The sequence below is a fragment of the Moschus berezovskii genome, chromosome 20 (genome assembly GCF_049115385.1).
Source record: "Moschus berezovskii isolate FMDL1 chromosome 20, NW_MosBer_1.0, whole genome shotgun sequence".
NCBI lineage: Eukaryota > Metazoa > Chordata > Mammalia > Artiodactyla > Moschidae > Moschus > Moschus berezovskii.
Window position 1 is genome coordinate 59,691,064 of NC_142479.1, and position 123,965 is coordinate 59,815,028.

Here is a 123,965-nt window from a genome sequence, read left to right on the forward strand (position 1 = left end):
GGATGAAGCAATGAGTGATGGAGCAAGACTTCCGTGAGCCCGCGTTATTTTCAGTGACTTGCTCCTCTCACGGATTCGGGGGTGGGGGTGGGCTGGATCCAAAATTGGATCTACACCATCCAATAATGAACACTAGCCCTTCCTGGCTAAGATCCTGGACACAGATTTATACTGGTTTAACTTCCAAGATGGGTGAGTTCAGCTTCATTCAAACAGGGACTGATGGAAACTTGATGCCTAAAGTCAATGTGAACTCTTTCCAGTGCATCTCAGGATCTTACTGAATTTTACACACATCATTCTGATCTTATCTATTGCTTTAGCATTCCCACGCAGTATTCTCACTATTCTCTCATTATCAAATAAGATCCTTACCCAGCAGCGAACCTGGTAAATTGACAAAGCAAGATAGAAGGAGAAAGTGAAGTACAATCCTTGCGATGTTCTTTGGAAAAGATCATTTTGCCATGTAGTCTTTGAAAATAAGAGTACTAGAGGAGTCAGTGCCTGAAAAGATGCTAAATTTAATGCAGCCACCAGGATAGGGAATTTAAACACAGAAGTACTTCCCATTTGATAGCCAGCCCTGTAGCTACGTCATTTTCTAGCTGGATGTCAGTTGGTCAAGGGGCTAAAAGATCTCACCATCTTCATGACTGCCCACAAAAGCTAGTTTGCGAATCTTTGGTCTAGACTGTTTAAAGGAGCAAATTTCCTTGCAGAAAGGTCTCCTAAATCCAGATAACTTAGAAAACTGGTGTAATGAAAGGCCAATTTTGCAAGTTTACAAACTGAGTGTCTTCTTGCTTTGCTTTTGACTTACGAGTTTTGGGGTGCGCAAGCACCATAATGCTTCTCACTTATGTATAATAAGGGCTAGGACTCTTCAAGATTTCTGGAGCCTTCTGAAATTTGCTTGAAGCCTAGAGGAATGGAGATGAACTGATGAGCACTGACTGCAATGCCGTCTTCAGGACAGCACATAAATTAATTGTGAGAACAGTAAAACTAATTGCCTAGAATACTTGCGTGACAGCTGGAAATGCTTATGATGTGTAGTTTAACAAGTTGAGCAGCATTATTTAATTTATAGAGCATTTTATATGTCAAAGCACTTTATGTGTGCTAAGTCGCTTCAGTCGTGTCTGATTGTTTGCGACCCTATGGATTGTAGCCTGCTAGGCTCCTCTGTCCCTGGGATTCTCCAGGCAAGAATACTGGAGTGGGTTTCCATGCCCTCCTCCAGACCAAGGGATCAAACCTGCATCTCTTGTGTCTCCTGCATTGGCAGGCCGGTTCGTTACCACTAGTGCCGCCTAGGAAGTCTTGAGCACTTTATACCTATGATCTAATATGATCCTCTGAACGGGCATTTCAGAAAGGAGAGAGTAGATGATGCCCACTTACAGATGAGGAAAGAGACTTGTTACGACACTATGACAGCACCTGGGTCGCAACCCACAAACTCAGAGCTCTTTCCTGAAGCAGAAAACTGGCTTCAATTCTAGCTTCGCTTCAACCTTGGTAAGTAATATAAGTACATGCAAGAAAAAGGCAAAAGAAAGCTATTTAAGCATTTGAGTTGAAAATGTGATAGGAAAGCAAAGTTGATATAACCAGTAACCTAAATACTTATATGGAACTAAATACTTTAAAAGGCCTGGGTATCTTTTAAAGAAATAAAAGTTACACTATTTGGAAAAGCAAATAGGTGGAATTAAAGAGGACAATTAATTTTAAAAGATGAAAATAAAACCTAGTATATCCATTAAAAGCAATACAGTAATAGACCAGTTCTTCCTTTTAGGGGGAAAAAAACATAAAACTTTTTTCTGAAATTTGTATCACTTCTCAGGTCACAGCTGAGATGATGACATTCAACTTGCACAAAGATAAAACCATCACACTTATCCAAATGCAAATAAATCTTTGGCCCATTACCAAATTCCAAACACTAAGAAAAGCAGTATTTTTCACTATTGTTTTAGCAGTCTGTAATAGAAGCCACTTTTAGGAGTGTAACTGTCTCCTCTCTCTTATCTCTTTTCAAATCATTTAAAATGAGTAGAGGCCAAAACTTAAAAAGAAGCTGGAATGATAAAGTACAGTATTTCGTCCCTTGCACCAAAACGAATAGGTCCTTGTACAACACAGCTCTAAATAATTCTCCAATTTCCAATTCCTATTGGATGGGTGGAATGAGAATGCCAATTGTCCCATTTAAAGAAAAGTTTCACATTGGTGCCTGACAAGGAAAGGTTCTATCATTAAGGAAACAGAATTGTAAACTACTGCCCCCCATCCCAATAAACTTTGTCATGTTTTGTGTAGACACACGTTATATCTATAACTTAGAGAACTCTGAAAGGATCTGCTTGCTTTCCACTGAGAGAAAGAAATGCAAAACAATAAAGCAAAAATAGATGATACACTTTTATAGTGCTATCATTTACAGGAGAATTTTGCACGTATTACCTCTTGGTGTTGACCTACATGTGAGGCAGGTAGAGAAAATAATTACTATCCTTACTTTGTAAAAGGAAGAACGAGACTCAAAGAGGTTAGTGACTTACCCAAAGTCAAAGGATTAGTAACTGGTTTTGCTGGCACTAAAAACCAAGTCTTTATCTTCCAGTCCAGCACTTGTTGCCGTACTGCTAAATGCCCAGGCAATGCAGACGAGATTGGAAGGCTTAGTGGTTTTCTAACATGTGACAGTCAACAACATTCTCCTTTTTTTGTCCTCTCAGTCACAGAAGAGACAATGGTGTCTTAACTTTAGTGGGGGATTTTGGGGGAGAAGCCTATTAATAGGGCTCTAAAAATAGAAAACATTCTATAAACAACTGGTGGGAATTAGGAGCGGGGGTCCAGTGGTTAGGACTCCACGCTTTTGCTGCCAAGGGCATGGGTCTGATTCTCAGTTGGGGAACTAAGATCCTGCAAACCACGCAGCAAGGCCAAGAAACAAAAACAAACTCCAAAACCAAAACCTGCTAACAATTACAGGGAAGCCTGGTGTGCTGCAGTCCATGGAATCACAAAGAGCTGGACACAGTTTAGCAACTAAACAACAAAAGGATTATTGTCAATGCCAACTCTTTTGACGGAAAAGCATTTCAGTGCTGACTTTTACTGAACAAAGACAACATTCCTATGGGCTTATAATCTTGTAGGGAAACCCCAGAAAAGTAAAGGCGGCACTCTGAGACTTTTGTCAATTAGTTTAATATATGTCCATAGGTAGTTCATATTAATGCTTAAATTACAAAATTAGCTGCCATGGTCCAAATGTGTGGGACTTTAAGAAAGCTTTTATTAATCAAAAGACAGCTAAGCATATCAACTTTGATTTCTAAAATGCAGATTAAAGGTTTGTAAAACAAGGCTAATTTGAGAATTATATAGCATTAAAGTAATTCAACTTTATCTTATTTTTTTAATCTTTAATAACTTAATTTCATGAACTGTTAAAAAAATACTACATTTGCATCTCCTAGCTTACACATTTCTGCACTGACCTAGAGAAAAACCCATGTGGAGAGTTTCCATGCAGTTACAAAGGCAGCAGCACATGCTGTTTTCACAGCAACTTGTTATTGCCTCGGAACACACCGGCACATAAAGCATCAACAAAAAATACCCACCCACCCCTCTCCCACAAAAAACCCAACCCTTTCCCAGCCCCAGCAAAAATTACCTGGTACAAGCCGTGACTTTAAAAAATGCTTTCTTAGTAGGAAGCATTTATAAAATGCAGAGATCTGAACAAGCTAAATGCTTGTGCAGAACAGATGGGCCTCTCCCCCAAGAGTTCCTTCCTCAAGAGGCAGGAAGAACTCTCTATAGTTTAGAAAGCTCATGTTAAAAAGTATATTTATGCATATTCATGGCTACTTTTTTGAAGAAATATACCCAGCCTCAACTGTGGAAGAGATAAAAGCAGAGGAGAAGCACAGGGACACAGCCGTAAGAGTACAGAGCTTCTCCATGAACATCCGAAAGGTTGCAGGAACCAAGGAGAACGTTTGCTGACTTCACGCAGACCACTGATCTCACCTAGGTGAAGCAGGTAATTTTTCATGCATTTGTTACTCAAGAAAACATACAGCCACTTAAAATACAGCATTCACATTGTCATGAGCTCATTGTATCAGGTAAGGAGAAAACCGTGCTCCTATTCTTCCTATCACTAGAAGTTTCCATGTACATGTAAATATCCTAAAGCCTACAGATATCTTATGATATTGTCATAAGCACTTCCCACCTATAAACATATACTGAACTAGACTGTTGAGTCCCTGAAATTTCAGTACCACATACAGTGTTCTAAATTGTATTATTTTTCATAAGTTTAATGTAGACACAGAAGAGAATACCAAGAAATGTTTATTGTGTAATTCCAATTGTTATTTGTGGAACTGCGGTTTATAGTCAATCTTCATAGCCATTTCAATGGCCTAGCTTAAACAAAAAAGCAACAATCTAATTATATATCTATAAATTTCATGATATTTCTTCAAATATCAAGCACTAAAAGTACTGATGATTCATGTTATAATTTTTAAAATGTTTTAAAACTACACAGATTTCGTATATCATTCCTTTTATAAAATAATCAAAATAATTTGATTATCTGGAAGAAAATGACTGAAACAGACTCCTTCCAATGTATCTATAACCTCTGTAAAACTCCAAGCCAAAACAGAACAGGTAATGAAATAAGGATTTCTCAGTCACTGGGAAACTTTAAGATGAGAAACGAACTGGTAGCTTTTGTTTCCTCTGAATTTTGAACTTAAAGCTGGCATTAGGACTTAGCTCTCTGGGATGGCTATTACATGGCTTTCACTTTGATTTGTTTCATCTTCATTTGCTTCTTCTCCAATTTCTTTTGCTCACGCCTCAAAGCAGCTTCCTAAAAAGAAAGAGGGAATCCAAACTAAGATTTAAGTACTTGTTTAAAAAAAAAAAAATATCAGAACCGAATACTGCCTATACTGTTTAGGCTAACACCACAAATAACATTTCAGAAGATAGTTATAAGAATTGCTAATATGCATGTTGGTTAATGAAAATTAACTTGAAATAAAAGTAACGAAAATCTTTATAGAGCAAAATTAGATAGTATACTTATTCAGACTTTGTTATTCTGATTTTTCCCAAATACAAGAAACAGTAGCCCAACTTTCATCATAATATATGTATCTGCAAAGGATTTATATTTCAGTTCAGAAAACCTTAAGATCTTGTTTGATCGGGTTATTATTTAAGAATCTCTTATTAGCAAAGCCTTTACGCCTGAGCCCAACACCTTTCAATCCATAATGTCTGATGGAGAATTTTTATCATATTTTTATTTAGGAATTAGGAATATGCTTGAGTGTGTGCTCAGTCACTTCAGTCGTGTCCAACTCTTTGTGACCTTATGGACTGTAGCCTGCCAGGCTCTCTCCATGAGATTTCCTAGGCAAGAATACTGGAGTGTGTTGCGATGCCCTTCTCCAGGGGATCGTCCTGACCCAGGGATTGAACCGACGTCTCTTGAGTCTCCTGCACTGGCAGGTGGGCTCTTTACCACTAGCGCCACCTGGGAAGTCCCAATATCTGTGTATATGTTTCTCTATAGTTTTTTAAATTAAATATGGAGCAAAACAAAACAAGCAAAGCTCCACCAGCAGTGGCAAAAAAGTCAAGATCATATATATACATGAGCCATTCAAGCCAGAAATTCATTACAGGATTTTCGTAAGCTCCTTTCCCATTTAATTCATTGGATCTTCTGATAAGATAACTAGGCCTAGCTAGATATTACAAAGTGGTGGTTCCAAAAAAACACATGGTTTATACCTACAAGCAACTTACAATCTGACTTAAGTTCTGGGCCTCCCTTTTTCTTAAGCCTATTATAGTTTCAAACCCTAGAGATATTTGGAGAACTTTTTTTTTTCATAGAAAAATGAAAGGCATTATCTATTAATGAGTCCATGTAAATTCTTCCTGTGTATCTGCGCATCTATTAAAAAGCCAATTATATTTATAAAGAAGACTGCACAAACACAGAGCTCTATTTTCAGGGGAAAAATATCCATCAACTAAACCAAACCAAATCAAAAGCAAAATGATAAGAATAGATAGGATGAGAGGCCTGTGGTATTCTGGTCACTTCACCCGATGGCATGACCCTTAACGGCAACTAAAATACCACACGAGGGCTCATTTTTTCTTGGCAGCTTGCCTCCTCCACTTCCAAGTATTTTCTTCAATTCTTGAGGTTATTCTCATGAAAATTCACATTTCCCAAGACTCACTTTTTCTCTTTTTTTGACTAGCATTTACAAGGTTTAAAATTTTAGAGCTAGACTATGGCAAGTGCAAAATCTGAGAACATGTTAATGTTTGAAACACAACATACCACAACCTAAAAACAGACATTTCTCCAAAGAGGACAGACAGATGGCCAACAAACACATGAAAAGATGCTCAGCATCGCTCATCATTAGAGAAATGCAAATCAAAACCACAATGAAGTACCATCTCACACTGGTCAGAATGGTCATCATGAAAAATTCTACAAACAATAAATGCTGGAGAGGGTGTGGAGAAAAGGGACCCCTCAAGTACTGTTCGTGGGAATGTAGATTGATACAGTCACTATGGAGAACAGCATGGAGATTCCTTAAAAATCTAGGAATAAAACCATGATATGACCCAGCAATCCCACTACTGGGCATATACCCTGAGAAAACCATAACTGAAAAAAAAACATGTACCCCAATGTTCAGTGCATCAGTATTTACAATAGCTAGTACATGGAAGCAACCTAGATGTCCATTACAGATGAATGGATAAAGAAATTACAGTACATATATACAATGGAATATTACTCAGCCATAAAAGGAAAGCATTTGAGTCAGTTCTAGTGAGGTAGATGAACCTAGAGACTGTTATACAGAGAAAAGTCAGAAAAAAAAATGTTCATGTATTAACACACATATGTGAAATCTAGAAATATAGTACTGACAAACCTATTTTCAGGGCTGGAATAGACACAGACAGGACAGGCTTTGGACACAGCAGGGTAAGGAGAGGGTGGGGCGAACAGAGAGTAGCACTGAAACACATACATTATCGTATGTAAAACAGACAGCTAGTGGGAATTTGGTATAACACAGGAAGCTGGAGGTGGTGCTCTGTGACATCCTGGAGGGGTGGGATGGGGGTGAGGGAGGCGCAAGAGGGAGGGGACATACGTATACTTCTGGCTGATTCATGTTGTTGTACGGAAGAAGCCAACATGACATTGTAAAACACTTATCCTCCAATTAAATTTTTAAAAAATCCTAAAACAAAAGCAACTCTTAAGTTTGAGATTCTAGCTGTGTACAAAATAGAAAACAAAATACAAAGAAAAAATATTAGAATTCTCTAATCTATAATCAAAATAGAAATTTTATAAAACAAGTTTATTTGGACCATAGGTGCAAATGGTTGGCTTTTATTAAAATTCCTAATTTCTTTCTACCTCAGTACATGTTTGGCCTGAAAGATGATAGTGGAACTTTCAGAAAGGGCTTGTGCTGGGAACAGAATAATTCATATCATTCACCAGGATCGAGACTCAATCTAACACGGTTTGAACAGGGAAGATTATTCCTCCATTTTTTTTTTATAGTGCTAACTGTCCCAAATGCTGAGAAAATGCTAAGCTTTTAGCCTGTGCACATTCCTACACAGAATTTAACAGCCAAGATGGCGCCAACAGGCATTCCCCTATAAATGTTTTATCCCAGCAATAAGAAAAGTCTGTCTTACCTCCAGCCTGCGCTGCTTCTCAGGATCTTCTTCATTCATGATTCGCTCCTTCTCGGCTCTTTTCTTCTCCTCCCGCCGAGACTGGGCTGCTTCCTGTCTCTGCACATGTGTCAGCTTCAAGAAGTTCTCCTCCACTCGAGCTCGGTTCTTGTCTGCTTTTTGTTTGCCCTTTCCCCAGGAAACAAAGCAATTCATCAGAAATCCATTTCAGTCCAGCAGAAACAAAATCCCATTCAGTATTCTTTCATAAAACCACTCCCACTGAGCAGTTTCAAGCCAGCTAGCAAAGATAAAATCACTGAAATAAGCAAAAGATGACCCCTTCCTCCCGCTGCCCCCAAAAGGGGGAGGGGAACAAGAAAAAGAGGCTCCAACTTATAATAAAAACAAAGTCTTACTTCTCTGTTGAGTCGGAACTTTTTGGCTTTATCAATAGAATAAATCACCATGTTCATCAGGGGTAGTAAAGCCTCCATATCCTTTGGGTAAGTGTTACCTGAGCCAGGCACTGGAAAACAAAACCATTTACTTATTGAGTTAATGGCAGCATTCAGACTTCTGGTATTAGCTTTTTCTTTTTATATTAATAGGCTCCTTTCTCTAAGTTTCTTAGACAGCTAAATTGCAGCAGCAAATAGAAATTAAAATATATACTGCTGCTAAGTCACTTCAGTCGTGTCCGACTCTGTGTGACCCCATAGATGGAAGCCCACCAGGCTCCCCCTTCCCTGGGATTCTCTAGGCAAGAACACTGGAGTGGGTTGCCATTTCCTTCTCCAAAATATATACAAGGATCTCTTATTGAAGAAACCTAATAACCAAGATGCTGGCATGGGGTTAGTTTTATTGTAGTTATTTATTGCTATCTTTCAGAAAGAAGTCATACTCTCCTTAAGATCATCTCACAGAAAACAAAGAACTCAGGAAGTAGAACACTTACCATTAAATGTAAACAATAGTGTCCTCTTAGTGTCAGGCAGCTTTAAGGGCTGACCCTCCCTGTCATAAAAGAAAAGGCTATTTAGAAAGAACATAAGAGAGAGACTTTCCACGCACATAAGTCACACAGTTCACTTAGATGAACAGATACCTGCAAATAATCACCACAGTATTTGTCTTGGCATCCCCAAGTCAAATACAATCTCAGAGACCGAAGGAGCTTTACAGGTCATCTGGTCCTCTCGTCTATCTGATGGATGCATTCCCAAGTGATCTTTATCCTATCCTTGAACACCTCCAGTGATGTCCCCTCCAGGCAGGATATATTTCATCTCACCTGGGGAGCCAGAAATGAGCCTATATTTAAATATGAGGCCCATATTTTAAAACCTTTTCATTTTGATGGATTTTAAGTTTTATTTCCAACTCTTTATCTATCTTCCTATAATGAAGGCTATTGTTTTTGAGTCAGGATCAGAATAAATTTAGAAATAATCTACTGTAGCATATAATAATTCAGTTCTGACTCACCAAAGATTCCTCTTGTAATCTTTGACTTTCAACCTTCCATATCCCCACCCCATATAAGATGCTCCATGAATCTGCAATGTGATACTTTGCCCACAGTATCATTACTGAGTTGAGCAAGGTAAGGATGATGTAATGCTATCTAGCTGCTGCTGCTGCTAAGTCACTTCAGTCGTGTCCGACTCTGTGCGACCCCATAGACGGCAGCCCACCAGGCTCCCCTGTCCCTGGGATTCTCCAGGCAAGAAAACTGGAGTGGGTTGCCATTTCCTTCTCCAATGCATGAGAGTGAAAAGTGAAAGTGAAGTCGCTCAGTCGTGTCCGACTCTCAGCGACCCCATGAATTGCAGCCTACCAGGCTCCTCCGTCCATGGTATTCTCCAGGCAAGAGTACTAGAGTGGGTTGCCATTGCCTTCTCCAATGCTATCTACAGGCATAGGCAATTTTGATTATCTTGGTGATTTTGACACAAAACTAAAATCCAAACTGGCTTTTTAAAAAGTACTCAACTCCACAGTCCTTAGCCAAAAATTTAGGTCAGAACCAATTCTACACCAAGGGTAAACTTAAATGTGCTCTCCTGAGATCGGGTGTGAAATCAAACAACAAATTTAAGTCCTGAATATTTATGTCTGAACAATGTTTTTATAAAGCCAGAAACTTTACAAGCATTAAGGGTGTCTGATAATATACTAGAAAGAATATATTCACCCAACCATTAAAGAAGGAAGCCAGAAAAGGCCATGAATTACAAAATGCTTACATTTGCAACCAATCAAACACAAGTCAGACATCACAGATTCACATCATAAATTAAAAAAAACAAACAAACCCTAGACTATTAAAGACAGAGATTACTAGTTGTATTTTCTTAGTACCAGCCAGTCTGTAAGATTCTCCTTTACCTCACTGAGTGGGTGATGCCTACATGCAGTGACACATGCAAACAGAGGGGGCTTATTTAATTGTTTCCCATAGGTTTTCAATTACCTTCACGATGCATGCAGTCAAAGCAAAGGAAAACTCATTTGGAAAGGGTAATTGCAGAAGCACCTTGCAGGTATTTCAACACAGAAAGCTAGTGAAGAAAACTGATCAATATTTTTATCTCATACGTACTCTTGCATAATTTTTGGACCAGAGAACTGGTCTGAAAAATGAATGGATTCAATCTTGTCAGCATAATGTGTAAGAAAGTGAAGCATCTGAAATAAAGAAAATTATTTTTTTAAAAGTAGGTTTGATGCAACTCCCTTTTTTCATAAAGATATTCATTCTTTAATCCTCCTTACTTTTGCACAATGTCATGAAGCCTAAAGCTTTACAATGAAACTAGTACCTTTTTTAGTCACAGCAATGATCAAAAGTCTTCCTACTGATAAGCAGCTGAAAAATGTATCCAAAATACAAATGAAAAAAGCAACCATACCGCACCTCCCAAAAAAAAAAAAAGAAAAATACAAATGAAAGCATGAACATAAAATCTAAACTATTTTGCAGGATTTTTCACAACCATATTACCCAGAACTTACATTTAGAACTTTCCGCTATCTTATATTTTTATGATAGTAAGATGTGCTGCTACCATATACAACCAGGAGAAAAAAAAATAGTTTATTTATTTATCTGGCTGTGTCTAGTCTTAATTGCTGCATGCAGGATCTTTACTTCTGGCATGTGGGATCTAGTTCCCTGAGCAGGGATTGAAGTCAGGCCCCCTGGGGATTAGCAGCACAAAGTATTAGTCACTGGACCACCAGGGAAATCCCTATACGCATTTTCTATACTAACTGAAACTTAAAAGTACTGAATGACATGGTGATAAGGATTAAAGTTGTAGTCCTTTTCCAAAAAGTCTGAATGCCATTAGCAATCCTAGGGACAACTGATTTTTGGTTTAGGGAACTTCTTGGCTGATAAAATTGCCTTTTTGACAAGTTAGTCTAGTGTTTAAGGAAGGTATTTTAATGGTTGTGTGGGAAAGGAAGATAAAATTACGAATCTGTACAGTGTAACTTTCAGGGAGGTGGCCCTGTACGTGGCCAAGGTCTGCAAATGTATGTTTCTATCGTCTTTACCTTTGTGTCCATCATTCCGTCTGTGACTTCTCCCATCTCTGACAAGATGGCCAAGGAGTCAGGCAGTCCATACTTCGCTCCTGACTTAGGTTTGTCACTACAAAACTCACTCTAGAGGAAAAAGTGGTTGAAAGTAAGACATGATATTTGATTGTGCACAGGAACTTCTTTTCTCAAGAGAATAGGTACTGACCTGTTTCAAAGTGATACAACTGTTCAAGTTATATAATTATCTTATGCCCTGAAGTTGAACTTTTATGTAATAAAGAGACTCAGTTTCTGCATATTATTTGAGTTAGAAGAACCTGACATACCAGATCCTGCATCTCTTTCTGTAGTCGCACCAAGGCTTTCCGAGTGCCAACAGCAAACACGTAGGTATCCATGTCTTCATCATTCATAGTTACTTTTATTTGCTTAAAAAAAAAAAAAACACCTGACCTATTAGGTTCTATGATAGGCAGATTTCTAAGACAGCCTCCAAGATTGCTGCCAACTGCCACATCCTCCCCTTGAATATGAGCAGGACTTGGGAATGTGGTATTATTGCTCCCATGATATTGTGATACTTGGAAGATGGTCCCTATCAGCTGACTCTGAGTTACTCAAAAGGGACACCACCCCCCACCCCAGGTGGACTGACATAATTAAGGGAGTCCTCAGAAGGGACTGGGCCCTAATTGAAGAAAGAGTCAAAGTGTGAAAGGGCAATGGGGCAGGGGGGCAGGGGGCAGGGGGGCAGGGGAGGGAGGGGTGGGAGCCAGACGACATGGCAAGTGCCTGAGAATGCCTCGAGAAGCTAAGAATGGTTCCCAGCAACAACTAGCAGGAAAATGGGAACCAACAACCACAGGAAGCTGAATTCTGCCAAAGCCTGAATGGCCCTGGGAAGAGGGGCCTAAGCTCCAGATGCATGGAAGCTCTGTGCATCACCCCACTCCCATACTTTGCCCCACGCCTCTCTTCCATTTGGCTATTTCTGAACTTCATCCTTTACAATAAGCTGGTACGTGTAAAGTGTTTTCCTGCGTTCTGTGAGCTATTACAGCAAATTATTGACTCTGAGGGGAGGGCTGTGGGAACTCTATAGATTTATAGCTGGATCAGACGTCTGGTGGCCTGGGACCTGCAACTGGCATCTGAAGTGTGGGCAATCTTGTGGGTCTAAGACCTTTAACTTGTGGGTCTGGCACCAACTCCAGGCAGACAGTATCAGAACTGAAGTGAATTACTGGCCACCCTGCTGGCATCTGGAGAGTCAGAGAACTGGTTGCTAGCATTGGAAACACCCCAGAAGCAAGTTAAACAGTTTTTAATACTCTACATTGGACCAGAGAGATAAAGTTATAAACCTGAAGAGTCTGATGTGATAAAACATGGTCCTGTTTCTTTTATTAACTCTTTAAAAGTTTAGGTCAAAATTTACCAGTATATATGAGGATGAAGGACATGTTAACAGAGGGAGATATGGCAAAGATCTGACAAGATGGCAGCTGCTAAAGAAAAGGTTTCTACCCTTTGATCACTGAGGGGAAACTACACAAAGTAACACCTTAAGCAGAACCCTCCTGATAAAAGGGCTTAAAAATATAAAGAACTTCCTGTTTGCTGAGGTTGTTTATCATTGCAGCAGTAAAAATAAAAAAACAAAACCAACAAAAAACGGTAAAAGGCTGCCTGGCTCAGAGAAAAAGCAAAGATTAAATCTACCTCAGGAAAGAACTAAAACTGATTAACACAACACAATAAAGAATAATTTCTATGAAAAAGATGCTGAAGATGCAGCAAAACTTCCTTGAGTTTTAATTGATGAGACTAAAAATGTGTGGATTAAATCATCTGTTGCCATATTAGAACAATTATATAAACAGGTTTGCAACAACAAAAAAAAGAGAGCTTTTAAATAACAATTGAGTTTCAGTCCAATAAAAATATACAAAATATTGTATATTATTGATACAGCCCTTATTAACCAGATATTATTTGTAGCTCCTGGGTCACCCCGCACCCCCAGTTGCAGTTGCACATTGAGTGGAACATGATCTCTCTAAACAGAAAAGGTTCCATTTTGGAGGGGACAAGGGACACGAGTTGTCACAAAGTCCAAGTATAATCCAGGCAAGAAATGGAACAAGCTCTAAGATGTGAAGGAGCCAATCTGTACAGAGAAAACCAGGCGACGAATACCTACCACTTGATCACTCACTGGCCTCATCATCCGGGCCAGGACATTCAGTAAGTCCTGCCTCTTCAGGAACTAGAAAACAAGAAAAAAGAAACCCAAGAGAACAATTGCAACTTCTACTTGCTATAAGGAAAAGACCTTAGAAGGGAACGCACATGCTTCATAAAATACATGTTACATTAGCCAGTCAGTAAAAAGACAATACTTAGTTATTTGCTTGCACAGCTTGCACGATCTTAGCTCCCTGACCAGGGATTGAACCCAGGCCCCCTGTAGTGGAAGCGCAGAGCCCTAACCACCAGACCACCAGGTAATTCCCCAAAGATGATTTTTAGATCTTATTTTAAGTCAAGTATGAAGAAACCAAGACACTGAACTTACAGGCTTTGAAAGATCACGCTGGAAAAAATGACAGGAATACATACACTGCACCGGAAGTTCCCCACTTACCCTCAGCTGGATAAGCATCCCCTCACAGCACACCCGGCCAGAACACCACAGGTTGTAAATGTGCTCATTCTCCTGGTTCAGCTTTCCTGTGCTGGTGGCTTCCTTGTTGGTTCCATCATCCCCTGGGGGTAAAACCACTTACCATGATCCGCTGGAAATGTTGGGCCTAATCACCACACTCTCTTCTACTCTGACTCCAACATGACGGTAACTTTAGGTGAGCAATACTTTGCTATCTTATAGAACTCTCCTTTACACATAGGTTACAAGAGATGGGCATTATTCCTTTTACTTCTTATTGTTGCCATTCAAAAATTATGGACTCTAGCATTACTTGTGTGTCCTTATCAGTTAATGACATCCAGCTTGGAGTATAAATATCCCAAGAACAGGTACAAAATAGAACAAAGTCAATTTAAATGTTTGCCAAAAGTTTTTTAAAATGAAAAAACAAAAACAAAACCTATGTACTGAATAAAAAATATCATTAGTACTAACTAGTCAGCACTCCCTCATTATGTCTCCTTTCAGTTAACTTTATCCAAGTTTGCTTTTCAGCAGCAAAATAAAACTGGTATTAAGAGTTGTATTTTAGAGCGAGTGTGTGTTAAAGTGTTAAGTCACTCAGTCGTGTCCAACTCTTTGTGATCCCATGGACTATAGCCCACCAGGCTCCTCTGTCCACAGAGTTCTCCAGGCAAGAATACTGGAGTGGGTTGCCATTTCCTTCTCCAATTTTAGAACTAGAAAAAGCTCAAATTTTAGTCATTTCTTCTCTTCATTTAATTCATTAAGTGTACCAAAAAACATGTCCAACCTTATAAGGTAAAGTAGACTGATACACGAACTAAAAACACACCAGAGGAAATGAAGACATTAAAGGCTGCTTATATTTTTCCTAATTTCCAGGTCAAAAAGTACTGAAAGAGTATACTATTGTGGAAAGCATGGATTTTGTAAGTAGGTAGACTAGGTTCTAATATATCATGGTTGCAACTGAATAGCTTAGACAAGTTTTAACATCTCTGGACTTCAGTTTCCTCTTTAGGAAAATAGAAACTATATCCAACTGACAATTTTGTTCTAAAGATTGAATAAGAAACAATGTATGCAAAGCACTCAGGAAACAGAGTATACAGTCCCACTAAAGAGCAGAAGAGGTGGATACCTGCTTACTATCAAAGGGAAATAAAGTGCTTAAAGCCAAACAGAGGTGAAGAGGGATGAGTCCACCTTATCCCCTGCCCTACACAATGACAGGGCCTCCTCTGAGGTTCTCCAGTGCACACCTCTGCAGGCATGCATGCTAAGTACACCTCTGCAGTGGATCTCAAACCAAAGTGCCTAAAACCTGAAAGAATTCTGAAGGACTTCTCAAAGATGAATTGAAAGCATTTCACAAGCTACTAAAAATGTCAAAACTCTTTGCTGTTGGCTACATTTTTATCAACTTGTTTTGATAACACTGATTACCTCAATTCTATTTGAAGCTGCATAGCAAATGATGAATAATGAAAGATGAGAAAATTATTTCATAAATGCAATGTATTCATTATGCAAAATCTAACAAAAAAGGGATCGTTGAGAGAGGAAAAAAAGCATCCTTTTCACAGTGCAGGAAAGCAGTTAGATGCTGACACTGACAGCAATAAGCAGTTCTTACCATGCATTTTTCAAGCAGGTGGCTAGACCTGTATTAGCTTAACTTACCTACTAAGGTAAAGTTGCTCTCCAAAAGCTCCCTGTGAGTATTAAACCAGGCCTGAGCAAGGCGACTGTTTTTATTCTTCCCGATGATATAATTCATGATGTAGGCAAGCAGACCAGTCACCATCAAAATCTCCAGATAATAACTCTCCCAACTGTTCTGGAGGTGTGCAGGAACCTGAGGAAGGAGAGTCATTCCATTTAATGTTGCCTGAGGCTTTGAAGGACAAAGTTAACTCAAGGGATGAAGGAGAAGGACAATATCCATACATGGAAGTGGATACTTTAGATAACTGTCACTGAATATGGTTATACTTTGAAAAATAGGCCCATTTCGGTGTTCTAGGTCATTTTTGTAAAAGATTTTTTGAGGAAATCTGAGGATGATCAAACAGGATGAAAAGCTAGAAAACCCTTCTGTATTTATCTTGATTCTGAGCCCCATCCCCCAAATAAACCCAAAGTCTATCCGCTTCATTCCTTGGCAAATAAAACTAGGAAGACTAAAATAAAAATGGAGGGGCTGCTTCTCTATGTGCACAGCGTTATCAGAGGAACTGACGTCAAACTCTTCCATGGCTCCCAGGATTACAGCAACACCAGCTGCATGTCACTAATTATATTCCTGAGATTAATGACAGCAAGATATTTTGTTTGTCATTTTGGGATTCAAAATCTATATACCTACATCAACAATTGTTATTGGGTCTTTACTTTTGCTAGAAGTAGTATCTGGTTTGTCTTCATAACCTTCAAATTCTTCATCATCATATGGTTCACTCTCGGTATCTCCCTCCTACAAAAACAAGGCACAATCTGTTTCCCCCATAAATGTCATGAGCAATTTTATCTCATTTTTACAGGCAACATTTGTAGAGGAAAACAGAGCATGAAAACAGCAAGCACAGGACACAGAGATATGACATATTTTAAACAAATGACAACTCTCCATGCATTTGAACCCTGGGTTCGAAATGACACAATTTCCACCCACCCACACACCAATACACATCTAGCCCACTCCCCCCCCAGGGCTTTCCATAGAGGAGAAAAATACAATTCATTCTTTGTTGAATATAAAAGGTGGCAAAGAACCACAAACATTTAGAAGAGCTCCACCTGCTGAATAAAAACGAACATACCAGAGAGTAAAGGTCTCCCTAAGTGCTAGTTACACCATGTCCCATCCTTCCAATTTCCCGAGAAATCAGTGAAAAAGCAGCTTTACCTGTGTATCTGCATCTTCAAAGTCTCCTTCTTGGCTTTCATCCTGCCCTTCCAACTCCACAGTGGTCTCATCTTCATCATCTTCAGTGGTGATCACCCGCTGAGGAGATTCAGTGACAGAATCTTCGGCGACATCCTCAAATTCAGCAAAGTCATTATCGTCATACTCTACGATGTCTTCCTCATCCTCAAAATCATCAAACTTGGCTTCAGAGACACTCCCAAATATCAAAAGGACAACACAGAAAGCATGGAAGCCTTTCATTGCACCTTAAAAATGAGTCAAAAAAAAAAAAGAAAAAACCAAAAAACCCTAAAAGACTGCTTTTCTACATATACTGATCACATTTTGTAAATAGTTAAAAAATAAATCTAAGATTCTCCCAGGTTTCTTATTGAATACTACTCATTTCAGATAGCATTATATAAACAACAATAAGGTGAGGCTCAAGAGGCCTGGGTTCTAGTCTGGGCTCTCTCACTAGTTATCTGTAAAATCTTGGACAAGTCATTTAATTCTTTTAGGTTGGGTTTCCATTTATGCTGTGTATTCAGGAAGCATTTTTTTGAGTGTCTATAAAAAGTTTTATATAAAAACTGGGAAGAGGAATAATAAAAGAATGAGATGCAATTATTTATTAATTTTAATAAAAATAATACATAAATAGAAAAGCTCTTCAGCATTACATCAACTTTATATGTGCAAATCATCATCACCATCAAATCAAATGTTTAAGACACAAAGTGCTACATATTGTCCTAAAGGCTTTACAAAGAGCAACTAATTTAATCCTCTTAACAACCGGAAATGGCAACCAACTCCAGTGTTCTTGCCTGGAGAATCCCAGGGACAGGGGAGTCTGGTGGGCTGCTGTCTATGGGGTCGCACAGAGTCGGACATGACTGAAGCGAACTTAGCAGCAGCAACAACAACCCTCTGAAGGAAGTAGCTTTATTAATAGGCCCATTTCATATAATGAAATCTGACTGGCAACAAAAATGTCCCAAATGATATGAAAATACGAAGGATAATGACATCATCTTACCAAACGTGTCAGGTTCTACAAAAAAGGGGGGGGTGCATGTGAGGCAGAGTTTGAACAGTAGCTAGATTTCAATCACTAAATCTATTTAGGCTGTATTTCTAGTCCTCCTTTCTTTTTATCTAAATACCAGCCCTACATCACCAAACGTCTAACAGACACGTCCATTTTGATGCCTTACAAACTTTTTCTGTATAGTGTAATAAATATCAAGTAGTAAATATCATAGGCTTTGTGGGCCACATATCTATCTCTGTTGCATATTCTTTAAAAAAAAACACCTTTAAAAATGCAAAAACAATTCTTAGTTTGCAGACTGTACAGACAGCCTGCCTCTCAGGCTGCATTCTGACCCTGCCCAAATCAACAGGTACTTGAATTTCTCTATTTTGATATTAGTATCAATCCCATATTTCTAGTTCTTACTTGTTGAAAAGAGCGAGATACCTAATTTCTCATCTTCTTTTCCCTTTGAAATCTAACCAATCACCAAATTCTGATGTTTCCTTCTTGGATTCCCAAAGCCACCATGATAACCCAAGTTATCACAACCTACTCAAGAAGTACAGTATTATCCTAAATGGTCTTCCCTTCTCAACTCTCTCCCTGCTGCTGCTAAGTCACTTCAGTCGTGTCCGACTCTGTGTGACCCCATAGACGGAAGCCCACCAGGCTCCCCCGTCCCTGGGATTCTCCAGGCAAGAACACTGGAGTGGGTTGCCATTTCCTTCTCCCATGTGTGAAAGTGAAAAGTGAAAGTGAAGTCGCTCAGTCGTGTCCGACCCTTAGCGACCCCACGGACTGCAGCCTACCAGGCTCCTCCATCCATGGGATTTTCTAGGCAAGAGTACTGGAGTGGCTTGCAATTGCCTTCTCCGACATCTACATATAAATAGTAGTTATTACGTATGATAGGAGTATGGGCATTCTGCATGATTTTTCTATTTTTCTATGATGTTTTTGTAATAAAATGTTCTTTACAAAATAAAATGATAGTTCTCGCACTCAAGAAAAGGCACTGTAATGTGAGGAACAGCTGTAGCACGGAGGCAGGAAACAGCACATTTTAAAAGCCCGGAACATTGGGTTTGCAGACCCAAATGGGATAAAGGAGGCTAAACAGGCCAGCACAGGCCAGATCGTGATGATGTTGCTGTTTAGTGGCTAAGTTGTGTCTGACTCTCTTGCAACCCCATGGACTGTAGTCCACCAGGCTTCTCCCTCCATGGGATTTCCCAGGCAAGAATACTGGAGTGAGTTGTGATTCCCTCTTCCAGGGGATCTTCTAACCTGGGGAGTGAACCTGAGTCCCTTGTGTTGGCAGGCCAATTCATTACCACTGAGCCACCAGGAAAGCCCAAGAACATGATGGTTCTTATTTAAACACCACACTAAGACGAATGGATAATGAGAATCAACTAAAGGATTTAAGTAACAGAGTGCCACAATCAGATCTGCAATTTAACCCTGACAGCTCATACACAGGTGAATCAGAGAAGGGCACCCGAGGTGGGAAAAACTGGAAGTGGCTGAGATAGACAGAAGATAAAACATGACTCAACTGGCGGTGGTATTGGGAATGAACAGGAAAATAGATTGGACAGGTATTTAAAAACTATATTTGTCAAATAAAGGGACTGAACATAAAGAATGTGGGAAAAGAAGATCCTGGGTGATTCCAAGTTTTGGCTTAATTAACAGCTGGACAAAGCTGTCCTTGAGATAAAGAACAAAGGAGGGAAAAAAAACTGGGGGGAAGACAATAAATTAAATTTAGTTCCGGCTGAAAGGTTTGGAGTGTTTTCAAGCAGTATGTTAGATGATTAACATTTCTCTCTTAATTTCCACAATCCCAAAAGGTATTATAACTTATTTTACAAAAGACGAAAAGGAAGCAGTTTGAAATATAAGCCTGGAGTCAGGGATATGAGCCTAAGTTGGAAATAAGATGGTGTGAGAACGGATCAGATCCCCAGGGAGTATGAAGAGTTTAAAAAAAAAAAAAGCGCCCAAACATCTTGAAACAAATCATAACAGCTAAGAGGTGGGTGCAGAAGGGAGAATTAGAACGGGAAACTAAGGCATGGGTGGAGAAAAAGAGACTTTGGTTCAAGTGCCATCATGTTACAGAAGCCAAAGAAGAAGCACGTCTCTAAGGAAACAGAGGTTGGTTTCAATTGCAGCAGAAAGTTCAAGTAAAAGATGGACCAAAAATTTCCAAATAAAGGTTACTTAGTTAGTCATGATTGACAACTGCAAGGAAGTGGTGCAGGATGCAAGGAGCTGAGCACTAAGAGTGATTGGGTGGCAAAAGGGAGTACAGACTAATCTCTCACGGTGCTCTGGCATCGTGACTATTCTGTACCTCATATTTACAACACCATAAATTCATAAAGGAAACTGGTTCAATATCAAAGGCTATTGCCCAATACCCTCCTACTCACGGCTGCTCAAGCGACAGTCTTAGAATCGGACGAAGTTCATAAATTTTGAAAGGCACAAATGATTTGAGAAATGCCACCAAGGGAGAGGTCAATACTCTATGCTTTCCAACATTTGATCTTTGAGGTTAGCACCAGGGGACATTTTACAGGAAAACACAGCTGTCTTCTTGACAACAGTCTCGAACAGGTTTGTGCTGTGTCTCCACGCACTCTTCAGTTTCATGGGCAAAAGTGGAAGAAGGATGGAAAGGAGCACCTATGTAGGTGGAGTTAGATCAGCTCTGGGCTTCCCTGGTGGCTCAGTTGGTCAAGCATCCACCTGCCAATGCAGGAAACACGGGTTCAATCCCTGATCTGGGAAGGTCCCACATGCCTTGGAGTAACTAAGCCAGTGCAGCACCACTATTGAGCCTGTGATCTAAAGCCTGGCAGCTGCAACTACTGAAGCCTACAGGTCCTAGAGCCTGTGCTTGGCAACAAGAGAAGCCACCGCAATGAGAAGCCCAAGCACCACACCAGAGAAAAGCCCTCCCAGTACTGAAGACCCAGCAGAGCCAAAAATAAATTAATTAATTAAAAGCAAAACAAAACATCAGCTCTACCATTTGCCAGCTGTATGATCTTGGGCTAACTACTTAAATCCCTGTTTCCCAGGTACAAAAATGGGATGTCCATTCACTCCAGCCTCATAGGGCTACAGTGGATGTGGCAGGAGATAGGTGCTTGGCACATGTAAGGCCCACAATAAATAGCAGTTGCCATTACTTCCTTCCACTGTGCCTTATGAACGCCCTGTAAGATGTAAAAATACTTCATTTTTAGTATTCCCTTTTAGATCCGTGTTTGAAACTTTTTCAAATAGAGAAGCAAATACAGGTTAACATTGGCACAGTCAGCCTGACTGCCTGCCTGCCAAAAGGTCTGTGAATTTCCACTTAGAATGTTTACACCACAGAAGCACTTCTAAGATAACTCAGCACTGTAACAGAGCCCCTTTAAGGGTATTTGGGTTAAAATTATCCAAGCCATCTGTGCCTTGGCCCTCAGTCTCAGAAGTCTCTCTGCAGGCACCTGTCAACTCATTTCTCAAATGCACAAACCCTGCCGGAGGGGCAGACCCAAGACTCCCTGGACAGGCCACACGGGCACTGACAAGTCCTGTCTGATTTCTTCTCCTAGCTTATTCGGCAGTCTCAGCCATTGGTTTAGTCGAGAAGTCGTGTCCAGCTCTTAGCAACTCCATGGACTGTAGCTCCAGGCCCCTCTGCCCATGGGATTTCCCAGGCAAGAATACTGGAGTGGGCTGTGGTTGGGTCAGGACTTATAAACGAAAGATGAGTGTTAAGTGTGGAAATCATCCCTTGTTGGCATTTTAGAGTGGGCCTTTCTGACAATGGCCAGACCCTAAAGCTTCTGGAGATCATGGAGACATTCCAGCCTGTCTCCTTCCACACGCTGGATAAAAATGTCTTATGTTAGAAACCTGCAGAGAAGATTCACCACCGAGGTTGCTGCTCCTGTTAAACCAGCTGGGTCTACTCTCTCCCCAACACGGAGAATCAGTTCTCTGCCCCATTATTCTTGCTGCACGCTCCAACTTTGCTCTGCGGGTTGGCATTTGCTCAAAGTTCTGGAAGTAGCCCCAAACCGCTAAAGTCACCCCGAACAGAACTCCCAACAGAAAACAGGGACTTGGAGTAGACAAAGTTTGGTATGTTCTTAAGAAAATCGGGAAAGGCGAGAAGGAGCGGGGATCGAAGCATGTCACCAAAAGGCTGGACTTAGGAGTTGGACTGGGAATAGGGACCCGGGTAGGCCACGCAACTCAGCGTCACCGCTCGGCCCGGTCCGGCCCCACCGACCAGCGTGTCACGGCCCGCGCCCTACCTGCACCGGGGACTAGAACCCGGCCAACTGCTCCTGCGGCCGCCGCCTCTATCCCGCCTGCCTCTGGTCCCGGCCCACCGCCTGCCGGGTCACCGCGATTTCACTGCCCCGACGCCTGTAGGACACAGCCTGACCAGGCAGCTCAGTCACGCCGCGCCACTCTTCACGTAGCCTCCGCCAGCCGTTACGTAAAATGCGTGAGGCCGGCCCGCGCCTGCGCGCGGCGCGGGGCCGGGACACAGCTCTGAGGACTGCGCGAGACCGCCTGCTCCCCCGCCCAGCTGAGGCGAGATGGGGCGGCCGGGAGAATTACGTAAGCACCGCCCCTGGGCCGGAGCTGACGGCCCCTATCCCAGTGCTCTCCGCTAGGGTTCAGTGTCATCACGCCGAACCCGTGCTCCGGAAGTTAAAAGTCCCCATGCTCTACAAGACCACGTGTCCAGGGGCACGCGGAGAAATGTCGCCCACGAGAGTTTAGGGAATCGGCAATTTCATGTGGATGTGTTTTCCACTCCAGCCCCTTTGGGGGGATTTTTTTTTTTGCGGCTCCCTGCCACTATTACTTTCTTCACTCCTAGACCGACGCCCTACACGGGCCGTGAAAACTCCTCACTCAGCAGCAATGGCTGTAAGGGTCTGAGGCGTCTGTGAGGTATCCGGTAACCTTAAGGCCCAGAGCCCGCGGCGCCTTCCGGGAGCCGTAGAGCAGGCTCCGCCCTCCGGCCCGCGCTCTCCGCACTGCGCATGTCCGGTCTTGTTCCCCTCCCCCCTCCGTCAGCAACGGGCCAAGAGGCGGTGGCGGCGGCGGCGGCAGCAAAGGGGGCGGAGAGGGAGGAGCGCGGCGGGACGGGGCCTGGACCGCGCGTACTTCGGGCCGTGAGGTTCTCTCCGCGTCGGCGGTAGTAACAGCTGCCTCTGCAGCCACAAAGCAGGTTTGCGCGAGGTGAGTGTGGACGCGGGGCTGTAACCCCTTGGGGGCACCACGGGCAACGGCGGGGCCTAGTGAGGGCCAGGGAACCGCGGCCTCTCTTAACAAAGAGTCGGCGGAGCTTCCAGGAAGCCGAGGCGCAGGGGCCCGGGGAGGGAGGGGTAGGAGTGCGGGACTGAAGACTCGAGGAGCCTTTCGAAGCCTTGTCGCCCTCCTACGGCTCCCGCTTCTCCCACAACTCTTAATGAAACCCAGTTGGCGGCTTTCCGGAGGCGGCGCTCGCCGGTCCGGGAAGGGATTTGCAGGGTGCTGGCCTCCGGGAGGCATAGGCACGGGGAGGATTCTGACCCGAGCCAGCAGCAGTTAGCAGATGCTAGTCTCCAGATCAGCGGACCTGCCAGGCCAAAGTTGCCAAATCTGCAGACAGTGAAAGGCATAGTTGGTGATCTTTGTGTAGCTTTGAGTGTATCTGTGACTAGCATCAGCGTCCTCACAAAACTTTTCTGCGGCCTGCTAAAGAGCCCTTCTGATGTGGGTAAATAATTTATATGGAGTTGCAAGCTTACGCACGGATATAAGGAAGAACAATCATACTATATTAGTCGAGAGTTCGGGGGAATCGTAGCTTTCTTATCACCTTAGCGGAAGCTTTGCCCTCTCACCCCTTTGGGCGGTCATTCAGATTCCCCTGACTTCCCATATATTTTGTTTTTTTGTGAATGATCTTTGTATTTGTATTTGTATCTATTTTCTGTATACACTCCACCGAACTCCTAAAGAGCAGAGATTCTGTTTTAATTCACTTTAACTTTCCAGAGCCAAGCCCAATGGAAGGTCTTTCATATCAAAATTCATTTTTAGACTTTAAGTGGAGAAGGGAAAAAAGTGTATGTTGTATTTTCTTGTACCCAGATGGGACATACTGTGGCCTAATATGCAGTTCATTCATTCAAGAAATATTTTTGTTGATAACTTCTGTGTGCCTGTTCCCTACCAGTGTTCTTGGTTTGTGACCCAACCCTCATGAACCGTTGTAGTGAGGGGAAGAGAGAAAACAAATATATAGATTATACTGTATGTTAGAAGATGATTAATTCCTTAGGTGAAAAAAATAAAAAGCTGAAGAGAGGAATGGGGAGATGTTGCATTTTTAAACAGCATGGTCAGGGAAGTGTTTATAGACAAACTGATGTTTAAGCAGACTAGATAAGGAGGTGAGGGAGTGAGCCCAGCTAGTTTCTGGAGGAATGATCCTTCCAGGCAGAAGAGCTAGCAACTATAAAGACCTTGAAGAGGATAATGCTGGCTTGTTAGGGGAACAGAAGACCAGCATGCTTGGAGTACTGTGACCAAAAGGAGGGATTATTAGGAGATAAGGTCAGGGAGGGGAACAAGGCGTTGCAGGGAGCACCAAACAACCAGGACCTTTTAGGCTGTTGGGAAGATTTCATTTTTCTTCTGCCTGAGATAGAAACTGAGAGTTTTGAGCAGGGGAATGTTAAGATCTTACCTACACTGTTAGTAATTTAGTGCAATTTATGGAAAAGTACAGTTCTTTATGTTTTAGTTTTATCACATCTTTATGTAATCAGCTCTTAGTTTCTTTAAGCCAACAGAGAGAAAAGAAATGCTTCTAAAACAAGTGTAATCTAGCATTTACTTATTTTGGCTTTAGAGGAATGTGTTGAAATTTTTGGGTTTTGTACAGATTCTTGCCAAAGAATCAGATTTATAGTGTGTGAGTTATTCTCAAGGCAGATTATTAGATAGAGTAGATGGTGATCAACTGTCACTAGAAATCTTTCTCCTACTTCAAAAACACAGTGTTAATGATAATGAAAAAGTAATGTGGTTTTATAATCGATTGGTTTTAGTCCACTATTTTTAAATTCATTTATATCTTGGTTTCCACCATTTCACAAAACGTGAACTAGCCAAATTATCTTCCTTATGTTCCTACACTTATTCTAATTTCCTAGACTTTGCTGTTTCTAGCTTTCCTCCCTTTTTAGCTTTCCTCCTTCTTGCATCATACTTCTCTATTCAGCTTACATCTTTCCATGTTAAAAAAACCTCATCTTCTGGGTTCTAGCTCTCTTTTGAAGCCTGTCCCCATTTGTCAACTTGTAGTGATCTCTGACATCTTGAGTGTCATGTGGCACCAAGGTATGGAATCTCTAAGTTGAAAGAAACTTGAGAAGTCTTAACTTGATATTCTCCATTTACCAATAGAGAGATTGATTTCTGGAAAAAAAAATAACAGTGATAAACATGACAGCTAATACACATTGTATACAATTTGCCAAGCTTTGTTCCAGGTACATTTTTATGTGTGAATTCAGTTTTTCACACCAACCCTAGGAAGTAGGTGATAGTCTCACCATTTTATAGATGAGGAAAGTAAGGCCAGAGAAGCTGAATAACTTCCATGAAGTTTGCATCAAGTTAGTTGGCAAAGCCAGTGTTTAAACATAGGCAGCTTGGCTCCATGGTCTGTGCTGTTAAGATTTTCTACTAAATCACATTTTAGTGCTAAAACAGTACCAAACAGGTATTGATACTTTATGCTGTCCTTAGTTTTTCTCGTTGGCCAAGTTGTGAATCTCCCTAGATCTCCTGTATGTTGAAACATGAATGATGAGTGTGTTCTCTGGAAAACAAAAGAGAAAAACAATGAATAAGCCTGCTTTTTTTAGCCATAGAGCTTGTAACATGGAGCTGGAGAGAGAAAAAAAGAACACAGATAGTTTTGAATAGATGTTGGGTGTTTTAAGACTAGAACAGGAGTTTAATGAAGGGAGTAGCTTTTCTCTGGGAAATCATATTCATGTCATAGTTCTAGGAGTTGGTATTTGAGATGGGCTTTGAAGAATACGACTTCGGCAGATAGAGATAATGAGAGATCTGGTGGGAATGGAATGCAGGTAGAGGGAAGAGCATTCACCTGAGTGCACGTAAAGCAGTTCATTGCCACAGCAGAGAGTCTCATTCCAGCCTGACTGAGTAACTGGAGAGCTGTTGAATTGAAGGGAGTGAGGGGATCAGAAGTGTATGGCCAGAAGGTGAGGGGTCAGGGTCTGGAGAAACCCCAAAGGAGGATTGCGTGCTCACCTCCTTTGAGTGTGACTTTCCCTAGTTTCGGAATATTGACAAACACCTGCCGAAAGAGGTGGGGTTCTTACTTTCTCTTATTGCCGTTTGCCTCTGATCCACCGTTATGTCATTGGATGCTGTGCCTCATAGGGCCATTTCCTTCACTTCTTGTAGGTTAAGGGAAGGGAGAGATGTTATCCCTCGGTACTGGGCACATAACAGAAAGTGATTATTGGTCTATATAAAACATGTTTGTTATTCCTAAGACCCAACTCACATTGTTCTCTTTAAAGCAAATGCTCATACATTTTGCTTATGGTTCTATTAGCTGATTCTTTTCAAAGTAAATGTTTAATTTTAAAAAGCACTATTTTTTAAAGAGAAAAAAATGTAACTGAAATCTCACAAGTATATTTGCATTTTAGAGTAGAAACTGAGGTCTGGACAGCGTCGTAAACCAGATAAAATAACAGTCTAAAAATACATGTGCGGTTGAATTCTGATTCTTTAATTTTCAAGGGTGTTTTTTTTAACTGTTGTAAAATAACACGTGAAAAATCAAAACCATGTTCAAGTGGACAGTTCTCGGATGTTATATACGTCCACGTTGTTTTGCTACCATCAGCACCATAGTGTCCACAGAACTTTCATGTTAGAAAACTGAAGCTCTCCCTCCATTAAGCAATAACTCCCCATCCTCTCTCCTCCTGATTCCTGGCAGCCACCCTTCTACTTTGTCTCTGAGTTTGACTAAGTACATCATGTAAGAGGAATCATACCATATTTGTCCTTTTGTGGCTGGCTTATTTCTTTTATTTATTTCTGGCTGGACTAGGTCTTCGTTGCTGTGTCGGGGCTTTCTCTAGTTTCTCTAATAGCGAGGGCTACTCTCTAGTTGTGGTGTGCGGGTTTCTCATTTCGATGGCTTCTCTTTTTGCAATTCCCAGGCTCTAGGCACAAGGGCTTAGTTGCCTCAGGGCATGTGGAATCTTCCCAGACCTGGGATCAAACCTGTGTCCCCTGCACTGGCGGGTAGATTCTTATCCTCTGTACGACCAGGGAAGTCCAGCTTATTTCCTTAATTTGATGTCCTCAAGTCTCATCCGTGTTGTAGCATGTGTCAGAACTTTCTTCCTTTTTAAGTCTGAGTACTATTGCTATATATTTATCTTGCCACATTTAGTTTATTCATCCATCTGTAGATACTTGGGTTGCTTCCACCTTTTGTCTTGTGAATAATGCTACTTGGAACACGGGTGTAACAAATGTCTGTCCCTGTTTTCAGTTCTTTTGGGTATATACTCAGGAGAGGAAATGCTGTATCATATAGTTCTGTGGTTAGTTTTTTAAGAAGCCACTATAAAGGGAGCTTTGAGAAGACCCATGAATGGTGGACTACATTAATTTTTTAATATCCTGACTATGTTTTGACTTCCTTATTAACTACTGAGTAGATTTCTCTTCTCCAGTGTTTGCCTAGAGAATGCAAATTACTTTTCATAGACTTATAACCTAAGCAGAGGAGGGCTCATTTAAAAAAAAAAAAAAGATAAAACCAAATAGAAATTAGGTTGGCCATCTTGTACTTCTTATACCTGCTACAGTTCCTCAGACCTCTGATTGTTAAGGACCTGTAGCCATACACATGGACTAATAGTAGGAAAACTGTTCAAGAAAGTCAAAATCAGTGGTGTCTGAGGATGACCTGGCTTAGATTTCATCAGGACAGCTGGTTGGCTAGATAGCAAGGCTTATAATAATAGGAGATGTTGGATTTCACAGATACTGGGATGAATTTTGAAGAGCCTGATATTTATCCATTCAACGAAAAATTCTTGAGTACTGTATACACCTGGCACTAAAGATAGTGTGTTGGACAAAACAAGAAAGTCCTTGCCCATGTGGCGCTGACATTCTAGTCTGTGGACTGTAGAAAGCACAATTGTTTGGCATTGCCGGAGACAGTTAATGGGGGAACATGGGCAGTGTGACCTAGATCACACTAGTGAAAGGTGTGGGGGCGCTTAAGGGTTCTCAGTCTTTTGGTTGACCCACATCTTGGAAGAGTTGAAGTATTGCATATTGTTAATCTATTAAGCAACTGTCACCTGCCCAAGGTCACGCCGCTTGCCTGTCTGCAGAAGTTGAATTTTGAAAACCAAGTATTTGATTTATTTCTCCTGTAATTTGAGCCCTTTGGTTATTTAGTAGGATTAATTTATGCCCATCGTTTTCTCCTGTCCTTAGCCTAGGGGGAAGTGTTATTTATTACTTGTTAAAGGTTTTGGTCTCGGCAACACCTTGTTCCTATGATTTTTCCTGTCATCCTAAATCTTCAGTTTTTCTATTTGTGTTGGCCCTTCCTCTCTGGCATATAAACATGGTTAGATGTCTTCCTTAAACAAAAAGCAGAACTCCTCTAGTTAACACCTCACACTCTCTTTCACATTGGTAAACGGCCTAGAAAGTAATCTGTACCCCTCTTGGCCTTGTCTTCAGCCTCTACCCCTTACCGATCATCACTTAACTTTTTCCCTATTGCTTCAACAGGGACTTTTCAGTTCTTACCCCACCCCCACCATCTGCTCTTTTGTTATTAACATTGGACATTTCTGCTTGTAAAACTTCTCACCATCTATGTCACTGTTCTCTGCTATCCTCTCTCTCTCTCTGTTCTTTGTCAAGTTTTCTCGTGAGCTTCTCTTCCCTTGAGCCTTCCTAAGTATGGACCTCCACTAACACCTCTTTTCTCGCTCTGTGCCCTCTCTCTGCTGGCTTATCTACATCAGTAACCTCAAATGTGGATATCTTCTGTGGGACCTATAACTCCTTCACAGATCTCTCTCTGCAGTTACAGACCTTACTTGCCAGCTATCCTGAGTGCTCCCATAGGTACTGTGACCTGATCTCACTTTCTACCTGCTTCTCCACCTGTGAGTTTTCTGGGTTTCCATCTCTGTTAATGGCACCATCGTTCAACCAATCTATAAAAGCCAGAACCCTCCAAAATTATTCTAGACTCTTCCTTCCTCCTCAGCTTCCCCGTCTGATTTGGTCATTCTTCCCAGTTGATTCTTCCTCATAAATACCTCAGTAAAACATCAGATCTACACCCCACCCTTCCTCATAGCCGCTTGCTTAGTTTTGTAGTACCTTGATGTGGTTTATCTACACATTTTTATAATACTGTCCTAACTACTTTCCTTGTGTCCAGCTTTTCATGCCATCTCTCATCTGATCTCTCCAAAGTGGTGATCCAAAACATGTCCCCTTTTTTTGCTTAAAATTAATGATTCCTTACAGCTGGCAGAGTATATTTTTGTATGGTATATTCTTAGCATAGTATACCAACCCTATATCTGGGCCCTGTTTGTCTTTCTGAACATGTGCCCTGCAACTTTCCCAAATGTCCTAGAGAATTCTAGCTGCACTGAACTATTTCCAGTCCTCTGTGGTAGCATTTACAGGGCCTTTTATCTAAAATTCTCTCTCTGACACTTCTTCCATGGTCTAGTGCCTCTTCAGGTTTAAAAAATCAGCACCAATGTCATCTCCAGAAAAACTACCTTGTCCCCCATTCATGGTAGGTTGGATACTCTTCTCCTGGGCCATCGATGAATGTACTTTGTGTAATACCTCTGCACATCATTTCTTTTTGTAAGCTGCCTAAAACTACACTGAATTCCTTGAGAATGGGACTGTATCTTTCATCGATAAATGCCCAGCACCCAATACAATGCCTGAACTTATCTCAACAGGCTTTCAATAAGCCATGAGATTGTTCATGTAATTCTTAAAATCTGCCAACGGTTGTTTTTTCCATCCTTCCTTTACCTATTTATTTCAATGGCTTATTTATTATTAGCCTCTTATTACGCATTATATACACTAGGAAAAAGGTTAAAATTCAGAATCTGTAATTTTTGTTGCTTAGGAACAGCTCTTGGAAAGCCAGGCTCACAGATTGGTTAAATAGTACTCTCAGATGCTAAAATTTTCTGGCTTGTAAATCTTCTAACTGAATATCATCTCACTAGAATTACGTTGATTCCTCCTAAGGGATTCCAGAAGAAGGCAGGAAATGGTCTTAATTATATTTGAGTAAGCTATTACTTATTAAGTGCTTACTCTGACCGTGAATATTTTCTACGAAAGGTCCAAAATGAGTAAAGACAGTCCCTACCTGGAACTCAGGGTAGAGGTTGACATAGCATAAATCAAATTTAATACTAAACAGACTGAACTAAGTACTGTGTAACAGCAGTAAAACAAAGACGGTGAGCAGGGTATAGAACCAGAAGAGCAGAGCATATTGTTCCTGTTCCTGGTCACTTCAGCAGTGCCATCGTAAAAAGCAGTTTTTGGAACTCCTTTCTCATTGACTTCAGAGTCTTTTATAAACATATTCTTTTCTTATTAATGGTAAACTTTAATACAGAGAGAAAAAGTAAAAGTCAAATAATTGGTGTAACATTCTAACAAATAGTCCTCCAGCTATCTTGGTACAGGTAACACATATTTTTACATTAAATCATACCACCTACCTTGTTTTATGCCCTTATCAAGTTACTCAGTGTATAATGGACACTTCTCCATAAATGTGAAACTTAAAATGCACTTTCCCTTTGATAAGCAGTTGTGTTTTAAAAAAATTGAGCCTAAGGAAATAATTAAGAGTATGGATAAAGATACATGTTATGTTTCACAACTTAAAAAAAAAAGTAGAGAAATGTATTTATTGACATAGTCATGTGTATCATAAGGTGAAGAAATAAGTAAAGCAACATGTACAGTGTGGTTTCAGGATCAACAAAATTGTGTATCTGGGAGAGGAGTTTCAGGTATTGTTAAATTTTGTTCTTTTTTGTTTTCTGAGTTTTCTGCTATTCTGTGAAACTTAGGTAACTTGTTTCATTAAAAAAATGGGTTTTTCAAGGCTAATCAGATAAGTTTTCTTTTTAAATGAGTTTGACTGGTGCTCAGGAAATTTCTTCATAATCTTTAACAGTAGGCTAACCGTCAGACTTTATTTTTTTGGGCTCCAAAATCACTGCAGATGCTGATTGTAGCCAGGAAATTAAAAGACGCTTACTCCTTGGAAAGAAAGTTATGACCAACCTGGATAGCATATTCAAAAGCAGAGACATTACTTTGCCAACAAAGGTCCGTCTAATTTTCCCGTGGTCATGTATGGGTGTGAGAGTTGGACTGTGAAGAAAGCTGATAGCTGAAGAATTGATGCTTTTGAACTGTGGTGTTGGAGAAGACTCTTGAGAGTCCCTTGTACTGCAAGGAGATCCAATCAGTCCATTCTAAAGGAGATCAATCCTGGGTGTTCATTGGAAGGACTGATGCTAAAGCTGAAACTGCAATGCTTTGGCCACCTCATGCGACGAGTTGACTCACTGGAAAAGAATCTGATGCTGGAAGGGATTGGGGGTGGGAGGAGACGGGGACGACAGAGAATGAGATGGCTGGATGGCATCACCGACTCGATGGAAATGAGTTTGAGTGAATTCCGGGAGTTGGTGATGGACAGGGAGGCCTGGCGTGCTGTGATTCATGGGGTCACGAAGAGTCGGACATGACTGAGCGACTGAACTGAACTGAACTGGCAATCAAATCTTTTTGAAGGGTATGATATTAAATACTGAATTCCTGTTCTTATTGAGATCTCAGTAAAATAAATTACGATGTCTTCAATGTTTCAGAAAATGTGACTGTTTCGGGGAGAGGAAGGGAGCTCAAGAGGAGGGGGGGTGTGTATGTGTGTGTAAAATTATGACTGATTCCCAGAGAGAAAGGGGGCTCAAGATGGAGAGGTGTGTATGTGTGTAAAATTATGATCAATTCCTGTTGTTGTACAGCTGCTGCTGCTGCTGCTGCTAAGTCACTCCAGTCGTGTCCGACTCTGTGTGACCCCATAGATGGAAGCCCACCAGGCTCCCCCGTCTCTGGGATTCTCCAGGCAAGAACACTGGAGTGGGTTGCCAGTTCCTTCTCCAATGTGTGAAAGTGAAAAGTGAAAGTGAGGTCAGTCAGTCGCGTCTGACCCTTAGCGACCTCACAGACTGCAGCCTACCAGGCTCCTCCATCCATGGGATTTTCTAGGCAATAGTACTGGAGTGGCTTGCCATTGCCTTCTCCGTGTTGTACAGCAGAAACCAGCAATTTTGTGTACAACTTTACACAAAATTGTAAAGCAGTTATCCCCCAATTTAAAAATGTGTATCAAAAGAAAAGAAAATGTGACTGTTTTATTAAGGTTAGTATATTGCATATCTGAAGTCCAAAGTTAAAATTTTTTTAATTGAAGTATAATTGATTTACAGTGTTGTGCCAATCTTTTTTGTACCAAAATTAAAATTTTAATTGAGAGGCAAATGTTTAAAATTGTAGATAAAGGTTGGAAGAGACATAAACATAAGTGGGCTGTTCACTTTATATAAAGTTAAATCTATATGTGTGTCTTGTTCCTAACAGATCAGTCACTGACACCATGAACTGGAATAAAGGTGGCCCCGGCACTAAGAGGGGCTTTGGTTTTGGAGGTTTTGCCATCAGTGCTGGAAAGAAGGAGGAACCGAAGCTCCCACAACAGTCCCACAGTGCCTTTGGGGCAACCAGCTCTTCTTCTGGCTTTGGAAAGTCGGCTCCACCACAGCTCCCTTCTTTCTACAAAATTGGTTCTAAACGGGCCAACTTCGATGAAGAAAATGCGTAAGTGGTAATAATATCTGGTAATTTAGCAAGGTTAGGCTTTGAGGTATTCATTCCATCAAAAAAATTGAAGCAAAGAAACCATTTGTTTCTCAGATAATAACATGACTTCTTAAATTGGTTATTTCACTGAATTGCATTGTTCCTAACAAGTTAAATTGTTACATTCACTCATTCATAAGAAATATACTTGTGTGGTCCTTTATTTTTCCTTGTTCCAAAACGGATTTGAGGCCATTGAAACCTAAATATGGCTAAAGTATTTTATTTAAAATTAAATTATTTAATTTACATGGCTTTTGATGTTCTTCACTGAAGGTTTTATTTACACCGTAGAAGTTGTTTGGTAAACACAGGCAGTTGTCAGAGACATAGTTTGACTCAACACCAAAGTCCTTAAACCTGTTAAACTGATGTATTGTAACATTTTATAGTGGTAGGAAAATCTCAGATTTTTGCTCACAGTTCTTAGGAACCATATTTACCAGTTACCTTGTCTAACTTGATTGTCTAATAAGGTGATTGTTGAAAAGCTGGGGTTTGAAAGTTTGAGCTCTAATTGTTTACAGATTTTAAGTTCTTTTTTTTTGGCCGGGTCTAAAGAAATCTTGTGGAGAAGGAAATGGCAACCCACTCCAGTGTTCTTGCCTGGAGAATCCCAGGGACGGTGGAGCCTGGTGGGCTGCCATCTATGGGGTCGCACAGAGTCGGACACGGCTGAAGCGACTTAGCAGTAGCAGCAAAGAAATCTTGTACTGCTATTATTTCTAGCCTGGTTGTTACACTGTTGAGGATTTTTTGTTTTGTTTTTTTAACCCTCAAGATCACAGTTTTTTAAAGCAGCATTTAAAAAAATTGGTATATTATTTAGCAATTAAGTTCATAAGTGAGTGTTTAAGATTCAACAAAATCCAGGATCATTATCCTGGAGACCAGTTTACCAGCTCAGGGATACATTAAATGAAACTACTGTATAAATAAATATGCGTTTTTGTGTGTGTGTGTATAGCACATAAGAATAGTTAGAGCTTTTAAATTAAAGACTTGAAATGCTTTGAAGTTTAGGCTGTAGTTTTGATCTCTTTAATATTCTATTGTATTGCTCTCATTTAATTCTGAGGTAAGCTCTAAACAGTATTTTTGTTTTGTTTTAGTGTATAGCTATATCGATATTCTTTTCTGGGATATCTGTTAGAGGGGAAATAGTACTTTTTCCAGATGTAGAAGTTGTTTTCTGAATACTTAACATACTATAGTGAGGAAGTGTGGTTCATGTACAATATTATATAAGTTTTGAGTGTACAACAGAGTGATTCACAGTTTTTAAAGGTTATACTTCTTTTATAGTTATAAAACATAGGCTGTATTCCTGAGCATTTATTTTCAATTCTAGAAGTTTTTTTGTTGGTTCTTAGAAAATAGCCCAGAACTTTTTAAGAAAATCTCTAAAGCCTTTTGAATTTAATCTCTAAAAGTTTTTAAAGGGTCGTGAAGAATAAACTAGGCTTTTGATATTTCATACAAATGTATTTTTTCCATAGCATATGCTTTAGTATTTGCTGTATCTATTCAGCAGTGATATGCTGTTGATAATTTTGTATTGGAAACTCATCCCTTTTGACAGAACTGGAAATGTAATTTTTAACAGACACTACTGAAATGGAGAATCTGCCATGGCTTTTTTGCAGTACTAGAATTTGGCATATATCAAGTGATACTTAATAATTAGGTCCTAAGCCTAAGGACCAGAATCTGTTAATGGTAACATATACCATAATAAAAATTTTGTTAAATCTTTCAGATTCACCCACCCCCAAATTAAACATTCACTTTATCAGTTATGCATCTTAATTTTCAGATATTTTGAAGATGAGGAAGAAGATTCTAGCAATGTTGATTTACCTTACATTCCTGCTGAGAACTCACCTACCCGTCAGCAATTCCATTCCAAGCCAGTAGACTCTGACAGTGATGATGATCCCTTAGAGGCTTTCATGGCTGAAGTGGAGGCAAGTGTCAACTCTGTTATGTTAACTTTTTTTACATTTAGAAACAGGTCAGATTAATTTAGTGCTTTATTCCCCAGACAAAATTTGTTTGTTGGCCCTTTGTTGAGAGAATTTTGCTCTTGTATTCCATAGTTTCTTAAAATATACTTCCATGGCCCTGTAGCATTTTCAGAGATGATTGGTGCCTAGGAATTTGAACTGTAACCCTTGAACATAGTGGCTCGTGTGTGTGATGTGTTTTATTTTAATAATTCTTGGTATAGTCTTAAATGGAATGAATACTGTCTTACTCAATCTAGCTTTTATTGAATACATATTTATGTAAGGTAATTGAACTTAAGGAATTTGCTAAAATTACAGATTTCTGTATTCAGTACTTTTAGTGTTCATTTCTTTTTATCCATGTTCGTGACCTTGCTATAGAAATTGAGACTTGTGACCTCTTCTTCCTTAAAACTCTTCTCACTAGGCTTTTTGTGATTTTGTATTTTGTTCTTTTCTCCCATGTCTCTGAGTTTTCTATTTAATTACTTTGTATTATGAAAAATTTCAAACACATAAAGTAGAATAATAAGATGAGTTCCCATATACCCTTCACCCTGCTTTATCAGGTAACACTTTGGCCACTCTTTTGTTATGTGACACCTGCCACCCCCTTTTACATTATTTAAAGTAAATCTCCGACATATCATTTCATCTATTGGTATTTCTATGTCTTTAACTCTTAAAAAACAACTACCATATGATTACACCAAAAAAAAATGTCCTTACCTAGCCATGTGACTGTTATCTGTCATTCTTGTGATTCTCTTCCAGTTTCTCATATGATGATTCTCCTACAGTTCTCTTTATTAATGTGCTATCTTCAGGCTTTATACATTCCTTAGTGACCTCACCCACTTCCAAAATTAACTTCTGTGTGAATAAATTAATATCTTTTGTTCCATAGTTGCTCTTTAGTTTCAGCTCTGCTTTTCTAGAAACATATTGACCATTTTTACATGGGTGTGTCCCCCTGGTCCCTTTAACTTCTTTTTTTTTGGCCCCGATAAACAGCTTGTGGAATTTTAGTTTCTTAACCTGGGATTGAGCCCTGGCTTTCCACAGTGAAAACACAGAGTCCTAACCACTGGACTGCCAGAAAATTCCCACATTGGCTTTAATTTCTTCTTTTAAATAGCCCCCCCCTTTTTTTTTTCCAATTTTATTAAGGTATAATTGATTTACAGTGTTGGGTTAATTTCTTCTGTACAGCAAAAAGTGATTCAGTAATTGACTGAAAAATTCCATGTACAGAGGAGTCTGGCCAGCTATAGACCATGGGGCCGTAAAGAGTCAGACGCGACTGAGCATAGCACACAGCACATATACTCGTCAAAGATACTGGCCTGTACTTTTATTTTTTGGTAGTGTCTTTGTCTGGTTTTGGTTTCAGGGTGATAGTGGCTTCATAGAATGTCTTTGGGAGTGTTCCTTCTTCGATCTTTTGGAAGAGTTATGGAAAGATCAGTGTAAGTTCTTTGTGTATTTGGTAGTATTCCCCAGTGAAGCTACCTGGTCCTAGACTTCTGTTCGTAGCGAGTTTTTTAATTATAGACTCTGTTCAGTTTCTAGTGTTTGGTCTGTTCAAGTTGCCTGTTTTCTCTTCATTCAGTTTTGGTGGGCTGTATGTTTCTAGAAAGTTGTCCATTTCTTCTCGGTTGTTGAATTTGTTGGCATCTAATTATTCATAGTATTCTTTTAGGGCTTTTTTGTTGTTGTTATCAATTGTGATTTCTTCTCTTTCATTTCTTATTTGGGTTTTCTCTCTCTTTTTTTCTTTTTTGCTGTGTGGTATGTGGGATCTTAGTTCCCTGACCAGGGATGGAACCTGTGCCCCCTGTATTGGAAGGCAGAGTCTTAGCTACTGGACTGCCGGGGAAGTCCCCTCTTTCTTGTTTTCTAGTAACTGATCAAGCATCTTCATGACTTGCTTCATTTATTCCTCAGAATAACAAAGGTGAATAGGCAGAAAAGCTATATAAAACTTCTTAACTGATAAGAAAACTGAACCCTAAGATAATTCAAATCACTTCTCCAAACCACATTGGTACTGTGTGGCAGAGCTGGGATTCAAATCTAATTTTTCTTCCTTAGTAGTCCTGAGAACTAGCTCTTGTCCAGAACATAGTGCTGCCTTCCTCTCATCATTTGCCAGGTTCTGTCAGTCTTTACAGTATCTCGTGTATCTGTTTCCATTATGGTCATCTTCCCCTCTACCTTAGCTCTTACCTGATCTAAATTAATTCTCTCCCTTCTTTAGGCTCTCTGCTCTCCTGTTCATGTAGTGTGCAGCTTCAGAGTAATTGGACTGAAGCATGTTTCTTGTCATATTACTCCTCTTGCTCAGAAACTGTCACTTCATTGTTTATGAAGTAAAGTCCTTCTAGATTCTTCAGTTACTTGTTACCTGAAGTCTTCAGCCAGGATTCATCTCTCCTCTAAGGAAGCAGGGGAGAAAAAGAATCCAGTAAAGATGTGTTTTTGTTTGGTATAAACAATGCTTTTTAAAAATAGCCAACATTTTTAAGATCCGGAGATTTTTGTCTAGAAGATCAGTCCCTTGAAAAGTGAAAAATGTGGCAAGATTAGGACTGCATTCTTGTGTGGCAAAAAACAGGCTGTTGCTGACAAAGTAACTGCCTGCTTTGGGCAAGGCAAGCTTTTTCTACTTCGCCCATCAGTCCCTATTGTCTTCTTGACACTGAAGCCATTGCTTAGAGCCTTTTACCGTCATATTTGTGTTGTAATTTTCTTATAGTAGAGAAGTAGTTTTCCTGAGTGTGGGTCTGTTGTCAAATATCCGAAAATAAAACTCAGGGCTATGTGTTAAAAGAAAAATTAGAGCATGCTTCTTTAGAATATTCAGGGCTTCCTCTGGTGGCTCAGTAGTAAAGAATCTATCTGCCAAGCAAGAGATGTGGGTTTGATTCCTGGGTCAGGCAGATCTGCTGGAGAGGGAAATAGCAACCCACTCCAGTATTCTGGCCTGGGAAATCCCGTGGACAGAGAAGCCTGGAGGACTGCAATGGGGTCACAAAAGAGTCGGACACAACTTAGCAGCTAAACAAAAACAACTTAGTAAAATGCAAGCAAAACATGTCTGTGTCAGAAGAATAGAACTTTCCTTATCTTGGCTTACTTCATTCATTGTGAAATTGCTACCCATTGAGTATGTTGGGTTTCTCACCTTTTATTTAGAATAAATTACTTTCTGAAGAGTGTATATGTAAAAAGTAGCAGAGCCAGGATTCAACTCTAAAGCCCATGTTCTTTTGCTGTTTCATTCAGCACCTGAGTTCTTGTGTTGTGTATTTCTGCATAATGCTTACCAGAACTACTCAGAACATACCTGTGCTTTTCAAGATGGTAGCAATTTTGTAAATACAGTGTGTTAAATGATTCTCTTTAGAAGTAAAAGCAATGGATAAATGGTTTGTTTTGTTTGAGATGTCATATACATGTTGGTTTAGGTTTTTTTTTAATCTTCTTGATATATGGACATTTCCCAAAGGGCTGTGCTTCTCATTATTTTTTTCAGATCCCTAGTGATGAATTAGAATAAAAATCAACTCTTGATATTTGAGGTTTAAATTTAGATTTAATTTTTGGTAGTGCAAGCTGGCATAGCCCTTTTTGAGTAGGAGTATCCAAGAATGGTCCAAATTCTCTTGCTTGGAATTTCAAGTAGTTGAAGCTGTTTGGAGGTTAAATCTTTTTGATATAACATCATTATTCCAGATACTTTCTGCTGTAGTATCCAAAGGCATTTTGCTGATTTTCGGACAGAGAAATTGGATATTATCTCATCTTGGGGAGAGTGTTGTTGCCAGGTTATTGCATTCAGTTCAGTTCGGTTCAATCGCTCAGTCGTGTCCGACTCCTTGTGACCCCATGAATCACAGCACGTCAGGCCCCCCTGTCTCCAACTCCCAGAGTTCACTCAGACTCACGTCCATCGAGTCGGTGATGCCATCCAGCCATCTCATTTTCTGTCGTTCCCGTCTCCTGCCCCCAATCCCTCCTAGCATCAGAGTCTTTTCCAGTGAGTCAACTATTCACATGAGGTGGCCAAAGTATTGGAGTTTCAGCTTTAGCATCAGTCCTTCCAATGAACACCCAGGATTGATCTCCTTTAGAATGGACTGGTTGGATCTCCTTGCAGTCCAAGGGATCTCAAGAGTCTTCTCCAGCACCACAGTTCAAAAATATCAATTCTTCAGCCATCAGCTTTCTTCACAGTCCATCTCTCACATCCATACATGACCACTGGAAAAACCACAGCCTTGACTAGACGGACCTTTGTTGGCAAAGTAATGTCTCTGCTTTTTAATACGCTATCTAGGTTGGTCATAACTTTCCTTCCAAGGAGTAAGCGTCTTTTAATTTCATGGCTGCAGTCAGCATCTGCAGTGATTTTGGAGCCCAAAAAAATAAAGTCTGACACTGTTTCCACTGTTTCCCCATCTATTTCCCATGAAGTGATTAATCCAAATCAAAGAAGTCAGAAAAACTCACATTGCTTTACAACAAGAAACAGTTATGCAGAATGTGTTTTAACCTTGGTGAAAAGTAGTTAATTCTTCTACCCTTGATTTTCACGTGTATAAAGGAAAGAATTAATTTAGATCAATAATTGTCAATTTGCTATATAAAAATTACCTATGGAAAATGGAAAAACTACATGTATTTAAGTCCACCCCAAGGGTTCTGATTTAGTAGATTTATTTGTTGTTTTTCTGTCACTAAGTCGTGTCTGACTTTGGAACCCCTGGACTATGGCATGCAAGGCTCCCCGTCCTTCACTGTCTCCTGGAGTTTGTTCAAACTCATGTCCATTGTCAGTGATGCTGTCTGTCCAACCATCTTATCCTCTGTTGCCCCCTTCTCCTGCCCTCAGCTTTTCCTAACGTCAGGGTCTTTTCCAGTGAGTCAGCTTTTCCCATCATTTGGCCAAAGTATTGGAGGTTCAGCATCAGTCCTTCCAGTGAATATTCAGGGTTGATTTCCAGTAGGATTGATTGGTGGTCTTGCAATCCAAGAGTCTTCCCCAGCACCACAGTTCAGAACACCAGTTCTTGGGTGCTCAGCTTTCTTCATGGTCCAACTCTCACATCTGTACATGACTATGGGAAAAGCCATAGTTTTGATTATATGGACCTTTGTTGGCAAGATGATGTCTCTGCTTTTTAATATGGTCATAGCTTTCCTTCCAGGGAGCAAGTGTCTTTTAATTTCATGGCTGCAGTTTATTTAGTGCAAGGTTTTTCAACCTAAGGGCATTTAGGTCTGGATAATTCTTTGGTGGGCTGTCCTGTGCATTATAGGATGTTTAGAGGCATTTATGGCCTTCACCCACTGGATGTTAGTAACAGCTCCCCCCACCCCAAGTTATGCCAACCAAAAAAATGTCTCCTGATATTGCCAGATGTCCACGGGGGATAGAATCACCCAAGGCCAGATACAGAAATCTGCATTTTTTTACTAGCCCCTTTGGTAATTATATCATTAACTCTTTTTTAAAAAAAAAAGTTAAGCATTTTTGCTAGTTTTTCCACACATGGTATATTTGCAGATAAAAGCTATGGAATCTGCATATATCGTCAAGTTTTTAGAACATGGGTATTTCTCTCTAAAAGATAACTGTCAAAAAACAATTTGATTGCATCAAAATGCAGTTGTCAAAATGCATAGCTAAAACTGATGGTGCTTGTTTGAATCTAAAAATTCTTTATAAAGAAATTTTCCTTTCAATGTTTTTAGTTGGTCATTCCAACTTTTGTTTCATTAGGATCAGGCGGCTAGAGACATGAAGAGGCTTGAAGAAAAGGACAAGGAAAGAAAAAACGTAAAGTAAGTTGTTTTCTTCTCCTTCAGAAAGGTTACATGAAAATGGCTACATTATTGCAAAGCCTGTTCCCCCAAAGTTTATAAAGAAAAATTAAACTGCACAAATATCATAACTTAAAATTATTACCTTAAATAATATTTCTGTAGATAATAGAGATGACTGCATTTGCAGTAATTAAAAAGCATTCTTTTTGGTATTCAACTGTTAGTAGGTTTTAGTAACTACAAGAGTGAATTACACAGGGAAGCAAGTGAGCATCATTACTAGTTTGGGTTCATTTTTCTGAGTTTTGTCCCTATAACTAATATAAAATAGGTTTCTGCATATGTGATTGATTTTTAAGATATGACAGTAATTAGATACAAAAATCTGTATATTATTAATAAATAATAAAACCTGATTTGAGGGTGACATGCTTTAGCAACTAGTCAGAGCTTGAAATACTTTATTTTCTAGGAAAGAGGATTCTCCTCTTTCTCTTGCTGAATATACTTTTCTTAAGGCTTTTGCTACCAAGCACAGGAAGGCAGGTTGGACTCTTCCCTCTGCTTGGCAGTCAGTGCTCAGCCCCTCCCCACGGTCCCTGTGCCAGATGGAGGGTCTGCCCTCTCTTGGGTGCTTATTGTGTGTTGTGTTCCCTTCCAGCTACCCTCCACTGGTGGTGTTGCTTGCCTTAGGAATAGCAAGTGCTCAAGGGTAGGCAGAAAGTGATTAAAAAGTAATGGTTGTGGGAATTAAGCAACTATACTTTTTGATAGTTCCTGAGAGATGCAAGTGGTGAAGGTCCACTTCTCCACATGAACTGTTTATAGTCCCAGATTTTAAAAAGAGTTGATGTAGTTTTTCTTTCTGTCCCTGAGGATTTTGGCTGAATGCAGTTACCCAGAGCTAAAAACTCTGGGGCACATTAAGACAGTTGTGACCATCTTGAGTGTATACCAAATGCAGGTGTTCTTGTTTCTGATTTTTAATACATAATCCTACTCACAACTGCATTGCGTTTGTTGTGTGGGATATACAAGGCTAGGGCCCTTGGGTATCTCTTCACAAGTTTTTACTCCCTATATTCTTGTTAGTATTGATATATTTGATGTTTCCTGGGGTACCACATCATCCCATTCAAAAGAAATGCAAACTGCAGCTTATAGTGTGAAATCAGACATACATGGTGGATGTGGATGGCTTCCAGTGTGCTTACTGCTGCTTTGTTACTGTTAGTGTTGAGAGTTCCTGTCCTGTATGGAATTCAACACTAATGTGCTATAAGTATGGAGCTGGGTATGTGGAACATTTGCAGGGAAGTTTGTTTCTCCGCTTGTTTTTCCAGGGGTATTCGAGATGACATTGAAGAGGAAGATGACCAAGTGAGTTCCTATGCAGTATTTCTATCTTTTACTTTCACCCCACAAAGTCTGTCCTGGGGACAAGCTAGAGCTTGTCTTCACTGAAATGGCTATTCCTGACGTTCAGCAGGGAATGTCATTTGACTTGCTCCTTTTCTACCTGTGTGACCAGTTGGTAATATAAAGATTCATGTGGCTTTCCCCCATGTTGAAGATGGAAATTTTGGTCAAGTACGATATCAAAAACAAAGATGAGCTTTACTCAGTGTGATTTTTTTTTAATCCAAAATTAATGTTTATTCTGATAAGAAGTAGAATAGTGTGGGATCTACAGACAACCTCTAATAACACCTAACCTTGACCTGTTTCTAAGGGTTCTGTTTGTGATTGTGTTTCAAGATGAAACATTCGTTAAATGACAGTCCTTTAAGTATTTTTTTTCCCCATTCAGTTGTGGGATGGAGAGAAGGGACCCAGAGTGAGCCCTTTCTAGGTTGGTGACCCTTCTAATCAGTGTCAGCTTCCAAACTTGGATTGGTAAAGCCACAGCATGCGTTCCACAGCTCTTAGCAGGGTAGGTAGTAGACACTCCACCCCAGGAAGGCTGTGGAACTGACAGTTTTATAAGTCTTCTGTTAAGCAAGCTAAATCACTTTATGATAGTAACTGCCTCATTTCCTCTGATTGTCCCTCTGAATACTGCTATTGTTAAAGGAATCATTGCTAGTAAGAGTCTTCTTACTGGGTAGGTATGTAAACTGTGCAGTCATCTGGTACGCTGTGCACACTAAGTAACAGGAGCAAAAATGTTCTGTTATACTTGGGTATGATTATGATCTTGTGCTTTCCTGCAGGAAGCTTATTTTCGGTACATGGCAGAGAATCCAACTGCTGGTGTGGTTCAAGAGGAGGAGGAAGATAATTTGGAATATGACAGTGATGGAAATCCAATTGCACCTTCCAAAAAAATCATTGATCCTCTTCCTCCCATTGATCATTCAGAGGTACGGTATTTCTTGCTGAATTTGACTCTTCTTTCAAGCTGATGCAGTTTTCTTCAGCTTTAATATTTAGATTTTCCCAATATCAGAGTACTCCTCTGATTCGTACTCCTTATTATGTCGTGAGAGTATTTCTTTGGGATTTTGTCATATTTGCCAAGTGATTGAATCAGAAGGTGACTGAATGGTTGAGACTTTGTAGCCTATACTATTCAAGGTACTGCTGAGTCTCTTGCTCACATTCAGTTTTAGGTGAAGAATTTTTTTCAAGCAATTGTACTTGTTTTCCATACCATCACTTACCACGTTCCTTTCACTGTGGGTCCCTGGGCCTGCACTTGCTTTTTAACTGCTGTAAATCTTTACTATTTCTCCCAGATCTGGGGCAGATGAAAGGCTGTTCTTAAATCAGGAAAAGGAAATGAGGATATCAGTGTACTCACTTGGGGGAAAAAATCAGTATCTCATCCAGGTTAAATATTAGACTAGAGCTTGCATACCCTAGTGATTCTAGATCTAGAGCAGTGGTTTTCAAAGTGTGGTCCAAGGACATGTAGAAGGATCTTTTCACGGAGTCTACAGAGTCAAAAGAATTTTCATGGTAATGCTAAGATTATTTCTCTTCTTCACTGTGTCAGCATTTGCACTGATGACTAAAATCAATGCTGACACATTAGCCTGAATCAGGACAGTGGTACCAATTGTCCCAGTAGTCACTGCATTCTTCCCTGCGTGCCTGTCACAGTATCAAAAATAAAAGCCAGATTCACTTAAGAATATCCTTGATGAAACAATAAAAATTATTTAATCTTGACTCTTACATCACTCTTATATTCCCTGTGACAGAATGGGAAAGGGCAGGTAAACATTTTTATTGCATGCCAAGATATGACAGTTGTCTCAAGGAAAGACACTTAGGTGTTCAAGTTGTGAACTGAACTAGCTGCTTTTTTTCATAGAACACCATTTTCACTTGAGAAAATGAATGACACGTCAAGGAAAACAAAAGTGTCTCTTGTCAATGATAGAAACTCAAGTTTTCAGGCAGAAATTAGAATTTGGGAAACTGTATTCATCACAGTGAGTTTGACAGCTTCCTCCCTTCCAAGTACTAACCAGGCCCGACCCTGCTTAGCTTCCAAGATCAGACGAGATTGTGTGCTTTCAGGTGGCTATAGGCGACAGCTTTCTAATACTTGAAGTCTGTTGATAATCAGCCATGAAATGTGTATTTTTTTTAATTACATAGTGAAATGTTTTGGATGATCTTCAAGCCATCTCAGTGAACCAGTATTTTCAGAGAGCCAATGCATGGTGTTACAGAATCATGCATGAGTAAAGGCCCCATTCAAAGTGCAGGATAATGAATTACAGTGTGACAGAATGTGAAAGTTCGTCTGTGTGGTTTTGGATTACACAATGAAAATAACCTTTAAGAAATGTGCACCTGTCAAGGTTGAGTGTAGTGTCAAAAGTCAAGTCCGCAAGCATCTGAAGAGGTTACTAATAAATACTCTTTTCACTTTTCCAACTACATATCTTTGGGAGGCCAGGTTTTCTTCCTTGGCTTTAATCAGAACAACACATTGCAACAAATTGAATGCAATAGAAAATATAAGATCTGGAAAAATGTGAAGCAGTATTATAAAATAAAGTTATCTTTATTAAAGCATATATGTTAAAGTGTCATGGGGTTTGTTATTTTAACATGAATTATAAGTTTAGAATTTTTTCTTATTTTTAATATAATAAATAACACTAGATATAACTATTTTTTAAATGAAATCTCATGTATTTCTGTTAAGTGTAAAGGGTACCTGAGACCAAAAAGTTTGAGAGCTACTGGTCTAGACTAGAGTGTGGGTTATATTCAGTTTTTTTAAATTTTCCTTTTGTGCAGCTGTTCTCACTTAAGGAGTTGGCATTTTACATGTGGCAAATGAAGCTACATACATGAAACCTATCTAGGAGGCTGCATCCGTGATAAAGAGTGAAAATATAATAAGGAAAAATCACAAGTATTTGAAATAGTTGTCTAATAAAATATTTGAGATACTTGACAGAGTACTCAAACTTCATCCTGCCTGGGGTATATCCCATAGTTGTACTAATGTAATGAGAAGTCTGCCAGGAGAGACCAGAAATGAAGAAAGAATACCCTTTCTTCACAGTCTTCTTTTTTTTCCCCTCTTGTTTGGAAACCAAAAAAAAAGTGTGTGTGTAAAAAAACTTCGATAGTTGTAGATTTTTGTGAATAAAGACAAAAATTGTTACCCTCGTGGAGCTTCTGTTTTGATAAGAGAACTGAAGAAAAGGGCTTGGTGCAGCATTGTGAGGAGCGTAGTAAAAAGTCCTGTTAATAATGCTAAAGGAGAACTTAGTTCTTTCTCTTTGTTGATAGTACCATAGAATGATAATTAATTTTAAGCTGTATCTAGAATTATGAAGTTTTTGACCACCTATCAAAGGCTTAAGTTCTCCTTAAAAAATAAATAGATTTATTGTAGACATTTCATGTCAGAAAGAGAATTGTTTAGCTGGATTCATATGGTAATATGCTAGTGTTTTGTATTCTTAGTACAATAAGCTATAAGAGGAGTAGCAGAAATGACTTCCCTCTTTCGAATTGGAAATGCTCGACAGTACATTTTTTTAAAGTTAGCATAAACATTTTCATGTTTTTAAAAAGAATGGAACTCCTTAGAAATATTATCAGAGACCTAGATCTAGGTGAACAGCTTACCACAAAGCATATTTACATGTTGCAGGGTGGAATATCTGAGTCCTTTGGCATTAGAGATTCCTTAGTTTGCATCAAGGCTGTTCAAACAGGAATGGGAAAAAGTTCTGGTTGTACTTTCAGGATTTATGTCATGAATAAGTGAATTCCTTTTTTCTCTCTAGCTGGTTATGGCTTTACTTGTATAGTAATTGTGAAAGATGATTTTGTATTAAAATCAAACTTACAGGATTGAATCTTGAATTCTAGACTAACTTTGAATAATTGGACCTGCAGATTGACTATCCACCATTTGAGAAAAATTTTTACAATGAACATGAAGAGATAACCAACCTCACCCCACAGCAGCTAATAGATCTCCGGCATAAGCTCAACCTTCGGGTAAGTCAGCTAGTAAGGCAGAGATTCATATTAATGTTAATTAGTCCAGGGTTAGTATTATTATTTATCCATACTGAAATAATCTTGAATTTCTTCTCCAACAGTCCTTGAACTGTCTCTGGTAGAGTAATAATTAGACCCTTTGGACTCTTGTGTCTTGATTTTATTGTTTTAGTTTTACAGCTATTTTAGGATAGGATTTTTTTTTATTTGATGAATACACATGAGTTGCTATATGTATGTGTTCAGTCAACTTTGTGTAGTTTTTTTTTTTTTAACTGTGTTGTGTTGGAACAGTAGGTCATATGACCTTAAAACTAATCAGTAAGTGTTTCTGATTGCCATGAGAGCAATGTGCTAATTAAGAACTGTGTTGGATGGGCTAAAAGCAAGTGGTCCCCATCTTTAGGAAGAGGAGATAAGATTAACTGATGTGAACAATATGGAAAGTCTTAAAATATTTCAAGATTAAGATGCACTTGCTTTTCACATTATATACAGCATGGTTTTTTAATTAGATGAAGAAATTAACAACTTTACAAAATATACATGCACTTATATCAGAATAATAGTTTTAAACTGTCCACTAAAAAGCTTTGGGTTGTACTTTGGCCACATTTGTTAAGGTGCTGCTAGGTATTAAGTGAAATACACAAGTAGTACAATGATGTCTGCTTTGGTGTGGACAACTTTCTGGCCGTACCAGTTGCTGTGTGATGTTTGAACTTGTTTCCTGAGGGGTAGGTGGTTGAGTGGTTTTGTGTGTGTGTGTACATACTTGTCTGTTTTCTAAGAAGTACCCCTTTAAAAAAAACTTGTAAGTGAACCGCTGATTGGAAGTATCACCATTACCCCAGAAGCACTGAAAGCTTAGCACTGTTGGAGTCAGTGTGGAGGTGGAGGCCCTTCCTCACCTGGGTACAGTTCAGACACTCAAACGTTTGGCAGTGTCTGCATCTGCACTAAACAGAGCACTGTCTCTTCAGGCATGAATGAGATTGGAGACAGTAGATAGTATCTTTATAACCAGTGGGTTATAGGTGTGTCTGAATTTGGAGCTCATTTAGTAAGTTTTCTTTTTTCTACCACTTAGTTAATAGTTACACACGTGGAAAAAAATATATCGACTTTTTCCAGTTTTTTTAACGTGACTTCTTTTTGTTTTTTATGAGAAAATTAATTGTGATTGAAGAGATTTCAGGGCCCGTAATCATTTAAAATAACATGACCATTATCTCAGAAATATTTATTTTGGAGTTTTTTTCATGAGAGATTTAGGTCCGTTATTATTTGAATTTTACCTTTTCACACATTGTAAGCTATTAAGTATAGACTTAGGTTTTCACTTCTTCATATTCCAACTAAACACTGGAGAGCTACAGGTAAATATTGTTGACCTTCTAGTGCTATTTATTTTGAAGTACAAGTCATTCCTGCAAGTCATCTTTATCTCTAGGTTTCTGGTGCTGCACCTCCTAGACCAGGAAGTAGTTTTGCTCATTTTGGGTTTGATGAACAACTTATGCACCAGATTCGGAAATCTGAGTACACACAGCCCACTCCAATACAGTGCCAGGTAAGTAAATATGGGTCACACAGAGCAGGACATGACTGAACGACTGGACTTAACTGAAGTAAATATAATGAAAGAAAAATGAAGTAGAATGACATTGTGATCTTTTTTTTTTTAACTGACAAAGCAATAAAATACTTTAATACAGAACTGTATTGACATGGATAGAACTTTTGAAACCTTTAAAAATTAAAAAAAGAGCAGAAGTGAATATTTTACCACTCTTAAGTTACTGACTGCTGTCACCTTCTGAGATGGACCACATTCTGTCCGTGGAATGTGAATCTCTCTAAATAAACTGCTTTCAGTTCACTATGGCTTGCTTCCTGAATTCTTCCCTATGCAAAAGCCAGGGGCCCTCACTTGGTGACCTGTCTTAGGAACTCAGTTGAGACATAGGACATGAGGTGGTCTTCTCCCCTTTGTCACTTTTCTTTGATTATAAAAATGTAGCCCACTCTGTTCTCAGAGCAGAGCCCTGTTATCTGACCACTTGTATCTTTCACTAGTGTGCTATATTAATAAATCTACTTCTTACCTATTTTACAAAGTTGCTAAAGGACTAAAAAGTGTTCGTTTCTGATAAATGATTGAAAATATGATCTGAAGAAAACCGTTCATTAAGCCTAAACAAAAGTTTGTGTGTGGAGAAATTTAGCACTGTCAGTTAAGAGGATTCCTTTGTCCATGGCCTGAAACTTCTCCTTTATAACTGAAAGTAGTAGCTTCTGTTTCCCATTTATAAATGGATTTTATTCTTTTCCACACAGTTCAGTATGTGGAAGAGACATACCTTCATGGCAAGGGGGGACAAATTTTTTTTTAATTTTATCAATGATAATGTTTCCTACAAATGAAGTTTATGGGAATCCAGATGTTTCATTCTTTCTCCCCCCAGGTATTTCTTGTTATTCCATAACCAATGTGCATAGCCTAGGACATTTTTGTCCCATTGGAAATAAATGTTATTATTAGTCATCTGCCCTTTCTCAGGGTTGCCTTTAGTTCATCTTTAAAATTGAAAGCTTAGAGTGGATGCTGCTTCTCTTTTTCTTCTAGGGTGTACCTGTGGCGTTAAGTGGTAGAGACATGATTGGTATCGCCAAAACAGGCAGTGGGAAAACTGCAGCCTTTATCTGGCCCATGTTGATTCATATAATGGACCAGAAAGAATTGGAACCAGGTGATGGACCAATTGCAGTGATTGTATGTCCCACTAGGGAGCTCTGCCAGCAGGTATGTGCTTTATGTAGAGTGTCCCCTTCCATATATCAACTAACGAGGACTAATCAACTGGGTAGAATCATCAGGAAACTTTGTGGTTTTTTTAATAATTGTGTGAAATACACAAAATTTACTGTTTTAACCATTTCTAAGTGTACAGTTCAGTGACATTAAGTAGATTCACATTGTTGGGCTCTCAAGAAACTTGCGGAAAATGCATGTTGTGTATTTTCTATATAACCAATTGATTTGGAAACTGTATTGTAAGCTCCCAGCATTTTCCTCCTAGGTTACTTCATTTTGTTCGGTGAAAGGCAATAACAGGGTCAGGAAAAGAAGTGAAAAAGAATAATCACAACAAGATTTTAGATAGCCTGTTAAGATGTGATAATGGTACCCTGTTCATTTTCTTTATGAATAAAATTATGTTTGTATTTTCTAGCTTTTGATTTTCTATTGACATCACATTTTGTGTGTTTTTCATAACTCCTTTTTGGACTGTAGCAGAGGTTAGTGTCACAGAGGTATTTGTTCATATGTCATTATGTTACCTTTGTAGATCCATGCAGAATGTAAGCGGTTTGGGAAAGCATACAATCTTCGATCAGTGGCTGTGTATGGAGGAGGGAGCATGTGGGAACAGGCCAAGGCCCTTCAGGAAGGGGCAGAGATTGTTGTTTGTACACCAGTAAGTATGTCTTGGGTTTAAATAGCTTATCAGCCTCTCTCGGTATGGAAAAAATGTCAGTTGTTGGAGGGCATTTCCCGTGAAATGTGGTGAAGCAGGGTTGAGAATACTCTGAGGCAGTGATAGCTTGTGACTTTGGTTTAATTTTGGTTGCTAGACTAAAATAGCAGTCTAGTGGATTCTTTATATGCTACAAATGTCTGTCTGCATCAGACAGTTTTTCTTAACACTGTCCTGGAAAATGGATCCGTGCTTATGGAGAGCCTAAGTTCAGAGTATGGTCAAAACTGCCTTGAAGATTGTAGTTTAAACATTACGACCCATCAGTAAGGCTTTAACTTTGGTCATTTCAGAAAGCCTCACGAAAAGTAGTTCTCACCATCTTTCTACAGTTTAAATCACAATTACTGTAAAGGAGGAACCCAGTGAGTTTTCAGATTTTGTGTTCTTTTGAGCACAGCAGTGCATAAAATCCAAGGCTGTCAGACTAGTGTATATTGCAGTCTGAAACTGGAGTGTTACCATTTTTGCCAGGAGCAGAACTCTAGAAAGTTCTTGAGAATACATTTAATTAAACAGCCCTCAACATTGGCAGGTTTCCCTGTGGGATCCACCAGCCAAGGATTGAAAATATTCAGGGGAAAAAAAAGTCAAGAAAGCAAATTTGAATTTTCCGTATGTTGGCAACTGTTTATGTAGTATTAAACTGTGTGTTATAAGTAATGTAGAGATGATTTAAAATATACAGGAGGGTGTGCATAGGTTGTATGTGCAAATACTGCTTAATTTTGTTTAAGGGACTTGAGCCTCCTCATGGGAGATGAGGCTGGAACCAATGTCCAGCAGATACTGGGATAACTTGACTTACAGTTCTTTTTCTGGCTCTCTTAGGGTCGACTGATTGATCATGTGAAGAAGAAAGCTACCAACCTTCAGAGAGTCTCCTACCTTGTGTTTGATGAAGCAGATCGAATGTTTGACATGGGATTTGGTATGCTTTGAATACCAGATTTTTCGGTCTGTGTCTTAATGACACTAGTTTTTTCCTTATCTTTCTAGACTTAATTTTTTCTCTGTGTGAGAAGCTAAAAATACTCCTGGGTAGGGTTGGACCGTAGAGATAGAGCTAAGACATTAGCTATTTTTAGGAGTTCTTTCAGGAAAAGTATGTTAGGCTTAACTGGGTTGAGGACATTGAAAGTGTGAATATAGGGAGAATATTCTAGGCTTTATTTTTATTCATCTGCCTTTGATTGTGGAGGTCAAGGTCTGTGTTATTCGGGAGGTAGGTGTCATATCCTTCAAGGCCTTTGCTTTCCTGTCCTCTTTGACTTAACCAGTTGTGTGAAAATTCTGAATAACTGTCTTTGTTGATTGGAACACCACTGAGCCTAACCCAGCTAGGTGTTGGGCTAAGTGTTTCTGAGTTTCACACTGAGTGATAGGTCTGGGAGTTCCAGAACTTCCTTAATTCTAATAATGTCTTTATAGAAAGATTTTTGCTATTAATAAAATGATTTTCCAGGTATCCCAAACTGTCATGCAGGAGTTATAATACTGATTTTATTCTTCTACTTCTTCCAGAGTACCAGGTGCGATCCATAGCAAGTCATGTCCGTCCTGACAGACAGAGTACGTATGAAGCAGTTTCCTTAAGCCACATTTGTACTCAGAATAAACACCTATTTATCTTATAACTCACAGTTATGGCAGTGAAAATAATCATGTTTGTACTGGTGAGGAACCATAAAGGGGAAGATAATGACAGTTTATCTGAGCTAGACAGGACCTTAGAGATCACCAGATAGTACTCACTCATTTTTACAGATGATAGTACCAAGACTGAGAATTAAATGACGTGCCACAGATCATAACGTTTTATTACTGTGTAGAGGCAATACCGGAGAAGGCAATGGCAAGCCACTCCAGTACTCTTGCCTAGAAAATCCCATGGATGGAGGATCCTGGTAGGCTGCAGTCCGTGGGATCGCTAAGGGTCGGACATGACTGAGCGACTTCACTTTCACTTTTCACTTTCACACATTGGAGAAGGAAATGGCAACCCACTCCAGTGTTTTTGCCTGGAGAATCCCAGGGACGGGGGAGCCTGGTGGGCTTCCGTCTAAGGGGTCACACAGAGTCGGACACGACTGAAGTGACTTAGCAGCAGCAGCAGCAGAGGCAATACATAGTGTAGATCTGCTGACTTGAAGTCAAGAGCCTTTTTCTGAACCATACTGACAGCAACATCTGCCTTAACTGAAAATGTGTAAAGTTAAAATGATGGTAATTTTTTTTTTCCTTAGTGAATTAATTTTTAAACTTCAGTGGGCTTTCATTTTTCAAAAACTGAGCAGTGAATGTCAATAGGAAGCTTAGTGGGTATTCAAAAAAGAAGTGATACTGTTTCTTTAACATAGTTTACCTTTTAGCTCTCTTATTCAGTGCAACTTTTCGGAAAAAGATTGAAAAACTGGCCAGAGACATCCTGATTGACCCCATTCGTGTGGTACAGGGAGATATTGGAGAGGTAAGCTTGAGCAGGGCAGATGGAGCCCCAGTGGGTTATTTTTCACACTGGTGACATGAATTTCATTTCTCACTATTGAGAGAAAAAACGTTACACACTTACAGATGAGACAACGTGTTTCAGAGATGCTTTAAAAGCACAAGGGTTGGGGGCAATAGGTGAAATATGTTTGGCAAAATGTTAATAATTGTTGAAGTCTGGTGATGGTTACATGGGAGTTGATTTTGTTCATTTTATTCATTTTGAATGTTAAAATTTTTCCACAATAAAAGGTTTCTTTTAAAAAAGTATCTTTTGGGGAAAAAAACAGCAAGTCTTGTCTGAAAGATGCTGGTCAGTTTGCATGGAAGTAACATCTTCAGTGATTGTGGGAGCTGGCCTGCACAGTGTGGAGCGGGGAGCTTTGAAAGGCCTGCTGACTTAAGTTTTTGTTTTCCTTACCTGTATATATGCCCTATGTGGAAAATTTCTCTGAATTGTGATTAGGAAATCAAATAAGGCAGCCTTGAGAATTCCTTAATATGCTTAGTATGCTAGTAAAGTTCTGTGCAGTTAGCTTTTAAACATTGTCCACTTTTGATTGCAGAGTGCCTTCTATGTGTGGGTATGAATTGTACTAGGAGCTTTTACTCTATTGGGAGTAATCTGAATAGGCATGTAGAAAAGTATTGCAGAGCACTGGGGCTTAGAGATTTAGGTATATGTACACATGTCAGCGGAGGGCTTCCCAGATGGCACAGTGATAAAGAAACGCGCCCGCCTATGCAGGAGATGCAGGAGACACGGGTTCAGTCCGGGATTGGGAAGATCCCTTGGAGAAGGAAATGACAACTCACTGCAGTATTCTTGCCTGGGAAATCCTAAGGACAGAGGAGCCTGGTGGACTACAGTCCATGGGGTCGCAAAGAGTCGGACACGACTGAGCACGCATGCATGCACACATCAGGGGAGGTGGAGAGCACTGGCATTTGAGAAGGGTGAAGATTTGAGTTGCACTTGACTTGCCGAAGGAAAGCCCAAAGATGCGGGGGATTATTCGTGGTTCTTCTAGACGCAGGTGGAAAGTGTGGTGTCAGGTTCTTACTCAGGTGCCCTGTGACACAAATGTTGCCGTCATCTTTTCATTTCTTTTCAGGCAAATGAAGATGTGACTCAGATTGTGGAGATTCTCCATTCTGGACCTAGTAAATGGAACTGGCTCACTCGGCGTCTAGTGGAGTTTACCTCTTCGGGGAGTGTCCTCCTGTTTGTTACTAAGAAAGCCAATGCTGAAGAGCTGGCCAATAACCTGAAGCAGGAGGGTCATAATCTTGGCCTGCTCCATGGTGACATGGATCAGAGTGAAAGAAACAAGGTTATTTCAGACTTTAAGAAAAAGGACATCCCCGTCCTAGTGGCCACAGACGTTGCAGGTAGGGTATGCATTTCCCCAGTAACCCTTGGTTCCTATGTTGTACGCGTTGCTCCGTCTGGCCGTGTAGACCTGTAATATCTGAAGAGGCCAATTGAAGGCACTCTGCTGACCTGGCTGTCCACGTTCCATGAGGCAGCAGTTCAGAGCATGGTGATCACAGTCTGGAACTCTTGAGTACCACTTCCCACTTAATATTCCTCTCTGAAAAAAAAAAAAGAATCCCTGCAATTGGAAGACACTTGAGGCTGAAACTGTTAACACAGTTACATCGTAGGCTGTGTGTCTGAGTATAGTAGATACCTTAGTTTGATTATGTAGTTTGACATACTTCACTCAAGATCAGAAAAAAATTTTGAGGTGTGATTTTTGAGTTTGTTCTGATGAGTTTTAATAGCTACACTTAAAAACTTGGTATTTTCTCCCAGAAAGGTGATCACTGCTCAGCCTCAAGACACATTTGATGTTGGTTGTAAATTTTTTTTTCCCCCCAACGTATTTCTGGTCAAGAGAGCGGCCACGGCAGGTTACTGGTAGTAGAACATAGATGTCCTACACGCTAAGTTTACCCAATGTTGTAGAATCTATAATAGTAGCGTTCGTTTTAGAAGTGTGGCTCACGTACCTATATCTCAGCACATCAAACCATGTGCTTTGCTTAGATAAGAGGAATGTGGCTTCTTAGGAGGTAAGCATTTTGGGTGACTTTGGTGTTTTGACTTCTGGTAAAGAAGAAAAGAATTTGGTTTTTTATTTCAGCCCGTGGTCTGGACATCCCTTCAATTAAGACTGTTATTAACTATGATGTGGCACGAGATATTGACACCCATACTCATAGGATTGGCCGCACAGGACGAGCGGGTGAGAAGGGTGTGGCCTATACCTTGCTGACACCTAAGGACAGCAATTTTGCTGGTGACCTTGTTCGGAACTTGGAAGGAGCCAATCAGCATGTTTCCAAGGAGCTCCTAGATCTGGCCATGCAGGTGAGTGACTGGACACACTTCAGTGAAAAAACTTCAGTATGCCAGAGGCAGGTAACATAGAAACATGACAATAAAGTTGGGCAGGCAGCATTTACAAAGTATAGATTGGTATTGTAGGACATTAAAACTCATCTGATTTGCCTTCTCATTCTCTCAGCAACATACATGTTGAAAAGCTATTCCTTTCTTGTGCTAAAATCTGTCCCTCAGATTTCTGCCTTCTTGTCACATATCACACTTGTGAGCAATTGTACTGTCAAAGTTACTATTCCCCTCACTGCCCTTTACCCCACTTTTTTCTGTTGGGGCTAAAAATGTATGATGTCTTTTTTAAAAAAGCATTTCACTACTTCTCAGACCTTTGACTACACTGATTGTTGATCCAAAACTAAGTGAGGCATTCTACTGAATTAAATCTTGAGTCATCTTGATACACACAGTTCCCAAATTGCCAGTGCATTTGGGATACATGTTCTGATAGTAGAGACGTCCGTGTTTTCAGATTCGTAGGTCAGCCCACAAAGCTGTTCACCCATAATGCAGTTGTACTGTGGTACTATTGCCCATGCTTCCCGCCCTGGGAGTAAAGGACCAGCACTTCAGGGGAGAGTAGTGTCCCTCCCTCTCCTGGACTAAACTAAGCTTTTGAACCAGATATATTTTGTTTTTGGCATTTTCCTACATCTCATCGTGCTTCAGGCTTCCTGTGCTTTCAGATTGATCAGCTTCTCTGATGAGCAGCTTGCCACCTTTCAAGTACTTTTGACTGTAACTTGTGATAGATAAAGCTCTAAGCTCCCCCAGAGATTTTACGTATAGATTGTCTGAGAAACAGAAAATAAATTCATTTTCCATGAGGAAGTTAGAAATGGCCAGAGGAACTGCTCTGCATTTGAGGTGTATTGTAATCATTTCCCTTCCTGGAAGCTCTGAAGGAAGAAAGGAGCAGTAAAAGGAAGCCTTAGCTAAAGGCTCCTGACAAATCTGATGGATTAAGCTACCAAAAAGTAGCTAATCTGTGGTTCCTGTGAACAGTTCCTCCTTTGCTATAGATACATTGGCTAAAGATTCTCCCTCCCGTTTAGTTTCTTCTTTGACTTTGTTCTCTTCCTCTGAGTGCCTCTTCCTCCCTTGACTTAACTTTGAATTGTGTTTGCTGTAGAATGCCTGGTTTCGGAAATCCCGCTTCAAAGGAGGGAAGGGGAAAAAGCTGAACATTGGTGGAGGAGGCCTGGGCTACCGGGAGCGGCCTGGCCTTGGCTCTGAGAACTCGGTGAGTCCAGACTATAGTAGTGTCCTTCAGACTGGTCCTGCATCTTTCATGACGTTAGGGCTGTTCTCATTTACCTGAGTCTCAGTGAGTTCAAAACACTTTCATCTGCTGACTTGAGTCAGTACAGTGCTGGTTCTTAATGTGACTTTATATTACAGAAGTAACTGTGTCCTTGACTGACTATGTGTGCTCAGGAAATCAGTGTACATTAGCATTGGTTCTCAAAGTGTGGTCCCTGGACCTGCAGCAAATGCAGTCTCATGGCCTACCCTGGACCTGGTGAATCAGACTCTGGAGGTGGGGCCTAGCGGTCTTTTCTACACGCCCTCCAGCATTGGCCTCAAGCCACAGGGTCCCTCTATAATTCAGCTGTATCTTGTAACTAAACTACACTCTGGGAAATTGGTTCAGATACAAGAGCTAGCTTTTCTCAAACCAAGTAACAAAAGCTCCCCCTGCCTGGCTTTCTTAACTTCCTTGTCACTTTGATTCTTAAGCCAAGAAAGAAAGCTGTCAGTCTGCGGGTCTGGGTCACTGTGGGTAACTTGGTGTCCCGGTGGTACAGTGATGCTGCTGCTATGGCTCATGCAGGTGATAGTGGTAGTACCGAGCACTTAGTATTTGCGCGGCCAGTTCAGGCAGCCACACGTTAACTCAGGCTTCACGGTCACTCAGTAAATACAGCTGATACACTGAGGCAGCCAAGGTTACACTGTGGGAAGCACTGAAGCTGAGCTTCAGACTCTTCAGGGTTTGGATGTAGAGCCTGAGCTCTACATGTGTGTGCTGCACTGCCTTGTGGCCTTTTCAGCTTCAACATAGTTTTTACACAGTTACATAAACGTCATGTTTATGCCTATAAATAATACCAGGTGATCAGCTTTGGGCATAATCTGACCTCATTTCTGATTGTTAGGGTGGGTTCTCAGAAGTAGATTTAATAGGTTCAAAGGCATAAAAAAAATCCCACACCTATTTCAGCTCCCTCTTGAGTTTCCAGCATATTGACGCCCTTCTGTGGCAGTGGGCTTCCCTGCTTACTCTTCCTTTCTCATGAGTGTTTTTATTTTTTAGGACCGAGGAAGTAACAACAATGTAATGAGCAATTACGAGGCCTACAAGCCCTCCACGGGAGCCATGGGAGACCGGCTGACGGCAATGAAAGCGGCTTTCCAGGTGTGAAATGAAGCACTTGGGGCAGTGGTGAGGGGCACTGATCTTCCTGAGATGGTCGCTGGCCTTGTAGACTAGATGCTGGATTTCCAGAGGGCCTTCCCCATTTTCAGTTCTGAATATCGGCTTAACTGCAGCTTACCTAGAGCTGAAGGTGTAGAGACTGGACAAACCCCTGTTGCTAGTCATCTCCTTCAGGCACGCTCAGGGCCCTTGACCTACGACAGTATCAGTGTGCCCTCCCTGCTCTAACAAACCTCAAGGTGCCAAGGCTCTTATAATCTGGTTGAGAGTGATTGCCGTTTTTTCGCTTAGACGAGTGTGGTTCTGTGTCTCTTGTGCCCTGAGCCGCCTCGCATCCTTCTGTGCCCCCACTTAGCTCGCTGGGCCGCTAGGTTTCTTAAAACTGCTGTCTCACCCGCTGCTGTTGTCTCTCTCTCAGTCACAGTACAAGAGTCACTTTGTTGCTGCCAGTTTAAGCAACCAGAAGGCCGGAAGCTCTGCGGCTGGGGCGAGTGGATGGACTAGTGCAGGGAGCTTGAATTCAGTTCCATCTAATTCAGCCCAGCAGGGCCACAGCAGTCCTGACAGCCCCATTGCCAGCGCCACGAAGGGTATCCCAGGCTTTGGCAGTACTGGGAACCTCAGCAGCGCCCCGGTGACCTACCCTTCTGCTGGAGCTCCGGGGGTCAACAACACAGCTTCAGGGAGTACCAGCCGAGAAGGGACTGGGGGCGGCAATGGGAAGAGAGAGCGATATACTGAGAACCGGGGTGGAAGTCGTCACAGTCATGGAGAGAGTGGCAATCGGCACGGCGATAGCCCACGTCACGGAGATGGAGGTCGCCATGGAGATGGGAGTCGCCATGGAGATGGGTACCGCTACCCAGAGAGCAGCAGCCGTCATGCTGACAGCCGCCGTCATGCTGATGGTCATCCTCACGGAGAGAACAGGCATGGAGGGGGTGGAGGCCGACACGGGGAGAGCCGGGGTGCCAATGACGGTCGGAATGGTGAAAGCAGGAAGGAAAGTTGTAATCGTGAAAGCAAGATGGACCCCAAGGTGGACAGCCCCAAGGTGGACAAGATGGACAGCAAGACAGATAAGACGCCTGATGGTTTTGCTGTCCCCGAGCCACCCAAGCGCAAGAAAAGTCGATGGGACAGTTAGAGGGTATGTGCTGAAGCGTGAAATCAATTGTCTTTAATTTTATTTCTAGATTTGGTAACTAGGTGTCTCAGGGCTGGGTTGGGGCCCAAGGTATAAGGACCCTGGGCCCTTAGTGGACAGCTGGAGTTTGGAGACGTGACCCATTCACCTAGGGAACGTTTCAGGTATTTTCTTGGGAAGCTGCTTTTGTCTTATAAGCAGCCAGTCAGCAGCTTCTTTTGGCTCTGGGTGAGTGTCACGAGGGTCAGCTGATATACCTTGGGAGAAGGGGCCTTATAGGGCACAAAACTCACTCTAGGTTTATATTGTATGTAGTGCATATTTTTTACTAAAATGTCACCTTAAAAACATCAACAAATTTTTCTGTGGCCAGGCAGTCCTCATTTGAGGCGGGATTGATTCTGCAGATCAGTCCTGGGAGGTGTTGAGGATGTGCACTGAAGCGCTTCCAAACCTCTGCAGGGGAGGTTGGGGGAGGGGAGGGGCCTGATTCTATGTGAGAGTTGATGCTCAGGTTTCCCAGCCAGGTTAGTGTCCAGCCCTGAGACAGGAAGCAGCAGCCTGCCAGACCCAGAATCCCTGCAGCTGAGGGGTAAAGACGATCCTGGAAACAGGACTGCTCTGGGCCTAATCTATTGCTAAATTTAAAATGAAAAACAAAAACCCAACAACAGCTTTTAAAGTGTCTTCTATTTCATTGTATTTTTTTTAACTTGCCACAACGGTAGAAAAATCTTTTGCTGAAATGATTTTGATGATTTTTGTTCTATCTTGTTTATAAAAGGAAAAGAAATATACATACTTCAAATTTTGTGACTTTGTGAAGGTTTCTTTAAGATGTGCATTCCTTTCTGCTTGCTCTAGTAAATGTTTTACTACTGGGACCTGTGGATTGCTTGTCATTTCTACCTCACTATGAGCTGGAACATACAAATCTGATTTAAAACAGTGCACAGGGTGCAAACACCCAGGTGTTTTGATCTGATATAAAGTTCCCAGGAACTGAACTGTCAGAAAAGACATCTGTCGTCCTGGTTTTATTCAGATGATAACGGGGGAAGACTTGAGAGAACCACTTGCCCAGGCACAGACTGCAGTGACTGCCACTGTGGTATGGAACTTCCCTTATGATTTAAAAGTGGTGAGACTTCTTGCCCAGTGCCCCCCGTCCTGCACAGAAGGCTGTGGGCTCTGATGGTGCCAGCGGGGCATTTTTCGCGGGGCTCTGATGGGAGCCCTTTCTTCAGTCAGTATGATGCTGCCTCACTGCCCAGGACCACGAGAATGCAGGGAGCTGGAACCTGCTGTTCAAAGACAGGCGGGCAAGGGCAGGCTTGCACCAAGGAGGCCGGAAGGGGCAGGGAATCCCTCCTCATCCTCACACAGTCCCTCAGAGGCCCTGGTGGCCCCGCTCACTTCCTCTTGTGCTTTTTCTTCTGCTCCTTCCTCTGCTGTGCTCTTTGGTCCTTCTTCATCCTCGAATCCACCACCTTGAAGTGACCTCTGACCCCAGCTGGCCGGCGCACTTTGCGGCCCACACCTTTTTTGGCTACAACATAGGTGACCTGGCGTTTCTCCTTTCCAAGCCCGGCTTTCTTGTAGAGACTGTAAGCAGAAGACACAGGTTACAGGCTTCCTGCTGCTCCCTGATTCCGTGTACCTTTGTGGGTGACCCCCAGCCCCTCACCTTCGAAGCTGTGCCACTTTCTCCCGTTCTGAGATATCCACCGTGTTAACCACAGCTTCTGCCTTCTTCTTAGTCTGCTCCAGCTTCTTGAGCATCTGTCGGGGGATCTCACAGTCAGGCCAACCTCTTCTCCTACCCCTGCCCAGCCCACCCAGCATCTCAGGCAGCCCCATGCTCACCCTCCGTTTCTTTCTGGCCTTGGCCTCGGCCACTTTCTTGATGGGCCGTGCATTGATTTCCCGCCAGCGTTTCCGGTAGTATTCCACTTCCTTCTTATCAACAGGTAACTGTCGTATCCTGTGCTGCTTTTCCTCCTGCACAAACCAGTCTGGAAGCTCCCCCTCGTCCTCATTGAACGTGTACCTAGGTGGAGAGAACACCAGATCAGGCTTTCACAGAAACCATCCCTCCCACCCCCTACCCAGGTTGATTTTCATGACTTCCTGGCCGCTCACCGGCTGAAGGAGTCATCTATGAGGTCTCTCTTGGCTTTCTTGGAAGAGGCAATAACTGCTCCTAGAGCCAGGCCTTCAGGGTCCAGGATCCGGTGTCTCACTAGGGAGGGAAGCAGAAGGTCCCAGCTCAGCCCCCAACACCCACACCTCCAGGTGGCCTTCCCTCCCACTCAGTGCAGCGCTCTCACCTGGGTCCTCGATAGGCACCACCTCAAACCCGTCGTCCTCCGACTCCGGCCCACGGCCTCGCTTCTTCCCACGCTGTGATTTCCAGCTGTGCAAGAGGGGAAGGATGTGCACCCACGTCCCACCGTAACCCACGCCACCCAGACCCAACCCTAGTTCTGTTAAAACTGCCTGGGGAACTTCCAGAAACCTTGCCCCTCGGACTGTACTGCAGATCACTTAACCAGAACCACGTGTATTTAGTTCTCCATCTCCAGCTCACAGAGGATGGGTCAGAACCACCGCTTCTCCTCGAGCCCTCCTGTCAGCCGCCACCACTCACCTCTCCTCCTCCTCGCTGCTGCTGTCGGAGCTGCCACTGCTCTCTTCCTCTTCAGGCCCAGGGGCGACCTCTGACCCCTTAGGAGCCCCCGCTCCCTTAGGGGCCTCACCCTGGCACGGGGGAGGCTTGCTTTCGGTCTCCTCATTGGAAGGCGGTGACGGCGGCTGCTGCCCCTTGCAACGGCTCTCAAACAACAGCTGGGCCTGACTGATCTCCAGGGCCTCATCGGCATCGTCCTCAATCCCGCTGAAGCCGTCCTGCGATGGGGGAGTCATCAGGCACCCCTCTCTCTCCCAGGGAATGCCAGCCCTGGTCTGTCTCGGCCTCTAGCCTCTGCTTACCTTGGAGAACCAAAGGCTGGCCTGTTCTTCCTGCAACACCGTCTTTTCCTCCAATGGTACCAACAGTGGATTCTCTTCCTCCTCTTTATCATCTTCCACTTCAGCAAATCGTACACTGTAGCCCCAAGGAAGTCGATGGGTCAGTGCCCTGAAGGGCTTGCTGCCCCCCACTCCCACTGGGGACTTGAGCTGAGGGTGCCCTACAGACAACACCACACCCCACCCCCTGCCTCGACACACACACACACACACACACACACACACACACACTCCTTACCACTTTTGGTCCTTTAGACTCTGAGGTTCTTTGACTCCCGCCAGCTCCTCTGGATCCAGGTCACTATCCAGAGATGCATCGTCATCATCCTCACCATCCGATATATAGATGTCATCTCTTGGCAGGTCGGACAAAAACGTGTCTGCAGCACTCATGTCCCCCTGTGTTACCTCCTCTAACAACTGAGGAGCGATAGAAACAGAGGTCAAGGGCACTTGACAAGGAACATACTGCTGTACTCCTCCCTGTTCACCATCTTAGTTTATGCTCAGCAACATTAGAAAAAACACTGTGGCAAGTACATTACATCCTTTTATAGACAGGGAGGGGATGGGGTTAACTGTTTAAAACACACCATCCTAGGCCATGTCACTCAGCGTTCTCTTCTTCAATTAGTGGAAGGAACAGGTTTATGGAAAAGCACCCCATGGCCTAACTGGTGTCAAACTTTAAAATGTTTTAAAATCACAGGTTTTCAAATTACTCAGAAGGCACCTTATCACTAGAGAATATCTACAACTGTTGTTTCCGTTGAATAAAGGGGCCCAGCAACATACATGTAACAGGTTGTTTCACTTATAAACCACGTGTCAACTCCAAAATCTGTTCTCATGGCAAAGACAGCTACTAATTCCTGAATTACACACCAGGAGTCACACCTAACCATCTTTGTTTATTCCTTCCTAACACCCTAGTAGGTGGTTTCCGTTAACATCTTTTACAGATGTGGAGGCAGGCAAAGCAAGCAAAAGTGGTCTGCTCCAGGACCACTGTGCTCTCTGGCTCCGGTACGATGCGACCCGGCTGTTACCTTTCCACGCAAGAGCCACAGCAGCTCATTTTTATTTGTGATGCTGCTTTTAGCAGGAAAAGCAGACTCTCTAGCATTCAGCAGAAAGCACCGTCCAACAGCCTAGTGCAGCCAGGTGCTGAGTTGGTCTCAATGAACTGAACAACACTGTGCCCCGCCTCCCCAAGGCAGACCCCGCAACATATCCGCTGGTAACCCAGGAACCCTGGCTGCATCACCTATCACCTAATCTGGCAACAAGAGCCTTGTGGTTCTGATACTCTAATTCCACAAGAATAAGTAAATCTACATCACACTCACAAAGCTTCCTACTCTACATTATTTTAGGTGTACGTCTCCTCCTGGTCTTTGAAATACAAGGCTCTTGTTTTTTCCCAGCCTCCCCTCACCAAGTCATTTCTGGGCGAGGACAGCAACCACAAGCCACGATCAGTCAGCGAACCGAACCAAAGCCTCCAGGGTCCCCACCTCCGAACACCCACAGGTGCTCCCATCTCCTGCATGGGCCCCACCCCGCCTCACCTGGTGACCCCGGATGGTACGCAGGGAGAACATGCCAGTCTCCCCCTCGTCGGTGATGGAAACCCCAGGAAGATCCATCTTCAGCTCCACGCGCTCCCGCTGCTTCCTCTGCTCGCGCAGCAGCTTCTTCTTCTTCCTGAGGGGCCGGGCTGAGGAGTTACAGCTGCCCAGCTCTGAAGCTTCCCTAGCCAGGCCTTCACATTCTCCCACATCTTCACCCACCGAGGGACTCGGCCGTGGTGGTCCCCCAGCTCCTCTCACCTCTTTAATTCTGCCACCTCCTGGGCCTTCATCTCCGCCAGGGTCCGGTTCAGCTGCTCCTCCTCCTCCTCCTCCTCCTCCTCCTCCTGAGACGGCTGCGGCCCAGTCCCGGCTGCGGACTCCTCCTCCTCTCCTTCCTCTTCCTCCCCTGAGCTGAGGCTGACACAAGTGTCCCAGGAGCTGATTATCTCCAGGGACGCCTCCTGCCAACACCCGCACAACAACTGCCCTGGCTTAACTCCCTCCTCACCTGATGTCCAGTGCCTTTGCTTGTTCTTTCAGCTTCTTGGCCACATATCGCCGAAGCTTCGTTCTCCAGTTCAGTAGGGACCTGCCCCAGAAATACAATTCCTGACCCTACTGTTGCCATTCCAACCTCCTCCTGGTTTAAGGTCTATACCCCAAACCTCATGTGTGAGCCACGTAAGTCCGAGGACTCAGGCCCCGACCCCAGACCTCCAGCACAGCAGCATCCTGTTCCCCAAGATCCAGCATCATGTCCCTCCCAGGCCTCCCTGCTGCCCTCGGGGCTCCCAGAACTTCCGCCCACCCCCAGCGCAAACCTGAGCTCCTTGCGCCCCAGCACTTTGATGTCCTGACAGCACACCCGAATGTCCTCAGTGGTGGCTGGATGCTGTGCCAGCTCTTCGTCGTCTAGTGAGATCTGTTTGCCCAGGGAGAGGAGCAGGGAGATGCTCAGGCCCTGTTTCCGGGGCTCCCCCATAGCCCTCGAGTCTGGGGACTCACTTCACTGGCTTTGGAGAGGAAGTCAACAGGGTTGGCGGCTCGGAGGAAGTCAGTGACGGAGGTTCGGCGATAGAGAGTGAAGTCGCCCTCAGCGTAGCCTTCAGCCTTAAGAAGGGAAATAACGAAGGGTGAGGAGTCAATCCCTTCCGGGCTGTCTGTAGGACCCATCGAGACCAGCCTCCCCCAAGTTCCAGGACCTGAGAGTGGGCCCACTCCCTTTACACACCTTTGGTTTCTTCTTAGTCACCAATTCTGTAACAGTCTTGGCCTGGACTTCGACTTCCTTAAAGGCAAACTTGGGATCAAAGAATTTACTGTCAACCTTGTCAGGAGCCAGGAAACCTAAGATAATAGGATTCATAAGCAAGTGTGCTTTGGTAGGTAGGAGACTGAATCAAGAGAACAAATGAAGTTACGCCCACCCTGGCAGACTACAAAGATCTCCGCAGATTCATGACGAGAGGCTTGGGGCTTGGTGGCCTGGACACGGCGGAAGAGCTGCTGGAAGATCCACAGTAAGGGCTGATAGTCACGAGAACGGAAAACCTTTGTGATGAAGCAGCCACCACGGCCCAGAAAGTCACAAGCCAAACGCAGAGCCATCAGCGTCAAATGGGCTGTGGGAGAGAGATGGCAAGCTGAGGACCTCTGCAGCCTGAGAGAGCAGGCCCGCCTTCACCCTTATCTCCACATCCTCTGACCCCGGCACCTTGTGAGTAAGCATCATGGGCCCAGCTAGCCCCGACATTGGGGGCCCCGTCATTGAGCACAACATCAACCTTCCAGGTTTTCAGCTCCTTTCTCAGGGCCTACAGAGAAGAAAGAGATTACCGCAACTGAAATAGTCATGGCTGTGAACAGAATCACTGGTTCAGCCATCTGTCCACCCAATCATCTGTTGAGTGCCCGCCAAAGGCCAATTCTGTGCCTTGGTCAGGAAATACAATGATAAGCAAACCTATCTGTCCTCATGGAACTTAGTCTACTAGAGAACCTGCTAGAAAGGATTTCATGGAAATCTCTGCACCTCCTCCAACTCCAGAGACCTCTTTCCTCAATAAACAAAGGCTGGATGGACACACTGTCTGTTGGGTCTTATCATAGAGATAATGTGTGGGCACTGCTTGCTGCTGCTGCTGCTAAGTCACATCAGTCGTGTCCAACTCTGTGTGACCCCAGAGACGGCAGCCCACCAGGCTCCTCTGTCCCTGGGATTCTCCAGGCAAGAACACTGGAGTGGGCTGCCATTTCCTTCTCCAACGCATGAAAGTGAAAAGTGAAAGTGAAGTCGCTCAGTCGTGTCCGACTCTTAGCGACCCCATGGACTGTAGCCTACCAGGCTCCTCCGTCCATGGGATTTCCCAGGTAAGAGTACTGGAGTGGGGTGCCATTGCCTTCTCCGTGGGCACTGCTTAGGGCATGGTAAACAGGAAAAACATGCCTTCAGGGGATCATAGAGGAAAGAGGGATGGATGCAGAGGTCTACTTATAAAAAGGATGGGAAAAAGAAGGATCCTATTACCTGCCTACAGCGTTCTGTTGTGATGTCCTCCTGGAGTGTCACCACATTGGGAAGAGGCTTGATTGGGACCAGATCCACTCCTGGAAGAAAAGAGGGCAGAGGATTCCAAAAGGCTGCCTCAAGCAGGGGGGAAGGAAATGCAGAACCACAGAGTCTCACTCTCCCACCCCACTGGAACACCTAAGAGAGCCACTGGTTACTCACCCACAATAAGACTGGATACAGGCATAAACTTGGCGGCCACTTGCAGCCTATAAAAGAGAAGTAAAGATTAAAGTACCCTCGACCACCCTTCCCCCTCCCTTTCTATCTGATCTCCCACCTCTAGTGTTGGGAGTCTCTGGGACCTGGGACCCTTTGCTGCAGTGTTTGCAGTTGAACAAACAACTCTTCAAGTAATAAAATACAAACCAACCACAAGTGACTAAAAATAACTGTATGCATGCCCAGCTAGGGTAGATTTTGGACAAGATACAAAAGACCAAAAAACAAATCCACTGCCACTTATGAAGTGCTAGGAGCAAAAGCAGGGTCCTGCACTCGTCCCCGACGCTCACCATCACCAAAGGGGTGAACAAACCACCTAAGCCACTCCTAAGGCTGGGCTCTTAGACATACAGCAACCCTCACCCCATATAAAGAATCAGCTCACACCCCCTCCGGGAGCTAGCAAGCAAGGGAACGTGTTACTTGTTCTCATGCCCTCCTGCTGCAGCAGGGGCCCCAATAAAGCTTTGCCTGAATTTCCTGTCTGGTCCCTAATCAATTTCTATTGATTGGGGAAGGCAAAGAACCCTGGTCTGGGGAAAATTGAAGGCAGGAGAAGGGGATGACAGAAGATGAGACAGTTGGATGGCATCACCAACTCGATGGACTTGAGTCTGAGCAAGCTCCAGGAGTTGGTGATGGACAGGGAGGTCAGGTGTGCAGAAGTCCGTGGGGTCGCAAAGAGTCAGTCGGAGACGACTGAGCAACTGAATGGAACTGAAGAACCCTGGTCGGTACCAGCCAAACATATGGACACGTTCTAAATCTTCCCTCCTGAAGCTTACAGTTCTGGGGAGTACAGAAATTGGAGGCTGGTATTACTGTATCTTCACGACCAAGATAGTCACGATAATGTGATCACTGACCTAGAGCCAGACATCTTGGAATGTGAAGTCAAGTGGGCCTTAGAAAGCATCACTACGAACAAAGCTAGTGGAGGTGATGGAATTCCAGTTGAGCTATTTCAAGTCTTGAAAGATGATGCTGTGAAAGTGCTGCACTCAATATGCCAGCAGATTTGGAAAACTCAGCAGTGGCCACAGGACTGGAAGAGGTCAGTCTTCATTCCAATCCCAAAGAAAGGCAATGCCAAAGAATGCTCAAACTACCGCACAATTGCACTCATCTCACACGCTAGTAAAGTCATGCTCAAAATTCTCCAAGCCAGGCTTCAGCAGTATGTAAACCGTGAACTCCCAGATGTTCAAGCAGGTTTTAGAAAAGGCAGAGGCACCAGAGATCAAATTGCCAACATCCGCTGGATCATGGAGAAAGCAAGAGAGTTTCAGAAAAACATCTATTTCTGCTTCATTGACTATGCCAAAGCCTTTGACTGCGTGGATCACAATAAACTGTGGAACATTCTGAAAGAGATGGGAATCCCAGACCACCTGACCTGCCTCTTGAGAAACCTGTATGCAGGTCAGGAAGCAACAGTTAGAACCGGTCATGGAACAACAGACTGGTTCCAAATAGGAAAAGGTGTACGTCAAGGTTGTATATTGTCACCTTGCTTATTTAACTTATATGCAGAGCACATCATGAGGAATGCTGGGCTGGAAGAAGCACAAGCTGGAATCAAGATTGCTGGGAGAAATATCAATAACCTCAGATATGCAGATGACACTACCCTTATGGCAGAAAGTGAAGAGGAACTCAAAAGCCTCTTGATGAAAGTGAAAGAGGAGAGTGAAAGGGTTGGCTTGAAGCTCAACATTCAGAAAACAAAGATCATGGCATCTGGTCCCATCACTTCATGGGAAATAGATGGAAAAACAGTGGAAACAGTGTCAGACTTTGTTTTCTTGGGCTCCAAAATCACTGCAGATGCTGATTGCAGCCATGAAATTAAAAGACGCTTGCTCCTTGGAAGGAAAGTTATGACCAACCTTGATAGTATATTAAAAAGCAGAGACATCACTTTGCCGACCAAGGTCCGTCTAGTCAAGGCAATGGTTTTTCCCGTGGTCATGTATGGATGTGAGAGTTGGACTGTGAAGAAAGCTGATCGCCGAAGAATCGATACTTTTGAACTGTGGTGTTGGAGAAGACTCTTGAGAGTCCCTTATACTGCAAGGAGATCCAACCAGTCCATTCTAAAGGAGATCAATCCTGGATGTTCATTGGAGGGACTGATGCTAAGGCTGAAACTCCAATACTTTGGCCACCTCATGAGACGAGTTGACTCACTGGAAAAGACTCTGATGCTGGGAAAGGTTGGGGGCGGGAGGAGAAGGGGACGACAGAGAATGAGATGGCTGGATGGCATCACCGACTCTGTGGACATGAGTTTGAGTGTACTCCGGGAGTTGGTGATGGACAGGGAGGCCTGGCGTGCTGTGATTCATGGGGTCGCGGAGAGTCGGACACGACTGAGCGACTGAACTGAACTGAACTGATTACTGTATCCGTCCCGCCCCTCCAAGCAATTCTCAGTCATCCAAGGCTGGAACCCAGAAAGGAGCGTCAGGTGCCAGGTGTTACCCACCATCCACCTGGTGCAGCGCACAGGTCCAGCAATGCTCGGGCTTTTTGCAAAAACTGAAAGCGGCGATTCAGCTGGATCAGCTTGAAAGCAGAGCGGGACCGGTAACCTGGAGGCGGCGACAAAATACTGTAACAAGGTCCGCGAAGCGCTGTCCCAACGGGATTTCTGCGGCCTCCCGACCCACTACCCCTTCTGCGGAAGAGAAACTCAATATTCGCAAAGCGGGGCGAACCGACAGAGGCCGGTGGCTCGCCTGCTCTGACAGACGAACCCTGACTCACCGGTCTCCTTCGCCAAGTGATAGAACTTGTCCCGCCGGCTCTTCCCGACTTTGCCCTTTTTACCCATGGTGTAACGCGAAGGCACCACTCAATCGGGAGAGAAAGCAGAAGTTGGAACGTCTCTTCCCAGAGCACTAGATTCCGCTTTCCGTTTCCCACTCGCCGTCGCGGAGACACTCAGAGTCTTACTCGACACCACTCACCGGCAGCCAGCACCGTTTTCTCCACCCGGCAGAGGCACACGTGGGCAGCGAACGTACTTCCGCTTCCGCTTGCGTCGCTGGCGTCCCGGCTCCAAGTTTTCCGCCATTTAGAGCGTGGCCACAAATCTTTTCTCTGTAATCCTTCCCCAGGTTTTATAAGTTGGAAGCTGGCACCAGGGGAAATGGCGCCCAAACCTAATTTCTGGAGAGTAACTTTAGGAGTTCTGTGCCTTTTACACCAAAGACCCTGACCTCGCGTACCCCCGTCCCTCCCCTCATGGCCCTCGTTATTTGTTACCGTCCGTCCTCACCCCCCGCCCATTGACCCGGAACTGTTCTCTGCCCGAGTCTTTGGTATCCACCCCCGCCAAGCGCCGGCTTTGCGCCTGCGCGCCAAAGCGGCTCTGATGCCGGCCGTCTCCGCGGAAGAGGGAAGATGGCGCTCGACGGACCAGAGCAGGTATGGGGGCGGCGGCCGGGCGGGGACCGGGGCTGGATGCGAAGCAGGTGCGACCCGAGGTGGGCAGCCGGCCGGGGCCAGCGGGTCGGGGGAGTCCGGGGTGGGTGGGCTAATCTAGACTCGGCCCTGCCTGGGACCGGATCTGCTGTGTCAGCGCCGCCCGCGGCGGGTAAGGGCAGGGCCGGGAGTGGAAGACCGGGTGGAAGCCGATTGAGTGGCGAGAGCCGTGGGAGCGGGAACCCACTCTTGCGGGAGTCGGGGAGCCCGTGCTTCCTGCTGGCTGCTCCTGTGCAAATACCGTCTCGGGATTGTGAGCGTTCCCGGGTGCGCTGTTTTTTGATCCTCCCGAAAGTCTGGAGAGGTAGGCGGCATTATCATTCTGTTTTAGTTTATAGTCTTAAGGAAATGGTTATGAAAAGATGGAGTGAGGGGTGAGAACGCAAATCTTAAATCTCCGAAATCAACGTCGAAGTCGCTTTATCCCTTGGATGTTTAGCCTTTTGGTTAATAATTACACTGTGTCCTCAGATGGAGCTGGAAGAGGGGAAGGCAGGCAGTGGACTCCGCCAATATTATCTGTCCAAGATTGAAGAACTCCAGGTGAGAACGGACTTCAAAGGTCCAGAGGGAGCTAGAAGGGGGATGAGCGGATCTCTACAAATCCATGTAATTCCACTGGGGGCGCAGTGGAAAAAGTAGTATTGATAACAACTTAATAACATAAAATATATGAAATTAACTGTCTTGCTGCTGCTGCAACTGTCTTGCTGCTGCTGCAACTGTCTTGTGTTCCCCTCAAATCCCACCTTTTTGAATATAATTAATATTCACAGTTTCTTGCACATCTTCAAGAGTCAAATTTTAATATAAAAGTACCCCCCAGCCAAAAGTCGTTCCTTTTAGAAACCCGAATGAGATGGTTTCTTGTGAAGAGAAGACATAGAGTCAGGAAATGACATTTATCAGAGAAGGGTTGGGGCAGAGTGAGAGAAGACAGAATTGAGGAGTCTGGAAAATGCTGATTCCATGGGACTGAATGAAGTGAAACTGAACAGCCCAGTGCTCTAGCCTAGAGAAGCAGCAAGGACCACAGAAATAAAGAAAACAACATAAATTGGATGGAGGTGCGCCACAAGGGAAAATTCTGAACTTTAGGTACATTGGTGGGTATCATATTTGGTTTGTCATTTTTGAAATGCTTTACCTGTGTGACAGAGGTCCATATAGTCAAAGCTGTAGTTTTTCCAGTAGACATGTACAGATGTGAGAGTTGAACCATAAAGAAAGCTGAGCACTGAAGAAGTGATGCTTTTGAATTGTGTTTGGGAAAACTCTTCAGAGTCCCTTGGCTGCAAGGAGATCAAACCAGTCAATCCTAAAGGAAATCAACCCTGTATATTCATTGGAAGGACTGATGCTGAAGCTCTAATACTTTGGTGACCCGACGTGAAGAGTCAACTCATTGGAAAAGACCCTCATGTTGGGAAAGACTGAGGGCAAGAGGAGAAGGGGGCGAAAGAGGATGAGATGGTTGGATAGCATCACTGACTCAGTAGACATGAATCTGAGCAAACTCCAGGAGATGGTGAAGGACAGGAAAGTCTGGTGTGCTACAGTCCATGGGGTCACAAAGAGTCAGACAAGAGTTCGCGACTGAACAACAGTGCGTGCTTTCATTTGTTCCTCGTGTTAATCCTGAAAAGAGCCAGGATAAGGGTGCTATACTCACTTGCAGTTTGGTAACAGATCTATACCTTTCTCCTGGTTTTCATTGGCTTTACTCAGCTGATGATTGCCAGCAGTGGGGCTGGAACTTTGGATTCTGACTCAGAAATCTTCCCTCATTACCCAAGTTCCCACTCTGAGAAACTATGTTAATCAGCTGTTACCTTGTCTCCATTAGGGTCTGTTATTCCTAGACCAGTATTAGACAAGCAGCCCCCCCTGCCCCGCCCCCCGTGGTTGTCCTACACTCCAGAGGCACTCTTGGAGGACAGGGTAAAGGTTAAAGGCATATTGGAGAATCTGAATGGGGAATGCAGGTGCCCTGGCTTTCCTCACTCAGCTCATATCAGCCTGAGGGTCTTGGCCAAGATGTTAACCTCCTCCTGTTTTCCACCCTTTGCTTCTTGTTCTCCAATAGCTGATTGTGAATGATAAGAGCCAAAATCTCCGGAGGCTACAGGCACAGAGGAATGAGCTTAATGCAAAAGGTGAGGAGGGAAAGGTGGGAGGGCTTCATGGAGGCAGCTGGAGTGAGGTCTGAGTGTTCAGTCTCCCTGAAGCGAGTCTTCACCTAAGTGCCTGTTGCTTTTCCCAATCCAAGGTGATGCTCTGTTCACATGCACATCTCTCCTGAGTTTCATTGTAATCTCCTTAAAGACGTGAATTCTTGACTTTCTGAGTCCTTCGCTTCAAAACTTTAAAATGGTGTTTAGTTCCTGCGCGTTTAATCGAGTCACGGGGGAGGGACATCAAAATCTGAGTGATCATGGTATCTGTTTCCCATCTAGTTCGCCTGCTGCGGGAGGAGCTACAGCTGCTGCAGGAACAGGGCTCCTACGTGGGGGAAGTAGTCCGGGCCATGGATAAGAAAAAAGTGCTAGTCAAGGTAAAGGCAGCAGGAGCCGGCACCAGCCACCTGCCTCTGCATTCCCGTACCTTTGTGTGCCGTGAGGACATTGTTCTCACCTTAGTGGAAGACTTGTGGGTCTTCCGGGTGAGGTTGGTGATTTGGTAACTGTCAGGGACGGTCATGCGCCCTTGTTTCTGTAGGTACATCCGGAGGGCAAGTTTGTCGTCGATGTGGACAAGAACATCGACATCAATGATGTGAGTGCAGCCAGGAGGCGGGAAGTGGGGGTCAGCTCTCACCACACCACTTCCTGAACCTCTGTCCCTTGCCCAGGTGACACCCAATTGCCGGGTGGCCCTCAGAAATGATAGCTACACTCTGCACAAGATCCTGCCCAACAAGGTGGACCCGCTGGTGTCCTTGATGATGGTGGAGAAGGTGCCAGACTCAACTTACGAGATGATTGGTGGACTGGACAAACAGATCAAGGAGATCAAAGAAGTGATTGAGCTGCCTGTGAAGCATCCTGAGCTGTTTGAAGCGCTGGGCATCGCGCAGCCCAAGGTGAGCAGGGCTTCTGTGCGAGGGCCATGCTGCTATTGTATACCTGCCCCAGCCGGGTAGACTGGAGCTTGCTTCCACTGGTCCTGCTCACCCAGGGGCTGGGGCAAGAGATGCTACCAGGCCATCGAATGGTTTGGGTATGAGCTCCAGAAGGGACTTTGATATTCACTTTTTTATCTCTAGCATCTAACGTGGGATCTAGCATGGTGCAAACACTCAATAAATGTTCCTTGAATGAAACATGGGGGCCAGCTTCCTTCCTTTAGCCCCACCCTTGCTCTCTAGGGGGTACTGCTGTACGGACCTCCGGGCACGGGGAAGACGCTGCTGGCCCGGGCCGTGGCGCATCATACAGACTGCACTTTCATTCGTGTCTCTGGCTCTGAATTGGTACAGAAATTCATCGGGGAAGGTAACTGTGGTCAGAGACATACTAAAGGGGGGAGGGGGCGGAGCTTGTTAGCTCGTTGACACCCACTTGGTCTCCGCACAGGGGCGCGGATGGTGAGGGAGCTGTTTGTCATGGCCCGAGAACATGCTCCGTCTATCATCTTCATGGATGAAATTGACTCCATTGGCTCCTCGAGGCTGGAGGGGGGCTCTGGAGGGGACAGTGAAGTCCAGCGCACTATGCTGGAGCTGCTCAACCAGCTGGATGGCTTTGAGGCCACCAAGAATATCAAGGTACGGTGGGGTCAGCTAGGGGAAGGACCAAGGGAAGGCCCTGGGTGAGGGGCAGCCTGCCTTAGGAAGGGCTTAGCTGACGCCACCTACTTTGTCCACTCAGGTTATCATGGCGACTAATAGGATTGACATCCTAGACTCAGCGCTGCTCCGCCCAGGGCGCATAGACAGAAAAATTGAATTCCCACCCCCCAACGAGGAGGTTTGTAATAAGCAACATTGGCAGCGGCCCCAGCTGTGGGGGTAGGCCCTGGGCTCAGGCTTTTCCCCTCCCATCGCTAGGCCCGGCTGGACATTTTGAAGATCCATTCTCGGAAAATGAACCTGACCCGGGGGATCAACCTGAGAAAAATTGCTGAGCTCATGCCAGGAGCGTCAGGGGCTGAAGTGAAGGTAACAGGAGTGCCCAAGGGAAAGGGGGCAGAGGCAGGAAGCACTGGGTTCAGGGCACAGCGGTAGCTCCGCCTTCTTTCCCTGCTCAGGGCGTGTGCACCGAGGCTGGCATGTATGCGCTGCGGGAGCGCCGAGTCCATGTCACGCAGGAGGACTTTGAGATGGCAGTAGCTAAGGTACAGGGCCACACCTTTCTGCCTTTGCTGGTGGTGGTTCTGGAGCAGTGGGGTCGGGCACATGTTCACTGGGTCTCTAACTCAAATGCCCTCTCTCTCCAGGTCATGCAGAAGGACAGTGAGAAAAACATGTCCATCAAGAAACTATGGAAGTGAGGCGGACGTCCTTTGTGTGGACCCCTCAAATAAAGCTCTGCCGGTCAAGACCTTGAAGACTTGAGTCTGTTAGTCAGTGGCCGCACTGTTCAATCACCAGGTCTGGGTACCACCAATAAACAAAGGTTTATTTGGAAATTTCCAAACCTGCCAGAAGTGGCGTTTGCCAAGCCCTCGGCCCACCCTCCTTACCAGGCTCCAAAGAGCAACAACAATCCTCCCCATCTCCCACTGCCCTCCACTGAGCACACACACACCCACGCCTCGGGCGACACCAGAGAATTAGGGTGCCCTCTCCCTAGGAGGCGTTACCCTGGGCCCAAGAACCGGGGTGGTAGCCCTCTGGCATTGCAGGAGATGATGGCGGCCAGAGCCGCTTGCATAGATTGAGAAAAGAAAATAAGGAGGGACCCCCAAGTAGGGCTCCCTGAAAACCCCCAACACACCCCCATAAAAAAAGTGGCTCCCACATAGAAAATCCTGCTCCACAAATAGTGCAAATAACCCGAAGGAAAGGAAATTACCAGCAGCAAGGCTGGGCTGGTAGGAATGGCAAAGAACTTTGGTTTGGAAAGGCTGAGAAGAAAGGGAGCCGCGCCCCTCTTCCTCGCCTAGCTCCCTGGAGCCAGCGTGGACACTCGCCCCAAGGGGGTCTGTAAACAAGCAAAGCCAGGGGCCTTTGGTTCCGAAGGTCTCGGTTACAATGTCAAAGCAGAGCCTCCAGGTCCTTGTCGGGCCTGCCTGCAGGGGGCATAGGAAGCCTCTCCTGTGAACCCAGTTAAAGCCAATGTGTAAGTAAGAAGGCTTTGGAGGACCAAGCAACAAGGAATCCTATCACTACACTTAAGAAACTAAAGCCGGGGAGCCGAGGGTGACCGGAGATGCCCCTCACCCCCTCGTTATCCTACATGTCTGCGCCCCAGTGGGTGGTCCCCTTCCAAGCTGAGGAGGGCGTGGCTCCAGACTGGGAAGAAAGGGGTCCCTGAGCAGTTAGGTCAGGCGGATTCCCAGCACCTGTTCCAGTTCCTGCCTTCGCTGCTGCACCTAGGGGAGGGACAGACCAGTGGCTCAGGCCTGACTGCCCACCCTGCCCCTCCGGTGTGCCCTCCAGTTCAGCCAGGGCAGAGCCACCTCACCTTGGCAAAGATGTGCCTCCCCACTGCTTCCTGGGCCCAGGGCTGGTGGTAGAAAGCTGCTCGTCTCTCCTCCTCCGGGTTCCCAATCACATCAGTGATGATCTGTAGAGCGCCAGGGGGAAAGCTGAATGCGATTCCCACCCTTGAGCCAGAAGAACGGTGCAGGGGGCAGAACCCCCAGAGCTTAACATGGGATCACCCTCAGGAAAAAGGGCACACCTTGAGGTCCCGGCGCTGGGAACGGAGCCACTCCTGGATGAAGTCCTGGGGGTCAGTGCTAAAACTGAGCATGAAATCCCTCTGGGTCTTCAGCTGGTTGATGGACTCAATGGTCTCATGGATCTGGGCAAAGGGGTATGTGTCAGACTGGCTCCCACCCCTACAAGGTCTGCTTCCAGCCCCAACCTCAAAGGACTCAGGTCCCATCCTAAGGTGCTATATAAATGGAAATGCCCAACACCTGCCCACGCTCACTGGGGGCCCAGAGGAGGTTGGGGAGGTTGAGGGCCCACCTTGACATCAAGGGAGGCGATCTCCTGCTGATTGGTGGTAGAGGCCAGAAAATTACTCATCTGGGCCTTGAGCGGGTCATCCACCTCCACGTCAATGTCGTAACAGGCTGTCTTCTTCTGGTCGTTAGGGTCCACGCTACATGGCACACGGGAGAGGGAGTTACTTCCCTCCCACCCGCCCAGGGCCAAACCACACACACCCAGGAGCAAGAAACCAAACGTGCTGCTTCGCTTTGGCTTTAATTCAAGTCAAAGGTAAACTGCCCTGAGAGCAGCCTTCCTCCCCCTCTTCCCGTTTACCTGATGACGTGGTTGATGACAATGGGATCTGGATGCTGCAGCAGCCCCGCCAGCTTCATGGGAATCTCAGAGAAACGTAGTCGGCCGCAGCTGAAGATCTGGGGAGGGAGCCAGAGGGTTGGTGACGCCCTGGCGGGCACATGGGGAACTGGACCGTCCCGGGGCAGTGTGGAGAACTTGGCCCCGGCCACGGTGGGGCTGTGGAGCCAGGCAAGGCAGGGGCCGGGAGATGAGAGGGGTGGTGTCCCCGCTTACCTGGCGGAAGTAGCGGTTGCAGTTGATGTACTCGCGCTCGTGGCCGTCCTGCAGCTGGTTGTGTTTGATGTAGAGCCACAGGGCCTGCATGATAGCAGCCCTCGTCTGAGTGTGCACCCCTAGCAGCCTCGCCAGGCGGGGGTCCAGCTTGTACTGTGGGGGCTGGGATGGACAGACAGGAGTCAGAGGAGGGGAAAAAAAAACAAAACCAAAGCAGACTAGGGTAGGGACAGGAAGGGTTTACAATAGGCACCTGCCCCCAGCCCCAGACGAGAGTCCCTGTGACCCCAGCCGTGGCCTCAGGGCACTTGTCACCTGATGATCCAGCATGAGCAGGAGGGTGCACTTGACGTTCAGGTCTCCGGGCCGTTTCACCTGGAAGCCGTCTGTCTCCTGGGTGGTGGGCATCCGGTGCCACTGGCAGGAGGAAGGGGAGTCCAGCTCATCACCAAGGGGTGGGCGAGAACACACGCACCTGGCCCTGCGTGGGGCCTGAGGCCATTGCTCTGTCCACCCCACGTGCCACCCTGAGCTCCCGAACCCCAGGCCTGCTCTCACCTCCACGAGGTGGTTGTCAGGCCCATACAGCTCCTTGTCCAGCTCGATGACGAGGCTCTTAAAGAAGGAGGAAAACTTCCTCTTCTGTTTACTCGGCTGGGGATGTAAAGGGGGTGAGACAGGGGTGCCGCTGAAGGTTCAAGCCTAAGCCACATACTAAGCCCCAAACAGAGGAATATCATTTCAGTCCTAAAGCTCAGGGTACTGAGGATTCTCAGGCCCTAAAAGAAGCAGGGAAAAGTGAGACCTGAGGTATGGAAAGGGGCCCTAGGCAGCCCCGCTGCCAGCCAGTAAAGGACCGGAATTAGCAAGGGCACCCCTTCCTCGGGACACTCTATTGCCATCTGCAGGAAAAGCGTTGTAACAACCACACAAACCTCCCACCTCTGGACTGGGAGCTGTGCTCTCCCCCTGGCAGGATGACCCCGGAAGTGCCCAAGTGTCTGGCCCAAGTCTGAAAGCCACACAGACCACCGCCCCTCCAGACGCCTCCTTCCCCAGCTCACATCGTCCAGCAGTTTTCCCTCTACTCGGAGTTCCCAGGAAGCCACCTTGTCCCCTGCAGGGGTTCCTCCGGGGGTCCCTGTGGTTCCTGCACTGTCACCTTCTGCCTTGCTGGGACTGAATGTATTGGAAATATAGATCCGCAGCTTTCGTTTTTGCTAAAGAAAGACAACAGGTTAACTAGACAGGGGCCAGCTGCTACCCAATCCCCCCGTCTGAACGCATTTCACACCCATACAGAGCGTGCTGTGGGTCAGGCCCCTAGTGAGCCCCTGGGAACTGGGTGAGGAAATCTCATCCCTGACCTTCAAGGGACTCACAATTTGATGGGGAAACAGATGCAGTACCAACAGGTCCAATACAGGGGGATCGGTGGTGTGACAGATACTCAAGAGGGCGTTACCAGAAGTCGTGGGCTCATAGTTGAAGTGAAACTCAAACACCCATCATGGCCACAGAACATCATCTCCTGGAAAGCCTCCACCATTCGAGGAACTGTTCTCTAGATAAAACTTCTCTAGGGATGGGGAGGAAGACAGGAACTATCCTTATCTACCCTCCAGCTTTGCCTTTCAAACTTATGACCATGATGTACAATATTAATGTTTTAAATCATGATCCAGGATCTGCACATATATGCAAATATATGAAACAAAAATGTCATAATTCCTTTGCTACTGTGAAGAATTATCATTTCTACAACCCTAATGTTCCATTAAAAACAGGCTGGCCTCACCACATTAAAGCAAATTCGTGCTAAATGGGCTATATCCTACAGTGTGAAACATCCTGCTCTAGCCCATCAGAGACCCCCACTTGGCCTTTGGAAAACAAGGCCAGGGAGGGGAAGAGAAACTTGGCGAGGCCCAGGAGCAGCTGGGGCTGCACACACCGTCAGAGGCTTTTTGATGGCCTCCTGGATCTCCATCCGCTTTCGAGCAATGGTCTGGTCCAGCTTCCGTTCAAAAGCCAAGAGGTCCATGTACGCCTGAGACTCTGGGACAAGCTCCCGAATCTGGAGGTGGGGAGGGAGCAAGGATCCATCAGCTCATTTCAGCTGCAGCTATGGCTCCTTCCTCGCTTCCTCTCTCGCCCCAAGGTGAGGGGAGACTGAGTCCACCCTCAGCCAACCAGCCAGCCCTCGGGTGGGCCTCCGAGGTCCTCTCTCAACATACTCACTCGCTGAGGTAGAACTTTATCTGCCATCTTCCTCCTCTTTAACCTAAGAGGACAGAAACCCAATGAAGAGGTCAACGGTCCAAAGGACCTTCCCTCCTCCCCACCTCTCCAGTCCCCAGGACCTTCCCAAGACAACCAGGAGTCTTCCTCAGTCATCGCAGCCCTTAGGACACAAGGAAACCCTGTTACTGCTGGAGCTTGAGAAGAAACAGGATGGTCTTACCCCCGGCGCTGAGCAGGCATCGGGGGCTGGGCCTGGGGCACAAGCAGGCGTTTTCGGAATGGGTCCATCATGGTGGGTGGCATGCCAGGTCGAAGTGGAGCAGCGGTGCCAAAGGGGGAGCCAGCAGGGGGTCCCACCTGTAAGCCAGCCATGGGCATCCGGCTCCCTGGGGACATGCCAGGCCTCTGGGGGAAGTGAGCCAACAGGGGTGCATAGGTCAGGGGTGGGGCCCAACGAGGCCCGTAACCCATTCCTTCCATCCCTCTTCTTGGCCGGGTCCAGTCCTGAGCAGCACACGGCAGGGCCGCCGAGCCGGGGCAGGAGTGCCAGGAACAAAGGGGAGCAGGCGCCGGAGAGAAGTGTAAACCACACCTGCCCCGCCCCCTTCAACCGCCCTGGCAGTCGTGCCAGCGAATGAGGCCCGCAGAGCCCAGGGGGTGGGAGGAGAACCCTGCCTGCAGGGAGAAGGGCCTGGGGGAGTTTTTCAGGGCCCATCGCCACTTGTAACCACCTTCTGGCCCCAGCAACACTCCACCTGGCTCCCTGGACCACCCGGCCTCAAGGCTCTCAGATGGTCCCACCGAGCACTCCATCCTCTCCTCCCCCAGCTTGAGGCAGAAGCCGGGGGCAGTGTCGTAGCCAGGCAGCGGGCTGTGGCTGTGATAAGAGCAGGCTGACGGGGCACAGCCCCAGTGCCCATCCCCAGTCACCGGCCTGGTGGAGTGACTGAGCAGGGAACAGCAGTCCAACGGGCTGGCAGGCCCATCAGCAGCGGCACCCCAGGTGAGCAAGCTGCAACAGGATGGCTTGGAGCCTGTCCCGACGGGTGGGGGTGGCCTCAGGCGGAGTACACAGGCCATCTGGTCGCCATATGGCCCCTACTCACCACCCAGAACTGGACCCTTCTCTCACCTCCCTGCTGCCCAGCCCCCAACCTCTAGGCCTGAAGACTCCAAGGGGAAGCTGTGGCTCCAGTGGTCTGTGGAAGGGAGAGCAGCTAGCACCTGGCCTCTGCCTGCGGTCCGCACACCACCTGGTGGCTGGGGCTCGCTTGGCAACGCCAAGCTGGAGAATGGAGATAAGATTAGCCTGGGATGCAAGGATCAAAGTCTTAGGATCAGCAGAGGAAGCTGGGTGGGAGGTGGCTTCTTTCAAAGCCTGCAGAAGGGATTTCCCACTGAGGTCCGGCTCCCCAACATTACTGTGGAGCCCACTGGGGAGGAGCCCCCGCCCCCTTCCTCATGGCTGCTGCTGCCTGCAAGGCCTGTTTGGCAGCTCTGCCTTGCACACACTGTCCCTGGCAGCTTCACAGGGCTGGCCCCAGGGCCCAGATTATGCAACCAGCACAACCAGCCAACCAAGCCAGGCTGGGTGGGGATTCACACCAAATCAAAGGACCCCCGCCCCCCCAACCCCCTTCCCCGCCAGCATCACAGAGATGAGATGAGATTCCTACTCCAACTCTTCATCCAGCACTCATCCCACCTTCCCACTAAGGATGGTCAGATTCTTGACCAGAGACAGACACAGAGAAAAACCTGAGAAACACGACCCAAAGACAGGGGCAGGGGAAAAGGAGCGGGGTGGGAAGGAAGCGTTTGGGAGGATGGGGTTCAATGTGGGGGGGGTCTGCCTGGGACCTCTGGAGTCCTGCCACAAGTCTCCTCATCAGGAGGAGGTGCCTCCGAGCTGCTGAGAGGCAAAGACAACCTGCTTCTCTGCCTTAATGAACCATAGCCACTCAGCTAGAGATGCTAGAAAAAAAACTCAGGGTGGCCACAGCTGAGAGTCCGGCCCCCTCGCACCCTAGACTCGAGTGTTTCCCACCAGCACCTGAGCTGAGGGGGTGGAACGACTGAGGCAGGGAACCTGCAGAGTGGGAGGTCCTGAGCACCGCGCAGCCCGCCTAGGCAGGTGCTCCCGGAACAGGAAGTCCCCAAACCAGGCGGCACAGGCCGGGCCTGGAGGAGGCCTGCGAGGCCCCCTGGCTCGCCCAGGGCCCTAGGCTTCTCCCGAGGCAGGAAGGGGCCCAGGGAAAGGCGGCTTACAGTTCTGACAGTCCCAGCTCAGCCTGGCCAAGCTCCACACTAGGCTCTGAAGCACCAGTAATTCCTCCTCTTCTAAAAAACAACCCAAGACTTAAAAAAAAGAACAGAGCCCTGATCTCTTAGGCTCTCTGAGCCCTTTCCTGCAGCAGGGCTAGGGAGGCCTGGCTCCACGCCCTGAGCCTCAGATGGGAGCAGTAACCTCCTCTCCCTCAGCACAGCACAGCCCATGTACTCAACCAGACTCTGGCTCCACCGCCCAGGACAGCAGGGGTGGGGGGCCAGGCTGATGCTGCCGCCTCCAGTCTGGCCCCTGGTGCCTCTGAAGGCTGCGCCTAAGGACCAAGGAGAAGAGAACCTACCTCTGCAAACGTAGAAAATATCTTCAACTCTCTGGCGTGAACCCAGTAATCTGTTTTCTTTGTAGGGGGGTGGCAGGGGGGGTGGTGGTGGTGGTGTGGCTTTTTTTTTAATATTATGCTTTCTTTAAGCTCCTTAGTAGACCGTGACCCACAGTTTGAAACACTCTGTAAGGAGGTGGGGTCATCACTTCCCTTCCATTAGTAAGCTCCCCTATTTGCCCCACGTGGGCTTGAGAGCCTCGCTCCTCTAGCTCACCTCACACGCCCCAGCAGAGACACACCCCCTGCTCCTCAGATCTCAAGTCCCTTCTCCCAGAAGTCACATAACTGGACTTGGAAAGAGGCCACACAGGATCCTCCTTGAAGTCAGCAGAAGTGAACTGGGTCCTCCCTCCCCCAAAATCTATCTTTACTTCTGCACCCCTCCCCCCACACTTACACACATCCCCGTTCCCTGAAAGAGGAGGAGGAGGAGACCATGAGAAGCTGGAGGGGAAGCCCAGGGAAGCAGAGGCTCAGTGCCTTCCTCAAGGTCCCCACTCCTAGAAGCCTGGGGTACCCAGCCAGTTAGCTCAGCCTTGCCAGTGGTCCAAGGCCACTCCCTCCAAATCACTCTGGAATCCATCCTCTCAGGGCTTTCCCCAGGCTTAGGAAATTAGAGAGGCTCCTATCTGGTCCTTGGAGCCTTGCCCGGGGCCAACGGCCCCCACGGAGGCTCCTCAGCTAAGTCACCTAAGAGCTGGAATGACAGACACAGGGATCCCTCAGTGACACCTTGGGCCCATGAATCCCCTGGAGTGAGAGCAAGAAGGGAAAGATGAATCCCAGCTGGAGTCTTGGGGACCAGGTTTGTCTCTGTCAATAACCAGATCATTGGTTCAGAGAGAAGACGGAACATGAGGAGCACGAAGGAAAAATCACCATCCCAGTGAAGCATCTCTTCACAAAGTGGGGACCCAGGGCACCTACTCTATGAGGATCCACTTAGGGGACCTCTACCTGGGGGCGAGAGGGAGAGGAGACATGAGAATCTCCCAGCTGTCCTGAGAGATTAGCAAGAAGTCAGTGTCAAGTGCTGGGGCACACAGATTGGGATATGTGGTTGTTTAGAAGCTAAAGGCTAATTAAAAGTGGAGAGGAGGGCGGGAAAAAGAATGAAGGCAATTCCCAAGCATTCTGGGGCAACCAGAAACAATGAACTTAGGGACTGGTAAGCCCCACCCCCAGTGTCAGGCTGAGTTCCTCACACACTGACCCCACAGCCTCTTGATGGCCTTTGAAGCTGCAACCCGAGAAGTCCTCTGCAAAGACAGACCCAGAAGGGATCAGACAGAACCCTTTGAAGCAACTCTCTGCAGGCTCCTCCAGCCCCAGACCAGCAGTATTCAGTGGAGCCTCTCTGTTCCTCCAGACTAATCAACTCCTGGACACTGACACCAGGCAGAAAGCCAGAAAGTCTGTCCAGAATGGGCTGGGCTTTCCTCCTTCCTCAGGCCTGTCCACAACCATCTCTGATCTAACCCAGAGGCATCCCTGTGTGAAGGTGCCAGGGCCTGGCCCAGGAGTAGATTCCCCTTGCACAGACTGCAATCCCCATCCTCTGCCTTCTGTGCCCCTGGGAAGCCAGGCCCTTCTTCCTCCTCCTTAGCAGCTGGGAACTATCTCAGACACGCTAAAACTCTTGCCAGTTCCCAACTAGGGGAAGAAAAAAAAAAACCCAGAGAAGACTTGGAGTAGGACCAAGACCAATGCAGGGTAACCCTGCTTTCTCAATGAGGGCTCTTTCCCAAAACTTTCTCATCACTTCCCAGGACCCCTTACCCGAGAATCTACACTAGATTTCTCATTCCATCCGTCCACAACTCACTAGCTTAGACTACGCCTCCATCTCTCGTTACTCAGAATCCCTGTTCCAAGGAAGACCCCCAGACGCTCCCAAATGCTTCAAACCCTCCACCCGAGTTGCTCTTACCTTCTCCCTCAAAACCTCCACCACCACCTGGCAGAGCCCGAGGGTCCCTGGTCTTGCTCCCCACCATGCCCCGTGAAATCCGCATGCAGAGCCTCTGTGTCCCCTATACAGGAGGCTGCCCCAGGGCCCTCACTCGAGGCCCCCTACCCCGGGAGTGCTCGCGGCGCCTCCCGCCCATCCGCCCTCCTCACCTGGTACTGCGCCGCCGGGCCCGCGGGGCCCATGGGGCGGAAGGCGGCGGCCCCGGGGCCCCCCACGCCTCCAGCCGGCCCGGGCCCCCTGAGCGCCGGTCCGGGCAGCATGCCGGGTCCCGCGGGCGGAGGCGGCGCTCCCAGGGCCGCGGCAACCGCGCCGCCGCTGGGGCTCAGCGGGGGCAGCGGGAACCCGCCCGCGCCACGGCCCGACATCGCTCCGTCCCCGTCCGGCGGTGTCGCGGTCCGGACTCCGGGCTCCGCGCTGAGTTCGCTCCGCACTCCGTGCTCCGGGACTTTCCGATCTAAATTCCGGGTTCTGGGGTTTGTTGATCCGGATTCCGGGCTTTCCTAATCCAAGTTCGCGAGTTCCTCAGAAACCCACTTTGGGGCAGGGCCGATCCTGATTCCGGTCCTGCCCGGAAAATTCCGGATCCGGGATCTGCTAGGTGCCCGCTGCCTCCCGGGGCCTCCGGAGGTTTGGCCGCCAGCGTCCAGTTACCCAGAGGCGGTAACTAACTCCCTGCCCCGCCTAACCCAGCCCAGCACTAAGCCCCGCCTATACCTAATCACCCAATGCAAGGATGTCTCCTCAAATCCCGCCCCTCGCGAGACCCGCCCCCAACAGGCACCGCCCCTAACCGCCGGGCCCCGAAGTCCCGCCCACATCCCTTGGGTCGGCCCTCCACCGGAGGGGAGGGAGCGGAAGCTGCACAAGGAAATGCGGTGGGGGGGTCAGAGGTCGAAGGTCAGGAGGTAAGAGTACGGTGTAAGGGTAGTTGCTGATTTCTCCTCGGTGCAGCCGAATCCCCGAGGTACCGGGTCACGCTCCCTGAAAATAGTTTTGTCCTCGTTTCTACGTTTTCAGAATTAAAGACAACGAGCCGCCAACTTGACTTTACAAGCCAGAGCTGCCTACGGACTTGGCTGTTCCGGACCGGATCCACTGTGTGAAGGGTTGAATTGGCCAAGCGCCGAGCTCCTATCGCATGTTTTGAATGTGCCTCTGCCTCCCATAAGGAAACCTACTAATACTTTACTCCACAGGAGATGTTTCTAGGCAAAGGAATTTTGCATTCCGAGAAGCCTCTTAGAGTTAAATAAGGTCTTTCTTCAAGATTTATAGCGACTTTCAAAAGTTCAATACCTTTTCAGAAATCAGCCCTTTGTCAGAGGTACTCAAAAGTGCTTCAGCCTTGCCAGGTGTTCTGTGATTTTCTCTCCATGATACAGACCAGTGCTCCTCAAACTCTGAGGAGCGTAAGAAACACCTGGGCTTTTGTTTAAAATGCAGACTCTGATTCTGTAAGCTTGGGTTCTAGGCTAGGGATCAAGACTCTGCATTCCTAACAAGCTCTCAAGCAATGCTGTTGCTATTCAGTACACTTTGGAGTACCGAAGATAGACTTTTTCGTTATATAAATTCTCTGTTTTATGTTTTCATCCCCAACCAAGTCTTGCACCAAAGCACCCCAGATCCTGTTCATAGTGCAGCCCTTTTTGATTAGTTCTGCCCATCTCTACTTCCTGGTATCTTTATCCTTCAGTGATCGACCCTGCTGTTGGTGCTGCTGCTCTCCTGTCTTCTCAGAGATCGCTCTCCTCTTTCTCCCTAAAAGTGGGTTACCTGCGAATCTGAGAACAAACCACTGGAATTGTTCCACCAGGGCCCCTCCCCACCACTGCACAGTGGGTAAAGAATTCTTGACAATGCAGTTGATGTCCATTTCAGCCCTTTCAAGCTGCTAGAGCAGCAGCAGTTCCAGAGGAAGTAGTAGGGGTGAATCCCCTGGGAAACTATTCCAAACTATTCTTGCCAAGCCACCCCCCTACACATACACACACACAACCACTGGACCCCTGTGCTGTATTTAAAAAAAGACCTCCCAAGTAATTTTGGTACAACCCACTATTATATATGTGTAAACAAATGAATGATCTTCAAGTGCAATGAGATAAAATGGTAACGTCAGCAATGAGTTAATTGCTATGAAAAAATATCCTCAAGGTTTTAGGGGGAAAACAGATATCTAAGATATGGTAGAAATTGAGAAAGATTTCCTAGACAGTAGGCAAAGAATAGCTAACATTTATTAAGCATTTACTACACATTACCTCATTTAATCCCTACAATGTATATAATGTAAATACTATTACCTCTGCTTTAGAAATCAAGGCAGAGAGATTCCAATACTTGCCTGTTCTTCCTGTGATGGTGCTGAGATTCAAGTCTGGTTCTAATCTGGCCTGAGAATCCACAGTCCAGGCACTTACCCACTGTATATGGTTTCTTGTTGGTCGTTGTTAGTGTTCTCTTACCTCTAATGTGTTATTACCTGCAGAGAAACAGTGCTCCCGCATTCGTGTCTTCCATCACCTTCACCAGTGGGTTTTAAACCCACTGGGGTCCTTTGGGTTTCTCAGCGCTCTTGTGGAGAGCTGAAAGTGAGGTTGAGATGGCTGAGCTAGGAGTTCCTCCCTTGCTCCACCTCCATATCCCTGCTGTAACCAAGGAGCTCTACTTTTATTGTTTTTTTATGTTGAGTGACCTTGAAAAGATATCTTTGGCAGAAAAGGTTCCTAAAATGTTAAAAGCCAATGGCTTACTGAAGAGTCTATAAACATAGCACAATTGACTCTTTATTCTCTGTCCTCCTCCTATCTCTGTAGTTTTATTCCCCACCAATATCCCATGAATTCTACCATCGAACCACACTGAACCTGCCCTTCCCTGAACATGCCTTTCATGCTGTGGTTCTTCTATGACATCACTAAAATGTAAGCTTGTTTAAGGTGGGGACTTTTTCGCTGCTGTGTCCCCACTGCCTGGAACTATAGCTGGCATAAAGTACTCAGTACATATTTATGAAGTGAGTAAGTGTTCTTCCCCAGTTCCCTACTATGCAAGAGTCTGTTTATTCTTCAAGAACAACTCAAATGTCACTGCCTCTGGAAGTCTCCGTCATTTCCAAGTCCCACCCACCAACTGCCATTGTCAATTTGCTATTCTCTTTTCTGTTTTCCACAGCACTCTAAATCTGTCTTAGAGTACTCATCCTATTGTGCTGTGACTTTTGTCTGGGGCTCTGTCTCCATCCACACTCTCCTGCAGTGTGAACTCCACGACCGTGCAGAAACAATGCCTGCTCAGGAAATAACTCTGATAAAAGTTATCTCTGCTTCCCCATCCCACAACTCTGTTTCAGGCTGTTTCCAATCAGGAGGTAATCCATCAGGACAGAAGGTTAAAACCAGCTTAACCATAACAGTTCTGAAGGCAGGAGGAGAAAGGGATGACAGAGGATGAGATGGTTGGATAGCATCACCGATTCAATGGACATGAGTTTGAGAAAGTTCCGGGAGATGGTGAAGGACAGGTAAGCCTGGCATACTCCAGTTCATGGGGTCACGAAGAGTTGGACATGACTGAGGGACTGAACAACAACCATAACAGTTAACTTTGGCTCTCAAATCTTTCTTTAGCTTTACAGTCTCACTCCTTTGGATGTATTGTATTGACTTGTGACCCTCCACCTGAATTCCTGGATTTTTCTTTGTTTACTCCCTACTCAGATCTTATCCTTACCTTGACTCTGATGAGTCTCCAAGTTTGATTCACTTCGTACTAACTCCTGATGTTTAACCCTTAATCTATAAACTCTTCTGATTCTGGTTAAGGCTATATTGATCCTAACTAGCTATTTAGTCTCTATTAACAAGTTGCCCTGGGTCAGGTATTGCCAGTCCCAGGAATAAAAAGCAGGTAAGAGAGAAAGGGGGTTTCCCAGGTGGCTCAGTGCTAAAGAATCTGCTGGCAATCTGCAGGAGATGCGGTTTCAATCCCTGGATTGGGAAGATCCCCAAGGAAATGGCAACCTACTCCAGTAGGTTGCCTGGAGAATCCCATGGACAGAGAAGCCTGGTGGACTACAGTCCATAGGGTCACAAAAGAGTTGGACATGACTTAGCAACTAATCAACAACAAAAGGGAGAGAGAGAGTCTTGAGGGGTCAGGGAGGCAGCAGATTTGGAGAACACAGAAATCAAGTTAAAAAAGAAGTCAAATGAGAGATACAGGTACAGGAAAGGATAGTTCTCTAGCTGGGGTTTCTTCTGCTTTTGTCAGGTTCAGACCTGCTGCTTCTATAACCTAGTCATATGACCATGAACTACCTAGACCAAAGCAATTCTGCATCTGAAGGAATGACTTCTCCACTTCCCTAGGAAAGCACCGTTCATAAAAAGAAAGGGTGGGCTGGAGTGAGCTCACTTGCCAAAGTTCAGTTCACTAAGTGATCATTTTATAAAATTATCAGAACTTTAAAAACAACTATATTTACATGATACAACTATTTTTATTACATGGGATTATATAAACAGCCTTAAACATGTTGAAGCTTTAAATTTTAATTGAAGAAATTAAAGTATGATATGCTGCTGAGGAACTGGAAAAAGCATAGTAAAAATATAAGCATATGACGGTATAGAAAATGACATTCAAAAGTACCTGAAAAAAATAAGCTGAAAAAAATTCTGCCAAATATAAGTGCTGAAATTTTGTTTCTCACAAGCAGCGATTAGGATGTTGACTTGGTAGCACTTTGCAGAAAGACTTAACATAAATGAGCAAAACTATTCAAAGCCACAAAAGAGAAATGAGGGTGGCTTAAAAAGGTTACTGGGATAGAGCTTATGAACTAGCCTTACATTTGATATGCATTAACCAGGAAAATAAATTTGTAAAGGACCAAAAGCAAAAAAACAGTGAACATGCTAAAAATTAGGTAAATCAACAGAAGCATTTGGAGAAGGAAATGGCAACCCACTCCAGTATTCTTGCCTGGAGAATCCCAGGGACAGGGGAGCCTGATGGGCTGCCGTCTATGGGGTCACACAGAGTCAGACATGACTGAAGTGACTTAGCAGCAGCAACAGAAGCATTACATCACAAATACATTTTGCTAGAAATAACATACTGAAGTAATGTGCTATAAAACTAAAAAAACATTCTCACATGAAACTGAAATTTATTTACTAATATTGAAAAAATTAAGAGTTTTAATGTAGAATATTAAGTATTTCTATGCACTAAGTATGAATCACAGCACGCCAGGCCTCCCTGTCCATCACTAACTCCCGGAGTTCACTCAAACTCTTGTCCATCAAGTCGGTGATGGCATCCAGCCATCTCATTCTCTGTTGTCCCCTTCTCCTCCTGCCCCCAATCCCTCCCAGCATCAGAGTCTTTTCCAGTGAGTCAACTCGTTGCATGAGGTGGCCAAAGTATTGGAGTTTCAGCTTTAGCATCAGTCCTTCCAATGAACATCCAGGACTGATCTCCTTTAGAATGGACTGGTTTGATTCCTAGCTCACTCAATTACTAAATATTTATTTAGTGAATGCTCACTGTTCTGGGTGCTAAGGTGACAGCAATAAATAAGATAGATGAAAATCATGCCCTAGTGTTTTGACACAAGATTCTAGAGAGAGGAATTCCTTGGTGGTACAGTGGATAAGAATTCACTTGCCAATGCAGGGGACACGGGTTTGATCCTTGGTCGTGGAAGATCCCACAAAGATTCCACATGCCACGGAGCAACTAAGCCAGTGCGCCACAACTACTGAGCCTGCTCTCTAGAGCCCTCAAGTCACAGCTACTGAGCCCATGCACCACAACTAATGAAGCCTGTGTGCCTGAGAGCCCATGCTCTGAAATGAGAAGCCAGTGCACAATGAAGAGTAGCCCCCACTCACTGCAACTGGAGAAAGCCCTGGTGCAGCAATAAAGACCCAGCACAAACAAAAAAATAAATTATAAAAAAAGATTCTAGAGAGAAAATAATAAACAAGTAAGCAAATAGATACATACAGTGGTGTACTAGTGAATGTTTACCAACCATTTCTCAGAAAAATACTCTCAAACCCTAATTTGTAACCTCTAACAATTTCAGTGATATACATGTATATTTACTTATATATATATATACTTATATGTATATATACATATATATATATATATATATACTTCCACCATTATAAAAAACCATAATGGAAAAGAATATGAAAAAGAATATACATAGTTTATTCTATATACATGAATATGAATATATCCAGAAACTAACACATTGTAAATCGACTATACTTCAATTAAAGAGTTTTAATCATCCAACTATCATCATTAAATGCAGACTTGGGAAGAGAACAGCTCACCCATTTAAGTTGGTCGCTGGATATTTAGCTCAAAGTCAGGTAGTGGTAAGTGCTATAAAGAAAAATAAAGCTCAGCAGTTTTAAAGTAATCAGGTAAAGCCTTTCTGAGATTGGAAAAGGAAAAAACTGATGACCATTTATTGCACACCTGTGTTTAGTGTCAAAAACAACAGTAGGCACTTTCATATAAGCAAACTAAATGCCATTTCTGTTGGCAGAGGGGGACACTGTAAGTTACCTACATTTCCCATAGTCCTAAAGCTAGTAAGACATTCATGGACAAAATTGTATAGCCTAAAATCTTCTATTCTATCCAACCTTCTCCCTGAAATTGTGAGTAGGGAAAGAGAGGAGCTAGTGGTACTAGGGTACTAGAGAAGTAAGCACTCGAAAAAACCTTCCAAATCTTCAAATTTCACTCCATCAAGAAACTCAGCCCACGGCTTAGGATCAGACCAGCGGTTACAGGAGAGCCAGAGCCGCAAAAGGATGCCGAAGCAAATGACCTAATTTCGGCTCAGGGAAAGGGTTTTGAGACACGACCCTCCAGAGACGTTCCACGTGGAAGTTGACAAAAGGGTCTCAGGGTGGAAAGAGGCAACAAAGTAAGGTTTATAAGCTCACCCCAGTTTTTATGGCTTATTGATAGGACCTGACTGGCAGGGTGGGGAGCAAGGGCGCACGCACATTGGGTAGGAAGTGAAGCCAGAACCAATATTTCTCTCAAGCGTGTTACTTCTATGTGGGGAGTGGGCTACAGAAACGGGGGCAGGCACTGGCAGGGCACCCTTTCCCAGTCCACCCAGGAAGAGCCGGGAAGAGTCCCAGTTGGGCTTCGTGCGAGTCACTAACTTAGACCCAACGCCAGGCCCGCACTGAGGCCCAAGGCAGGAACAAAGCTGCGCGCGAGCCCACTCTCGCGCGGGAGTCTCAACTGTTCAGGCCGCACCACCCCTCGAACAGGCAGGGGTGCCCACAATCCCTTGTTTTCCTTTAGGGCCATTACTTGCTACAGCAACCATTTACCTTTTGTTTTCACGTTGTTTTATACAGTAAGCATTACCTTGAGTCAAATATGTGCTGTCTGCCAAGCAGGATGCAGGCAACCCTACTCTTATCTTCTCCGTAATCCCCTCCTGTTGTCTTAGCTTCCTGCCCGCCCCCCTTGCCACAGCCAACCCTCGCTAAGCTTTTCCGCAAACGTCACGAGTTTCTAGGCAGAATAGGCAAATCCTCCGGCTAGGAGCGTCGTCTTCAGCCCCCGCCCGGCAGTGCCTACCAAACGGTCTGAGCGCGTGGCCGGCTCTTGAAGGCGTAGCGGGCGAAGCCGTGGAGCGGATAGAGCGGCTGGAGCAGCGAGGAGCGGCCCTCAGGTGAGATTTTAGGTCTTGTTTTCTTCGTTTAGATTCCTGCCTGGGTCTCCTCTCGGCTTTCCTGTCAAATCTATGGGGGTCTGACCTCTTGGCGGGCTTTGCCTCCTCACACTCGGGAATCGTTGAGGAGCATTCACTGAAGTATATTTCCCACATAGTTAAATTTTTAAAATACTGTCTGCTTTTAAAGGCCTTCAGGGTCTGTGTGGCAGTGCACACGCTTCTCGGGAAACTTCGAGGCAGAACTGACCTTTATATCTGAAAGATGGGCACAGCCCCTCCTCACTCATATATTTGTCAATATTTTATTTAGTTCATTCATTCATTTTATAGTCGTTGAACGTCTGTAACCGTTCTGGGTGGTTGGGATACATCAGTGAAAAAGGCCCAGCCCTCAGAGGGGCCTTACAGTCCAGGCCGGAAGTAGACCGGACTCCCAGGGCTAACGGATCAGAAGCAGTGTGTTAGAAGGTGGTGCTGCTGAGGGAGAAGATAGCAGCCGAATCGTCCGAGGGTGTGCTGGGATACGGCCTTGGAAGTTCGGGGTTGTGGGCCTTATGGCAAAGATACACTGAACTGGGTGAAGCAGTGTTCAGGGAGGAAGAGGTGAATTCCAGGCAGAGGCAAGAGAGAGTGATCAAAGAGTAGGATGTGATTCAATCTGTATAAGAAACTGCAAATACCCTTGGGATGTAAATGGATAGTGAGCATCCCAGACTTGGGCGGGAAGTCCAGTTCAGCTACACAGCCAAAGCCATCCATCGTCCCTGAAACCCTGAACTGGAAGGGCGGAGTTCTAACCACTGGCCTCCCAATAGCGCTCAGCAGAGTATATTGTTATTTGTATTTACATTTGTCTTTCCCACTGACTCCCAGGAATTCTTATGTAATAGTATAAATCTTGGTAACTTCAACACCTTACTACAAGCCTGGTTCAATAATTGTCTGCAGAAAGAAATGTATGAATATAAATATAAGTAGCCCCAATTGGGGATTTTGTGCTCTTTTCACAGAGCTGTTTTTACTCAAAACTCTTGTTTTGAGATTTCCTTCACAGTCTGATGTTACTTTATTATCTCTTCCATGATAGGAGATCTTCCTTTGAAAGAGATGTTAAGTCACCCAAAGTTAAGTTTGGAGAATAAGATGAATGAATAATATCACTTTTGCACAAAGAATAATAGAATAACTTAATAAAGAGACTGATTTTTCTTATATAGCTTAAAATCCAGTTCTAGATAACTTTCCAAAAAAATTTTGAATAATGGTGTCGTTACTGGATTAAATTTATAGCCTGCAGAAGTGATTGTTTTGAATGGTAGCATTTACTTGGGAGGGTAAATTTTGATATGCTTATTGTTTTATGTGTGAATAAAAGAAAACAAAAAAACCCCTCTTTCAGACCAGTATACAGGTAATAGTAGTCTTGTACAAAACCTAATGTATGAAAAAATGCAGAATTATAGGGCTGTCATTCGTTTATGGAATACTCATGATGTGCTAGATACTGTGCTAGGTGCTGCAGAAGCAAGGTAATAAAATGATCTTTTGTTCTTAAGGAATTCCTAGTACAGTTATGATTACATCATTAAAATAACCCACTGAGCTGAATTACATTTTAAGGTAGATAGCTTCAGAAATCACTTTTGGAATCAAGTGTACAGATAATGTGTAATAAATAAGGGATTATGAAGTGAAATAGCATTAGTCAAGAAATTCCTTTCTTAGAAGAAATTAGCTTGAATTGGATTTTGAAAGAAACACTTGGTATAGATTGGCAGAGAAAAGAAGTGGACATTTAAGACTTGACTCAGCCAAAGTGTAATCCAAGTGTTGCTTGGTGAGCCTGAAGTCAGATCAGAAAGATGGATTATTTTGAGGGATATTTCATGAAGCCTGATGAAACATTTCTCCCATAAGAGAACAAGACTCTAATGAACATGTTTTCTTGATTCAGGGTCACTTTCCACTGGACGGTGCCAGATAAACACTGCCAAATTTCATCTCTCTAAATCTCATTTTTCTTATTTCCATGCTGACAGCTGTTTTCTGTTGACTCAAACAGAAGCAAACATGTAAACAGATAAGTGCAATACAAACTGATACAGGAATCTCACTTAACCTAATACCCCTTCATTATTTCCCATATTTTCCTGTTGTCTTTTTGGTGTGCACATAAACCAAACTGAAATGGATAGATGAAAGAATTTCTTTTAATACAACCACAGCATTGATAGTCTTGCTGCAGTTTTTCCAGACCATGTAGGTTTTCAGGAAAGGAGGTAACTTTTAACAGTATCAAAGAAAGAATTTCCTACTTCCTTTTCCTGTTTATTTGGTCTCTTTCATTGCTTCTCAGCCTCTTGACTAAGATCAAGTGTATTTGGTCTCTTTCTCCAGCATTGCTGCCTTCTTTCTTCCTCTCCAGCTTTTGGCCCTTCTCATCAGGATGGAAATGCTACTGTTTGGTGTTTGGGCCCTGCTGGCCTTGATCCCTAACCCAGGTGAGGCTCTTTGGGAAGGTTTCTTTAGCTTCTATGGGCATGATTTTTAGCAACGTCATAGTTTCCGTAGGGACACTAATGGAGAAATTAATCCCCAAAACATGACAAGGGAGGGAATGGTGGTAGAGTTGGGATTCTGACTTGTCCTTTCAGGGCCTTTTCTTGTCCTGTCCCCTGTTCCTGTTTATTCAGAGTGGGTTTCCTATTCTCTAACCTGTAAATAGGTAGACTAGGCTCTGTATTCTCTTTAAGTCTTGTGGTCCTCACCAGAGACTTTAGCATGTCTGGTTGACCTTTTCAGGAGCTGCGGAAGAGCGATTTGAGGTTTCTGTTTGGCCAGATCAGGCCATTGTAAAGTATGGACAGTCCCTTATGGTCAACTGCAGCACTACCTGTCCAGATCCAGGACCCGGTGGAATTGAAACCTTATTAAAGAAAACCCAGATGGGCAAAGGGCCTCAGTGGAAGGAGTTTCTGCTGGAAGATGTCACACAGAATTCCATCCTGCAGTGCTTCTTCTCTTGTGCAGGGATCCAAAAGGACATAAACCTTGGCATCATTGTGTACCGTGAGTGGAGCTGAGGGCTGGAGAGGAAGGGAAGCGTGGGGGAACATGACTACTATGCCTTATATAGGGAATAGTTAGAGAATTTCTTTTAGGGGAAAGAAGTGGGGCCTTTACTAAAGATTTTTGTCATACTCTAGGGATTCTCAAGCCAATTGTTTCTGTTTCCCTTTGGTGTAGGCTTTTAAATTAGGAGCAGACCATAGAGTGCATCCTGGCATCTGGGCTTGAGAATATGTTCAGATACAGGAAGCATATGCTAATGATGCTGATTTGTAAATTACCAAAAATGTAAAATTAGTGTTGAATTGTCACAAATTCTTAGAATATTAGAGGAAAGAGGGTCTTTGTAGGCTGGGGTAGTTGGAGAAGTCTTCACAGAAAAGGAGGCTCTTAAACTTCACCCCTGTGTATGGTTAGGATTTGAAGTGATGGGAATGGGTAAGGAGAATCTTTCAGGTGAACAAACAGCATCAGCGAAGATGTAGCCATGAGTGTGGCCTCTGGGGTTAGAGCTTGGTTAGCTATGGTGGAGTTTTCATGTGATGCTCAGGAGCTTCTCAGATGCTGCTCACACCTCTGAAGCACTTCTGGTAAGAGAGAAAAGCTCTCCAGAATGGCAGCAAAGGGGCCCCTCCAAAGCAAAGGGGCTCTCCAAAATGGCAGTCAAAGCAAGGGGCCTCTCAGCAGTCACATGTCTTGGCTATGACTTTAGCCCTCTTCAATGGGAAGAAGAAGCCTAACTCATCTCATTCAGGGCAGAGAGCTGATGCTGTTCATCAGATGGTTTAAGAGTAGCAATCCTACCTTCTATCACAGGCTTTCTGTCCTCTTAATCTTTCTCTCTGGAGAGGTGAGTATCCTTCTCTTATCAAACCTACCTGTTTGTCTTAAAGAGCCACCAGAGCAGGTGATCGTGGAGCTGCAGCCTGCATGGGTGGCCGTGGATGAAGCTTTCACAGTGACATGTCATGTTCCCAGTGTCACACCCCTGGAAAACCTCACCCTTACCCTTCTCCAGGATAACCGAGAACTACACCGGAAGAATTTTAGGAGCTTAGCTATGGCTTCCGAGAGAGCTGAGGTCACCATCAATGTCAAAGCCCAAAGGGAGGATGACAGGTGCAATTTCTCCTGCCATGCAGAACTGGACCTGAATTCACATGGTGGGGGGCTCTTTCACAGCAACTCAGCCCTCCAGATACTCCGAATCTTTGGTGAGTCAGAGCCCAGGTGTGGAGGGAATCCTTGGGCTCATTTTCCTCATCTTACCTTGGCCTTTAGGACTCATTTCCCATAGGGTTTAGGATGCAGGTGGAAGGGTAATTGAGCTCCTTTACTTGAGTTTTAAACTCATTGTGGGGAACCAGAGAGCTTTTAGCCCCACTTCCTACATTGTGGGGTCCTATGCAATTTATCATGGCCTTTCTCTTTTCTTCCCTTCTCCTCATTTCTTGGCAGAATTTTCTCAGAGCCCCCAAATCTGGGTCTCTTCACTTCTGGAGGTTGGGATGGCAGAAACGGTGAGCTGCAAGGTGGCTAGGGTGTTCCCAGCTGAAGAGGTAATGATCCACATGTTCCTGGGAGACCAGGAGCTTAGCCCCTTTCTCTTCTGGGAGGGAGACACAATATGGGCCAATGCCACCATTCGGGCCATGGAGATTGGTGATCAGGAGCTGTCTTGCCTTACATCTCTGGGTCCAATGGAACAGAAAACAAGCCAGCCAGTGCATGTCTATAGTAAGTGACCTGCCTCTTCCCTTCCCTTGAAGGTTCTCTGCCATTGAAAACTTCCATAGTAAAGGCTTGGTTATTCAACTGCAGGTATCCCCATGAACCTTTGCTTGGTATACTCCAAAGTGAATACTGGTCTTCATCTTTCTCAGATAAGTGCAGGGATGCATTGAGGCAGTAGTTCTATCCAGCCTTCACCCTGTTTCCTTAGACCAACCTACTGACAGAGTGATTATGGACACTTGAACTTATTCCTAGGTACAGAGATTTGAGGTGAGAAAGATATCTGTAAGATGAAAAGACATCTTGTTCTCCTTGCCACAGAGGCACAGCCAAATAGGCTCATGTGGCATTTGTTATGGAGAAGCTCTCAAATTTCCCAAACCATCTCATTGCTCCTGCCAGTCTGCATAGAAGCAGTAATGGTATCCAAAGCCTTTCCCTTCTTGTCTGCCTACCCGAGGGATACCACCAGCAACTGAGTACAGAAGTCGCTGCCAGTTTTGAGAAATATGTTTGATTCTCTTTATCCTTTCCTTACAGGCTTCCCTCCACCAATCCTGGAGATAGAAGAAATGTACCCATTGGCAGGGACAGAAATTAACGTGACTTGCTCGGGGCATATTTTAACATCCCCCAGCCCTACTCTACGGCTTCAGGGAGCCACAGATCTTCCTATGCCTGGGGAGCCTGCCTGGCTTTCATTTACCACCAGTGAGGAAGATGATGGCCGGAATTTATCCTGTGAGGCCTCTTTGGAGGTTCAGGGTCAGCAGTTGAGCAAAACCACTGTGATCCAACTCCATGTCTTGTGTGAGTAGAAGCCTGATCTTTCTTGTCAAAACATGGATTGTTAGTCTCGCATTTCCAGAGATCTTATCCAATAGCTTCATTGTTAGAATTGCCACATTTTTCTCATTAAAAAAGAAAATCAAAGTAAAAAATAAAAAGTAAAGCTGTGCAAGCTTACCTTACCCATGGGAAAGTGAACAGGGAGAAACTGGGGGAAACTGGAACAAAAGAGAAAGTGGTCAGGCTGAGGGCCAAAGGCTGAGAACACAGGGAGTAAAAACAGCTGGAGCCTATGCTGAGGAGGGTCATTTCTTCATGAAAACTTGTATTTTGAAAAGTAGAAAAATCCTTGTCTCTGGGTTCACCCCTACCCATGATATCCCCCTCAGAGAGCAAAGATGAGGAGCAGGGACCCCAGGACCACCACTGAGCAAGCTCATTTAGTATTAACCCATTAAAATGCCCTGTTGCATCTCAGATTCATCCGAGGAGGAAAAAGTGTAGCTCAAAGCAGGGAACTGATGCTCCTCCCCTTGGGAAAGGAAGCTGTTGTGTGGAGAGGACACATCATTTGGGTTAGGGGAGGGAGAGGGAGATAATGCATGACGGTTATAAAGAAACGTGGCACACTGAACTGACTTCTCTGGGGACTCTTTTTCCAGACAAGCCACGATTTGAGGAATCTGGTTGCCCTGGCAACCAGACCTGGCTGGAAGGGATGGAGCAGTTGCTTGCCTGTGTCCCAAAGGGAAACCCGACACCGGTCTTGATATGTACCTGGAATGGCACAGTCTTTGACCTTGAAGAGCCACAGAAGGCAACCCAGAACCACTCTAGAACCTACTGCTGCACAGCCACCAACCAGCTAGGCTCTGTCAGCAAAGATGTTACAGTCCTTGTTGAAGGTGACTGCGGCTCCCCTGCTGCCAGGCCCAGGGTGGAAATCCCTCAGGGAGTTGGGATCCTTAGGGAGACAAGAAAGAGCTCAATGTGCTGGGGAGGGTGAGGCTGACACATAAGCCTGGTGGGCTGGGGCAGGGTGATTCTCCTCCCTGCTAACCCTCCCAGTTCTCTTGTCTTCTGTGCTTTGGCAGGACTGGATGAAGGAGTCAGTTGCACTGTCTCGGTGATTATTTTTATTACTGTCACCCTTGGAGTGGTCATGAGCCCCATAGCACTGTATCTAAACTATTTGCCCAGCAAAATGGAGAGGAGGAAATTGCCCTATAGGCAGAAGGAGAAGAACAAAGAAGAGGAAAGCCAGTTTGCTGTTCAACAAGGAGAAAACCACAATGAACATAATTGTTAATTAAAAAGTTACTTGGTTGAAGGCAACCCCTACCACTGGGGTTTCCTAAGGGAGGGAAGGAGGGGGTGGAAGAGAAAGGGAGATGTTATCTTCTGTTCTGTGGACCCATAAAGCAGTATTTCTGGTCTTCATCCTGTGGATCCAATCCAGCCACAAGCCCAACTCCTGTAAGAATCCAGTCCCAGTGTTCAACTAGTGAGTGGGCCTTTTGCTCCTTGTGTGTTCTTCATCAGTCCACTCAGATTCAGAAAAGAAGTGCCTTGTCATCCCCGTTCCTACTGCCCTTTGCTCCCAAACATAAGATGAAAGAGATAGTCAGAAATATCTCTGAAATACAGTGCATTTCTCATGGTTTCCTCCTGACTAAATGGGAACCAGTTTCTTAGTCTAGGGACCAGAGTTTGAAGGTAGTCAGTACCCAGCAAAGGGCTAGGAATCAAAAGCCAGTTCCCGCCTACATATTACACATCCTGGGCTCCCCTAATGGGGAATTCTGGAATACTGGCTCCAGAGCTGAGCTTGGTAACATCATTAAGGCTCAGTGGCTAGTTAGGCTTCAACTCCCTAACCATCTGTTGTGTGCCCTAGAAGAGTATACAGATAATAAGAAATTCCACATTGGGTCAGACAAGCAGCTTTCCTAGCCCAGTGTTCTGTCCTTGAAGTGGAAGGTAGAGTTCTTCCTTGAAATTGGGCACTAAACATCTCTGAATTACTCTTTATAAATCCACTATAGAGTAAATCATCTGAGTTCATATTAGACATTTTTTTTTACCTGTACAAGCTCTTAGGGTAGAATCCCAATGTTTATTCTCCTTTTCCATATATAAGTATATTTTTATATGTCTGCAAACTTTCCTTTAAGCTTCAGGAGGACTCCTCATAAGACAGTGTTCACCATATGACTGAGCTTCCTTTTCTGTTCATTGGAAAGATTATATTCAACCCTTAGAGAAGATATGAAGATTTCTAAAACCAATCTTTTCTCCCAAATCAGTTATGTATGGGTCATTGAAGTGTTGGATATGATAAAAATAAAAGTGATTTTACATTATCTGAAAGTAGTTTTCTTCTGTGTGTGAAAGTTTTTATTAAGTCACATAGTTGCATTTTGAGTAAAATTTCTAAGAAAAGAATGTTCATAGCATAACCAGCCAGCCCAGGGCAGGTGGGGCAGTAGTTCAGGAAGTAGCATTTTTGGCTTGCCTTCAAAACTAAAGTTCAGACTTCCAGATAGAGGGCAACAGCCTTCCCCATATTGAAAACACCACCTAGAAAGAATACAGCAACAGGCATCAAAGTAAAAATAGTCTCATTCTTCCCAGACCTTCCCTGAGTCTGAGTTGTGGATTAGGTACAAAATAATCCTTTGGTTTTAATACACACAAAGCAGCGGGGATACACTGGTGAACAAAGCCCTGTCCCTGCCACTAGAAGCTAGAGATTGTCAACAGCAAAGCACAGTCCTGTGAATGGGGCCACAGAGACCCTTGGGAGAACACCTAACTCAGGGTCAAGGAAGGCTTCCGGGGGAGCTAGGAAATACCTTGTTTGAATTTGTACAACAGCAACCCTCCAAATGACCTCCACTTCTATTTTTCTAATTAGTAGGCACTGCTCTCTCATCTGGAGAAGGCAATGGCAAGCCACTCCAGTACTCTTGCCTAGAAAATCCCATGGATGGAGGAGCCTGGTAGGCTGCAGTCCGTGGGGTCGCTAAGGGTCGACACGACTGAGCGACTTCACTTTCCCTTTTCACTTTCACACATTGGAGAAGGAAATAGCAACCCACTCCAGTGTTCTTGCCTGGAGAATCCCAGGGACAGGGAAGCCTGGTGGGCTTCCATCTGTGGGGTCACACAGAGTAGGACACGACTGAAGTGACTTAGCAGCAGCAGCAGCAGCAGCTCCCTCATCGTGTAAGTAATAGCAATTATCCACTTTTCTGAATTGAGCGCTTGGGGAAGTAAGTTAGAAAACAAGTTTGAGAAGGGAGTATAGAGTTACATCATCCAGGAATCTTTACCCACTTCAGTGTCTTGGCATCAGCTGCATCAGGTCTGTATCTGTCATGTGCAAACCCAACCTCATGATCCCAAAGCTCCATGGAACAGTGAATCCTAAACGGGAGGGAGGAAAGGGTCTTTCGGGCTCTTTGGTCCACCTTAGAGAGCCTGGAGGCTTAGCCTGCTCCTGCCTTTGCTTCTCCCTGCCACATGGTGTCACTGTTGACAGCGTCCTTCCCAGCCCATACAGATGCAGATTCCTGGTGGGCTGCCACTGATCCTCCAGGGAGGATGATCTACTGTTCAGGTCCAGCTTAGGGAACCCCTTGCATGGGGTTCTTAGAGCAGGGTACTTTGGATGGCTTATTCCCTAAGTCTCTTCAGATTTGGGTAGGCTCTTCCCCTTGTAGATTAGGAACTTCTATTTCCTTTCTCTCCCCAGAGGAGGTGGTCCCTCCTAGTCAATTTTTAAAGCACAAAGGATCTTCTTACATTTCTTTTCTGGAACAATTGAGCTGGTCTCTGCTCACGTACTAAGGGCAGTGTCTCCAGGAGACCTCACTCCCTAAAAGGTTTTGATCATACTTCTTTTCTGAAAATAGAGCAACCAGCTCACACTTAACTGCATTTATCCTGATTTTCTCCAGGTGAAGAGCTACCTTTAATACTCCAAAAGTTTATCCTGTTAGAAAAGTCAAGGTGACTTTCTTTTAGACCTGAAAAAACACAAATCTTCAGTGGGATAATAACATTTACGTAGTTTACAACTATATTTGGAAAGAAATGACTTAATGCTTATAAATACACTAGCACAGTGTCATATATGTGTATTTACAAGTATTAGTTTGTACTATATAATGATGGTGATAATCACAATAAACTGAAATCAAGAATCAGAAATCCATGACAACCACTATTAATGTGTATAAGCAAAAGTCACACACATCATCAATACTTCCTTACTCTTTTTTCCACTATGTTCTCTCTCTCTCTTTTTCTACTGTTTTCTTTCCTCTACTTTTTCCTTTTGTTTAAAGTTTATGTTCCCTAAGATTTAGGACTACTGGTAGGATGACCAGTTGTCCCAGTTTGCATAGAGCTGAAAGGGTCCTGTGACATGTGTCTTTTGCTGCTAAAATTGGGAAAGTCATACAAACTGGGAAGAATTGTTCATTCTAATACTGGTATCCCTCAAAATGTTTCTCAGCTTTGCCAGGGCATTCTGACTCAAAGAAGTCACAAAGTAGTATCATTTTTGCTTCTCCCAGAAGCCCAGGGCCTGTAAATCTGAGGAGGACTCATGAAGTAAAGGGAAAGTGTCAGTTCTCTCAAATGTGTATAGAAGGACAAAGCTCACTGTATGTATTTCAGCAATAATGATGGAAAGAATTCAGGATGGCCATTTCAGGTTAAACTTAAAAGATTAAATGAAGTCAGAAAAGAGTCTAGGATTACTGGAGCTCTATCTATTGAATTCTTGCTTATGTACATCTCACTCATCGTAGGGAAGTTGTTTTCATTAAAAAATATTATAAAAATTTTAAAATTATGTATTAGGATGTAATATACTGGCAAGCCACTCCAGTACTCTTGCCTAGAAAATCCCATGGATGGAGGAGCCTGGTAGGCTGCAGTCTGTGGGGTTGCTAAGGGTCAGATGCGACTGACTGACCTCACTTTCACTTTTCGCTTTCACACATTGGAGAAGGAAATGGCAACCCACTCCAGTGTTCTTGCCTGGAGAATCCTAAGGACGGGGGAGCCTGGTGGGCTTCCATCTATGGGGTCACACAGAGTCGGACACGACTGAAGTGACTTAGCAGCAGCAGCAGCAGCAGTGACTGTATTTAATACTGTATTACATATTTGAAAGTTGCTAAGAGAATGGATCTGAAAAGTTTTCATCACAGGACTTCCCTGGTGGTCCAGTGGTTAAGAATTCGCCATCCAATTCAGGAAATTTGGGTTTGATCCTTGGTTGGGGAGCTAAGATTCACACATGTCTAATGGTCAAAATACCAAAACATAAAATGGAAGCAATATTTTTACAAATTTAATTAAGGCTTTGAAAATGATCCATATTAAAAAAAGTCTTTAAAAACAGTTCTCATCACAAGAAAAAAAATTTGTAATCATGTATGCTGACAGATATTAGCTAGAGTTACTGTAGTGATCACAATATATACAAATATGAGATCATTATATGAAACATACATATAGCTTATGTATTAAAAATACATATAAACTAATACATTATATGAAACTAACACAATGTTTTATGTCAATTATACCTCAATGTGAAGATTTAAATTGAGGTAAAATATATATAACATTCGGAGAAGGCAATGGCAAGCCACTCCAGTACTCTTGCCTAGAAAATCCCATGGATGGAGGAGCCTGGTAGGCTGCAGTCCCTGGGGTCGCTAAGGGTCGGACACGACTGAGCGACTTCACTTTCACTTTTCACTTTCACACATGGGAGAAGGAAATGGCAACCCACTCCAGTGTTCTTGCCTGGAGAATCCCAGGGACGGGGGAGCCTGGTGGGCTTCCGTCTATGGGGTTGCACAGAATCAGACACGACTGAAGTGACGCAGCAGCAGCAGCAGCATATATAACATTTACCGCACATAGTGTTGTGTAACCCATCCCCAGAACTCTTTTTCATTTTGCAAAAATAAAATTCTGTTAAGCAGCTCCCCATTGACCCTCCTCCCAGCCCCTGATAACCAGCATTCTACTTTCTGTCTTCATGAGTTGCTGCTGCTGCTGCTGCTGCTAAGTCACTCCAGTCGTGTCCGACTCTGTGTGACCCCATAGACGGAAGCCCACCAGGCTCCCCCGTCCCTGGGATTCTCCAGGCAAGAACATTGGAGTGGGTTGCCATTTCCTTCTCCAATGTGTGAAAGTGAAAAGTCAAAGTGAAGTCGCTCAGTCGCGTCCAACCCTTAGCGACCCCACGGACTGCAGCCTACCAGGCTCCTCCATCCATGGGATTTTCTAGGCAAGAGTACTGGAGTGGCTTGCCATTGCCTTCTCCGGTCTTTACGAGTTAGACTACTCTTAAGTACTTCATATGCGAGGACTCATCTAATATTTGTCTTTTCGCTCCTGGCTTATTAGAACTTTTAAAGTTGACTGGTTATGGACTTTCCTGATAGTCCAGCCTTCCAGCGTAGGGGTTGCGAGTTTGATACCCAGTCAGGGAGCCAAGATCCCACACGCCTCGTGGTCTACAAATCAAAACATGAAACAGAAGGAATATTGTAACAAATTCAATAAAGACTTTGAAAACGATTTTTTTAAAGCCTTAAAAAAATAAATAGAAAATAAAATTAACTGGCTAGAACTGGAAACAGAAAGCACTGAAACTGGCCCAGGTCTCTCATCTCCTTTTGTTCCTTTTTACCAAGCTCACACGTGGACATGTGCAATTCATCTTCGTGGTTCCAACTCAGTAATTCTCAACCTTCTCACTCAGGGAGCATTTAAAAATTCTCTTGTCCAGGTTCCACTCCCAGATTCATTAAATTTAGAATCTCAGGGAGTGAAGGCTACTGCAAATATCCCAGGCATTTCTAATTTGCATTCAATATTGCCATCCAGTGCCTAGCTGGAGAGCTGAAAGGCAGATGTGTGTGTGTGCTGTGTGCTTAGCTGTTTGCAACTCTTTGCAACCCTGTGGACTTCAGCCCATTAGGTTCCTCTGTCCATGGGGATTCTCCAGGCAAGAATACTAGAGTGGGTTGCCATGCCCTCCTCCAGGGATCTTCCCAACTCAGGGATTGAGCCTAGGTCTCCCGAATTGCACTCAGATTTTTCATCATCTGAAGTGGGGTCTTAGCCACTGAACCACCAAGGAAGTCCCCCAAAGTCCATGATTTTAAAGTCAGACAATTAAAGATTGACCTGAAGCAGAGGGATAGTTTCTGAGCTAAGAAATGGAGCTCCAGGGTTCTGATTATTCCAAGTTACAAACCACTCCCCAAGTACATTTACATTAATTACTAAATGTAAGATATCCAAAGTGAATATGTGTGTGTGCCATTTAGAAGAAAATTCATTACAGCATGTAAAAACTTCCTAAAAGCTTTTTAGGAAGATTTGCTGATTATTTTCATTGTAAAAGAATTACTGATTTTGTAACATCATGTTTTACAAATATGGATAGAAATAACAAAACATAAAAAAATAAAGGAGAGACAAATTAATGCACAGTTTTAGTTGGAGATTTTAAAACTCATTTTTCAGTACTTAAGGAAGTTAATAGGCTTCCTCCCAAAAAAATCATCTTTGTTGTTAATTTCTTAATTTTCATTAAAGGACATCCTCCATATTAACTCAATATTGTTAAATGCTTTGATCCTTGTTTTATGTTCCTGAAATACTTGGAAATTAAGCAACATAATTCTAAATTGCCATAGTCAAAGAAGAAATCCCAAAGAAATTTGGAAAATATTTGAACTCGAGGATAATGAAATCAGAAAATATCAAAATTTGTAGCGTGTAGCTAAAGCACTGATTAAAGGAAAACTTATATCTTTAAATCTTATATTTGAAAAGAATAAAGCTCTAAAGTTAGTAATCTAAACATCATTTAAAGAATATAGGCTTTTAAAGAAGAAAACTTAAAGTGAGTAGTAAAGTAGAAATAATAAAGATATGAGCAAAATTTAACAGACAATAGAGTTACTTTGAACACCTAAGCATTAATTTATGGATCACTAGTTACTTAGCCAAGGTGCTTGGGTGACTAAAAACAACTTTGAAACTGCCCTTTGAAGTGTATTTAGAAAGAAAAAGAAACATTCAAGTTGCCATTAGGGAATGTGATTCAATAAGGAGCATTTAAACATTCCTTTGGAAAAACACAGAGCACCCCACAGTTCAATGCAAAAGCAGCTGAAGTTTCTTGAGTGCTGTAATGTGTCAGTCACTTTAGAAACCTCATTTCATTTACTTCTCACCCAAACCTTATAAGGCAATACGTTATTATCTCTATTTTGTAGGTGAGCAAACTGGGTCTAGGGGAGGTTAAATAATTTCTTCCTGAGCATAAGTTCAAGTCCAGGTCTTTCTGATTCTTTCCCTTATTCTAAGTTATCCCAATCCATTCCTCTAATAACAAATTGCTCACTGACTGCCTGAAGAGCAAATGTGTTTGGGTTCAATTTTGCCCTTAAAATGTTTTCAATATGAATTAGTTGCCAGTGTTTAAACATTTGATTTTACATGAAAGTCTGGATACCCTGTTTGTCTCGAAGAATCAGAAGGTCTGGCAGCCCTGCATCTGAGCTTTTTTTTTTTTAATTTATTTATTTGGCTGAGTCAGGTGGCAGCACTTGGGATCTTTAATTTCAGCATGAGGGATCTAGTTCTCCAACCAGGGGTTGAACCTGGCCCCCCTCCATTGGGAGCACAGAGCCTTACACGCTGAACCACCAGGGAAGTCCCCTGAGGTTTTTTTTAAAATATATATATTTAGTTTTGGCTGTGCTGGGTGTTGGCTGCTGCAAGAGGACTTTCTCTAGTTGCAGCAAGCAGGGGCTACCCTACTTTCTAGTTGTGGTGAGCAGGCTTCTCATTGAGTGGCTTCTCTTGTTGCAGAGCGCAGGCTCTAGGTGGGAGGGCTTCAGCAGTTGTGATGTACAGGCTTAGTTCCCCTGAGGCATGTGGAATCTTCCCAGATCAGGGATCAAACTCGTGTCCCCTGCATTGGCATGTGGATTCTCAACCACTGGACCACCAGGAAAGTCCTCCAGCAGTCCTGAATGCAGGATAAGGCAATGTAACAAGACTGGATGGGTCGCATCCTTAGCTGGGGCCTGAGTCTTTTAGGCTGCCCTGGTTCCCACCCCTCTGTGCTGTATCCTTCACACTCAGGCTTAGGGCTGGTTGCTATTTCTCCCTTCACATGCAGCCCTTGCCACTCATGTATATAACCTGCCTGGCACCTGTTGGCACTGAATTTGCAACCCCTCATTTAGAATTGGGTTTTCCAGGTGGCGCTAGTGGTAAAGAACCCGCCTGTCAATGCAGGAGACCTAAGAGACGCTGGTTTGATCCCTGGGTGGGGAAGATCCCCTGGAAGAGGAAATGAAAACTCACTCCAGTATTCTTGACTGGAGAATCCTATGGACAGAGGAGCCTGGCGGGCTGCAGTCCATGGGGTTGCAAATAGTTGGACACAACTGAAGCAACTTAGCATGTGCACATGCATTTAGAATCCCTTTTCCACATCTCCTGCCCCAGTTCAGATCCCAAACATTCTGGTCCGGTTGGTCCCAAAGCCATTTTTGCATGGTTCCCATTTCCCACAGGGCTTCCCTGATGGCTCAGAGAGTAAAGAATCTGCCTGCAATGCAGGAAACTTGGGTTTGATCCTTGGGTTGGGAAGATCCCTTGGGGAATGGCAACCCACTCCAGTATTCTTGCCTGGAGAGTCCCATGGACAGAGGAGCCTGGCAGGCTAGAGTCCATGGGGTCACAAAGAGCTGGACATGACTGAGTGACTAGCACACACACGTTTCCCAAAGGTAGTTGGGCTAAGTGTGTAGTCACCTTAAAATTTCTGCACAAAACTAATTCTACGATTTCTCTCATTGCTTCCTCACATGTTGGAGGCATTTTCTCTACCTCTGTACTTAATAGCCTGTCTTGCTTTAATTTCTTCCCACTATTGGGGGCTAGGTTTGGTTTGGTGGGCTGGTGGGATTGAAGGCGGAGCCCTCCTGAGCTATGAGTGTCCTATGAGTGGGGATGGAACTAAGGACCAGGGGCTTGGCCAGGGTGTGTCACAGAGAAGGGGATGTGCCTACTTCTTTCTGGCCCAGGAGGAACCGGGTCAATTATTCAGCATCTGGGTACCCATAGAGCCCACAGGATCTCTGCTATTGTCTTCCCAATCCTCCCCCTTGCTGTCCTGCCCCACCCCATCCACCAGAATAGAATGACACCTACTCAGACAATGTGATGCAATTTCTTCATTTTATTAGGAAAGGACAGTGGGCACTGGAGTGGCACCTTCCAGGGTCTAGGAAGGCATGGGGTAGGGGTAACAACAGATGGCTGGCAACTAGAAGGCGCAGCTGGCCTCCCCAAAGCGGCGACACTTCATGACCCGCAGGTATGTCTCCGTCTTGTGCAGGTCCTTCCGGAAGCAGGAGAGCAGACCGTAGTTCTTGAGCAGCGCGTCGTCACTGCGCATGTTTGTGTCAAATTTGTCATAGGTCTGCTTGAGGATCTGTCCAGCCCGGGGGGTGCCATCTTCCAGCTCCTGCCAAGGGAGGGAGAGACAGAGAGGCCGAAGGGCCCTCAGGAGCGGATCCCTCCTGCCCACTCCATTTTCGACCCTCCCCTCTAGGCTTGGAAAAGGGTGAGGAGGGAAGATTCAAAAGGGGGAAAAGTTTCTCCTGGGTCAAGGCTGGACTGCTAGAAAGAGAGAGAGAGCGGGGATCTCTCTCTCCCAGCCCACGTGCGTTCTCCTGGCTAAGCCAGGAGAGGGCGGGCATGGCCCCCAGCATGGAAGGGACCCACAACGCCATCCCCACCCGCATCAGGGCCAGGATGCCTTCCTCCAGGTCCTTCAGCTTCTCATAGACGCGGTCCGAGGTGCCAAACACCAGGCTATTGGTGAACACTCTGCTGAGGAACTGCAGGGGCCCGAGCCACGACTGGATAAGGAGCAGTGAGATGCGAAGCAGCTCCAAGTCCTGCTGGCAGATGGGTGGTCGGTGGGTGCCGCGTGGTTGGTGGGTGCCGCGGGCTCGGGGCAGCCCTGCAAGGTCGGCCTCTGCCCGAGGACCTCCTGCCACCACCGCCAACCATCATCCTCCACTGCCATCCAACACCCTCTGCCACCTCGGGGAGAAGGCTGCCCCAGGCCTGGTGAGGAAAGCTGGGGCAGCCTACTTTGGATGAGGGAGGTCCCCTGCTCCTCGGTCCCAGGTGGCCACTCACTGATTTCTGCTGGGCCTCGTTCTTGCCCGTGGGGGCCGGGATGGTTTCGGAGAAGCAGAAGGCAACCTGGGTGTTCTGGATGGAGTATCTCTGTCCCTCCGGGATATAGGTGCGCTCCTGAGGGAAGAATACACCCACCCAGGTCTAAGTTGGTGCGCGGTTCCCCTCACTGCCTTATTAGGAACCCTCCCCACCCCACACAACCCCATTTCTGCTCCCCTGACCACATCCTTACTTGGATAAAATACCGCTGAACTCCTCAGTTTCCTCCCACTATGTGGAGGGAGCGAGGATTCACCCCTTCCTGCCTCCCCACCCCTAGGACGCATTCCTGGGGAGCTTACAAACTCTTTGAAGGTGTCAGCAGCCAGTTGATGCAGGTGCTGAGCCCGGAGCACAGCGTTGGCAAACAGGCCGGACAAGGACATGGCTGGGAAGGCGCCCACCACCTGAGTCCAGGGCAGGCAGAGCAGGGCGAAAGCCAGGAGCAGGGAGGTCCGGGGGCCTAGGGAGAGACCAGGAGGGCCGCGACGGAGAGGCCCAGGGAGCAAGAAGCCTGATCTCCTGCCAGCCCCCGCCTGCCCTTCCCTCCAGGGACTGAGAACATTTAAAACTTGGCCACACGTCTGGGTGTAGATACCTATGTTCACATTTGGAAGCCCTAAAACCCAAAGCTGTGGACACATCCATCGGCAGGGCCCCCCGCATCACCCCTTTAGGACACGCTAATGGAGGGGATTTTAGCGAGCTTACCTGCAGCCATCATAGCTGGTGAGCTGTCCACAGGACCCTGAGTCGTCTGGTGAACTTGGTCCTGGGATCCTGGAATTGGTCCCTGCTGGGCCCTTTTTATACCCTGGCTGCTTCTCTCTCTCCCTTTCCCCCGACCTGTGCTCTCTATACATTTATGCAAGGAGCACTGGCAGCCTGTGCTAATGGATAATTTAGAACCTCCTCTCACTTGTCCTGTTCCCGTTCCTTCTCTGGGGTCATGTCCCCCAGACTTGTCATCATCCCCTCTCCACTGCCACCAGCCTGAGGGCTGTACACACAGGGTTCAGCTTGAAAGCCCACCCCATTGGTTTTCTTTTTAAGGGGGAGGTAGCAGACGCGAGAGACGCCGGCCCCGGCGGCGCAGATGCGAGAGACGCCGGCCCCGGCGGCGAGACGACGGCCCCCAGACGCAAGAGACGCCGACCCTGGCGGCGTAGACGCGAGAGACGCCGGCCCCCAGACGCAAGAGACGCCGGCCCCGGCGGCGCAGACGCGAGAGACGCCGGCCCCGGCGGCGAGACGCCAGCCCCGGCGGCGCAGACGCGAGAAACGCCGGCCCCCAGACGCGAGAGACGCCGGACGCCGGTCCCCAGACGCGAGAGACGCCGGCCCCCAGACGCGAGAGACGCCGGCCCCGGTGGCGAGACTCCGGCTCCCAGACGCGAGAGACGCCGGCCCCCAGACGCGAGAGACGCCGGCCCCGGCGGCGAGACGCCAGCCCCCGGACGCGAGAGACGCCGGCCCCCAGACGCGAGAGACGCCGGCCCCCAGACGCGAGAGACGCCGGCCCCGGTGGCGAGACTCCGGCTCCCAGACGCGAGAGACGCCGGCCCCCAGACGCGAGAGACGCCGGCCCCGGCGGCGAGACGCCAGCCCCCGGACGCGAGAGACGCCGGCCCCCAGACACGAGAGACGCCAGCCCCGGCGGCGCAGACGCGAGAGACGCCGGCCCCCAGACGCGAGAGACGCCGGCCCCGGTGGCGAGACTCCGGCTCCCAGACGCGAGAGACGCCGGCCACGGCGGCGAGACGCCGGTCCCCAGACGCGAGAGACACCGGCCCCCAGACGCGAGAGAGGCCGGCCCCAGCGGCGCGGACGCGAGAGACGCTGGCCCCGGCGGCGCAGACGCAACCGACCAGGCAAAGAGGCGCGGCTGAGAGGAGCTACCCCACGCCTGAGGCCAGGGCCAGCGGCCGAGAGGAGCCACCCCACGTCCAACAGGGGGGTGGCTGTGCGGGCGCAGGAGGGCCGAGAGGAGCTACTCCACGTTCAAGGTCAGGAGGGGCGGCCTTGAGGAGATACCCCTCACCCAAGGTAAGGTACAGCGGCTGCACTTTGCTGGAGCTTCTGTGAAGAGATTTTCCACGACCAAGGTAAGAGAAACCCAAATAAGACGGTAAGTATTGCGAGGGGGCATCAGAGGGCAGACACACTGAAATCCTAATCACAGGAAACTAGTTGATCTGATCACATGGACCACAGCCGAATGTGGTCCACTGGAGAAGGGAATGGCAAACCACTTCAGTATACTTGCCTTGAGAACCCCATGAACAGTAACAAAGGGCAAAATTATAGGATACTGAAGGAGGAATTCCCCAGGTAGGTAGGTGCCCAGTATGCTACTGGAGATCAGTGGAGAAGTAACTCTAGAAGGAATAAAGGGATGGAGCAAAAGCAAAACCAATACCCAGTTGTGGATGTGACCGATGATAGAAGCAAGGTCTGGTGCTGTAAAGAGCAATATTGCATAGGAACCTGGAATGTTAGGTCCATGAATCAAGGCAAATTGGAAGTGGTCAAACAGGAGATGGCAAGAGTGAACATCCACATTCTAGGAATCAGTGAATTAAAATGGACTGGAATGGGTGAATTTAACTCAGATGACCATTATATCTACTACTGTGGGCAGGAATCCCTTAGAAGAATTGGAGTAGCCATCATGGTCAACAAAAGAGTCCGAAATACAGTACTTGGATGCAATCTTAAAAACGACAGAATGATTTCTGTTCGTTTCCAAGGCAAACCATTCAATATTACAGTAATCCAGGCCTATGCCCCAACCAGTAACGCTGAAGAAGCCGAAGTTGAACGGTTCTATGAAGACCTACAAGACCTTTTAGAACTAACACCCAAAAAAGATGTCCTTTTCATTATAGGGGACTGGAATGCAAAAGTAGGAAGTCAAGAAACACCTGGAATAACAGGCAAATTTGGCCTTGGAGCACGGAATGAAGCAGGGCAAAGGCTAATAGAGTTTTGTCAAGAGAACGCACTGGTCATAGCAAACACCCTCTTCCAACAACACAAGAGAAGACTCTACACATGGACATCACCAGATGGTCAACACCGAAATCAGATTGATTATATTCTTTGCAGCCAAAGATGGAGAAGCTGTATACAGTTAGCAAAAACAAGACCAGGAGCTGACTGTGGCTCAGATCATGAACTCCTTATTGCCAAATTCAGACTTACATTGAAGAAAGTAGGGAAAACCACTAGACCATTCAGGTATGACCTAAATCAAATCCCTTATGATTATACAGTGGAAGTGAGGAATAGATTTAAGGGACTAGATCGGATAGATAGAGTGCCTGATGAACTCTGGACGGAGGTTCGTGACATTGTACAGGAGACAGGGACCAAGACCATCCCCATGGAAAAGAAATGCAAAAAAGCAAAATGGCTGTCTGAGGAGGCCTTACAAATAGCTGTGAAAAGAAGAGAAGCGAAAAGCAAAGGAGAAAAGGAAAGATATAAGCATCTGAATGCAGAGTTCCAAAGAATAGCAAGGAGAGATAAGAAAGCCTTCCTCAGTGATCAATGCAAAGAAATAGAGGAAAACAACAGAATAGGAAAAACAAGAGATCTCTTCAAGAAAATTAGAGATTCCAAGGGAACATTTCATGCAAAGATGGGCTTGATAAAGGACAGAAATGGTAGGGACCTAACAGAAGCAGAAGATATTAAGAAGAGGTGGCAAGAATACACAGAAGAACTGTACAAAAAAGATCTTCATGAGCAAGCTAGTCACGATAACGTGATCACTGACCTAGAGCCAGACATCTTGGAATGTGAAGTCAAGTGGGCCTTAGAAAGCATCACTACGAACAAAGCTAGTGGTGGTGATGGAATTCCAGTTGAGCTATTTCAAATCTTGAAAGAGGATGCTGTGAAAGTGCTGCACTCAATATGCCAGCAAATTTGGAAAACTCAGCAGTGGCCACAGGACTGGAAAAGGTCAGTCTTCATTCCAATCCCAAAGAAAGGGAATGCCAAAGAATGCTCAAACTACTGCACAATTGCACTCATCTCACACGCTAGTAAAGTCATGATCAAAATTCTCCAAGCCAGGCTTCAGCAATATGTGAACCGTGAACTCCCAGATGTTCAAGCAGGTTTTAGAAAAGGCAGAGGCACCAGAGATCAAATTGCCAACATCCGCTGGATCATGGAGAAAGCAAGAGAGTTCCAGAAAAACATCTATTTCTGCTTCATTGACTATGTCAAAGCCTTTGACTGTGTGGATCACAACAAACTGTGGAAAATTCTTAAAGAGATGGGAATCCCAGACCACCTGACCTGCCTCTTGAGAAACCTGTATGCAGGTCAGGAAGCAACAGTCAGAACTGTACATGGAACAACCGACTGGTTCCAAATAGGAAAAGGAGTGCGTCAAGGCTGTGTATTGTCACCTTGCTTATTTAACTTATATGCAGAGTACATCATGAAGAACGCTGGGCTGGAAGAAGCACAAGCTGGAATCAAGATTGCTGGGAGAAATATCAATAATCTCACTTATGCAGATGACACCACCCTTATGGCAGAAAGTGAAGAGGAACTCAAAAGCCTCTTGATGAAAGTGAAAGAGGAGAGTGAAAAGGTTGGCTTGAAGCTCAACATTCAGAAAACAAAGATCGTGGCATCTGGTCCCATCACTTCATGGGAAACAGATGGAAAAACAGTGGAAACAGTGTCAGACTTTATTTTTGGGGGCTCCAAAATCACTGCAGATGCTGATTGCAGCCATGAAATTAAAAGACGCTTACTCCTTGGAAGGAAAGTTATGACCAACCTTGATAGTGTATTGAAAAGCAGAGACATTACTTTGCCAACAAAGGTCCGTCTAGTCAAGGCTATGGTTTTTCCCGTGGTCATGTATGGATGTGAGAGTTGGACTGTGAAGAAAGCTGATCGCCGAAGAATTGATGCTTTTGAACTGTGGTGTTGGAGAAAACTCTTGAGAGTCCCTTGTACCTCAAGGAGATCCAACCAGTCCATTCTAAGGGAGATCGATCCTGGGTGTTCATTGGAAGGACTGATGCTAAAGTTGAAACTGCAATACTTTGGCCACCTCATGCAACGAGTTGACTCACTGGAAAACACTCTGATGCTGGGAAAGGTTGAGGGTGGGAGGAGAAGGGGACGACCGAGAATGAGATGGCTGGATGGCATCACTGACTCTGTGGACATGAATTTGAGTGAACTCCAGGAGTTGGTGATGGACAGGGAGGCCTGGCATGCTGTGATTCATGGGGTCGCGGAGAGTCGGACACGACTGAGCGACTGAACTGAACTGAACTGAGCAGAAGCGAATGGGCTTCCCAGGTGGCTCAGTCCTAAAGAATCCGGCTGCCAATGCAGGAGACTCAGGTTCAATCCCTGGATAAGAAAGATCCCTTGGAGAAGAGAATGGCAACCCACCCCAGTATTCTTGCCTAGAAAATCCCGAGGACAGGGGAGCCTGGTGGGCAACAGTCTCAGTTCAGTTCAGTTCAGTTGATCAGTTGTCCGACTCCTTGCAACCCCAAGAATGTAGCACGCCAGGCCTCCCCATCCATCACCAACTCCTGGAACTTGCTCAAACTCATGTCCATTGCGTCAGTGATGGCATCCAACCATCTCACCCTTTGTCATCCCCTTCTGCTGCCCTCAATCTTTCCCAGCATCAGGGTCTTTTCCAAAGATTCAGTTCTTCACATCAGGTGGCCAAAGTATTGGAGTTTCAGCTTCAGCATCATTCCTTCCAATGAATATTCAGGACTGATTTTCTTTTAAGATGGACTGGTTGGATCTCCTTTCAGTCCAAGGGACTTTCAAGAGTCTTCTCCAACACCACAGTTCAAAAGTGTCTCTTTTGAACTTCAGCGCTCAGCTTTCTTTATAGTTTAACTCTCACATCCATACATGACTACTGGAAAAACCATAGCTTTGACTAGATGGACCTTTGTTGGCAAAGTAATGTCTCTACTTTTTAGTATGCTGTCTAGGTTGGTCATAGCTTTTCTTCCAAGGAGGAAGCATCTTTTAATTTCATGGCTGCAGTCACCATCAGCAGTGATTTTGGAGCCCCCAAAATAAAGTCTGTCACTGTTTCCATTGCTTCCCCATCTATTTGCCATGAAGTGATGGGACCGGATGCCATGATCTTCATTTTTTGAATGCTGAGTTTTAAGCCAACTTTTTCACTCTCCTCTTTCACTTTCACTTTTAGTTTTTTCACTTTTAGTAGTTCTTCTCTTTCTATCATAAGGGTGGTGTCATCTGCATACCTGAGGTTATTGATATTCCTCCCAGAAATCTTGATTCCAGCTTGTGCTTCATCCAGCCCTTCATTTCACACAATGTACTCTGCATATAAGTTAAATAAGCAGGGTGACAATATACAGCCTTGACATACTCCTTTCCCAATTTGGAACCAGTCGGTTGTTCCATGTCTGGTTCTAACTGTTGCTTCTTGACCTGCATACAGATTTCTCAGTAGGCAGGTAAGGTAGTCTGGTATTTCCAACTGTTTAAAAATTTTTGACAATTTGTCAAAGGCTTTTCGACAGTCAAAGACTGTGGTATAGTCAGTAAAGAGAAGTAGATGTTTTTCTGGAACTCTGTTGCTTTATTTGTGATCTAACAGATGTTGGCAATCTGATCTCTGGTTCCTCTGCCTTTTCTAAATCCACCTTGAACATCTGGAAGTTCATGGTTCACATACTGTTGAAGCCTGGCTTGGAGAATTTTGAGCATTATTTTGCAAGCGTGTGAGATGAGTGCAATTGTGCAGTAGTTTGAACATTCTTTGACATTGCCTTTCTTTGGGATTGGAATGAAAACTGACCTTTTCCAGTCCTGTGGCCACTGCTGAGTTTTCCAAATTTGCTGGCATATTGAGTTTAAACCATCATCTTTTAGGATTTGAAATAACTCAACTGGAATTCCATCACCTCCACTAGCTTTGTTCGTAGTGATGCTTTCTAAGGCCCACTTGACTTCATATTCCAGAATGTCTGGCTCTAGGTGAGTGATCACACCATCGTGGTTATCTGGGTCATGAAGGGTTTTTTTGTATAGTTCTTCTGTGTATTCTTGCCACCTCTTCTTATTATTGTCTGCTTCTATTAGGTCCCTACCATTTCTGTCCTTTATTGTACCCGTTTTTGCATGAAATGTTCCCTTCGTATCTCTAATTTTGTTGAAGAGATCTCTAGTCTTTCCTATTCTATTATTTTCCTCTATTTCTTTGCACTGATCACTGAGGAAAATTTTCTTATCTCTCCTTGCTATTTTTTGGAACTCTGTATTCAGATAGGTATCTTTCCTTTTCTCCTTTGCCTTTAGCTTATCTTCTTTCCTCAGCTAAGGCCTCCTCAGACAACCATTTTGCCTTTTTACATTTCTTTTTCTTGGGGATGGTCTTGATCCCTGCCTCCTGTACAATGTCATGAATCTCTGTCCATTGTTCTTCTGGCACTCTGTCTATCATATCTAATCACTTGAATCTATTTCTCACTTTTACAGTGTAATCATAAGGGATTTGATTTAGGTCGTACCTGAATAGTCTAGTGGTTTTCCCTACTTTCTTCAATTTAAGTCTGAATTTGGCAATAAGGAGTTCATGATCTGAGCCACAGTCAGCTCCCAGTCTTGTTTTTGCTGACTGTATAGAGCTTCTCTATCTTTGGCTGCAAAGAATATAATCAATCTGATTTTAGTATTGACCATCTGGTGATGGCCATGTGTAGAGTCTTCTCTTGTGTTGTTGGAAAAGGGTGTTTGCTGTGACCAGTGCATTCTCTTGGCAAAACGGTTAGCCTTTGCCCTGATTCATTTTGTATTCCAAGGCCAAATTTGCCTGTTACTCCAGGCAGCAGCCTTGTCTAACTCATGAACCACAGCCTTGTCTTACTTAGTGAAACTATGAGCCATGCTGTGTAGGGCCACCCAAGACAGACGGGTCATGGTGGAGAGTTCTGACAAAGCATGGTCCACTGGAGAAGGGAATGGCATACTTCTGTATTCTTGCCTTGAGAACCCCATGAACAGTATGAAAATTCAAAAAGATATGACAATGAACTCCCCAGGTCGGTAGGTGGCCAATATGCTACTGGAGAAGAGTGGAGAAATAACTCCAGAAAGCAGGAAGAGATGGAGCCAAAGCAAAAATGGCACCCAGTTGTAGATGTGACTGGTGATGGAAGCAAGGTCCGGTGCTGTAAAGAGCAATATCGCATAGGAACCTGGAATGTTAGGTCCGTGAATCAAGGTAAATTGGAAGTGGTCAAACAGGAGATGGCAAGAGTGAACATCGACATTTTAGATATCAGTGAAAAATGGACTGGAATGGGTGAATTGAACTCAGATGACAATTATGTCTACTATTGTGGGCAAGAATCCCTTAGAAGAAATGGAGTAGCCCTCATAGTCAATTAAAGAGTCGGAAATGCAGTACTTGGATGCAATCTCAAAAATGACAGAATGATCTCTGTTCGTTTCCAAGGCAACCCATTGAATATCATAGTAATCCAAGTCTATGCCCCGTGAAGAAGCTGAAATTGAACGGTTCTGTGAAGACCTACAAGACGTTTTAGCAGTAACACCCAAAAGAGATGTCCTTTTCATCATAGTCGACGGGGCCGCAAAAGAGTCGGACCCACGACTGAGCTACTAAACAAAAACAAGCAGAAGGGAGTGCCCCGAGCCCAGGCACAACTCTGGCAGGGTGTCACTGTGGGGTTGTTCCCCAGGGTGAGGGAGGCCCGAGCTGGCCCCCTGAAGGAAGTGTTATCTCAGGATGGATGTACCTTGAGAGCTATGTGGATGCATCCTCACTCTCTACCCACTTCCTCCTCCCTGTAACGTTCCTTTCCATCCACCAGAGGGAATGTGTGTTTGGAGAAAGGGAGCCAAGGATAGCAATAGATTCTGAGGTTTCTGGGCACAAGTTCCTCCTTCGCTCCATCACCTTCCTCCTGCCACCTGATCCAGACTGAGGTGGATGCAGTGCTAACCCGTGACCGTTAGAGGGCTTCAGCCCCACATGTCCCTTTTCCTGAAGGTCCCTGCTCTGGCAGGTGGGTGGGGGCAAAGGATGGAAACTTGAGGCTTTGCCCCTACTCCTCAGATGTGCTGCAGAAATCCCAGGAACAGACACTGCCCACAAGTGCTTGCTCCCGTAGCTCTGTTACCATCAGAGTATCTCAGTTGGAAGAGCCCTTGAAGGCTTGAGTCCCACCCCCAGCACTGGAGTATAGCATCCTGAAAAACTGCTCTTCTAGTCATTGTCGTCTCCTCCCAGTCTTTCTCCTCCTCCTCTTGGTATCTGTATAGAGCTTATCAGGCTGTGAAAAGCATGCAGTCCCACGTTGGACCTTCAGGACTATCTTGTGAAGGAGGTACGGTTATCACCCCATTTTACAGAGGGGGAGACTGAGGCTCAAAGGGGCATACTTACAAGAGCTACTTCAGCCAAGACAGCAAATCTCCAGATGCTTCCTCTTCTCATGTTGCAGCACTCCAGGTCCTTTGTTCAAAGCAGACTGAGTGGGTGCCACTCTGCATTTTTAGCTTCCTGATCACAAGGATTCTGCCTCTAGTCACAAGAGTCTCATTTTGTTCTCCCTTCAGAGGTGTTTGTCATTGTCCAGGTGAGACCGGCCCAGAGACACGGGATGTGTGGCAGAGACCACACAGCAAGGCAAGGCCTGTGTCAGGAAGGCTAGAACTACAAACTTCCTGCCTCTTGGTGCCCAGAATTGGGGCTATTTCAGCATCCAGAAGTCACCAGCATTGAATTGTCCTCAAGGATAAGAGCAGGAAAGAACATATTCCCCTCCATTTAAACCTTCCACCCCTTGAGTCTAAATACATTAGCACTTGACCCTGTGGGAAAGCAAGAAAGAAGCAAACCTTTTTAGAGGTGGTTGGTGATGGTGTTGCCAACCAGTGTTGAAAAGTTATACCCTCATGGTCCAGAACTTGAGGGCTTGCACCTTGTGACCTCCCCCTTTTAAGACCAGAAGACAGAGCTCTCTTTTTTCCCCCTCATTCCTGAACCATCACCCAACCGTGCCCCTGATTCTTTATCTGCTACCAAGGGCACGGGGACCTGTGGGAACTGTCCCAGGCTCAACTATAGGAGGACCAGAGGGAGAGTCATGAAAGAAACAGTCTCTGGGACTTCCCTGATGGTCCAGTGACTAAGACTCCATGCTCCCAATGCAGGGGTCCTGGGTTTAATCCTTGGTTGGGGAACTCAATCCCACATGCTGCAACTAAAGATTCTGTAAGCCGCAATTAAGACCCCCTGCAGCCAAATAACGGAAAAGGCAAATGGCAAGCCACTCCAGTACTCTTGCCTGGAAAATCCCATGGACAGAGGAGCCTGGTAGGCTTCAGTCCATGGGGTCGCTACAAGTCAGATGACTGAGCGACTTCACTTTCACTTTTCACTTTAACATTGGAGAGGGAAATGGCAACCCACTCCAATGTTCTTGCCTGGAGAATCCCAGGGACAGGGCAGCCTGGTGGGCTGCTGTCTATGGGGTCACACAGAGTCGGACATGACTGAAGTGACTTAGCAGCAGCAGCCAGATAAAATAACTTTATTTAAAGAAAGAAAGAAACTGGCTCTGATGAAGGTAGGGCCACAGGAAAAGTATGTGCTCAGTCGCTCAGTCATGTCTGACTCTTTGCAACCCTGTGGACTGTAGCCTGCTCTTCTCCTCTGTCCATGGGATTTCCCAGGCAAGAATACTGGAGTGGGTTGCCATTTCCCATTTCAGGGGATCTTCCCGACCCAAGGATCGAACCCACGTCTCCTGCATTGGCAGGTGGGTTCTTTACCTCTGTGCTGCCTGGGAAGCCCACAGGAAAGGAGAGGACGCCCTTTTCCTCTACTTCTGGTTCCACCAAAGGGGAGGAGCCAGGTGGAAAGTGGAGGAGGGTCTCTGAGCCCCGCACAGCATTTTACCTCGTCTGCCACTTCTTCCTTCTAGGCCACCCGGGGGAAGCAGCACTGAGGTGGAAGCTCCCATGACGGGCTTCTAGCTAATACTGGGGGGACTAGTATGTGAGTTGTGGGCCACAGGAGAAGCCTCAGGCCTTCCCTAGGAGTGAGGGTGCAGGAGCCCGAGTTGGGGATTGCTCAAGAGCCACACAAGGTGGGCACAGGTGAAGAGTGCTGACTCCAGGCAGGTGACTGCCAAGAACAGGTGGGACCAGTTAGAGTAGGGGAGTGTCTCCTCTCACCAGCCCACTTCTGGTTGGCGAGAGGATCCTGGGGACCCCTGGGATCCACCTTTCTCAGAACTGGATGGTGTGGGGGTGCATACTGGTGATCCTCTTCTCTATAAAATCTTTTTCAGGACCTTGAGTAATGAAGACACACACATAAGTCATTGCTAGTAGAAGATAAAACTTTGAATTAGACTTGGGATTTTATTGCCCTTGCTAGGGAGTCACTCACCCTTTCTTGGGGCATGACCTGGGGCCAGACCCCCAGTTTCTCCAGTTTCAGAGACTGCCGGGCAATGGCCTCTGCATGGTGGCCAGTGGGGAGAGACTGTGATCAGCTTCTCCAGGGCCAGGCCTATAGGGTTAGAGATGAATTCCCCCATCATCTTGGAATCCATGAATTTCAGCGTGTCTGGTAGCCCTTCATATTTTCGGATTTGATCGTCCCTGGGGTTCTCTGTACCCATCATGGACACTCACAGATTTACTCTTGATCTGAGTATTAGTCGCTCAGTCATGCCTGACTCTCCACAACCCAATGGACTGTAGCTCACCAGGCTCCTCTGTCTGTGGAATTCTCCAGGCAAGAATACTGGAGTGGGTTGCCATTTCCTCCTCCAGGGGATCTTCCCAACCCAGGGATCAAACCCAGGCCTCCTGCACTGCAGGCTGATTCTTTCTGTCTGAACCACCAGGAAAGCCCACTCTTGATCTGAAAGTGGCCTCTTTCAGGTTTCAAGAGCCCCTCCAAGGTTCAAGTCCACTTGGCTTGGGGCCATCTCATTATTTAGAGTCATACTTGCCCTGGTCTTCCAGAGAGCCGCAAAGGGACTGGCGGTGGTTCTCTCCATTTCCCTCTTGTCACCTGAGGTCCATGCTTCCCACCTCGAGCTCTGTTCTGCCTTCCTTGAGTCCAGAGGCTGGGATTGCCCCCAGGATACGCGCCACTTCCTCTTTGACTCCAGCACAAGTCTGATGGCTGAGTGGATCACAGCTCATTGAGTCAACGTCTTTAAGAATGTTACGTAGGGATTCTCAAAGGCTTCTCCAGGGGATGTGTGTGAGGCCAACATTTCTGAGCACTTTCCATGTGCCAGGCGCTGTCCTGAGTGATGTGGGGAGGGTTGTATGAGGATATATCCTTCATACAAGGATACTCAGGCTCAGAGATGAGTAGTTTTCCTGAAGTCTCTCAGCTCCTGAGTGATAGCAGCCCAAGGTCCCAGTCTTTCATGGTGCCAAGCTCTTTAGAAGCCTCACCTAGGAAAGATGGTAGCACAGCTGGGGATGGACAGAACTATCCTTAGCGCAGAGCTGGCAGGGTGGGATCAAGTCCCCACTCAGAAAATGTTCAATAGGACTTGCCTGGCAATTCAGTGGTTCAGTTCAGTTCAGTAGCTCAGTCATATCCGACTCTTTGCGACCCAGTGGTTAAGACTCCCTGTTTCCAGTGCAGGGTACATGGGTTTGATCCCTGGCCAACATCCCGCATGTTCAAGGAGCTTCAGCCCAGAATGAGGTCCACAGAACAGGTACCAAGAAAAACAGCAGAGAAAAAACAACCCGATGTAGCCCAGTTTAATGAACCAGGTCACATCAGCCTTCACATTTCTGTTGCACGTTTCAGTGTGCATTGCGTTTTCACTTCCTTTATCTCATCGGACCCTCGGGTTTGCCAGAGGATTCAAGCATGGAGGAAAGGCCCAGGAGGGCTCTGGAGTGGGGGTGGGGAAGGTGAGGGCAGGCACCCCTGCGAGTTGATGGGGGTGTTGTTTACAATGGGTGAGGATCTCTGAACAATCTAGAAGTGCAAAACAATCTACATCACTGGACCTGCTGGGTAGTTTCACCTTGGGGATGACTCCCCAGGGGGACAAGCCCATTGAGAATGAAGTAGTAGGTATCGGGGTGTGTCCAGCAGCTGTGGGAAGTCTGAGGTGCTTTCCTGATTGGTGCTGTCAACTGGAAATAACCTCTGCCTCCTTCTGCCTTATTCTGAGGTTGTTTGTGAACATCGTACCCCCACAGGGGAAAGTAAGCTCTTTGAGGCTGGATTCGTGCCTTTGATCCCTTCATTCATTCACTGATTTTCTTATTTGTACATTGACCAATTCAATAAGCAGTAGCCGTACCTTCCATGTGCCGGGCATCCATGTACCAGGCAGATGGGCAGACCTAGATAAGCAAAGGACACCACCTTTTCTCTGCTGGAGTTTACAGTCTATGGGAAAAAGAGACAATAGCAAACAAATACCTAACAGTAACATGTATCCAGAAATTTCGCATTGTGAAAACTACCATGAAAGAAAGAGCTAAGAAGTGAGAGTGTAGCTCTGGGGAGAGGGGAGGGACTTGGCAGCTGGAACCACATTCCCAGGCCCAGGAACCTCAACAAGCATCCGCCGAGTGGACTGAGTGGATGGAAGGACAGTGTCAAGGAAAGAAACTCGAATATTCCCCCCGGCCAGGAATGGCCAGGCAGGCCACGCTGTGTCTGTAGAATGAATTTCGCATAAAAAGTGTGGAAAGAATGACACCGTGGGATCTTGCAACACACAGCAATACGCACCTGAACAAATTCAAATGTCAAAAGGGGACGGGTTGGCATGCATATGCTGAGGGCAAGCACACAGATGTTCAGTAGACCCACAGCTCGCAGAACCTGAGCCCCAGACGGGACCTCACGAGGCGTCTGGCCGCCCACTCCTGCCACGTGAGAAAGTGATCTTAGGGTTGAACAGAACAATGTCTTTTATTATTATTGTTTGAAAAGTACATTAGGATCTGCATAAATGTGTTTTAACAAACTACACTCTGAATTCAGGGTTTCAGGCTTGCTGTTTTGTGTTCTCTGTGGAGTCACCAAAGTTTCCAAGTAAAGGTTCTGGGCTGGGAGAGGGCCGCCGAAGTCTCCCCGATGGATGGGCTGGGTTGGTTTTGGTTTTTGTTTGTATCTGAGTCAATAGCGGTTCCCAAGGATGCTGTGACCAGGTGCAGCAGAGTGGAGAGCAGAGACAAATCCAGAAATTTCACAGTTGTGTGGACTCTGAATCCAGCTGCTGAGGTTGCCTGAGGAGAACAGAGCGCAACCACGCGGGAGTCCCGAGCCCCCCATCCCAACTCCCCCGGGGCTGAATGGCCTTTGAGGCCTTTCACAGACGATCCAGCCGGGCTGCATCTGGGGGTGGTCCACGGACACCCAGACAGCCTCAGCTTTCCGAGATTTGTTTTTCTCTCATCTCTGATTCTGCTGGAAAAACACCCAAACTCTCTGGCCAGAGTGCCCCCCCTAGCAGCACCTGCTAGGTCAGGGGGCCGGAAGTCAAGCTAAAACGGAGGAGGAACCAGCTTGTGCTTCCACCAGGCCCCCGAGGGACTGGGCTGGATTCCCCCAGTGGGCAGCGGGGCATGTGCCCACCAAGGGGGCCTCGGGCTGCATTCTGGGAGGAGGAAGTCTGAGGAGTGGCCCGGCATCTGGGCCTCTTAGGAAGGAGCGGGGCCTTCGGGACTCATGAACAAGGGGACACATTTGGAGATGGTTCCCCAGGACAAAGCTGTCCCAGGGTTCTCTCTTGATGGCCTTCCTCCTCCTCCTCCTCTGGGTCAAAGCCTCCGAGCTGCAAAGTCCTTCAGGGGAGGCAGCTGTGATATAGTGGAAAGAATGCCACACTTGGAGTCTGAAGGTCTGTGTGTGACTTGTGGCCAATTATGGTAATCATCTCCCTGGGCCTTGATTTCCTCTTTTGTAAAGTGGGGATGAAGCTGTCCTCTTGCAGGGTTATGCTGGGGAAAGATCATGTAAATGAATACGGAGGCGCTCCATAAAATCTTATTGGCAGTGAAGAAATGCTCCATATAGAAAAATCTGGGGGACCCAGTGAGAGAATCTGATTCATGTTTTGTATTTTGGATGTGGTGGTGGTTATTCAGATCTGTACATGTGCTAAAATTCATGACAAGAAAACTTTAGGATAATTTTCTAAAAACCAGCATCTGGTTCAACTTCTTTCCTTTGGACAAGTTTTATGATTCCCATTTTGTAGAAAAAGCAACTGAGATCTGAGATAAGTATCACTTCCACCAGCATCACTCATCTTTGTTTCCACTGCCTGTCAGTTCTGAGGGCCAGGGCCCCGTAGGACTGACATAGGGACACCCACAGTGTAAAAGCCTGTAAAACAGAACAGGCCATAGAGGGCTTCTACACAGAAACCATGAAATCAGTGCCCTTTGGGGGTGTCTGGCGGACAAGGCAGGCCTCCCTGCTCAGATGACTCTCTGTCAACAGTACCTCAAAGCATTAGGAAAACAGTTCTTCAAAGATATTTAATTGTCTTTCAAAAAAGCCAAGGCCTCCCCAGACTGAGGGCAGCCCCGAACTGGGGGAGACCCTGCTTGGGGGGAGAAGTGAAGACTCTGTCCCACCCCCAGCCGGCTGCCCAGGGTCCCTGGTGGAGGTCGAGGACAGAATTAGCCCCACTATGCAAAGCAGCAGGAGAGGAAGAGCTCCAGTTCAGTGGAGGCAGATGCCAAAACAAGTGCGTTTCCTCTGGCAGCCCAGCGATCAGGGAGGGAGGAGGCCAGGCCAGGCCCGGCCCAGCCCTGGCCTGGCTCAGTGTGGTCACCACTAATCAAAGCAGAGATGGACCTTTAACCCTAGGCGTGGGGTCCTTGGCCATCTGCCTGCCTCACCTGCAATTTCTGCTCTGACTCATCCCTCCCTATGCCGACCTTGATTCTCCAATTAAACTGTCAGCTCCCTGAGGGCAGGGGTTTCTCCCACCTGAATCCAGAACATAAGTGGCAAATCCAGGGCATGGTCCCCCCAAGGTCAACAGGAAGTGGAGCTCAGCCTGGCTCTGCACACAGAGGTTCACTGCACTTCAGCTCCTAGCCCTGAGCTGCTCCCAGTCACTCCCACAGCAGGCAGACTGGGGATTGTTTTGCCTCTGATTTTAGCCAGAAAGTCTGAAGGGGTTACCTGACTAAGAATCCCCAGGCTTCCCTGCCACAAGGCCTCTTGATTTAGGAATCTCTCTTGCATAGCTCTGGGTCAAATGAAAAAAAAAAAAAATCTATATATCTCCAGCGTCTCATAGTTTAGTGTTTGACCAAAATCATATCCGTACCTATACATTTATTGGATGACAAAGAACAATTTTTGACTGTGAAAAGTTAAAATC

At 45.2% G+C, this 123,965-nt stretch overlaps 7 protein-coding genes across 11 annotated transcripts; 3 read left to right on the plus strand and 4 right to left on the minus strand.

Moving 5' to 3' along the window:
* Positions 1 to 3,204: 3,204 nt before the first annotated feature.
* On the minus strand, positions 3,205 to 22,558 carry CCDC47 (coiled-coil domain containing 47). Its single transcript, XM_055408193.2, has 13 exons — positions 22,305 to 22,558; positions 16,932 to 17,200; positions 16,392 to 16,499; positions 15,707 to 15,881; positions 13,997 to 14,118; positions 13,553 to 13,618; positions 11,676 to 11,777; positions 11,362 to 11,472; positions 10,403 to 10,488; positions 8,756 to 8,814; positions 8,214 to 8,323; positions 7,816 to 7,983; positions 3,205 to 4,918 (listed from the first exon to the last, which is right to left on the minus strand). Exons 2-13 carry the CDS (start codon positions 17,193 to 17,195, stop codon positions 4,838 to 4,840), a joined length of 1,452 nt encoding a protein of 483 aa, XP_055264168.1. The 5' UTR covers positions 17,196 to 17,200; positions 22,305 to 22,558; the 3' UTR covers positions 3,205 to 4,837.
* Positions 22,559 to 22,760: 202 nt separating this feature from the next.
* DDX42 (DEAD-box helicase 42) lies at positions 22,761 to 59,251 on the plus strand. 3 transcript variants are annotated; one of them, XM_055408194.2, is made up of 18 exons: positions 22,761 to 23,247; positions 32,809 to 33,045; positions 34,904 to 35,054; positions 40,885 to 40,946; positions 42,272 to 42,308; positions 43,142 to 43,291; positions 46,305 to 46,409; positions 47,866 to 47,985; positions 49,042 to 49,218; positions 49,766 to 49,894; positions 50,786 to 50,885; positions 51,479 to 51,526; positions 52,327 to 52,424; positions 53,560 to 53,836; positions 54,595 to 54,821; positions 55,984 to 56,094; positions 57,169 to 57,270; positions 57,710 to 59,251. In XM_055408194.2, the coding sequence occupies exons 2-18, from the start codon at positions 32,825 to 32,827 to the stop codon at positions 58,436 to 58,438; spliced, it is 2,844 nt and encodes a 947-aa protein (XP_055264169.1). In that variant the 5' UTR covers positions 22,761 to 23,247; positions 32,809 to 32,824; the 3' UTR covers positions 58,439 to 59,251. The 3 variants fall into 3 exon arrangements, with proteins under 3 accessions (XP_055264169.1, XP_055264170.1, XP_088685345.1); XM_055408195.2 differs by lacking the exon at positions 22,761 to 23,247 and adding an exon at positions 31,778 to 31,960; XM_088829219.1 differs by lacking the exons at positions 22,761 to 23,247; positions 32,809 to 33,045; positions 34,904 to 35,054; positions 42,272 to 42,308.
* On the minus strand, positions 58,450 to 68,992 carry FTSJ3 (FtsJ RNA 2'-O-methyltransferase 3). Its single transcript, XM_055408197.2, has 20 exons — positions 68,606 to 68,992; positions 68,325 to 68,430; positions 65,774 to 65,820; positions 65,570 to 65,649; positions 64,757 to 64,856; positions 64,470 to 64,664; positions 64,274 to 64,389; positions 64,048 to 64,152; positions 63,864 to 63,964; positions 63,551 to 63,631; positions 63,301 to 63,459; positions 63,040 to 63,175; positions 61,707 to 61,888; positions 61,430 to 61,544; positions 61,089 to 61,345; positions 60,769 to 60,854; positions 60,581 to 60,680; positions 60,305 to 60,488; positions 60,126 to 60,220; positions 58,450 to 60,043 (listed from the first exon to the last, which is right to left on the minus strand). Exons 1-20 carry the CDS (start codon positions 68,670 to 68,672, stop codon positions 59,851 to 59,853), a joined length of 2,505 nt encoding a protein of 834 aa, XP_055264172.2. The 5' UTR covers positions 68,673 to 68,992; the 3' UTR covers positions 58,450 to 59,850.
* Positions 68,993 to 69,138: 146 nt separating this feature from the next.
* Positions 69,139 to 73,873, plus strand: PSMC5 (proteasome 26S subunit, ATPase 5). Its single transcript, XM_055408200.2, has 12 exons — positions 69,139 to 69,268; positions 69,797 to 69,868; positions 71,412 to 71,481; positions 71,782 to 71,879; positions 72,044 to 72,100; positions 72,177 to 72,407; positions 72,693 to 72,819; positions 72,901 to 73,091; positions 73,195 to 73,293; positions 73,374 to 73,484; positions 73,574 to 73,660; positions 73,763 to 73,873. Exons 1-12 carry the CDS (start codon positions 69,245 to 69,247, stop codon positions 73,814 to 73,816), a joined length of 1,221 nt encoding a protein of 406 aa, XP_055264175.1. The 5' UTR covers positions 69,139 to 69,244; the 3' UTR covers positions 73,817 to 73,873.
* Positions 73,874 to 73,923: 50 nt separating this feature from the next.
* Positions 73,924 to 83,587, minus strand: SMARCD2 (SWI/SNF related BAF chromatin remodeling complex subunit D2). The gene is made up of 13 exons (XM_055408198.2): positions 83,054 to 83,587; positions 78,484 to 78,668; positions 78,261 to 78,303; positions 77,974 to 78,096; positions 77,084 to 77,239; positions 76,578 to 76,673; positions 76,335 to 76,436; positions 76,020 to 76,181; positions 75,765 to 75,862; positions 75,465 to 75,600; positions 75,172 to 75,294; positions 74,953 to 75,054; positions 73,924 to 74,860 (listed from the first exon to the last, which is right to left on the minus strand). Exons 1-13 carry the CDS (start codon positions 83,267 to 83,269, stop codon positions 74,807 to 74,809), a joined length of 1,596 nt encoding a protein of 531 aa, XP_055264173.1. The 5' UTR covers positions 83,270 to 83,587; the 3' UTR covers positions 73,924 to 74,806.
* A 148-nt stretch (positions 83,588 to 83,735) lies between these two features.
* On the plus strand, positions 83,736 to 98,560 carry LOC129544543 (intercellular adhesion molecule 5-like). 2 transcript variants are annotated; one of them, XM_088829220.1, is made up of 11 exons: positions 83,736 to 83,809; positions 83,922 to 84,158; positions 86,260 to 86,430; positions 90,412 to 90,636; positions 93,037 to 93,140; positions 93,442 to 93,708; positions 94,602 to 94,922; positions 95,167 to 95,445; positions 95,983 to 96,252; positions 96,894 to 97,136; positions 97,326 to 98,560. In XM_088829220.1, exons 5-11 carry the CDS (start codon positions 93,086 to 93,088, stop codon positions 97,538 to 97,540), a joined length of 1,650 nt encoding a protein of 549 aa, XP_088685346.1. In that variant the 5' UTR covers positions 83,736 to 83,809; positions 83,922 to 84,158; positions 86,260 to 86,430; positions 90,412 to 90,636; positions 93,037 to 93,085; the 3' UTR covers positions 97,541 to 98,560. The 2 variants fall into 2 exon arrangements, with proteins under 2 accessions (XP_088685346.1, XP_055264179.2); XM_055408204.2 differs by having other exon boundaries at positions 83,922 to 86,430; positions 93,065 to 93,140.
* A 7,965-nt stretch (positions 98,561 to 106,525) lies between these two features.
* Positions 106,526 to 117,355, minus strand: GH1 (growth hormone 1). Of its 2 annotated transcripts, XM_088828570.1 has the most exons (5): positions 117,002 to 117,355; positions 107,850 to 108,010; positions 107,506 to 107,622; positions 107,097 to 107,258; positions 106,526 to 106,822 (listed from the first exon to the last, which is right to left on the minus strand). In XM_088828570.1, exons 2-5 carry the CDS (start codon positions 107,931 to 107,933, stop codon positions 106,622 to 106,624), a joined length of 564 nt encoding a protein of 187 aa, XP_088684696.1. In that variant the 5' UTR covers positions 107,934 to 108,010; positions 117,002 to 117,355; the 3' UTR covers positions 106,526 to 106,621. The 2 variants fall into 2 exon arrangements, with proteins under 2 accessions (XP_088684696.1, XP_088684695.1); XM_088828569.1 differs by lacking the exon at positions 117,002 to 117,355 and having other exon boundaries at positions 107,850 to 108,399.
* Between the last annotated feature and the right edge of the window lie 6,610 nt (positions 117,356 to 123,965).

Coding starts and splice junctions, on each gene's coding strand:
- CCDC47 (XM_055408193.2), bottom strand. CDS start 17,195: ATGAAAGGCTTCCATGCTTTCTGTGTTGTCCTTTTGATATTTGGGAGT. Junction 10,489..11,361: donor ACGGAATGATGGACACAAAG/GTAAAGACGATA, acceptor TCTTTATTTCAG/ATGCTTCACTTTCTTACACA. Junction 7,984..8,213: donor AGTTCCGACTCAACAGAGAA/GTAAGACTTTGT, acceptor TCCTGGGGAAAG/GGCAAACAAAAAGCAGACAA.
- DDX42 (XM_055408194.2), top strand. CDS start 32,825: ATGAACTGGAATAAAGGTGGCCCCGGCACTAAGAGGGGCTTTGGTTTT. Junction 43,292..46,304: donor CTCCCATTGATCATTCAGAG/GTACGGTATTTC, acceptor TTGGACCTGCAG/ATTGACTATCCACCATTTGA. Junction 49,219..49,765: donor CTAGGGAGCTCTGCCAGCAG/GTATGTGCTTTA, acceptor TTACCTTTGTAG/ATCCATGCAGAATGTAAGCG.
- FTSJ3 (XM_055408197.2), bottom strand. CDS start 68,672: ATGGGTAAAAAGGGCAAAGTCGGGAAGAGCCGGCGGGACAAGTTCTAT. Junction 60,489..60,580: donor ATAGATGACTCCTTCAGCCG/GTGAGCGGCCAG, acceptor CTCTCCACCTAG/GTACACGTTCAATGAGGACG. Junction 60,221..60,304: donor AGGCCAGAAAGAAACGGAGG/GTGAGCATGGGG, acceptor ATCCCCCGACAG/ATGCTCAAGAAGCTGGAGCA.
- PSMC5 (XM_055408200.2), top strand. CDS start 69,245: ATGGCGCTCGACGGACCAGAGCAG. Junction 72,820..72,900: donor ACAGAAATTCATCGGGGAAG/GTAACTGTGGTC, acceptor GTCTCCGCACAG/GGGCGCGGATGGTGAGGGAG. Junction 73,661..73,762: donor TTGAGATGGCAGTAGCTAAG/GTACAGGGCCAC, acceptor CTCTCTCTCCAG/GTCATGCAGAAGGACAGTGA.
- SMARCD2 (XM_055408198.2), bottom strand. CDS start 83,269: ATGTCGGGCCGTGGCGCGGGCGGGTTCCCGCTGCCCCCGCTGAGCCCC. Junction 78,669..83,053: donor GCCCGGCGGCGCAGTACCAG/GTGAGGAGGGCG, acceptor CACTTCCCCCAG/AGGCCTGGCATGTCCCCAGG. Junction 75,295..75,464: donor TCGCCTCCCTTGATGTCAAG/GTGGGCCCTCAA, acceptor CCCTTTGCCCAG/ATCCATGAGACCATTGAGTC.
- LOC129544543 (XM_055408204.2), top strand. CDS start 93,086: ATGGAAATGCTACTGTTTGGTGTTTGGGCCCTGCTGGCCTTGATCCCT. Junction 93,141..93,441: donor GGCCTTGATCCCTAACCCAG/GTGAGGCTCTTT, acceptor TGACCTTTTCAG/GAGCTGCGGAAGAGCGATTT. Junction 96,253..96,893: donor GATCCAACTCCATGTCTTGT/GTGAGTAGAAGC, acceptor CTCTTTTTCCAG/ACAAGCCACGATTTGAGGAA.
- GH1 (XM_088828569.1), bottom strand. CDS start 108,191: ATGTGTCCACAGCTTTGGGTTTTAGGGCTTCCAAATGTGAACATAGGT. Junction 107,623..107,849: donor CTGACACCTTCAAAGAGTTT/GTAAGCTCCCCA, acceptor TTCTTCCCTCAG/GAGCGCACCTATATCCCGGA. Junction 107,259..107,505: donor ACGAGGCCCAGCAGAAATCA/GTGAGTGGCCAC, acceptor ATCTGCCAGCAG/GACTTGGAGCTGCTTCGCAT.